Consider the following 138951-nt stretch of genomic DNA (forward strand, 5'->3'; position numbering starts at 1 on the left):
TTCCCAGTCTGGGGAAGAAACTGGGACAATTAACTGGGGCAGAGCTTTCGCCCTTTCCTGCTTCTCTAAACGTGGTGGCTCCCCCACCCCCACCGGCAGGCGGCTAAACAAGGTTCTGCGGTTTAGAAAGATAATTCAGAGAGCAGGTGTGTTTGCAAAGCAACAATGCTGCCATTACTGAGCGTTCGCAGCTTCCTGGGCCCCGCGCTACTCCACCACAGGGATGGTAACCCTGTTGGATAGAAGCTAGAGAAGAAGTCATCCCGCTAGGAAAAGGCGGATCGGGACTAGAACCCAAGACCGTGCTGCTCACCCCGAGGCACAGATTTGAAAGGAACAAAGTGTCCAGATCAGGATGCCCTGCGGCTGGGGGACTAGAACTTACCGAGGACAGGTTGATGGGGGAGGGAAAAGAAAGGGGGGAGCCTCAGGTACTGTGTCCCCTGACCAGGCTTCCAGGACTGCGGGGTGGGGGATGGGGGGTGGGGGGACAGTGACAGCCTCCTGGCCAGTGGCCACCTCTCTGCCACATAAAACCCTCTCTGTGTGCATGGGAGTCCAGACCTCAGAGCGGGCCACACTGAGCTCCGGCTGCGTAGGGGGCAGTTAGAACTTTCTGGAGCACCTCCCCCAGTAGGATGAGCTGAAGACCACCAGGGAGGTGTTAATGAAACCGAGAAGCTGTGAACAGACCCAGGAGTGATTCCAATCTGACACCTCCATCCTAGCCCCCACCAGTAATGAGCTGGGACCTGCCCTTCTCCCCAGAGAGGAGGGTGCGGGGAGAAAAGGAAGCTCTTGGGCATCTTTGTAGCCTCAGAGGCCTCCCTTCTTCCTCATCGTCACCATCACCATCTTACCATCATCATCATTTTCACCACAATGAAAAGCTCCCATTATTAATCACTACTGTGTCCCATGCACTGTGCAAAGTCCACTTCCTAAGTCCAGTAATGAATCATCTCAATGAGCTGTGTGGTAGGTAGCATCCTTGTCTCCATTTTACAGGTGGAGAAACTGAGGCTCCGCTGGGTTAAGTGACTGGCCTGAGGCAGAGCCAATGTTTGGACCCAGGACCGTCTGACTCAGAAATCTGCATTCTTACTGCTTTTGCTACTGCACCTCTGGGCATGGACCCACGAGGTCCTCAGTAGGAAGGTGGGTGGAGTAGAAACGTTCCCCTGTCTAGAAACAGAGGAGTCCAACCCTTGGGACTGGGGGTTGGGGGGACGCCCTGGTGTGGGGAGCTCACACCTCCATGCAGGGAGGCCTGTACGTGTGGACCCGAGCCGGAGCTGGTGTGGTGAAGAAAGGCAGGGAGCCCAACCTGTATCCAGAGATTCCAGAACCAGGGAGAAAGAGGGAAGAGCCGGATCCTAGCCCCACCACTGAGCCTCATACTCTCCCAGCCCGCTCTCTCTGGCTCCTCTTCCCCTTTGTGAGCAATGGGAGTTGGACCAGGGTGCTCCAAGGAGGGACCTCCAGCTCTGCCCACTGCCTGGGGAAGGGGATGGAGAGGGACATAGGCCTAAAGATAGTGTGTGTTTGTGGGGGGGGGGGCTGTTAAGAAGACCCCTGCCTCTGGTCCTGGAGGGAGGGGCTGAGCAGCTCCAAGAGCAGAGGGACTGGAGTCCCATGTTTGTAAACATCATTAATCAGGGATTAGCAGATGGGCATGCTAATTGCACCTGTGGAAGCCAGAGACCTCAAGGTTGATTACATTTACAAACTGTGGGGATCCCTGGCGCCTGGCCCTGCCAGAGTGATGGGGGAAGGTCTCATTTAGGACCTCAGCCTGGGGGAGGGAGCTGGCAATTTAGCCTCCTGCCAAAAAATAAAAATAAAAATAATTCCAGCCCTGCAGGGGGTTGGAGGTACTGGCCACAATTCGGCTCTTCTGGAATACCAACCTTCTGAGCCCCTTCCCCTCTTGGCTGAGGAGCCCCGAAAAAGGAAGATCCTGCCAATGTCATTTTAACTCCCTCCCCTCTCCGACTCCCTCCAGCTGCTCTCAGGGGTAAATCGTGTGTTGCAGCTGGAACAGGCCCTGGACTCTCTGGGGAAACTGAGGCCAGGCTGGTAGCACAGCAGAGCCAGTGCCTTCGGGTGGGGCAAGAACAGCTGCCCCGCTCCTCCAGGACCGGGAGTGTGCGAGCTCCTGGAGTCCGCACCCCAGTGCAATGACGCGGAGAAGTTAAGGGTATGTCCACACTCATGCAACTAGCAAGTCAGAGTTGGAACTCAAAGCAAGCACTACCTAACAGCCAGGGTCACGTTCTTTACCACCCCTGCTCCTCTCTGGCTTCATCCTGACCATGGCCTCCAGGAGATGGGCCCCCAGCAGGCCCCGCTTCATAGCCGGAGCCACAGCCTCCCCGCGGCCTGTGTATCTCCCCAAGCTTGCTCTGTGGCATGCCCCGGAGGCCACCCCAAGGAAATCCCCACCATCCTTGGCCTTGGGGTCTCAGGTGCTTTCTCTCTGCCTTCATGCCTAGTTTACAGAACTACATATCGATGAGTGCTCGGCGGGTAATTCTGGCCTCAATACCCTTTGATTCGAGCGAATCTGCCTTCCCAGAGGCCATCCAGGGTGCTGCCCAGGGAATGAAGCAGTAAGAGTCCCCCTTGCGTGGCAGGTAGCACTGGGAGTGGCCCTCTAGATGGTTCAGACTCCTGGGACCGGAAAGCTGATGAACCCAGCATGCCCAAAGCTGGTTTGATCCAGACACTACACAGGAGTCTGTGGGCAGGAGAGCAGGCTGGGAACCCCGAGGAGCCCTAACCTCACCATCTGGGTTCCAGGCTGGGTTTGGCCATAGAGAGTAGAGCTCGATTCTGTGCTGTTCGTGTACCTGTACCGTGACATCTCCATTCGTTTTCCTTAAACCCAGGAGTCTGGATTCTCCTGAGACTCAGAGCTGAGCAGTGGTGTGTATCTATACCCATATCTCCATCCACGTGTACACATGCTTGCTCGTTTATTCTGAAGACTTGGCTCCTGGGATTGTAAGCCTGGCAAATCCCGGCTCTGCCAGGTGAGTCAGCAAGCTGGGGCCCCGGGAGAGCGAGGATGTTGTTCCCATCCAAAGGCCCACAGTCTCCGGACCAGGAAGAGCCCGTTTCGGTTCCAGAGGGAGTGAAGAATTCTTAGTCAGGGAACAGCCAGCCTTTTTTTTTTTTTTTGGCCCCTGTTCAGGCCTTCTGTTGATTGAATGAGGCCCACCCACACTGGAAAGGGCACTCTGCCTCACTCAGTCTACCAATTTAAAGTTTGTTTATTAGTAATCTGTTTATTTATTAAAAATCTCCACACCCAACGTGAAGCTCCAACTTACAACCCTGAAATCAAGCGTCATGTGTTCTTCTAACTGAGCCAGGCAGGTGCCCTCAACTTCAATGCTCATCTCATCCAAACACACCGTCACAGAAACACTCACGGTAACGTGTGACCGAACTATCTGGGGATCCCATGGTCCAGGCAACTCCACACGTGAACTGAGCGGTTCTATGCACGTCTGTGTTATCAGGTGCTGGTCCTGGGGTGCGCAGAGCTTGGGTGTCTAGAATGCATTTTACTGAAACTTTCATTTCTACAGATCCTGGTTGGGGAGGGGCCAGCGGGAGCAGGCACTGAGGGCACTATCCCCATCCTACAGATGCTAGGAAGTCGTCCAGGCCAGAAACCATGGAACTGGGACTGAACCCAGCACCTCCCTGAGAACCTTAGGGACAGAGGAAAGGTCAACTGGCCCAAACCTTCAGACATGCGTTCAAAAGCACGGGGGCAGAGGATTTAGATGGAGTTTCTTAGACATGAGAAGGCGGTTCGAAGACCAATGATTCTTGACCCCAGCAGCACACTGGTATCAACTGGGGAGCTTGAAGAAACACGGGACTGGTCTCCTTCCCCTGAGATTCTGATCGCATTAGCCTGATGCCTCTGGGCATCTGGAACAGTAAAGGTGCCCCCCCCCCCACCACCGCCACTGCCATGCACACCCTCAAGCCCATCTAAGGTGTAGCCAAGGTTCAGAACCACATCAGGCCTGTGGCCAAGAGTGCAGCAGGGACGGGGGAGGCCATTAACATGCCCAAAGCTGCACTGTGCCAGAAGAAGTCAGAAACTGTGTGGGAGTTGACGCCGGACAGCTCGAGGGGCCCGATGTGGTAGAGAGATCTGAGGAGTTTTACAGAAGGGTTTCTTCCTCTTCCTTGAGACAAAAAATTCTGACTTTAGAGCAATCTTAAGCCCTTTTAATGTCTTTCTAAACTGACATCCCCACCAAAATTCCAAGATAAATTCATTCCACAGAGAAAAGGGAGCTACAATTTACTGAGTATCACTGTGAAGGGGGCGCTGAGCGAGCTCACGTTGCCCTCTCTGTCCTGGCATAACTCGGGAAGGTAGGGTGAACCCCCTTTCTGGACGAGGAGACTGAGGCTCAGGTGGGAAAGGAACTTGCCCAAGGTCACACAGCAATCAGAATTTGAACTTGGGTTGTCGTCCTCCAGATCCAGGCTCCAGAGCGGTGGTTCTCAACTAGGAGCAACTGTGCAACTGTGTCCTCCGTGGGGGCGTGTGGCCATGTCTGCAGACATGTTTGCTTGTCACAACAGGGGGCAGGGCATGCCACCCGCATCCAGTGGGGGAGAAGCCTGAACATCCTACAGTGCACGGGACAAGCCATCACAACGAATGTCAAGACTGCCGAGGTCCAGAAACCCTGTTCCAGTGGTGTTCAACCAGGACTACACAGCAGACGCATTCAGGGCCTTTAACAATTCTGATATCCAGGCTGCCCTCCAACCATTTACATCAGGTTCTCTGGGGGTGGGTCTCCAGCGTCAGTTGTTTCTGAAAGCTTGCCAGATGGTTCCAATGTGCAGCCAAGACTGCTCTAAGCTGCTTGTGCTGGGGGCTTCTGCTCCACTTACGGGACCCTGTGGGAGAAGACCAAACCCGCCTGTATAATTGACAGCGACCCTGTGCTCACTATCTCAGAGGACCAAAGGCCAGTTCTGGGGTTCATCGGTTCCCTTCTCAGAGGTGCACCGATGGGTCACTGGGGAGGGGGTTCTGGAGGGCCAGGGAGGAGAGAGGCGTTTGCTAATCTTTTCCTTGCCTCTCTGGGGGCCATGGCCCAGCTTCTCCCCAGGTAGCCACATAGGCTGCCGCGGAGACTGCGGATCGAAGAGCGAGGCTGCCACCTAGTGGAGGAATAGGACACAGCGGCCCAGGTGATTTTATTTGATCCTCACAAAGACCCCTGGCAAGGCAGGCGCAAAAGGAGGAAGCCCCCACTGGGGCAGGGTTTGAGCCTGGATTTGTACCTGTCTCATCCACAAGAGAAACCCGGGCCTCTCTCTACATTCTCACACTGGTTCAAGAGGAACAGGACACCTGGACTGGCCTGCGCAATTCCCTTCTGATGTCTTGACATCCAGGCAGGGCCCAGGACATCCTGGAGATGAACAAGCCGCCACCTCCAACCACAAGGCCAAAATCAAATCAGGAAACAACCTTCCTCTGGTCTCTTCTGCAGAGCTCCCTGCCCCCCAAGACAGTGGTTAGTAAACAGGGACCTGGGTGCACACTCGGGTAAGAGACTCCAGCACATTTGAGGGTGAGAGTATGTGTGCCCTCAAGCACACACAACTCAGTCCAAGTCAGCTCCCATTCTGCTTCTCTTGTTCTGATCCTGAGGACAGTCCTGGGTGCTGCGCCAGTCCAGGCCCTTCTGATGTGGTGGAGGGTTCTCGGGGGTCTTGGAGAAGGTGCTCTCTCTTCCCTTCCCCAGGGGAACCTTTCCTCTGGCTGCAAATGGAGTGAAGAAGAATTCCTGCACCAACAGACAAAAAGGCCAAGGGGAAGGGAGAGGATGGAGAGAAGGAAGGACCACTGGCTGGCAGTCCCTTGTTTTATCCTCGAAAGGATACACTTCCCCCTCTGGCACAGAAAGTGACTGAGACAGAGAAAGAGAAACTTGTTTAGGGTGAAGGAGCTGCGCGTGGGGGATCAGAGGACAGGAAGCCGGGCCACAGGAGACTCACCTGCAGCCACGGAGACATTCAAGGACTCAAGTCCAGGAGGCAGCTGGCGGCCAGGCAGGATGGTAAGGAGAAGCTGGCAGGAGGCTTGAACTGCCAGGGACAGGCCAGAGCCCTCGTTCCCTGCAGGGCACAAGACAAAGGGTTAAGGAGGCCCCAGCTGGACACACAGGTGCTTGGGACATGCACATCTGAACACGGAAAAGCAGGGCCATCTACCTACCCAGCACTAGGAGAGTAGGCCGGTCCCAGAGGAATTCCAAGCAGCTAGTGATGGGGATATCAGAGGACGGGGAAATCTCAGGCCCTGGGCAGCTCACTGTGCCAGCCACGAGCCAGCCCTGCCGGGATTTGGCCTGACAAAGAAAAAAATCAAGTTCTAGCTCACCAAACTTTCATCAGAGCCCCAGGAGAGGGGCTGGACTTGCCCGTATAGTCACTGATCCCTCAATTCAGTCAATAGTTACTAAGCCCTTAGAATGGACAGGCTCTGTTCTAGGCTCTGGGGACAGGGCAGGGAACGAAACAGGCCAAAATCCCAGCCACCCAGCAGAAAGGTGATTAGGGTGGGCCTCACTGAGGTGACACTGGACAGCAGGGGTGCCTGGGTGGCTCAGTGGGTTAAGTCTCTGCCTTCGGCTCAGGTCATGATCTCAGGGTCCTGGGATCAAGCCCCACATTGGGCTCTCTGCTCAGCGGGGAGCCTGCTTCCACCTCTCTCTCTGCTCTGCCTACCTGTGATCTCTCTGTCAAATAAATAAATAAAATCTTAAAAAAGAAGAAGAAGAAGGAGAAGAAGAGGGAGAATCTAGGCAGAGATGAGTAAATGCAAAGGCTGAGAGGCTGGTGCTTATGAGGAACAGCACACGGCAAGGTGGTGGCCTGCAGGGAGGGAGCAGCTGGGACTGGAGAGGGAAACAAGGGGCACCTAAGGCAGGACCACAAAGGCCACTGGGAGGACTTTAGCTCTTACTCTGGGAGAGCTGTAAAGGCTTTGAAAGGTTTTGAGCAGAGGTAAGATGGTCTAACATGTTCCAACAGACTCACTCTCCCAGCTATGTTGATAGCCAACAGGAGAAGAAGCCTGGTGAGATCGTTTCCACACTAATACAGGCAAGAGAGGCAGGAGTGGGAGCTGAAGCAATGGGGAGGCTTGGTGGGAATACAAAAATAACTTCAAGGTAAAACCAAAAGAATCTGCGGGTAGGTGGGCCATGGGGTGGGAGAGCAGGAAGAAGAATCAAGGCCATCACGGCTCCAGGCCTAAACAAAGGGATGCAGTCGCCCTTGCCTGGTCTGGGCAAGCCTAGAGAAGGAAATGGGGAGTTTGAAATGCCCTCTGTTAACAAAAGCAGCTGTTCAATCTGGGGCTCACGAGTAAGATCCAGGCTAGGATGTACACCTTGGAGGCATCCAAGTATAGGTAGAATTTAAAGCCTTGAGACTGGATGAAACTAAGAAATGAACACATAAGGAAACAGATCCAAGGACTGGGCCTGGAAGCCTTGAGGGGGTTGGCTGGTCAAGGAAGCCGCCAAAGGCAAGGCAAGACTGCCCCCTTGTGTCCAACAAGAGAAGCACAGCTGAAGACCGAAACCTGGACCAGGAGTGGGGTTTCTTAGGTTTACCCCTTCCTGGATATCAAAGTTGTTTCTTATTGTTGTTGTTGGTGGTGGTGGTGGTTTGTTTGGGTTTTTGATTTTTTTTTTTTTGTGGGGGCAGAGGGAGGGGTAAGGCATAGATTAGTCTGTCCTTGTTCAAACAGCCTTTCAAGCTGGGCCCCTACTGCAGGACTCCTGGCCACCAGCTTCCCACAGCTGATCAAAAAAAACCATTTCCTGACAACCTACTGAGAAGGCAGTGAGGCTCTGAGGTACACTAGCCTCAGGGGCAAGAGGTACGCCTGGGGAAGGAGTGAGGTAAAGGGAACGAAGCTAGGAAATCTCTAACTTCAGATTCTGCTCTATTTATGGTTTCGAAAATTCCAGGATCCCTCCCTTCCCAAAGGGATTTGGAAGGACGTAGGGAACGATGCCAACATCCTCCCCTTCCTCCATCAGAGGCTAGATGAGTGCCCTCGGAGAAACTGAGCTTGGCTCATTTCTGTTCTTTTACTCACCGCCCCCCTCCCCGCCATTACCTGTAGAAAACCGGCTAGGTCATCAGTGGAGAACACGTCCATCACCTCCATAGCCCCGGCGCTCGCTTTGCTGACTACTGGAGTGAGCGGGCAGCTGTAAATTTCCCCACGACCCGCTTTAAGCTGGGAAATCTCAACCCCGGTGCCCTGCCCTGCCCTCCCCTGGCCCCCCAAGGGTTAAGGGTGACAATTCTGGCGATGGGGAGGGCTGGCTGAGGAATCAAGGATCAAGGAGCTTAGAAACTCGGCTGCGCCCCAAACTGGGGCACATGGGGAGTAAGGGACGACCGTGCCTGTTTCTCCCGGTGGTGATGACTTTATCCACTCCGAGGAAGTGAGCAGAACGCAGCACGGACCCAAGATTGCGGGGATCCTGGAGCCTCTCGAGGACGAGCCACAGCTGCTGGGGGTCGTCGCCTGGCCTCGCCTCCCCGACCTCCATCCAAGGCCGAGGCTTCAGCGGGCTGACCTCCATGCAGACGCCCTGATGGACCTGGGAGCGGCACACGGCGTCCAGCTTCTGCCGTCTAAGTCGCAGAACTGGGATGTCCCGCGCCTCTGCCACCCGGAGCAGCTCGGCCCGCTCTCCCTGCAACCCGGACCTGCCGGCCTGGAGCAGGAGCCTGGCCACGCGGCGACGGGCGGCCCGCAGGGCCAGGAGACAAGGGGACAGGCCAAACAGAAGTTCCAGTCCCCGCTCAGAGCGCGGAGTCGGCGCCAGGTCATCCAACAGCAGGCGTCTCAGCTCCTCCCCGCCTGGCCGCTCCTCACGCCCCGCCGCTCGGGAGAAATGACGCGCGAGGTGGCGACCCGAGCAACCCCAACTCGAGACCCCGACGGCCCAGAGCAGTGCCATGGCCATTGCCCCTGCAGCGTCATCAGGAGCGCTCACTCCCGCCGGTGCCCGCTCCCGGCTCCCCAGTACGGAGAAGGGGACCAAAGGTCTGGACTCAGTCGAAAAGACTATCCAGAACCAGGGAGCAGAACCACAGCAGGCCCCTCCCCGCCTCCCACGTGGGCTACCGCACTTCCGGGTTCAGGCGGCCCGCCCCCTGCCCGCAGACGCACTGCGCGAGCCTGGCCGCCAGGCCGTGCCCACAGCGCCTCCCACAGGGCTGGATGAGCAGTGGCCCCCTGTAACCGCCGCCCGCTGAGCCACCCTTTCGGTTCCACGCCCTTCCAGGTCCCAAGAGGCCCCTGAGGCTGGAGGGCCACACTCACCGGGGCACCAGCAAAGGCCAGGTGTTCAACGAGGTCACTGGGGGTGACTCCCTCCCAACATCCAGCCCACCGCCCGGGTGCTGGTGATTTTCCTTAGAAACTTCTGCATCCCAGCCTCTCCACTGCTCTGTCAAACCCTCAGCATCCGTCAGCGGGATCCCAGCAGTAGCTTCCTATCCCGTGGTGGCTGATTCTCTAAGTGACAGCTCTGTGCCTGTCCCACGCCTGCTGATAAGCCAACTGATGCCCTTGGCCCACAGCCCACGGGTCACGGGCAGTCTCCTTGCTCGGCACTCAGACCTTGGCTGATCCCGGAGGAGCTTCCATTCCATCCCCGTCTCACCACCGCACTGTGTTTGTTCCATGTGGTTCCCACAACACTGCCTGCTCAGTCAGACTCCCACCCTGGTCTCCACTGTTGTCCCCTTTCCTGGCTGGCAAACTCCTACCCATTTTCAAGACTCAACCCAAACCCACGTCTGCTACCTAAGGTAATCCACATTCCAGGAGTGATGCCCCAAATCCACCCAACTTCCCACTCACCTGGAATAAATTCTGAGGTACAACCGCCCCCGATCACAGACAAGGAGGAAGAACTGAAAGACACTCCAGAAGCCAAGGTAGGTTGTTGCAATTTTTCTTTTTTAATTCTCACAGTGAAATCCACTTGGGAGGCAGGCCCCAGTATTCAGCTGCCACAGTCAGTGTGGAGTGATCACCCCGGTGGGAGCCAAGAAGCCAAGACTGGGCTGGAGAACTGGGATGGGGGACGTGAAGGGGGCGATGGGGGCAGTAGGGCCAGGAGAGGAGAAAGCCTGGAGCTTTGGATAGCCATTCCCATAGAAGGTGAGGGCTTCTGTCTGCCACCTTCCTGCTGAGGGACAGTCCCTTCCCCAGATCAAAAGGAAGAGACGGAAGAGAGCAAACAAAGGCCAAGGAGCCTAAGAAGGGGACCGAGAATGAGTTAACAGGTAAAATAATCAGGGACACCACCTCCTCTCCCCAGCTCACTGTTCATATTTGTGATGGGAACAATTTGATAAGATATAAAAACTTCGAATTTTCTAGGCCCTGGTGGGGTGGGGAGAGGAAACGGAATCCAGGAGTCCAGAAATCAACACCTAAAATCCAGAGGCAGGAACCAAGCTGTGAGGGGCAGGGAGGGAAGGCAGAGCGCCCCCCAGGAAACTAGATCACCTGCTCCGTGGGCCTCATCTGGATGTCTCCAATCTGTTGGAAGGCACAAGGCTTAAGGCAGCTGGGACGTTCTCCCCACCCCCTCAGGCCTCCCTGCTGTCCTCCTCTGAGATGGCTGGGCTCTTCCAGGGTGGAGGCAGTCAAGACCAGACTCACCTGGACGTGTGGAGGGGTGCTAAGGACGTAGAGGACAGCCTCGGCCACATCCTCAGGCTTGAGACACTGGAAAGTACCGGAGCAAAGGGGTGAGGTGAAAGCAGAATGGACCTCCCGCCCCTGACATCCTTTCCAGCATGTTCACCCCCACCCCAGCCCTCTGGGAGGGACGAAAGGCTGGCTAGAAGGGTGTGTTCTGAAGGCCAGGGTTCCCTCTGCCTTTATGGAGGGAGTGAGTGGCTCATCCGTCCCAGACAGAGGGCCCACCTTTATGCGTTCGTAGGTGGCAGCTGCCTTCTCAGGGTCCTTGTCGTGGAGTTTGAAGGCGAACTGTGTCTCCACCACTTCTGGAGAGATGCACTGCACCAACAGAGAGGACCTGCTCAGGGGCCGAGCCAAGCTCCACCTCCATCCAGTCAGAAGCCAGGCCTTGGGAAGGGCAGGATGGAGACAGCCAGGCCCCCTCCTTCCCCATGGTGGCTACCCGATGTCCAGCAGCCACCTTGTCCTCCCCAAGCTGTGATGATCACAGTGACACCTGCCACCCACAGAGCCCATATCAGGTTAAGGGTTTTACGACAGTATCCCTTAAAACTTCATAGCCAGGTAGGGGTCATTGTCTCCATTTTACGAGTGAGAAGGCTGAGGCTTGGAGGGGCTGAGTGAGCCGCCCAGGGTCCTGCGGCCTTCGAGGAGAGAGCTCAGAGTCCGGGTGGCCAGCCATGCTTTCCCACGCCCCTTGCTCTCCTCCCTCAGTCTCCTCCACTGTGCTCCCTTCCGGTCAGCCCCTGCCGCGCTCACAGGCAAGGACTGGGCAGGGTCATGCAAGTGGCAGCACAGCGCTGCGCCCCTCACGGTCCAAGCAGCGCACCAAAACAGCATGCGTGTGGGGTGGGGAGTGCCTGCTCCCACCCTGTCCCCAGCAGGGCTGGGCTGTGCCCTCACCGTGGCTCGGATGTGGGTCTGGGCTTCCCGAAGCTCTTGCCTCAGTCCCTCTGTCAGCGCGGTGACAGCGTACTTGGTAGCACTATAGAAATGGATCACGGAGTGGGGTGACACTTGGTGACCACACATGCTGGGTGGAGGGAGGGAAAGGGAAAGAAGAGAGTGAAGCTGCTGACAGCAACCAAGGCCCCTGCTGCTGCGTCAGGCAGCCCTGCCACTGGGATGCCGCACGGAAGCTGGCCCGGGGCGCCCACTGGAGGCCATCCTGGGGGCCCGCTATGGTAGCTTCTGGGATGCCAGCCGCTCCTGCCAGCCCTGTGCTTCCTGGAAGGCCAGCTAGGGGCCGGCACTCGATATACCCTATTCTGTCCCTTCCCGTAACTGTGCCATTTGGCTATTAACGGGGTATTCAGTCCCTACTTTACCACCAATGAAACTGACACCCAAAGAGGTCAGATGAGCTACAGCAGATCAGCTGGCTCAGTGGCTTAGTGGTGATCTGAGCATTAGCCCTTGGCCACCTGCCTCACCTGTTGATGTTAATGATATGCCCGTCATCCACCTTGCGCTCCTTCATAGACTGGTAGGCCTCCCGGGTGCAGATGCTGAGGCCCAGCACGTTCACCTGCAGGCCGGGGAGGGCAATGGGGCATCTCCAGCTCAGGCCCATCTGAGCAGGTAAAAGAGCCTCAGAGCACCTCCCGCCCAGGGGAGTGGCATTCCAGAACAGTGTCTGGGGCCTATCAGAGACCACCAATGGCTCCAGAGTACCTTGCCTCCCCCTAAAGCCACCAGACCCAGCTGACTGCAGGCAGCTCCTCTCCTGAGGTGACCCTCTCTCCCTCCAGTTTCTGTAAACAGGAATGGAAGCCCCCCAAACCCATGCATGACCCCGGAAACCTCCCTGTCTTGGCTGTCTCCTCTGCAAACAGTAGAATATCTGCCTTAGAGAACCAGCTCTTTTTCCTCCCCAAATGCCCTACTCCTTTCTGGGTCTATGTCCCTGGCCCTGCTCTCTTTAAAAAGCCTACAATCCTTCCTAAGATGGCTGTAAAAATCTCTGTCCTCAGGCACAGACCCTAGCCTCTCCCTGCCCTACCGAGGACCTTCTGCTCCCTTCCGGTCCCTTCCCCTGCGACTCCAGCAAGAGAAGGCCTGACCTTCCTTCCTTTTGCACCTTCCTTTACCCTCTATTTCATCTCGGAACAGACTCGGCACAGAGGTTTTTTAGGGGGTGGGTCCTTGGTCACAGGACTGCAGGGGACCCCCCAAGCACATGGGGGCTTTCTGTCTTCCATGGCTTCTGCCAGAAGTGACCCCAAATCCCTACCCTTCATGAAACAAAGGCCTGAAGCTCCCGCCAAGTGTCCCCTCTCCCGCCATGAGGACAAGCTTTCAGCAGGTCCTCATGTCTCTCCTCCCGAGAAGGAACAAGACCAGCCAAGACAATAGGTAAGTTTCTGTTTATCAGGTGTCTGAGCCGGGCATCGGGACAGATCACTCCCAGCGTGAACCTGCTTCACGAGAGGCTTTCAGCCCTGTTTCTGGGCTTCTGAGTAATGTATGTTTCTGCAGAGAACTCAACCATGAGGACACACAGAGTGGGAGAAACATGTTCCCTGGACCGGGAGTAGTGATTCTCCGAAGTCTGGTGGGGTGTGGGTAGAAATGTCTTGGAAGACAATCCTAACAGGCTTATATAATGTTGAAGCTGAAAGGGTCTTAAGGTTTTGATGTAAGTCTCTCATTTTACAGATGTGGAAGTTGAGGTCCAGGTTTAGAGACCTACTTCCTGCAGGTGAGGACCACAACTCAGATCTCCCAGAAGGCCTCATTTTCACAGCTCATTGTTCCAACTTTCATTGTTCATTTCCAGGCCCACCTTTTAGGTGCTAAACCAATTGTGCGAAAAGATGTGTCCCCATGCACACACTGCTTTCAACTTCTCAGAATACTTTTATACCCTAATATTGCCCCTTAATATTGTCTACAGGTTGAAAAACCCATGTCCTGAAAGTTATGTTTGGTCCATATGAAATTTTAAAACATTTTTAATTCACTCCCAACATGTGCTGGAAGGTTTCATTCACTCAAAAAATATCTATTGAGTATCTACTGAATATCTATTATGGGCTGAGGCTACATAACAGAGAATAAACCAGACAGAAATCCTTGCCCTAGGGCACCTGGGTGGCTCACTCGGTTAGCCATCTGCCTTCAGCTTGGGTCATGATCTTGGGGTCCTGGGGTCGAGCCCCACATTGGGCTCTCTGCTCAGCGGGGAGCCGGCTTCTCCCTCTCCCCCTGTCCTCCCCCCTCTACTCATGCTCTTGCTCGCTCAGTCTCTCTCAAATGAATAAATAAAAAATCTTTATTAAGAAAAAAATCCTCCCCCTTAGGGAGCTGAGGTTTTGGAAAATGGGAGGCGTAGGATGTCCTATAAAAACCCTAGGATCTGCTCCCACCGGCCCCACACCACACTACTGCGGCGATGCTGGACGTCAGCAGCTACCCTTGTACTTGGCCATGTGCTCCCCCATTTACTGCAGACTCCACCTGGCCCACCTCACTCATTTACATATTTACGCAGCCCCAGGGGACACTGGAGTTTGCGGCCCTAGATATTGATGGTATAGGTGTGTTCACCGCAGTTAAGCACGACAGGACTGCAGCTCATGGAGGCCCGAAGCCATACAGTGACAGGCAGGGCCGGGCAAGAACCTCGTCTCCTGTCTTTCGGCTCCTTTGCTTCCTGTAAGACCACGTTCCCAAGCACAGCATGGTACTGACACACGAGGGCATCCAATAAGCAGTTCTCTTCCCTAAGCCTTTCTTCCAGTAGGAGGAAATCAGCCTGGACTTTAAAAACTGCTCCTTTAAGGGGCTCAAAGGGAAAAAGAACAGAAAAGACATGCCACTCCTCCTCTCCCTCTGCCTTTGGTAGGGAAAGAAGCAAGGTGGGGGAGTCAAGGTGCCCCAGGTATGAACCTGAAGCTCCCTCGCACTAGAAACCCGACCCCCCCACCCCCCGCAAGTAGCCCTCTGGTTCACAGAGCCCCGGCTCCCCGCCCTACCCCCAGCCCCTTCCTCCAGGCCTGGAGCTCTTACATTGAACATGTCCTTCCAGCCGCTGGTACTGCCTGAGAGCAGGGTGTCGGGCCGGGCCAAGCCAGCATTGTTGATGCAGATGTCCACACCACTGTGCTGAGAGCGGACAGCCGAGAACATGGAGAGGATGTCCTCCTCGCTGGATAGGTCACATCTGTGGGGGATCAAAGTCCCAGGATAGCCTGCACTCTTACATTCAGCAGCCAGCTCCTATGAAACCCAACAGGGGGCTAACTGCGGTGAGCTGCTCACTCCGACATCTTCCCGCCCAAGACAACCTTCCTCTGCTGTCACCACTCAGACAACTCGATCCTCTGGCAGCCACCTTCCAGCCACACAGACATCGGGACTAATTGTCCTCTTTGGTCAAAGTCCCCCAGAGTGAGGGGCACCCAGGGGAGTTGAGATCGTCAATGGAGCAATCTCCTGATAAACTGAGTCTTCAGTTCGGAGAAGGGGTCCTAGGCACAGTGTGGCCTCTCTTTCTTTTGCCTCTCCTCCAACGGGAACTCCTTCTGTGCTCCTAGGTGAGCCGCACCCCACACCCCACCCCATGCTGCTTCCACCAGTGCCAAGAGTCACTGAGCCGGTTACTGTGGGATTCTTTCCTCTCCATTCCCTCCTCTAGTTGCTCCCAGAAGGCCTAGGTCTGAGCTGTCCCCCTCTGTCCACAGACTGCAGCCTGTTGGCTTTCAAGCTGGGCCCAACTGCCAGTCTCCCCTAGCCCTACCTCTAGGAAAGGCGAGGAAGTTGAGACAGATCTTTTCCTCTGTCCCACATGGTACCATCCTCTACCCTAAAATTTTGGGGGATATGATGAGGCAAGTCAGGTGGCAGGTGACCTTGGGCAGCCCAAGTGTATCAACAGGGACCTCAGCACACGGAGGAGCCCAGAGACAGACCAGAGGAAGCAGAGCCACTAGGAGGTGGCTGTGAGGGATGGGGTCATTCAGAAGCAGGAAGAAACCAAGCTATGTGGCCTTGGAGGCCAGTTTCTGGGTGTCTGAGCCTCGTGAAGGTGACTGTACCTGTGTGGGAGGAAGAGAGTTGGGGGTAGGAGGTGCTGTAGAGGAAGGCCAGCTGGGCCAACTGCCCTGGCCTCGAACCCCTTCCTCCCCAAATCGAGATGGGAATAAAGGGCTGGATCAAGTGACCTAGAGATACTTTTCTGCTTTAACTTTGCTAGAGTTCAAAAGGTATGATCCTCTGGGACTAGAAGGCTCCCTTTCACTTACTCACAGTCACCTCAGGAGACAGGGCTTCTCTCTGTTGGAGGCCAGAACTCAAACTGTTTCAGTATCCATCGATAAAAGCAAACTAAGGAACCCTGGGATTCTCCCTTCCCCTGGCATACAACTTCTCCCTCCCATCTCCAGACTCAAATCCCCACAGGAAAGCCAGATTGGAGGGCCTGGGGACATAGTGCTCCCTGTCACTGCCTTCTGATTGTCCCACCTGCCCTCATTTATCCTCAGAAATGACCTGAAACCATGTCTGTCCCCTCAAAGCACAGGAATGTCTCTCTCATTAAAGGAGTCATCCTGGGGCTGGTGAGCAGCCTGGGGTCCCCTTGGAGATTAGGGACCCCCCCCCTTCCTAGCTAGTTTGGAGTGGGGGAGTAGGGAGAGAAGGCAGCAGTGGCTTTAGAATTAAGGAATCCAGCGGTCTAAGTCCTGGTCTGCTCATCTAGGCTCCAAGGCAGGGGCTGGGCCCTGAGATCCTCATACTAAGAGAAAGGGAGGTGTAGAGTAGGGCAGTGGTATGGCTGGGTGACCTTGGGACTATCTAGGCAGCTAGCTATAAAGTGTACCTTTGGTCAGCAGCAGGGGAGGAGACAGTCCTCCTTCCAGTACACCTTCTCCCTCTGTCCCCACCCAAGGCCTCCTTGCGCAGGGACTCTGAGCAATGGCGAAGGTAGTGCTCACTCCCACACCTTCAGCTAAGCACTGGCTCAAACCCGGAGAGTGAGTCCTGCCAGGAGCAAATCCAAAGATGACCTATGATGGAAATTTCTCATCTTCTTCCTTCCGGTTACAATGTGGCCAACTTGATTTCATTTTTCTCTGAGCTCTTGTTGCTCACATCTTGGGGCTCCCAACCCCAGGTTAAGAGAAAAACCGGCAGTTCCAGTTCCATACTACTTTGTCCCCTCAGGGCTCACATATTCCCTGCCCTATTTCACCTACTCAGTCCCACCTAGGACAGTGAAATTGGAGAAAGGTCTATCTGTAAATATCCCCCTGGGTAAGGGTTAACCCTCAAATTCGGGGGTGAGGAGAGGGCAAATCTCTTCTGAGAAGCTCCATTCCCACCCCAACCCCACCCTCAGTCCTGGGTAAAAAAAAAAAAGCCACTTTGCTCTACTTTGTGGGTCAGGTCTGGGGACTAGAGAAAACAGCCAGTAGCCAATTTAGCCTCTGCGGCCAGAGAGCTTTCTTTCCTTCTCCTTGGCTTCCCCTTTCCTCAGCCTACCGGCGCAGGCAGATAGGGAGAAAGATGCCAGTTATTCAGAGATTTGGTACACTGGAGTAGAGGCTGTCAGGAGTAGGAAGGGGCTCCTTAAAAGACGGGTCTTTCTAAATAAATGGGAAGGGAGAGGCCTGCCCTACTAGGTATCCCTCCCTCCCACTCTGATCCCGTTGCAAATGGCCTTGGGGTGGTGGGCAAGGAAAGACCCCCGCCCAGACCCTACCGCGACGGAAACGACGCCTCCCAGAACGACCCTCTCCACCGTGGGGACTTACCTCGATGTTGCCCACAGTGCGGGCACAGCCCACTACCTTCAGTCCCTGCTGGACCAGAGCCCGGGCCACAGCCGCGCCGATGCCCCCCGAAGCTCCCGTCACCAATGCCAGCCGGTCCCGCCACCGCTCCATGCCAGCCGCAGCGGTGGCCCCAAGCCGTGCGCCCACCTCGCTCCGCGAGCCGGACATTTGGATCGCGGAACGTCCGCCACGGGTCGCAGGGGTTCGGCCGCTCTTCGATCACCGCCGCGGCAGCTACAGCAGCCGATCTACCTCGCTCTGAGCCGCGCCCGAACCCGCCTCCATTCCGCGGGGCCCGGGGCTGGGGCTCCACCCTCCGCTCTCCCGCGACCCGCCACATCCAGCCGGTGATGTCCGCGGCCTGGCCGACCCCGCCCCCAGCCTGGAGTTAAGTGGGAAGCCACGCCTCCCACGGCGCCCGGCCGCGCGGGAAGGTCCTGGGACCTTGAAGTCTTGCTTCCCATAGCGGCAGGGAAACCGAGGTTTTAGCCGAGGCTTGCTCCAGGCCCCAGGCCGCACACTTAAGGTGACTCCAGCGCCCCCGGTGGCTGATGGGAAGGGTTCAGCCCAGAAAAGGATGAGTGTCTACGCTATCACCGCCCAGGTACGTTCAGAGACTCTCAAACCTACCTGATCCCTCGGCGTTACCAGAATGAGAACGCAAAGTTAATAGTGGAAATATTCCCAAGTGCACGTTTACTGGCCTACTGTCTCCAACTGTCCTAGGCGCTCCCACTCCCAGAGATTAAGGCAATAGCTAGTATTTATTGAGCGCTGGGTAATGGGCATTGATAAACACTTTAGATATATTAACAAATATACACAGCAGCCCTATGAGATACTACTTATTAGTTTTCATTTTATAAACGACTATACGAGACAGAAAAGGGTGAAGCATGGACTTTAAACTGTCCAGTCCCAGGCCAGGGAATGCGCTCCTCCTAATCTGCCTTCACTTCATTCTCCCCTTTGTCTCTTCTTGGGCTATTGGTTGTGCTGAGAGGGTGTTCACTTTGCTCTCTAACTACTCAGGATGTTCCATCAAAGCTCTGGAAACTGCCTTCCTTACCTCTGCATTCTTAATATAGCCATCCTTCCAAAGAAAAAAACACCTCTGCCTAAGGAATCCCTCCGCTGCAAGCAATAGTATAAGCAGTAAATGCGGCTGGTTTATTCATTCACCAAGTACTCCTGTGCTTGGCCCAAGGATAAAGATTAAGATAAAATAAAACCGGCCCGGGGCGCCTGGGTGGCTCAGTGGGTTAAGCCTCTGCCTTCAGCTCAGGTCATGATCTAGGGATCCAGTCCCGCATCAGGCTCTCTGCTCAGCAGGAAGCCTGCTTCCCCCTCTCTCTCTGTCTGCCTCTCTGCCTACTTCTGATCCCTCTCTCCCTCTGTCAAATAAATAAATAAAATCTTTAAAAAATAAAAAAATAAATAAAACCAGCCCTTGCTTTTAGGAATCTCAAGAGAAAACTAGACTGCAAAGATGGCGAAGAGAGGTTTGGGCTCGGACCCTGGGGCTGTGGGAGATCCTTAGTCATTTTTTCTGGATTCCCAGATGAAAGTGAACAAGTCAGAGAGTCTCATTTTACTTCTGCCCCACCCCTATACAACACTCAGATTTGAAATGGCAACCAAGGAGGTGTATCAAAGAAATGCCACCATCTATAAAAATTAAATCTAAGTTTCTGCTGTTGCCCATCTGAAATCTGATTAAATGGTAGAGAGCCCATAAAATTCACTCCAACCCCACTGCACAGAGAGGTACTGACTGCCCCACTCTGCCTGCTGCCCACCAAGTATTAACACGCAGACACAAAGCTCTAAGCAATGTGTACTGAACTACTGACTCAACCATTTTTTTTTTAATGGCAGCCAAATGCTAGTCCTGGGGGAATTTCTCTCCTTCAATACACACAGACAGTTTATGGAAGCAGTAAACTGTAAAGCCATAGTGACTTTATTGTTGGAAACCAGATAAGGAGCATGCACTTACACATTGCGATGTGGTTAGCTCTGGGTGCAGCCTTCTAGTCCCAGGTCTACATGCTACAGTAATTCCTTCTCAGGCAACCCTTGGTGGAAATTCTGTCAAGTTCTGTTTCCATTCTTCTAGTTCAATATGAATCTCTGAATTTAAGGTGTTTTATGTTAGGTATGAGGGAATTTTTAATAATAGCAATTAACAATGTCATGAGAAAGATGCTAGCTATAGCCAGTATTTAAAGGTATCACAGCAAATTTATTCTTTCAAAACACAAGACTGAAAACTGCTTTTCTTGGCTGTCAACTCTGGTCAAGGGAAGAATTTTGTCCTCAACAATCTGTATCTCTATCCTCATTAGCACTTCATTTGATATAAACAGTGGCCAAGTACCGAGTTCAAAAGTGGCAAATATTAAAATACTGCCACACATTAAGTAGAAACATGTACACCAATTTTTACTATGCGTATTAATAAATATTCTTTATTTTAAATTTTGCACATTGCGCTTTAACGTTACATCCAAACATTTCGCAAGTGGATGTCTACTTTGTAAAACCATATATTCAGCTCATTGTCATTTCTGTACAGAAGTATAAGTACAACATTACTTTTTGCCACTAAGTTGCTTTAGTAAGTCTCACAGGAAGAGAAACATTTAATGAAGAGAGATGGCTTAAATCATATGGCAGGCCTGCGCAGCCACGCAACTAAAGACACAAGCCTGAAGAAAGAACAAACTAATGAGGTTACCTCCACCGTCTCCCAAAACAAGAAAGAATCACATTGATTTAAGATAAAATTTTGCCATAAGTCACTAAATTAAGAGTTTTTTGAAAGAGAAGGCGCAGTAGTCATCTTGAGTGTTTCATTGAAAGACAGAGCTATTTTATTTATTTAATTTGCTCCAGCCGTTGTCAACCAGCCACTACAAATGGGCCTCTTGTGATCATTTAAGCGGCAGTATTTATTAAATTTCTCCTTCAGATGCTGTCGGTATTGTTCTCTATTGCTGTAGAAAGACTGGTTATTAGCCATAAATGACTGTATTTCATCTTGTGAGATAAAGATTTCCTCATCTGAAGTACATTCAGACTCATCCTGCAAATTAAAGCAGTAGTTAAGATCATGATTTATTTTAGGAATGCCAAAAACTATGCTGATGGAGGACAGCTAAAAATTAAGGCAGTCTAGCCTTTTAATTTCAATTTAGTCACATAAAGTCTTTGATTGGACTGTTTACAGAACAAGCATCATGTCATTCTGTCTTAGAAAGTACTAAGTAAGAATAAAATCCAACTCAACTCAGTTTGAAACTCTGGATCTATAATTTGTCCTAGAAGACCTATGAGCCTGACAGACTACCGACATGTCTTTGCCTTTAAAAATGACTGACTAAGGGCACCTGGGTGGCCCAGTGGGTTAAAGCCTCTGCCTTCGGCTCAGGCCATGATCCCAGGGTCCTGGGATTGAGCCCTGCATTGGGCTCTCTGTTCAGCAGGGAGCATGCTTCCCCCCTCTCTCTGCCTACTTGTGATCTCTGTCAAATAAATAAATAAAATCCTTAAAAAAAAAAAATTACTAACTAGAGATGGTTACAACTAGTTACCAAATTTTAAATAACCAGACTGATCTGGTTTTTAACCATCTGGTTCTACGTTGAAACTTTTATCTCTACAAATTAAGTAAAATATAACCTTTTTAAAACTTATGAAATTTAACCACCATGTAAAAACAAAAAAACTGTTCTACAGGATATGGTACCATTAGGAGCCGAACTACTATACAGAAGATATATCACCCTTCTCTTTTCTTCCCCTGCTCCAAGCTCCACACTATGTACTGGGTTGCTCATAATCAGACATAATTCATCTGAAGTATCAAGATGTGGAGTCTGTATAAAAGATTTTCCAAGTTCAGTTATGCCTTTATCCTATATAAACCGAAAGGAAGTAACCTAGAAGAGTGGGCTCTAGTTCAGATTCTACATATTTTCCTGGTCTGGAAAGCAGTCCATAATAAACTGCCACTCAGAAAGGCAGTTTGCTTACAAATAACCTTCTCCAAGGAGGCAGATTCCTGGACATGATGCTAACTCTATTCCCCTCTCCCAACTATTCTCTCCTATCTTGGAGACAAAAGAGGACAAGAAAATGTGCTCTAGAGCAGTTGCATAACTCATGAGGGGAAGAGCAGAAATGAAGTCACAAAAAAAACCCCCGAAAGACTGCCCTTAATTTCTTAAAAGCTCCCCCACCCAGTCCCAACTTCAAATTCTCAAATATTGTGCCCTCCCCTTTCCTACCCCATGAGCAGTTATTCACAGTTAAAATATCCTTACTTACAAGGAGTTCAACTAAGCTCTTGGCACCTTTTCCGGAATCAGGACCAAATGACGGTTCTGTGGATTCTGCAAACTGTGGTACGTTTTTCCTATGTTCAAACCAAGGCAGTGGCTGCCCACCCTTTTCAGAACTGCAACAGCTTTCAGGATGTGCATCTTTGGTCTTGTCTCGGTGAAACACTGTGTGCACGGTATTTCCTGAGGTCTCTCGATTACCTGGATCTGTAATACAGCTTCCAAGCTTTTGGATCTGGAACCACAGCAAAGGATGTCTCAGGTAAAAAGAGAGGAAATTACAGCAATTACTCTTTAAATAAAGGGGGAAAGGGGCGCCTGAGTGGCTCAGTGGGATAAGCCTCTGCCTTCAGCTCAGGTCATGATCCCAGGGTCCTGGGATCAAGCCCCACATTGGGCTCTCTGCTCAGCAGGGAGCCTGCTTCCCCCTCTCTCTCTCTCTGCCTGCCTCTCTGCCTACTTGTGATCTGTCAAATAAATAAAATCTTAAAAATAAATAAATAAATGAATAAGGGGGGGGGGAAGGTGCATTAACTAATAGTGTATTAACTTTTTAGAAGGAATGGTGAGTAACAGCGGCAGCTGGCATTCAGTAGGCGCTTACTACATACCAGATGCTATACTAACCCATTAATACCATCTATCTCATTTCATCTTCTCAGAACTTAATCTGATAGGGACTAGTCTCTCCTTACAGATGGGACTACTAACATCCAGCAAACTGCTCAAGATTACAGAGCTAACTCATTTAAAAGCATTACAAAAAATGGGGTGTCTGGATGGTTCTTTTGGTTAATTGTCTGCCTTCAGCTCAGGTCTTCGTCCTGGAGGTCTGGGATCAGGCCCCTCATCATGCTCCCTGCTTGGCGGGGAACCTGCTTCTCCCTCTCCCTCTGCCCCTCACTCGTGCTCTTGCTCTCTCTCTCATACATACATACATACATACATACATACATAAAAGTATTATGAAAAGAATGAACTGGATTTATGACTCACATGGATTGCTGGTCAAATGACCACATCAGACACACATGCATACAAAACTCACAAGATGAGCAACTGATGGGAACTGCAATCTTTTTTTTTTTTTTTTTAGTATTTTATTTATTTGACAGAGAGAGATCGCAAGTAGGCAGAACAGCAGACAGAAAGAGGGGGAAGCAGGCTCCCTGCTAAGCAGAGAGCCAGATGTAGGGCTCGATCCCAGGCCCTGAGATCATAACCTGAGCCGGAGGCAAAGGCTTAACCCACTGAGCCACCCAGGCACCCTGGGAATTGCATTCTAAAGGTACTCATTCTCAAATAATAATAAATACTAGCAACTAAGCTGCAGACTTGCCACTCCAAGGAAAATCGATTGATCTCCTCTCAACAGCAAAGGTTTAAGAATTTTAACACTTACATGTTCATCACATTTCAACATCTTGCTTTTCTTTTTCTTTTTTTTATTTTTTCCTTTGGTGTTGTTCTCTTCAGAATTTGCCCAACATTCAACACAACTATCACCATCATCCTCTTTGTCTTCACAGTGATGAACACAAGAGTCATCACCTGCAGAAATCAATAATCTCTTATTCATGTGCTTTAATCAGCCATGTAGTAGAAATAATTGGGAAGCTTCATCTGAACCTACCGTGTTCATCATGATTACAAATGCCTTCAGTGCAGGCAACATCCGAACCCTCCCGAGAACCTGTTTCACTCCCTTCCATGCTAGATGAATATCCACAATCACTACCATTACAGTGTGGTGATAAGCCTGCGAATCAATCAGTTGAGAGTTACAATTAAGATACCAATAAATACATTGCACAAAGAGTGAACCAACTGGAAACTACAGAAAAATTTCAAAATTGATGGCTTACTGAAAACAGAAAGTGAATTAAGTAACAAAAACATGATTAGGGGCTTACAGTTTTTTGTTTTCATCAAAAAATAACTGAGCCAGCCAGGCACTCCAAGAAAAAGGAAATATTAAGTGTCTAAGTTACAGGATCTCTAAAACTTTTTTTTTCTCTAAAACTTCTTATATCTATTTTATTTTTCAAGTTTTGTTTGTTTTTTAAAGTAATCTCTATCCCCAACATAGGGCTTGAACTCATGAGCCCAAGACCAAGAGTTGCATGTTTTACCAACTGAGCCAGCCAGGTGTCCCATTTACATTTGAAAAAGAGAAAAAAGAAAGAAAGAATACTGGGGTGGGGGAAAAACCGGGTGGCTCAGGTGGTTAAGCATCTGCCTTTGGCTCAGGTCATGATCCTGGGGTCCTAGGATTGAGCCCCACATTGTGATCTCTGCTCAGCGGGGAGTCTGTTTCTCCTGTCAAATAAAATCTTAAAAAACAAAAAAACAAAAAGCTGTAGAGGCCCCTGGGTGGCTCAGTTGGTTGAGTGCCTGACTCTTGATCTCAGCTCAGGTCTGGATCTCAGGGTCTTGAGTTCAAGCCCCATGTTGGAGCTCCACGCTGGGCGTGGAATCTATATAAAAAAGAAAAAAGAGGCGTGGTACAGTCAGTTAAGCATCAGACTCTTAGTTTTAGCTCACGACACGATCTCAGAGTTGTGCGATCAAGTCCCACATAAGGCTCCACTCTCGGCACGTAGTCTGCTGGATATTCTCTCTCCTTCCCTCTCTGCCCCACCCACTCGTGCTCTAAAATAAAAAAATAAAAATCTTAAAAAGAAAAAAACAAAACTGTATCTGGTTACCTTTCTTTATTTTAGGGGACCCCAAGAGATTGCCGCTGCTAGGACAGGTACAGGATGTATTTTCATTGGTAACAATGACTTCTACACAACCATTACCATCTTCAGTGCTACCACAGGCTTTGCAGCTGTTTTCTATGAAATCTGTTTCCTTTAAGGATCAATATTAAGAGATAGTAAAAAATATTACCTTCATAATGGATACATTTTAACTTCCTTAACATCAACCAATTAGACAGGAGCTAGGAGGTTAACAATTGAAAAAATTATTCTCATGAAAAAAAATCACTAAACCATTGATCAAGACTATGAAACAACTAAAAGCAAGAGTTAATGGTTTATCAGGAAAGTCTAGGAAAGTAGTTCTCAAAGTGCAGTCTGCTGATTCCCTAGGTCAAAACTATTTTCATCCAAATGTAAGATGTGACTTGCTGTTTTCCACTGTATTGACACACTGATGGCACAAAAGCAATGGTGGGGAAAAGTTGCTGGTACTTAGCACAAATCAAAGCAGTAGCAATCAAAGTGTACTAACGGTTACTATATTCCTTACTTGACAAGCACGCTTAGGAAATCAATAAGTGGATACTCAACAATGTCTTTGATGAAGACATTAAAAATATTTTTATTAAGTATCAATTCATGACTATATACCTTTATAATAGTCTATGTGACAAAGAGGAAGTATGCTTTAATTAAAGCACTCTTGCTGCATACCAAAGTACAATGGTCATCTCAAGGAAGAGCACTTGAGCAACTGTTTGAGTTATAAACTAAACCAGGTGTTTTTTTTTTTTTTATCCTGGAACATCAATTCTGCTTCAAACAATGAGAGACAAACTGTGGTTATTCAGACTTAGACACTTAAAAAGACATTTTCTCAAAAAATCAAGTCAGCCCTTTACCTCGAGGAAAACAATGGACCGTATTTGTGGTCAGTGATTAAAAATTCAAACTTTCAAATCACAATCAAAATTTTGAAAACTTATATAAACAAGCACAATAAGCTTGAAGTGTCCCCCTACTTAAAGACCTTTCTGATGAGATCAGTAGTGGTTTTAACATGATTATGTGATATTATGTAAAGAAATGTAAGTATCTGGCAAGATCTGCATAACTCAGTATATCCGTATCTTTCAAATGACCAATGCATGATGTTACAAAATCATGCATGAGTAAAAGATCTATTCAAAGTGCAAGACTAATAGACTTTAATTTAACTGAGTTATGAAAAGGTCACTGATAGGTGCCAGGTTCCATATCATAACTAATCTTTAAGACACTACCTCTTGTTGAGTTGTAATGCCAAAGAAGAACAGCCACAACTATCTGAAAAAGTTTATATTAAAATATTCCTCCCTTTTCTGAGACCAGACTTTCTTCACATGCTTCAACCAAGCAACATATGGAAACAGACTAAATGCAGAAGCAGATCTGAGAATCCATCTAATTCCTTTTAAACCAAATATTAAAAAGATCTGCAAAAATATAAAATAATGCCACTCTTCTCACTTCTTTTGGGGGAAGTGGGGGTAGGACATTTAAAAAATATATTATTCATGTTAACATAATAGAAGGGCTTATTTTTAAAAATAATTTAAAATTTCTCCATTTTAATTTCTAATACAGTGAATTTTGGTAAGTATAATCCATATAAACAAAAAGCACATTGGGCCCTGTAATTTTCAAGAATTCAAAGGTGTCCTGAGACCAAAAAGAACTGCTCTAGGTCATGCATGGAGTTAATTTCCCCATTTGATCTAACAACACACTAAGATTGGGTAAAAAGATAACTATTGAGTATTATAAAAAGAATACATGACATTAAAAATTTTGGCTTTTACCAATATAGTAGGAAAAAAGCCAATATATAAGTTGCAGCTCATCACATTCTGGAAACGCATGGTAAAAATGCCAAAATCTAGCAAAAAGCAATACTACATAATAATGAGTCAAAATTATGGAATATTACCTTCTCTTGGCTTCCTTCCTTTTCATCTGCTGCTTGTAAGGGAGTAGGAATATCACATACACATTTATTTTTTCGTCTATTCTTCCGTTTTTGGCGTTTCTTTTCTTGCTTGAGTTCTCTTACTCGTTCCTCCTCTGAAAATTCTTCACAAAGTTGTTCTAATCGGCTAATACCCTGTACTTTTTCCACAGTCATCTATTAAAAAACAAAGTTGAGAATAAATATTGGTCAGAACTTCCTTTATTTTCCATGGAATTTCTCATCTGCTAATTCGATTTTTTGAACTCAGGGTTTTAACTCACGACCCTGAGAGAGAAGACCTTAGCTGAAATCAAGTGTCAGACCTTCAACTGACTGAACCACCCAGGTGCCCCTCACTTGCTAATTTTAAATGATACCACACACAGACAGATAATTCATGTTGCAATTTTACAGAGCATCCCCACAAAGAATCTTCAATTTTAATATTTTAAATGATGACATCTTAAAATCCATAGCAAGTGAATATACTATGAATCCCTACAGGAAAGGCAGACTTATACACACTCCTATTCCAAACTGGCAATATTCTAGTTTCAAATTCCAAAATTTTTAACACAGCAGAGTAAATATTCATTTCTTCACACAATGAGAAGACTATTTAACCTGATTAGATGATCTAGTTTCTGAAGTCACAAACATACAGAGAAAAGGAAACAGGAATGTGTTCACCAAGAACCAGTACAAATCTCCTCAGACTCCCCAGAACAATGTTTAAAGCTCATGGATGTGCTTCTGAAAAAAGGGTTTATAGCTTTCATACTATTCTCAAAAGGGATCTGTGACCCAGTTAGGGTTAAGAACATGCCCTAGAATGTAACAAAATGTTCACTAGCCAATATTTTATGTGCTGACAGTGTAGAACCCCCACCCTCAAAAAAAGTTACCAAATCATAAGCTCTAAACCCAATACCAGTAATATAAAGAGGCTACTGGACATCAGCAGGCAAGCTGAGACTCGTTAAAAGTTTCTAATTTTGTTGCTTATTTTGGGGTTGCTTTTAACTTTTCATTAGATATATTTGATAGCAACATCTTGCTAAATTAAATAATCATAAACTTCAGTTTTCTACTCTGAGAAGTCTAAAAACCAAAGCTGGCAGAATAACAGGACTGAAAAACAAAGAAAAATCCACAATCCTCTTCTAAATTCCAATTCCCCTCCCTGAACCCCTCCACATACATGACACTATCACTGGATCACAAGCCTCTGAGGTAAAATGACTGCAGCTTATATTAACATTCAGTCTAATAATGTGACTAAGCAATCTTAGACACTGAAGCAGCCCACTGTTCTTACCTCAAAACTCTTGCGTAAAGCATCAACACCAAGATAGAAAAGCATCTGCCATGTTTGCTCCTCTGCTCGTAGTTTTTGCCAGATTCGATGCAGTCTTTCATAAAGATGAATTCCCAAGCAGGTCAGAACTTCCTCTTGAGCTATATCTATTGTCTTAGCATGCCTTTCTCTTCGCCTGTAAAGGAGAATAAATCATACATAATTCCTAATATCCTTTACTGAAACACTGAGAGACAGATAAACTTCTTCAAGTTCAGGTTTTAAAACACAATTTGCATATGTAATAACAAGCCGGTTATACATTCAAATTCAATATACATATAAACATAGAAGCACACATGTATATAACCAATAAGAAATACACATGCAAGCAGAACTCAGTCCTAATATTGCTAAAAATAAGATAATTCAGGAACTGGCCCTGAAAAGAGATTTTTTTTGCGGCACAGAGAAGTTATATATGTGTCCAGCTCACAGGTAGGCATGACAGCTCCTTTCACCTTCCAATTTTAACAAATGCCTACTTGCTTTGTTTCTTTTTTTTTTGAGGGGGAATGGAGAAATGCCAACGTGATTCAATCATGGACAAAAGCCCTCCAGGCTAGTCTTCAGTAGAAGTGTTCACGGAATTTCAGTTGTAAGTCTTCATGTTCTAAATGGCTAGCAGAAAGTAGGCACTCAAATGAGAGCTGATACACAAAACACAAAGGAAAATGGATTCAATTTATTCTAGGACAACTTTCTCTGATATTATTTTCACGACAAAGCCAGAGATAAAATTTTAGGTTCTTATACAATTCAGTAATAATATACACAGTTCATGAATTACACTCAATAAAGTATTTAACCCCCTGCTGCAAAGACCTTTCTTCCTATGCAAAAATCATCATTATGAACAAAATTTAAACATGGAAATGCATGGATGGAGGGGGTAAATCCCTTCTAATCATTTTCTGATGAAAATGATAATCTATAATAATGAAAGCCCAAAAAAAAAAAAAAAAAAAAAAAAAGCCTATCTACTTCAAGCAACAAGGAGCAGAGGACTGAAATGAACACCACACAACACTTTCTCCCTATTTTTACTCCATCAAATGCATACTTTAAAGAAAGCAGAATCTTCACAGGCACACTTTAATTTATACATATATCATATGTACTGAGGCAAAAGGTGATGGAAATAAACTTTCAGTAATAAAATGAAGCAAAGCGCTAGATAGCCCATTCTAGCAAATTACATACTCATACCCTCCTGCGAACTCTGGCTCGGCACGACCCAAGAGATGTGCAATGAAGTCTGTTTCACAGCAAACGTGTATGTGCCGTTCGTGTGGACAGCACCGCAAGCCTTCATAAAGTGCAGCACAGTAGCCCTTCTCTTTGCTGCAATCAAGTTCACCAATAAGGATGTTGTATGCTCGGAGGACTTTATTTTTGCAATCAGTGCAAAACCTGTTGAAAAGAAAAACTTCAAAATTAAGAACTAGCTGCATAATTATTTCATGAAACACATTAACAGTGTACTAGACAATGACACTCCCCTACCATGTGGAGCATTAAAAAAAAAAAAAATCCTCCAGACACACATTTAAAACATACACATGTAAGAGAAATACAAATTTAGGGATTACAGTATAGCTAGATCTCCATTTGCAAATAAATGATTCTTAAACAAGACAGACACATGAAAACAAGAAGCCACAAACCAGTGACTCAAGAATCCCACTCCTTTCAGCCTCTAAAAACAGTTGTGCTACCTTCATTCAGTAAACCTGAATCCAAATGTTGCTACGACATTTTAATATCTTACTAGTTAAGCATAAAAAAGAGGGTAGGGGCAAGAAAGTGGCACATGTAGTTTTAGTTTACTAGTAATTTCCAAAAGTCAAATTTCTTTTTAAAAAACACGTTTCTCAATACATAATCATAATATTGATAACATATACATAGAAATGTAGTCTAAATTTGTTACAAAAGTGTAGAAGAGAAAAAAAAGAATGTGAACATAGAGGATGATGACATTTTATTTTAGAAACCAAATATTATTCAATCAGAAAAAAAAACAGAACCTTGTTTCTTTAGCTTTACTTTCCTGAAACAAGAAAGAACTTGGTCTGATAAAAAAAGATCATAAAATTAATAACTGCATCTCTGAGAAGATCAGCTGTGGCGGAATGAGGAAATTTCAATCTCTTTATATTCATCTCCCTAGTTGGCCTCTTCTGTTACAATGGCTTCAGCCAATAAGTATACCTCTCACCTCTATAGCTCTTGTTCAAGTCTTCTGCCCTTACCTGAGGGCTAAACCCATACTGTAAAATGGGAGACATCACAGATGTACAATAGGCAACATGTTTTAACTTCCTCTCCAAAACCAAGGGCAACATGAATGTTCCCTTACAAACCTATTAAGAACATCACCATTCATACAGTCACCCAGGAAGAAAACCTCAGTTAACCTCCAACTTCTTCCTAGGTCCTCTTTTAGGGGTGGAGCCAACTGGTATCAAATTTTTCTTACATCTCTTACAGGTCTTCTTTCCAATTACCCCTATCCTGTTTTAAACTGCCTAGACAATTTACCCTGCTCCTGTACACATACCATATAGACAATGGACTACCATGAACATAAGAGATTATGTCCCTACTTCAAGTTTCTTCTGCTTCCTCCCCACCCCTTTCTGCATCCTTTTCCATCTGCCTAAATCATGTCCATCTTTAAAGATGCCTTCTGCAATTCCCATAACTAGAATTCAGCCTTCCTCTGTCTTCCTATATTTGCAATTTACACTTCTTACTTTATTTACCCTTATACGGCCACACATTAGTTGATGCACATATTTGTTTCTTGAAATGAATACATGTTAGAGTCCCTAAGCCCAATTAGTAAACACAAGCAATAATGCTGACAAGTTAAATCACTGATGCACTAATGCTTCAAAAAACACAGAAATATGCAAAAATTAACACAAAATGGACTAAAGACCTAAACAGTAAGACATGAAACTACAAAACTCCTAGAAGAAAACACTGGAAGAAAAATTTCATGCACTGAATAGGTGATGATTTCCTAATCTTCAGGAAAATGTAAATCAAAACCACAGGATACTACTTTATATACATTTAGCATAGCCACTATTAAAAAAAAATAGAAAACAACATGTGCTGGCAAAGATGTAGAGAAACTGGAACCCTTGATACTGGTGTTGCTGAAACTGTAAAATAATGCTGCCAATAATGGCAAAGAGTATGGCATTTCCTAAAAAAATTTAAAAACAGAACTACCGTATGATCCAGCAATTCCATTTTTAAGTATATATCCTAAAGAACTGAAAACAGGATCTCAAAAAGATATCTGCACACTCATGTTCATTGCAGCATTTGTAGAAATAGCTAAGATGTAGGGGCAACAACCAAAATGTCCACTGATAGGCAAATGCGGTACATACATAAATGGACTATTATACAGCTTTAAGAAGAAAATTCTGCATCATATGCTACAGCATGGACTTTATGCTAAGTGAAATAAGCCAATCGCAGAAAGACCAATACTGAATGATTCTATAATAATCAAATTCATAAAAAACAGAAAACAGAATCCTGGTTGCCAGGGCTTGGGAGAAGGGGTTGATGGGGAAATTGTTGTTCAATGGGTATAGTTCCAATCATGTGAAATGAAAAATTCTTGAGATCTACTGTACAACAATGTGCATACAGTTAACAATACTGTAATGTTCACTTAAAAACTGTTTAAGAACTTACTTTTTTTTTTTTTACCACAATAAAAAAAAGTCTTCCCCTTGAGGGGGAGAATAAATACTTGGATGCAGAAATAACAAATTCTTCTGTGTTCTTGAGTTAAAAAGATTAAGTTTACATTTTCAGGTAAATAAATGGTTAGATGTCATAGAGTAGCAATAAAACTTGAAAATATCGTCCTCTTATTTTGCTAACTTTAAATCCTCATAGTAGTTTAATCTTTGTACATAATCTTTAAAATTTGTAATAATCATAAATAACATAAGCATAAGTAAACAGCAATTTAAAAATACTATATATAAGCTATAAGAATGAAAATGATTTTTCCTGTTTTCAAAAGAAAACTTGCACATAAAAGTAAAAAAAATTTTAAGGCAGAGGTTTCAGAGTTTAACACTTTATTTCTAATAATTTACTACCATAATATTTAACTGGCCAGTGTTATAAAATCTTTATTGTAGGGACGCCTGGGTGGCTCAGTTGGTTAAGCGGCTGCCTTCGGCTCAGGTCATGATCCCAGCGTCCTGGGATCAAGTCCCACATCAGGCTCCTTGCTCGGCAGGGAACCTGCTTCTCCCTCTGTCTCTGCCTGCCTCTGTGCCTACTTGTGATCTCTCTCTCTCTGACAAATAAATAAATAAAATCTTTAAAAAAAATTTTTATTGTAAGTAGGCTCCACACCCAGCACCAAGCCCAGCATGGGGCCTGGATTCACACCCCTGAGATAAAGACCTGAGCTGAGATCAAGAGTCAGACACTCAACAGACTGAGCCACCTCAGTTCCCCATCAAATTTTTATTATAAAGTACTCAAAAAAGTCCACTAAATAAAATAGAACTGTCAAAAAGGTACATTATTCAGATACTTTTTAGGATTTTTTTTTTTTTTTTGACAGAGAAAGAGAGCGAGCAAGCGCACAAGTAGGGAGAGCAGAAGGCACAGGGAGAGGAAGAAGCAGACTCCCCACTGAGCAGGGAGCCCAATGTGGGGACTGATTCCAGTACCCTGGGACCATGATCTGAGCCAAAGGCAGACGCTTAACTGACTGAGCCACCCAGGTGCCCCCATTATTAAGACATCAGAAATCATTTTCAACTGATTATACATACCTCAAAAACTCAAACTGGACCTAAAACAAGAACTAGATACACAGGAATAACAAGCATTTGCAAATCTGGCATACAAACATTCACTAATGTGCTTACTATGTGCCAGATATTGGGTTTTTAAAATATTATATATAATACATTCACATTTTATTTATATATTTTTAAAATTATTATTTTTAATTAACATATAACGTATTATTTGTTTTAGGGGTACAGGTCTGTGATTCATCAGTCTTATACAACACCCAGCACTCATCACAACACATACCCTCTCCAGTGTCCAACACCCTGCCACCCCATCCCCCCACCTCCCAGCAACTCTCCGTTTGTTTCCTAAGATTAAGAGTCTCTTGGGGCACCTAGGTGGCTTAATCATTAAGCCTCTGCCTTCGACTCAGGTCATGATCCCGGAGCCCTGGGATGGAGCCCTGCATCGGGCTCCCTGTTCAGCAGGAAGCCTGCTTCTCCCTCTCCCACTGCCCCTGCTTGTGTTCTGTCTCTCCTGGTCTCTCTCTGTCAAATAAATAAATAAAATCTTTAGGGGGAAAAAAAAAAAGAGCCTCTTATGGTTTGTCTCCCTCTCTCGTTTCATCTTGTTTCATTTTTTTCCTTTTATCCCCTATGATCCTCTGACTTGTTTCCTAAATTCCATGTATCAGAGAGATTCTTTTTCTTTCTCTGACTTACTCTGCTTAGCGTAATAATACCCTCTAGTTCCACCCATGTTGTTGCAAATGGCAAGATTTCCATTTTTGATGGCTGCATAATATTCCACTGTGTGTGTGGGGGGGGGGCCGACATCTTCTCCATCCATTGATCTGCTGATGGACATCTAGGTTCTACTGTGGAACCTAGCCAGATGTGGACATCTGGCTATTGTGGAACTCCTGCCATAAACATGGGGTGCAGGTACCCCTTCAGATCACACATCTGTATCTTTGGGATAAGTACCCAGTAGTCAATTGTTGGGTCATACAGTAGCTCTATTTTCAACTTTCTGATGAACTTACATACCGTTTTTCAGAGTGCTGCAGTAGCTTGCATTCCCAGCCACATACTGTTCTAAGTACGCCTGACTGGGTATTATCTATCCCCATGACAAATTTAATCCTACAATTCATCCATACTATCATTATTTTTGTCTTAAGAAAAGAAAGGAAGGCACAGAAATGTTAAGTAACTTGTACCAAGTTATAATTAGTAGAACCCAGATTCAAAGCAATCTTTCTTAATCATACTTCTCCCCACCCTTCAGATAGTTATTAAATAGATTCCACCTTCTCAGAGCCCTAAAATATTGCCACCCCAATAAAGGAAATATCTACAACCATTACAGGGAACTACTAAACATTAGCTCTTATAACTAGTCATTTATCACCCCAAAAAGCTATCTTTTGGATGGATCAATTCATATTGAAAAAGGAAGCAATCTATAATGGACCTACATATTTAAATGTTTTTTGTCTGTATAATCCCTCTCCGACAAAACTGCAAATACTTGACATATTCTCTACTCTCTTGGGTATAGTCAACCAAAAAGGCAAATAAACAAGGAAGTTTGTAACTGAAAAAAGAAAAACACTGAATAAACTTAGTATGCAGATTAAGTCATTAGCTCATTGCCATATAAACATCAATCTTGATAAACCCTAGTTTTTAGTATGTTTTCTAGAAGTATCCCCAAAGTAAGTATGTATTTATGTCCCAGGTCAAAGAACACAAAACCACACACCAAACATGTGATGAATTTACATTAAAAGAGTACAGCTCCCTCCTAGAATACCATCTCTAGGCGGTCCCCTACCAGTTTCCTTTCCTACTGCACTCTCCCTCCCTACAAATTTCTAAATGCTAATGACACTTAGAAAATTCCTATGTAGGGCACCTGGGTGGCTCAGTCATTTAAGCATCTGCTTCAGCTCAGGTCATGATCCCAGAGTCCTGGGATGGAGCTCCACATTGGGCTCCTTGCTCAGCAGAAAGCCTGCTTCTCCCTCTCCCGCTGTCCCTCTCCTCCTTGTGTACTCTCTGTCTCAAAGAAATAAAATGTAGAAGGAAGGAAGGAAGAAGGAAAGAAGGAAAGAAAAGAAAAGAAAAGAGAAAATTCCTTTGTAAAATAGTATTCTAAAAAGAAAAATCTGAAGTTACTTTTTCAGTACATGAACCACACAAATTCCAACTCTATTTTTAGGTCTTGACAAATGATTATAGAAGAAATCATTCAAAATATTACTAAATGAAAGCCACTAATTTAAACTTTAATTTTGAAAATGACATTAAATGCTTCTATCATAAAAACAAGGAATACTAGAGTTTCTAAAGTGATTCAGTACTTTACTCAACTAAGTACAGTTCACTGGCCTGGAACCAACAGGTAAAAATTACAAAAAGAGGAGATGCTGGCTCAATACAAGAAGGCTAACACTGAGAGTCATCCCATAAAGAAATGCTTATCCTAATATTAAGCTCTTCCTAGCACCAGGTATTAATGGGAAGACTGGAGTGCTATTATATGAAGGAGGTAAGAGCTCAATCCAGATAACTGAGAGAGCACTACAGCACCTTCCAACTATATTGCAATGACCTTTAGACTTACCTGTGTTTTCGCAGGTAAGTTTCTAGTGTTTCTAAAAGACAACTAGAGTCGATTAAAACTACTTCATCCCTGCATTCTTGGGACATTAGTTCCCATACGTCCATCCAACAACCTCTGCAGAAAGAAACACATATTAGTGAAAGGAGGACTAGATAAACATTAAAACATTAAAAAAGGCATAGTAAAGGATTGCTTGATTTTACCTGGCTGTTCCCTGGAAAGGTCCATAATGGAAAATGATCCTACACTTGCTGTCCTTCCTGTGGTCTTCACTACTTCTCTTATCTGTACTTAACTTCTCTGAACTGACACTGCTACTGCTCCCTTCACTGTAGTACAGTATAGTACAAAGCTTAGTGACACTCAGATAACCTGAAGGAATAATTTCTATAGTCTAAATTAAAATCATGAACTCTTTAATACATATTAGTATAATAAGTTTACAAATTTGTATATAATTACATATTCATTTTAGCCATATTAAAATACTAAACATATGCTCATACTTTTATATAAAAATTTCTGCTCAACTATTAAGTTTATCTGACACAATTTAACAACATTTATATTTATCAAGGTACCAACTCATTAGATACTAAGCATTTCATAAGCAAATCTACTTGGAATGCTTTAAAGTCAACACAGCTAAAAGAAATTATATTTTCACCTATAAACTTGGTCAGTCTTCCACAAATTGAAAATTTAGTAAGTTTTGTTCTACTTAATGTGATTTTATATCTAACCCATGGCAACAAAACTCAATGTTTTGTACCTTCACATTTATAAGTAGCTGAGGGAAAAAAAATCAGATTAATCTAATTATAGTAAATAAATTTTTACATTAACTACAATAAAATTTTACATTTACTAAAATAAAGACAGCACACTAAGAGGAACATTTTACATTTTACACAGCCTATATCAGTAATAAGTACTATATAAATAATTTTTTTAAAACTTACTAAAACTTCCCGGACTCTCCCTCCCCTACAGGTTTCAGTGTGGCGTTGGTCCTGCATTTTGCTTTATTGGCAGATGTACATTCCAAAAGAAATGTGTGTCTATATTCCATTCAATGACAGTCTTCTTGCTATTTCATGATTCTGAACAACTGACTCCTGCCTGTTCCTCTGCAGGTCTGTCTACAGTCCCAGAAATGTTACCTTGGATGCTTGAGATGGAAAAACCTCTGAATCTTTACTTAACCTTCTCTATATAGCTGAATAGGTACTTCTCAACTCCCTGCCCACCATTTAAGTTCATCCGTACAATTCAGCTCCCTATTCCCTGAAACAAGACCTCAAGCAAGGTTCAGCACCCTAATTTGAAACAAAGACCTCAACAACTGCTATCTTCCATGTTCTATCCTTCAACTCTCTATGCCCGTATTTCCTCTCTTTCTAATTACGCATGAGCGATCCATAACTTCCTAAAACTGATTAACTCTCAAACTCAAGTTCTCATAATTCAGGAAAAGGTTCATGAAATCAGTGTGGGGATGATTATTATATCATCAGAACACAAGAGCATTAATCTAAGAAATACTTCTAAAAAAATGCTACAGTTAAAATTAAGACTTTATCCATAACCTCTCTCGACTTCCTATCACTCCATCCTTTCAAGATCAAGATTTCTGAAAAAGAAGTCTTTCCACTCCTGTACTTTCCACTCACAGCTTAATCCACCATAACCTTAGATTGCAATCACTTTTCTACCTATCCTTATCTGGATTGTTTCCACTCAACCACAGATTTGGTCATCAAGATCACCAATTACCACAGTGTTGCTATATCCAATGGACACTTCTGGGTCCTTGATGATTCAGGAGCATTCAACACAGCTGAACACTCTTTTCCCTTGGCTTCCTTCTACCTCTCTGGCCACTCTTTCTCAAGTTTCTTTACTAGATTCTTTTCTACCAATAAGCTGAATTCCTTAGCATTCTTCTCTCTTACTCTACTCCCTCTCTAGGTAGACTTTATATACTATTCTCTAAGATAATCTTCAGTCTTCAGTTACAGGCCCACAACTGTAGCCTAGACTTTTCTTCTGGATCTCAAACTTATTCCCAAGCAGCCAATAACTTGGGTTTACTTGCATGGATATAAGAATACTCTCAAAAAGAAGGCTGAGCTGGATTGTTGCCATTGATTAGGTTGAAACCTAATCAACTGTTAACACTTCCCTGCAGAGAGCTAAACAGAAAAGGGGGGGGGGATAAACAGTTGAAATGTGTAAAATGGAGAGTCACAGTATCATACAATGGCAGTAGCCATCCAAAATGGAGGAGGGGGGAGTCTTGGCTAAGCACACTGTACTCCCTGGCCTGCTATCCACATGGTGTGTAGAAATACCTGAAGCTCCCTTAGGAGACCGTGCTCAAGATCAACTCATACTGATTTCATAATTCAGCAAACAACCTTCTAAAACATTTGGCTTCCCATGCGGTGGGGCTATTGCTGAAGGGGAATGTGAAGTCTGTGGAGGTTTATTTCTGTTTTTAAACTGAAAGATAGGAAAACAGAGCTGTATGCCAATTTAACACAAGTGGGTAATTGATAAAGCAGTCACTCAGAAATGGAACCTGGAGCAAAGGTAGAAGAACTGCTCTTTGAAGGAAGGTACCAAGGAACAGCTATGTAAGATGTTGAGGTATCTGTTGCTTTTGGTTCCGCAACAAAGAAAATTCATAACAAGAAAATCGGAAGGCAGACTTTTTGTAATAGGTTACTACTCTTGTGGCTTTAGCCAACAGGTCATTCAGGTAAAGATTACTGTCTAATGAGAAAATCAGACTGAATTTTACGTTTGCAAGATAGGAATTCTCTAAAGATATTTGTAAATCAGTTGTGTAAAATAATAATTTTCTTTCGATAACCACTTCGAGTTGTGTGGAGCTTTACTGCAGGTTCAGAGTACTCGCACATTAGATACCATATACTTTGTGGTTCAGTCTGGATCCTGATTCTAACAAATCCATTTTTTAAAAAGGCACTTTTAGAGAAAAATGTGGAAATCTAAATTGGGTATCAGATTATTATAGTTAATTCTTTTAAGTGTTATAATGGCAGTGTCATTATGAAAGAAAATGTCCAAGTATTTAGAGATGGATGTGGAAATATGCAGGAGTAAAAAAATGTGATGCCTGGGACTTGTTTTAAAATACTTCAGCAAAAAAAATAATAATAGTAATTAAAAAAAATAAAGTACTTCAGCAAAGAAAAAGATGGATAAATAAAACAAATGTGACAAATCTTGATAACATTACTGAATCAGGGTGACAATATCTGGTAGGAAGGAAGGTTGCTGAATAGTCTAACTTTCCTATACATTAGGCAGTTCTCATAATAAAATTGTTTTAAGATCTTGTTCCTGAGTATAGGAAAACAAACAAACTTGCTAATAGAGTATCAACATACCACCAATTGGTCATCCAGGTCTTTTATCAGGAAGGAAAAGGTCTATACAACAATGATGTCAGCACTACTCATGAGATATTCAAAAACTAATTTTTTAAAGGCAATCCAGTATTGTTTTATATCATCCCATTCTCCTCAAAACACAGGTTACTTCTTAGAAGCCCCCCTTTCAAATTCAATAGCTTTTCCTTACCACCCCCAACCTAAAGCAATTTTGTAGGGGGCAAATGTAACAATGTGCTGGGAGATGAGGGCAAAAGCAGCCTTGGACATTGTACCACCTAACCAGAACAAAACTGCAAATTAGTTACATAAATACAAATTGCTACAACTAAAACAAGACTTTTTTTTTTAATCCTTGATAAATTATTAGGGAGACCTAAAGATAAGAAAGACAAGAAAAATAATTTATACATTATGACTATTATACAGATCAAAGAATTATTCACTACCTTGAAAAACTCAGTATTGGCTAAATAAATTTTCATAAAGATCTCAACTTCCTTCCTTTGAAACATATTTAATATAAGAAAAAAAAAAAACCCCAAAATAAAAATCAAATCTATACTGAGACCCTAGACAGTCTCAAAGCAAAAAGGCCTTACAGAATTAGGAGACAGATTTATTTTAACCTATGTTACAATGTAACTAATTGATAAAGTAAAACAGTGTTTTTTTTGTTTGTTTCACTAAATACAATCAACATTTATAATCTTAACAATTACTAAGGATCTTGACAGTCAATTCTACTTACCCCAAAGGTTTTGGTTTGTGCGTATCTAAGGAGTGCAACTGACATCTCTTGTTCTTTTTACTTTTTGGAATAGCATCTATCATGTCATTAAGTTTGGACCTAATCAAAAATAAATCATTAAAAGTTTGATTAATATTCATTTTTCTTCAGAATTTTCAAAATCTCTATTTACTGCCTTTTAGTGTAAAAGTGTATTTCAAGTATTACAGACACATCACTTACCTTGAAAATTTCTCATCAATTTCTAACCAAGAAGAATCCGTACACTTGTCTTCTCCCTTCCATTCCTAGTCTGTCAGTATGTTGAAAGAGACCTGTTCTATTCAATGTACTCATTCCCCCAGACTGCATCCGTCTCCTTCATCCCTGTATCTGCGCTGTATCTAGCAGTGTGCTTGACACTCAAATATTTTATGACTGACTGCTACCTCTCAGCGATCTTGCCCTGTTCAAACAATATCTAAATAAACACGATCCTTGATGAGGAACCATCAACAGAAATTTTATGCAAATACAGAAATGCCTACAGCTAACAGCCACACCCTACATCCAACCAATCAGCAAAGCCTATCAACTCTAACTTTTGAATTATCCAGAATTATATCATTTATCACCTCCACCATTACCATCCATGTCCAACTCGCTTCTCTAGCTTAGTCAAGTGCAATAGCTGACCTCCCAAATGGTCTCCTTGCTTCCCATCCTTAGGCTTCACTCAGCAGCTGAAGCGATCTTTTCAAAACAAAAATCACATTATGTTTTCCATTCAAAAACCCTCAAGCCTTTTCTCAGGAGAGAAAAAATTCTAACTCTCTACCACCACCTCTAAACAGAAAAGCCTAGGGCTTTGGTTGTCAGACCCCTTCTCACTTCCTATTTAATATTCAGACTTTGGTGACCATCTCACATCTCAAAGATTTAAATTATGTCCGTGTGTGAGTGTGTGTGTAGTTTATACATAGTTCAAACACTACATATGTGCTGATGACACCAATTTTTATCTCTAGAGCAGACCTCTCTGAACTCCACCTGGATGCCAATTGGTATCTCAAACTTAACAGGTCCAAAAGTGAGCTCTACAAAATTGCTCCTCCCATTCTTATCCACCTCAGTAAATGGAAACCAATGGTCCTGTTCTTTAGATCCCAAATCTGAGAATCATCCCTTGATGTCCTCCTGTATAGCCAATCTATCCAAAAATTCTACTGGCTCATTCCTCAAAATATACCCGGGATCCAACCATTTCTTATTACCTCTGTGACCACCACATTGGTCACCATCTCTTGCATGGATTATTATTATTTTTTTAAAGATTTTTATTTATTCATTTGACAGACAGATCACAAGTAGGCAGAGAGGGAGGAAGAAGCAGGCTCCCTGCTGAGCAGAGAGCCCGATGCGGGGCTCGATCCCAGGACCCTGAGATCATGACCCGAGCCGAAGGCAGAAGCCTCAACCCACTGAGCCACCCAGGCGCCCCTCTTGCATTGATTATTAAATAGCTTTTGTTTCTTCCCCTTCCACCATCCTTCCACTTATTCTCAACACAGAGGTCAAAGTAAGCCAAACTTCAAGTCAGACCATGTCACTCCTCTGCTCAAAACATTCCCAAATCTTCCCATCTTACTCAGAGTAAAAAACAAACAAACAAACAAACAAACAAACAAAAACCCAACAATAACCAAAAACTCAGGATGGCACTACATAAGTAGGCCTTTTATTACTATTCCCTTCAATCACCTGGCTCAAGCCATAATGGCTTCCTTACTGTTCTTCAAACATGTCAGGAAAACTCCAAACTTTGAAACTTTACACTTGCTCCTCCTTCTGTGCCTTCCTGCAGATATGTACGTGGTTTATTTACTCACTTCATTAAAGTCTACACTCAGTGTCATTTTACCATAGAAGCCTTCCCCAACCATCCTCCATATTAATTCACCCAAACATTCTCATCTCTCTTATAACTTACCTGACAAATCACATATTTGCCTACTGCCTGCCTCTCTCCATATGAGAACAATATGTATAGTCACTGGCACACAGAAGATATTCAATAAAATTAATGGTTTTGGGGGCGCCTTGGTAGCTCAGTGGGTTAAAGCCTCTGCCTTCGCTTGGGTCGTGATCGCAAGGTCCTGGAATCAAGCCCCCCACTGGGCTCTCTGCTCAGCGGGGAGCCTGCTTCTACCTCTCTCTGCCTGCTGCTCTGCCTACCTGTGATTTCTCTGTCAAATAAATAAATAAAATCTTAAAAAAAAATTAATGATTTTGGACTCAAGCTTTGCCCCTACCAAATTTAGTAAAAGAGCCACCACTGTCTCAAAGTTTAAAAATTTTTAACAAAGTCATCTAACCCCTATTGATTATACTTACCCATGTACATAAAATAAGGTATAAAGCTTCTTTGCATCAGTCATGCAGCTTCGAGTTACAGATAGGACTCCCTTGGGCCCTACTGTCAGGGGTTCAAGTGCAGGATTTCCAGACTCTACAAGCTGGGAAAAGAGGCGCTCCACACTGCGACGACAACCAACACATGGGACAAGCTGAGAAAGTGCACTCAATACTTCACGTGATGTCACCACCATGGCAATACTTAGATCTTGCTGCTTAAGCATGCTATGTCGCTGAGAAAGAGGAAAAGAAAAATGAAGAACAGTCCTTAAGAAAGACATAAAATTTCTCTTCATTACTACTCTGGTTCCTGTCCTTGTGTAGTGAGTACAGTATGGGCAGGGCTTGCCATTTCTATCTGACACTGAGTCAGAACAACAAGTCGGCCTTGCCCATGCTGTATTGAGTTTGCTCCACAAAGCAAAGCTGTTCTAGCATCTAAGGTCTAAAAAACTGCTGAGGACGTCAGGGCTAAGCAGTTACGTGCCTCAGCATACAAAAAGAAGCCCTGCCTCTGGAAATTCAGTTTGTTCGGAGACTATTAACCTTAGTACACTCACTTGAAATAAAAAAATTTTTAGAGCACCTGGGTGGCTCAGTTAGTTAAGCAATTGCCTTCAGCTCAGGTCATGGTCACAGGGTCCTGGGATTGAGTCCCACAGAGGGCTCCCTGCTTAGCGGGGAGCTTGCTTCTCCCTTTCCTCCCTGCTTGTGCTCTCTCCTGCTATCTCTGTTGCTATCTCTGCTCTCTCTTGCAAACAAATACAATTTTCAAAAAAAATGTTCAAACAAAAAAGATGGAATGCAGCTTTGCCATGTCTTCCTCTCAATTTTTAACAAGAACACTATGTTTAGCTACTAGAATCAAGTTAGGATGGTGCTCATGCAAAGCAGCAATTCTCAACCTGGAGGTATGGACGGGTGTGTTACAGATTAGTGGGAGAGAACAAGGCCTATCATACCTATGTAGAAGCCTGCAGTGAGTAACTAACAGGGTGGTGCATATGAATGTTATCTGTTGGTTATGACAAGGTAGAAAAATGACTGAGAACCTCAGCTGTAGAGAAATGGGCAAAACTCTAGTAAATAACTTCTATCGGATGGAGTTACAGTTATACTACAAATAGTGTTTCTAGCTTTACCAGAAAAGATGGGTAAGATAATCCTAAGAATTTCCTCATATTTACCATTAATCTTTCATTCAAAGTTTTCTCCAAAAGTAGAAATAGAATTTTGAAGTACAGCAACAATTTACCTTCCATTATCTTGATTATATACAGGGTTTTATAAGGTATCATACTGTTTAAAAATTAAATACAAATCATGAAGTTCACAGTACCAGGATTTTTTTTTTTTTTTTAAACTTGAACAAAACAACCACTACAGAAGAAAACCAACAAGTTCTCAATGAAAAGTTGTATACCCTATCTTTCAAAAACAGGGAAAGATGGCTTGGTGAAAGTAAAGCCATAGGGACATGTACAACACAACACCACCAAATTTCTTTCATATAACAAGTACATAAATATAGTAACAAGTACATAAATATGTAGCAATTCTAAAAGAAAGCAATTTCAGTGCAATCTTAAGACCTAGAGAGCCCCAGATAAAATGATATTAATACTTAAAGCTAAAATTTTGAAATGACTCTTCAAAACACACACACACACACACCATTTAAAACATTAATTTTAAAAAATATTACCTGAATAAACTGCTTTAGTTGTGCACCATTATTCTGATGCCCATCGAGATTTAAAACATTGTCAGGGAATTCCATCACCATCTTAATATGCAAAAGAATGAAAATCAATTACTGTATCTTCTTTGAACACGTGCTACAAACTATTTTATACACTCCAAGAACAGAAATAGATCCCTAAAGCAGGATTAGTACATCCCAGTCCTGCCCCCTGTCAAAAGAAGCTAAGACAATCACCACAACCACCACCACCACCCACAAGTTTCTAAAGCCAGGAATGGTATAGTCATTAGAAGCAAGGACACTGAAGTCAGACAAACAAGAGTTCAAATCCCAGCTCCTCCACTTAAAGTATGTCATAAATCTGGTCAAGTTACTTAACCTGTTTGATTTTCAGCTTCCTCATTTGTAAAATGAGATTAAGTAATAATGTTTAATATCTCTCACAAAGTAGACTGTAAAGATTAAATTACATTTAAAAGTGTTTGTTGCAGTGGCCAATAATAATAAGTAAAACAGCCTGATATTTTACATTAAATATACATACTTTGAGTTATTCCTCTTAATTATTATGCAAATGGCCATACACATACAGATCTCACAACATATATGAAATACTCAGAACAATACCTGACATATATTAAATGTTTGCTCTAATTAGGAACAAAAGGATACAGAGATATTTATTCAATTATCAAAATTCCCTACCAGAGGAAGAGGGATATAAAGCTTAAAGATATTTCTGCATATCAGATAATGGAGAATCATTAATTAGCACATGTCACTGATCTGTGACACCACTCATTTTAGAAAGTACCAAAGTCACATACCCCTAGGAAAAAGACTTTGTAACTGTTAGATGTCACCATATAAAAGAAACATCCCAGTTTCAGAGATGGTAAAATGTACAGGCAAAAAAAGTACGCCTTTCAAAACAATGAAATAAAGTAACACATTTATATCTTAACTAAAACATTGTTAAAGGTATTAAACATACTGTACTAGGACAACTTCTATTTCCAAATGACAAGGACCACAAACTCCTACATACCCAAAGAGTGAAGTCATGATAAAGAGATATATTTGAGGCAAAAACAAAACACTAAAAATGCCCCAACCAGTTGAACATGATCTTAAAAAGATTCCTTCTTCAACAACCAGCACCACAAAAATCTGCTTTCTTAATAGACGTGACCATTCTTTTTCTTCCAGATTAGAAATGACAGCCCTAAAACATGCTTGTTCTAACAATACATGAAGGACGGAACAATAAAGTATAAGCAATAGATAGATCTTCTCTTGATCTGATATGGGGGGAATACAGGATATGTGAAGTAGAGACAAAGGGATACCAAGAACTCAACAATCCAGGACACCACTGTATTTCACAGAACCAAAAGCTGCATTACGAAATGATTCAAATGTTTGTATGTGGGTACTTTCTTGCAGAAAAAGAAAATATATGATGTGTTAGATGTGGTCTATCTCTACAGAGTGAAAAGATAAGACTTTTTCCTTCATGTGTTCCTACCTTTCCCAAATTTATTACAATGCACATACATTGTTTATTACCAAGGGGAAAAGTTAGTGTTCCTTGCTTCCAATTCTATGTTCATTATACCAAATTCAGAAACATGCTTCCATCTCAAGAGCTTTTATTGTTCTGGAAGTTTCTTCTTCCACACACATAGAATATTATGTCCAAATCTTATAGGTTCAAGGATCAATTACCAATTTTCAGGTTTACTGACTTCTCTCTAGTCCTCCCTCTTACAGTCTTATTAGTATCTCCAAAGACTGGCAGTAGTAATAATAAAGACATTTAGTGTAACTTCATATATACTAGGTGTTGTTCTAAGCAATTTCGTTATGTTAACCACTAGTACTAAGCAAAATTGGTCACTGGTCTGCTTTAACAAGGTGTTTCTAAATGAACAAGTGAGGATGACAGAAGTGTGCAAAAAAATCTAATGATCCATACTGTCCACTGTACTTAATATTTAACAGAATCTACTCAAATTTTTTAAAAACTTAATAATCCCATTATTAGAAATCCTGGTCCATGAAAACGTATAAAACATAAAAGTAGTTAGCAATACTGTACAGTTAACTCACGTTTTTTGTCAGCACTACATGGTTTAAAATACAAAGAAACTGAACTGTCAAGTCAGAAAAAAGGTATAGGATAAACTTTTAAAGCCATGTAACTCAAGACAACACTGCAGGTCAGTCCAAATCTACCACTTAAGCAACTAACACCTTGATTTGCATTCTCACTTGTTTGATACAAATGTACACCATTTTACTACATATCAATTGGCACCATAAAAAAATTAAGATAATTACCTGTACTATTTTAAGATCAAAGCTACCAATTTAAGGAACATTCAAAGCATGCTTCTTATTTAACCAAATCAAGGTCTCTCCAGTCTGGTTTATAGGTAAAATCTTAAATTCTGACTCTGTATAAATGAAATTTTATTCTTATCAAATATATTTTATTGTTTTAATAATTAAAGCAGAGATCAAAGAACAAAATCTAACATATTGAGATCTAACGGCTGATGTTTAAAAATACAATTTAATGGATAATACCTGCTTTAGGAATCATTTTTTTTTTTAAGATTTTATTTATTTTATTTGACAGATGGAGATCACAAGTAGGCAGAGAGGCAGGCAGAGAGAGAGAGAGAGAGAGGAGGAAGCAGGCTCCCTGCCGAGCAGAGAGCCCAATGCGGGGCTCGATCCCAGGACCCTGGGAAAGGCTTTAACCCACTGAGCTGAAGGCAAAGGCTTTAACCCACTGAGCCACCCAGGGGCCCTAGGAATCATTTCCAAAAGGTACAACAAAGGACAGGGTTAAAAAAATTTTTAAATCCTCATTTCAGGTCATTTGATTTTCCCCTAACCAGCAGAGATAAATGTCAAGATTAAGTCTATTACTGTGTCTTTCCTGGGTTTCACTGGCTTGTATAATACTAAATTTTCTCTTGTACTTACTCTATAGCACCCTGGTTACAAACTCTGCACTCACACTAAATTATTCTGTTCTTGCCTTTCAAACACTGAGGACAATGGCTTTTTACCTTGGTGTTTTCTGGACAGTCACTATACGCTCTTTAACACTGAGAGAGGACAATAAGAAAAAAGGAAAAAGAGGAAAGTAGAACTATTTTTTCCCATTCTTTAAAACCACTTCCTTGACTTAATCTTCAGATTCTAGGTTACCTAAAGGAAGACAGTCATGAAAAGTATTTCAGGTGTGGTTTCACAGAGGAATCATTAGTGTTCTGCTTCATGATGAGGTTGCCTTTCCCTAGCTGGCCAAAAATAGAACCAGTAATTGTCCTGCAATTACTGCTTTATAAAGTTTATTGAATCCATTACCCACTTTCACTCTTAAATATCTGTCCTGGTTTCTCCTGACCACAAATAATCTGTTTTTAGCACATTCTCACAATCTCTAACCAACAATATTAAATTTGTATTTATTAAAAGTCATTGTCACTGTAGCTTTACTTTTTTACTTTATCCTCCCAGCTAATTGTAACATCTATCACCTTTGGTAAAATCAATTAAATATTTAAGAGTTAAAAGAAAACATTAAGTACTAAATTTAAAAATGCTAAACACCTAATCCCCAAGTGAATATGCTACCATTTACTATCTTTTGATGTCTCCATTAAAACCCATTATCAGAGTCTCTAGTCCAGTTAGATCATTTGAATTATCAGGAGAGTAAACTGCTTCCAAGCAATATTATAGCAATGTGACACTATGTATCAAGAACTTTACAAAAGGCTCTTCTCCTTTGATCCAGTAACTGTACTTCCAAAGCCTGAGGAAAAAATTTTTAATGCATAGACTTATGCATTATTTATATTCTTGTAATATTATTCATAGTCAAAAGTAGAATCACCCCTATATCCACAAAGGAATAATGATTAAATTATGGATGTCACACAACAAATTATTACATGGCCAATAAAGCTACTTAAGAATGACAAGAACAAATGTTCTCAGTATTACATTTAGTGAAAAAAAGCCAGATATAAACTGTTACAGTAGACAATACATATCAACTCTGCATCTAAGTGTCTATGAGTAGAATTACAGCAAATGCTGCTATCTCCTTAGGTTTCGCTGGGAAGTAGAAGTAAAGATAATTTTTTTCTTTGTTATACCATTATTTTTCAAGATTATTTTAAAAAGCGTATAAATTTTAACTCAATTTTTAAAAAATACTACTTAAAAATTGCAATTCTCCAAAAATATCTCTAAAATAAAATCCATATTCTGCCTATTTGCTATTTTACAATTCCAGTAACACCAGAAAGCATTTTGGCTACACAGCATACCAGTTTCCTAAATATTCCACCAACTTACTTCTTTGGGATTTTCTCAAATACACCTATACTAGCTGTACTCAAGTATTCAAACCCATTTAATTACCAAATGAGTCTTAAACGTGGATTTAACATACCACATAAAAGAGGAGACTACTTCCTCCCATACAAGCTTCTCAATTTCATTTTACAAATCCAACCTAAAATCACCGGTAGAATTAAGGGTAGAGGGTTCAACTTTCTGTTACTAAAACGATACAACAATTATAATTGAACTGTGAAAGCTGTAACCAGACTTAACAAGAAGGCGCTAACAAGATTTTAAGACTACATGAAATAAAGATCACACGTTTTTTCAACGCATTACCTACCAACCCTAAGAACAAAGACCAGACCAAATGTTAACTTCAGGGATACACTGCCATCAAACCATTAGTGGACCAGTGCAGAGCATAAACTTCTGCTACAGGTATCTTCCCTCCCTCTTCCCCAACAGGTGTTTGCTCTGCATTCTTCTGAGTAGTAATTAATAAAAAGTTCTGAAAGAAAGTTGTTTCCCTAAATATAAGACACTCTTGACAAGAAATTTCACTAAGCATTCAATGACTATGCACAAGTTCCAAGACAAAGCAATAAATAGTCCCATTCATTCCTAGTGATAAAAACCCTTCTGAAGAAAAACTGCACCTTTTCCTAAATAAAATGCTATTTTGAGATATTTAAATTAAATGACCCTAGATTTTACTGGCCTTGGTCACAAGTCTATAAAAAGAAAACTCAACCACCAAGTTCAGTCCAATCCCAATTTTCTGGAGAAATAAGTACAATAATGTATCACAGTGCAAGGTTACATTTTTTTCCATGGAAAATTTTAGAAATCAGTATTGTTGTACATAGAACAGAGTATAAAAACAGCCACTGTTTTAAAGTGCTATATGACAGATGTGTCAATGCTGCACTCACAGGAAAGGTGGTTATGTGACCATAGGAAGTGTCAGAAAGTGTCACTAAGTGTCTTTTAAAATGCTGTAAATATGCAAATTTATTTTGACGTTCCCTATGCTTTGATATTATACACTCATAAGTAATCTTATGTCTAAACCCATTGGTTTTTAAACTTCAAAGGCATTCTGGGACAATAATCAAAGTTGATACCAAATTATGTGCTCTAGAAAAGTGTGTAAGAGGAAGAGAAGAAAGCAACAATGAACTCATATTAGGAGTTTTCAAATGGAGAAATGCATCATTTAATTTGATCAAAGTGCTAGTTTTTCTTTTTAACTTCAAATATAACTCCATTATACTTTTAATGTAAAAAATACACAAATCATAACCAAGGCATACAAACACTTCCTAATGCATCAACACAAATTCTATTTACCTTTATGTCAGGCCAAATAATTTTTACCATGGGGGAAAAAAAATGCACTTTCTTTCCATGAAAAAAAAGATGCTTTCACATAAAAAGTTCTAACAAATTAAGTCACCAAATGGCTCTTCTACTCCTTTTAAAAGTATTGCAGCTCAATCAAGTCTTAATTGAGACTGGCAAACAGAAAGGCATAGAGTGGCAGCTCTACAATGACTTGCATTTTATATAAAATTTGAAAAAACTTCAATAGATATTTGCAAAAAAATATTCAAGAACAAAACAGAACTACCTCTGAAAAGCAATAAGGCAAAGATAATATAATGAAGAGACTGAGTTACACCTATCAAAATAGGCAACGTATAACCCAAAGCTTCAGCATCATCAAAATGCAAATTTCAAGATATTCAGAAAAGGTTCATTTCATTTCTTAAGAAATAGTGGCAAGCAACTGCACTCATTTCCTGTTCAGATTCAATTCAAATTTCTGCCATTTCCTTTCAAAGGAAACAGTACAGCAACACAGGGCAGAGGGTCAGTAATGCTGTACTACCATCAACTCTAAAAAAGAAAACTACCCAGAAGTGGGTTTTGACACTCGAGATGAGCAATCAGCTTTTTATAATGCTCTTCATTCAATAGTTTTGCTTTATTAAAAAAAAGAAGAAGAAAACGTTACCTGCAAACTAAAAAACAACTACTGCCAAGAAAGCCCATTTTGAAGAGTCACGGCCGACCAATACAGTCATTTCAGGGAGTTTTAATGTACTAGGCAATATGACACTATTTACAATGAAACCAAATCATTTTAGTGGAATCTTTACTGTGCGAGAGCATGTCACTCCGCCCTAAGTAATTAAGCTTCTGTAGTGAGCTACAGTATTGAGAGAAAAAATATACAGGTAGCAGTGCAGCTGCGACATTTCCAGATAATTAAGATTCCCCGAGGGTAGGTGGATTCTGTAAAGGATATAGGCCCTAAACGCCCAAGATCCTTCAACCCCACTCCGAGGCGCGTGCTTTGGCAAAAGCAGCGCCTTGCTGAGACACGGGGGAAAGGAAGAGGGTTCAAAAGGGAAGGAAAATCTGGCGAGAGGGGCTCGAAATGCTTACGGAGCGCTGGGCCAGGGGCCCGCAGAGGCTACCGTGCGACACACTGCAAAGGCGAGTTTGTGGGGCCTGCCGGAGAGAAGGCCTCGCCTAGGAGTTGCAACACACTCTTTCTCCAGTGCGCAGCGCTCGGCCTGGGGGAGGGGGAGGAGGGGAAACAGCTGCCAGGGGAGCGGCGAGCCCGGCCCGGCCCGGCCCGCTCACCGTGAGGGTGTCGTCTATGTAGAGGGGAATCTGCCTCCTCTCGAAGGGGAACTCCTCCTCCCCGTCCCTGCACACTGCCACCAGTCGCGCCATCGTCCCCGACGCTGCCGTTGCCACCGTCACCACCTCCTCCCAGCTGCCGCCGCCGCCGCCGCTGCTGCTCCTGCCGCTGCCGCTGCCGCCTCCTCCCAGCTCCTGCCTGCAACAGCCAAACCCCGCGAGCGTAAGCACCCGCCGCCGCGCAGCACATTCGCCACGGGGGGGAGGGAGAGGAGCAGTAGGGCACGGGAGAGCCGGGCTGCGTTTCCCATCACCCGATTCCACACGCGCTCAGCCAATCAGCGCTGAGCAGCGCCGGGACCCGCCCCCTCGCGCCGCTCGCCCTCCCCAGCCCCCACCCCCGCCGGCCTCCAGTCAGGGTCCAAAGGAGAGGCGGAAGGGACCCGCTGGCCCCGGGGCTTCCCCAGCCAGTCACCGGAGTCCCAGCTCCAGGACCCCACCCACGGCCTCAGCTCCACAGCCCACCTCCTGTTTCCCGCCGCCGGGGAGCCCTCAACCCCGAGCTGACCCCTTATTCCCCTTTCTTGGCGCGCCCCGCCCAGTCAGTCCCCTGGGCTGCAGTTGCCCAGCGCGACCCCGCCCCTGGGAGGGGTCGACCCCGCCTCAGCTCTGCGGAGTCTGTGGAGGGAGGCTCAGACCCTTTCCTCACCCTTCTCGGAGGAGGCTCCTCGGTTCTGACCTTCACCGTTTTCGTGGTCGCCTCCCTGACCCCCACCTCTGCTCCCCGTTACCGGCTGACGAGGCCCGCGTCAGGGCCGGTCTGGGCGGGAGCGCGGCTCCGAATGCCGTTTCCTCTCCAGGTTCAGTCGGCCGCTCGCGCCACGGGGAGTGGGGGAGGGAGGGCGGGGGACGTGGGGAGGGTGGGGCAGGGAGAGGCCGAGAACTCCGGGCGGGGCCCCGCCTCCTCTCGCGAGACTGTAGACAGCCGCTCCCTGGTCGCCTCTTTCGAAACCCTGCTGGAGGGGTGGGGGTGTTCCCTTGGGTGTCTCGAACGCGTGATCGACTCCCTGCTCTGAGTCTAGCTATCCAAATAAATCCGAAATAGGGCTACCAGGAGGAGTGAGTAGGCCCGAACCTCGGTCCCTCTGCCGCGCGGGCCTGGGAACCGCTCTCCTGAGGGCGGAAAGGGTGCGGAGCCGAGCTGACTCAGGGCCCACCCGAGGGTCGAGGCCCTGGGAGGACTTCGGTAAGTGGGGAGGAGCTGAGGCGCTTTCCAGGTCAGTGGGAGCGGAAAGCGGGAGTGAGGGAAGGGGAGACGAGCGTCTGGAGGATGAGCGAGAAACTCCAGGGTTGGTTTCCACGAACTTGACGCCGCTTTCCCTGAACACCCTGATTCACCCGGAGCCTGCCGCATCACTGCTTCCTTGCCTGCGATTGCGTCAAGGTCTCGCCGAGGGAAACAACCCGAGTGCGGATGCTTTTGCGTTGTAGTTGCTACACTAGAGGCGGATGGAAGACTGTGTGAAGAGAGGCTAGTCCACGCACTGCCCAGAGAAACTTCTTGGGCCGGGTTAATATTAACTTAGGGACTTGGGACACGGATTTCCCTGGGCAAAGTACTGGGACGGGCCAGAGGCCCTTGTCCCTGACCCTCTCCTGAGCAGCAGAGCCGCTGTAGAGGCAGTTCGTCTGCACTCTGCGTGCCACCGCGTACTCCTTTCCTACCTTGAAGGCTTTGGGAGGCCTGTTGTAAAGCCAAAACTGTTGTTGGGAAGTACTTTGCCTATGAAAGACTTGATGATTTTAGGGATAAATCCATTTCCTGCTCTTACAACTAACTAATCCTGATGACAGATCTGTATATCCTGGTAGAATAGGCTAGAGCGGTGAAACTGATCTGTAAAAAGAGTGTTCGTCATCACCTGAAATCTTAGACTCGCAACAACAAAAAACCCCACAGTGCATCTTTAGCCATGTTGACTTCTGACATTGTGTTGTCACTGTTAGGTTAGGTGACATAATAAACTGGAAGAGCCATTGTTCAGTCCCAAAGGTGTGATTATCCCACAAGTACTTATAATTTGTGTCTTTTGGCCATGTTTGGAGAGCAGAACACGGGATCGTTAGCTTAGATCCAAAAGGCATGTAGGACGAGCATGCCGCATCTGACAGGTTAGACTACATAACCAAACTTTGGGCTTTTGAGAGAATCTTGTGTTTTATGTAAAAATACTCCTGTAAGAAAAAAAGAGTACTGTGGCTTTTAAGACCTAAAGGGCCTTTTAAAAATACTAATGTACCTACTTTATATCTTTTAAACTTCTTTTGGGTTGTGGTTGGTAAAGGACATTGAAAATGACAAGCTCAATATATAGGTGCTAATTTAAATAACTTTGGTTATTGAGTATGCACTGGGTACTAGCAAAGAACAGAGTTTTCTCCCTCGGGGATTTGAATCTTAAGTTAGAAAAGGTATGAAAACCCAGATAAAAAACATAATGGTACCACAGTAGTCTCTTTCCATCTGAGGTTACTTTCCCTGATTTGGATTTGTCTTTTATTAAGTAATCTCTACACCCCACATTAGGGTTCAAACTCACAACTCTGGGATGAAGAGTTGTATGCTCTACCAACTGAGCCTACCAGGCACCCCTGGATTTGTCTTTTTTTTTTTTTTAAAGATTTTATTTATTTATTTGACAGACAGAGATCACAAGCAGGCAGAGAGGCAGGCAGAGAGAGAGAGGAGGAAGCAGGCTCCCTGCTGAGCAGAGAGCCCGATGCGGGGCTCGATCCCAGGACCCTGAGATCATGACCTGAGCCGAAGGCAGTGGCTTAACCCACTGAGCCACCCAGGCGCCCCTGGATTTGTCTTTTAAATTCACTGAGCATGCTGCTTGGTGTCTTTGGACAACACATAGGTACTCAGTGAATACTCACTGTAAGGTTATAAAGGTGGGTAATTTGCTATGTAAGTTCCTAAGGAGGCAAGGTGATAGCCTGGGTGCTCTAAATATGATAAATATTTGAGGAGAAATGCTTAGAAAATTATTTCACTGGGAAACAATTTTTAGAGGTTTTAACTATGTTATCTTAGTTTTCAAGCAGGTACTCATCTTCACTATTGGTCTAGCTTCTACTAAAACCAGGACTGCTGCAGGAATTATTTCATGACTAAGCATCTGCCTTTAGAGAGCTTAACTCTAATCGACAAAATAAGTTATTACTACATAAAAAAAGCCAGCTGTTGCCTGTTTTTAAATTTCGATACAGGCATTGTGAGAGGCAATGTTGAAGGATTTGAAAGGCCAGGAGAACACAATCAACAGCAAAGGATATTTTGCTGGTACCTAGTAACACCTAGAGTGATGGAGAGATAATAAATTGTCAACAAAATACCTTTCTTTTTCTTATTAGATTCCCAGTGTGCGAGAGCCAGCCACAAGACTCAAACATAAAAGAGATAGGACTATTTTCCAAGCAACCTACATTTAAAAGAAATGAGTACCGATTTATGCCTTATGTTACTTCTTGTATTCATAGATTGTACACAAACTCCTAGGGAGCAAAATATGATTTTGTATAATTTATACATCATATTGGACAACAATGCTCAATAAAAATAAAATGTTGTCCTCTTCTAAACCAAGCTATTGATACATATTGGTAGATAGCTCCAGTTTTTGTAAAGTTAAAGTCATGGGAATGAGTCACTTCCTGGAGGTCATGAGTAAGATAAAGTCATAGACCAAATTATATTCTTCCTTCTTTATCCCCTTCCCTTATCTGTCCCCAAAAACTGATAGTTGAGGGGTACCTGGCTGGCTCAGTCAGTGAAGCATGTGACTCTTGATCTCAGGATTGTGAATCCGAGCCCCACTTTGGGTGTAGAGATGGCTTAAAATTTGTTTTAAAAAATTGATAATTGAGGGGCGCCTGGGTGGCTCAGTGGGTTAAGCCGCTGCCTTCGGCTCAGGTCATGATCCCAGGGTCCTGGGATCGAGCCCCGCATCGGGCTCTCCGCTCAGCGGGGAGCCTGCTTCCTCCTCTCTCTCTGCCTGCCTCTCTGCCTGCTTGTGATCTCTGTCTGTCAAATAAATAAATAAAATCTTTAAAAAAAAAAAAAATTGATAATTGAGGGGCGCCTGGGTGGCTCAGTGGGTTAAGCCACTGCCTTCGGCTCGGGTCATGATCCCAGGTCCTGGGTTCGAGCCCCACATCGGGCTTTCTGCTCAGCAGGGAGCCTGCTTCCTCCTCTCTCTCTGCCTGCCTCTCTGCTTACTTGTGATTTCTCTCTGTCAAATAAATAAATAAAATCTTTAAAAAAAAATTGATAATTGAAAAAGAAATTAGCCAATTAGAATACCTTTTGTTGTTTTCACTATGATAACCATGTTGTTTTGTGTGATAGTAAAATCAATAGCAGAATGTTATTTAAATTACCATGGTTGTCCAAATCTAGAATCTGTGAATTTGGATTTCTTTCCCATGAGCTGACAGTGGGAAGTTTTGTTGTGTCTGTTAAAAATACATACATACTTTCCCCACTTAAAATTTTTCAAAGGGAGCACCTGGGTGGCTCAGTCAGTTGGGTGTCTGCCTTCAGCTTGGGTCATGGTCTCAGGTTCCTGGGATCAAGTCCTCTATCAGGCTCCCTGCTCAGTGGGGAGTCTGCTTCTCCCTCTGCCTGCTGTTCTTTCTCTTTGTCAAATAAATAAATAAGATCTTCTAAAAAATTTTTTTCAAAGGGAAAAAAAATTTCTTTTAAGGGAAAATAATGCCTGTAAGTTAAAATGTAAATAAGCCCCTTGAAGGCAGGGACTTTGTCTTATTTTCTGTTGTTTCCCTAGCCCTATACCTGGTACATTGGAGCTCAGTAATCTATGTCGAATGATCTTTTCTGTAAACTAGAACCAAGTCAGAATTTTTAAACTAATTCTTCTGTTTTTATGAATGCTGTTTCATTAGCTTTCTCTTACATGACTTTCATAACTGGAGGTAGAAAAAACAGAGAGTACACTTTGTTCCTTTATGATTCAGTATCCGTAATTGTGAGACATAAACTTGTTGAGAGAGATTTAAGATCTAGAAAAGATGAAGGAGCAGTTACCGAAAAGCAGCAGGCTAGTTAGACAACATATTCATCCAGTCATCAAATAATTTAAATTACTTTTTTTAAATGAGAGAACAGTATGTTTAGTCTCCTCAGCCCTCCTTTGAATGCTTTAAACAGATAGGTTGTGGGGTATTAATCACTCTGACATAGCAAGAGAACCAATCACCTTTCCTAGTCATGCTTAATTGATAGGTTACAATCTTAATGGTTAAATTTCAAAAATCTTTTTAATTGAAAATAGAATCTGATTTTTGTTTTGATAGCTGTATAACTGCTCAACATACTGATTTCTTTAGAGAGAAAATTCCTTTCGATAATAGATTGACTCCAAATATCATTGATTATAGTTGGCAAAAATGCCACATAAATACTAAATTAACCATCATCAATGTAACAAATTGAAGTAAGCTAATTAGTGTCATAACATGACTCTATTTAACAATTTTGAGAATAAAACAAATGTTTAATTTAGAGGAAACTGATTAAAACCACAAATCCAAAACTTAATGTTAGAGGAGGCGCTATCTACACAAGACAAATAATCCAGATTCCTTACCAAGTATAAAATTAACTTGAGCATTCTGATCCTTCACTATTTCTGCAAAGATCAGATTTTTTCTTGAAGATGGAACACAACAGAAAGGCAGATTTTAGGGGTTTTTTGCACACTTTTTAAATTTATTTCTTAAGTAGGCACCGTGCCCAGCATGGAGCCCAACGCCAGCCCAAACTCAAAACCCTGATACCGAGATCTGAGCCGAAATCAAGAGTAGGACCCTTAACCAACTGAGCCACCTCTGCACCCCTCTTTTTTGCCCACTTTAAATAATATACAGGGAACATTATAATTGGAAACTAAGGATTTTGTGGTTTTTAAATCTTAGATTTTGAACAGCTGGTTCAAAGGTCTGCTTAGAACTTTTAAATGACTCAAATTCCCAGTAGGATATTAAATGTTAATATAGCCATCATTGTATTAAAGCAGCCTAGTACTTGACTTTCTCACAGGTTCTCTTTCCCTTTAACATGGTAGATTAAATGAGGTATGTCTGATATGGTCCCTGCCTGCCCTCTAGCTTATTACCCACCCTCTACCTTTTTCTGAGCTCCAGCCTTGAGTACCAAGATGTGCAATTTTCCCTCTCAACTCGGGACCTTGGCTGAAGGATTCATTCTACCTAGAATGTTTACCCCTTCTCTTACCACATTTTAACTCCTTGTCCTATCCATCAGCTCTAGCTAAAAACAAAACAAAACAAAACCAAAAACCATCCATGGGTGTGTGTATCTGGGTGGCTCAGTCGGTTGAGGCTCACTCTTGATCTCGGCTCAAGTTTTGATCTGAAAGTCTGAGTTTGAGCCCCATGTTGCGCTTCCCTCCCGCCGACCTGTGCTGGGTGTGGAGCCTACCTTAAAAGAAAAAAAAATAATCATCATCATCTGAGGGGAAAACTTTGACTCTACTAGATCAGCTCTTGGTTTGACACTCTTGATAACCTGTACTTAATGACAACACAGTTTATAATGGTTGTTCGGTATCTGTTTCCCCACTGGATTACAAGCTCCAAGGTATCAGGAAACCTGCTTATTCGTAGCAGAGTTGGCTTAAAAAATTATTAGTCTCGGGACGCCTGGGTGGCTCAGTTGGTTAAGCAGCTGCCTTCGGCTCAGGTCATGATCCCAGCGTCCTGGGATCGAGTCCCACATCGGGCTCCTTGCTCGTCAGGGAGCCTGCTTCTCCCTCTGCCTCTGCCTGCCATTCTGTCTGCCTGTGCTCGCTCTCTCTCCCTCTCTCTCTCTGACAAATAAATAAATAAAATCTTTAAAAAAAAAATTATTAGTCTCGAAGTAGAACTATTGTCTTATAATTACTAGGCATGTAAACTATATTGTACAATTCAGTCCATTCTTTGGAGCATTTGTTTTCTGACTTTATAGTATGTATTTGATGATATATCAACACCTGCTTTTTTATACTTGGGCTTTTTTAAAAGGTTAAAATTGAGCAGTAAATAAGTGTTGACAGGGGTGTCTGGGTGGCTCAGTTGGTTGAGTGTCCGCCTTTGGTTTGGGTCATTATCCCAGGGTTTGGGATCAAGCCCTGCCTCAGGCTTCCTGCTTAGCAGGAGGCCTGCTTCTCCCTCTCCTTCTGCTTGCTGTTCCCCCTGCTTGTGCTCTAATAAATAAAATATTTTAAAAAATAAAAAATTAAGAAGTTGACAATTTCGTGATCACACTGAGATGTTTTAATGTAAATTTTATTATAGAAGTCATACAATAAAAAAATACAGAATGGTTTGTGATCTAAGATGGAGAGTGAATCTCCTCCTCCCCACCACCCTCTAATCTTTCAGTGTCATGACTACAGTTTCTTTAAAATTATATGGTGTTACGATACACTATAACAGTAAGCATTACTATTATGGAGGATTGAAACTCAATTCTATAATATGTTTAACACTGGGTTGCCAAAAGCCCATTTTCTTCACATTTAATATTCTCCCTCATTAAAGTAATATTTTTGTAACACAGATACTTTGTACCCACATTGGTCACCAAAATTTTATAGTTTTATCTTGCAAGTGTAACACATATATAATTAAACAGTTAGTGAACATATAGAGATTGAGCACAATTAAGGCCCACAAGGTACTGCTGTGTAATGTATCTACTACCAGGTTGATCAAACCAGTAGTTATATTTGACAGCAAGAAAAAAATTAACTGGTTTCTGTTCATAGCTGTGATTAAACAAAGACTGGGTTCCTTTCTTTCAGCTTCAGAGACTAGAGATTCTGAATGTTTTTTATTTGTGGCAGATAACTGGATTGGTTTCCAAGAACATGGTACTATAGCCCCTTTAATTAGAAATTTGGCAAAACTCAAAATTATGTCACACAGTAATAAACTACTAAGAAGTATCAGGCTAGAAGCAATTATCCAAATACAAAAAGCTAAATTGGCCATTCTCCGAGATACTACTTCTACATTTACCTGAACTATGTAAAGAGATATGAAGAGGCTAATAGCTGTCAGCAGAATGTGGTATGTTCCTTTTACCCAGTCTTTGACATGTGATCTTTTTTTAAGCATATATGACCCTGTTTGCACACCAGCCATATGAATTGCCACATACCCCAAGGTAGAGATTATTCCTTCTCGGTTGGCATTTAATAAACCAATCCTCGTGCCATTGCCATCAGTGCCATACAAAATTAACCTTTTCAGTGGGGTAAAGTCAAGGGCTAGCTGGTATAACACAATAATGCTGATGGCCACAATCCAGGATTTATTTAGAGGAAAAATAATTAAAAGCAGTGATGTTAACAGTTTCACAACTATTAAGGTAAAAAAAAAGTTCCAGTGAACTCCATACTCAGTTAAATGTTCCTGATAGCCTATGGATTTTATAATGACTAATCGTCCGATTCCTAGGAAGACTAGTGGCCAAACAGAGTACAATGACTTTGTAAGATAATAAAATCTGGACCCGTCAGTGTATTTTCTCCTAACCTCTGGACAAACCATTGCAGTCCCAAAAATAAAACCTCCTACTCCAAAATCCATTGCTCCTGTCCCATAGAGCTCAGTTTTGGCAAATCTTCTGGGAAAAAGTGGGAAGTCCACAGCCAAAATGGCAATAGCAGTAAATGCACTGTTAATTACACGGAAACAAGAGATGGCTGGAACGTATTCTAATTCTAGACCAATTTTCAAGAATTTTTCAAGTATTTTCTGGACAGGCATTCTGGCACAGCAAGTTCTCCTGCAGTATATTTGATAGAATAGCCCTGCCCCAAGGATAATTACAGCAAGGTGCTCAAGGAGGACAAATGAAGACAAAATGGTCAAAGTGGCCACCAGGGGAACTATTAGGAAAACAAAGTCAGTGAAGAATCTAGTTCTCCAGGTATGTGAAGAACACAAGTGCTGTGAGAGAATGATCAGGAGCCCTCTGCACAGGATACAGAATGCAGGTAAGCATAGGCCCTGGGTGACTTCCAACACGCTGGTTCCATTGTGGTTACTGACAAAAGCTTCCTTCTGCTTTTGAGACATTTTTTCTTCTTCCTGTGAAAATAAGAGCAAAGGGATGCATTGGAAAAACAGTGTTCTTCTGGAATAGGCATATATATGTAGAGGACTTGATTTTACTTTTTTTAAAGATTTATTAGCACGTACGTGTGTGCAGGTAGGAGCAGAGGGAGAGAGAAACTTAAGCACACTCCTCACTAAGCTCAGAGACTGACAGGAGGCTCGACTTTAAGATCCTGAGATCATGACCTGAGCTGAAACCAAGAGTCTGGTGCTTAAACACCTGCCCCACCCAGGGGCCCGATTTTACTTTTATTCCTAGATTTCAGAGCAGAACTTTAGGCCTAATGATTTCAAATCAGGGCAGGAACTAGAATTTGTGATTCCCCTTCTAAGGATTGTGGGAAGAAGCCTAACACCTCAGGATAAGAATGTCAGGGCACCTCGGTGGCACATTCGGTTATGCATCCGACTCTTGGTTTCAATTCATGTCCTGCTGAGATTAAGCCCCACCACTGGCTCTGTGCTCAACCCAGAGTCTGAAATTCTCTCTCCCTCTCCAACTAGTGCTCTCACTCTCTCAAGTAAATAAATACATCTTTAAAAAAAGAAAAAGAAAAAAGGAGGGGCCCCTGGGTAGCTTAGTTGGTTAAGCATCTGCCTGGGGCTCTCTGCTCAGCAGGGAGTCTGCTTCTCCCTCTGTGCTCTCTCAGGTAAATAAATAAAATCTTGGGGCACCTGGGTGGCTCAGTGGGTCAAAGCCTCTGCCTTCGGCTCAGGTCATGATCCCAGGGTCCTGGTCATCGGGCTCTCTGCTCAGCGGGGAGCCTGCTTCCTCCTCTCTCTCTGCCTGCCTCTCTGCCTACTTGCGATCTCTGTCAAATAAAGAAATAAAATCTTCAAAATAAATAAAGAAATACAATCTTTTAAAAAGGCTAGGAATGTCATGCCAATAGTATGAAATTATTGGTTAATGAGCTGTAGCTATTCTCTATATAATGCAGACTCACAAAGAAAGTTACTTTGGGATATAAATCCTGAAAATGGAATCAGAGTCAGAAACGAATTTCTATTACAAACATGTAATATGCTATTAAAATTTTGTAATGCAAACAAAACTAATGACTTCAAGTCAAATCAGAAGAGGACAGGGAGAAAGAAGATACTTAAGTACACGCTGGAGTTGGGAGACCTTGGTTTGTGTGAAAATCCTCTCTGAACCCATTGCCTCCAATACAAAATACTAGACCTCCAGTGACATCCTGAGCCCCGGGCTGCTCCCTACCTCATTCACAGTCATGCTTTCAGGTTAGGGTGGAGATGGGTAGAGTGGATGCTAATCCTCGGAAAGGGGGCGAACGTCTAGGAAAGGCCTGGATGTAGAGCACACGCTAGTATTCGTGGTTTCAAAGAGCTGTAAAACACCTCTCTCATATTTCAAAGTCTTTAAAGGGGCACACAGAAAGAACACGTTTGTTGACTAAACCAGAACCATGTAGAACAAATGGATGCATGCGTGCCTGACGGCCTGAGCCAGCGATAATTTCACAGGGTAACAAACCGATCAGAATCGTCTGGCTTTTAGAAATAAAGGAGTCTTTTTCCTGACGGACACGCGCCACGGCCGCGCCGTCCCTTACACCTCACGTGCCTTCGATGTTCCGGCGCCCCGGTGGCCGGCAGTCTACTTGGGCCGGGCTGCACGACTCCCACCGTAGCCGCAGAGCCATGCCAGAGCAACCCGCTTCCGCCTCCAGAGCCGCGCTTCCGGCCGACGTGGGGCAGCCTGCGCTTCCGGGCCGGCGGATTCTGCGCACGCGCGCACCCCTGCCAGGACCCGATCCCGTTTCCCGAACGCTTAGGCTCTGCATGCCAATTCTTGCCTGTGGTGGGCTTTCCGCGCCCAGGTCCGTCAGAGCAGCCCGGAGCAGGCGTGTCACGCGCTTCACCGCGGCCCCTCGAACCTCACGACGAGTCTCTCAGAGTGGTGGGGTCACGGGACCCGGCTCAGTGTTCGACCACGGCGTCCTCTACCGAAGGACCCCAGGCCCTGTGAGACCCTGGAGGCCCCGCCTCCCGCGCCTCTCCCACGGGAATACGGGAGGCCAGCGTCTCAACCCCATCTTACCCCAGGTTCTCGAAATACTTTGCCCCAGCTGCAGCCCCTAATTCCGACCCGGGCATCCAGAGCGGGCCACGTGCGCCCGGAGCCCAGTGCGCGCCCCACCCCGGGGGAGGAGCCGGCTGGCTCCTGGCCACTGGGCCCGAGCGACGGCCGGCCGGTGCGCTTTGGCTGTCCCGGCTTCCTCTCCTCCCCGGCTCGCTCCCGCCCTCTCTTCTTCCCTCCCCTCCCCGGGCTCTTCCCGCCGTCTCTCGCAGCCTGCCTTTCAAGTCGCGCCTGGCGAGGGCCACGCACTCGGCGGCTCGGGCCGTGGGACTGGTGAGTGTCACCCCCAGCCCAAGTCCGAAGCGCTTCGCGAGCCCGAAAGGGCGAGGAGGCCGGTCTGCCCCCGGAGCGCTGAGGAACGGGGGGCATTTTCCTCTCCTTTTTCCAAAGCGCCTTTGCCTACCCTTTCTCATTTCCTTTTTGACTGTCTAGTATCTCAGCAGGGGGCAGCCCAGCTCTTGGCCCTTGCCTAGAAAAAGAAACTTTCAGGGTCCCCGTTCCACCTCTCCACCTTGGTGGCAGGCGGCGGTTCGGGGTCGGGAAAAGGTTTCAGCTGGGAGGCCGAGTCCCGTCTCCTGCCCTTATTTTCTCACTCCTAGGGACCGGGGAAGGGGCTGCTGGCCCGGATAAGCGTCAGGGCAGCCGCGCCCTTGGCTGGGGTCACATCCACCTTCCTGGGAAGGACACACTCTCCCCGTACCAGGTGCTTCCGGAGCGGCGTCCCAGCGGGCACCTCGTCCAAAGAGGGAGTCCTGGTTCCCGCTGGGAACCCGGGGGCGGGTCCAGCTGGGTTCCCGGGACCCTTACCCAGCTCTTCTCACTCGCCCTCCCACTGTCCTCCAAGCCGAGCACGAACTGGCTGGGGAGGAGGAGGAGGAGCTAGTGATCAGGTTGTCTCTTGCCCTGACTCGGAGTTTCATCTGCATGTTACCATCTCCTTTCTGCCCACAGTGGTCACACCCTTTCCAGAAATTCTTGGTTGGTAACCGCGAAGCTGGGAGAACTGGAGAAAACCGCTCTAATCTGACTTGACTCTGGCTGGGTACGGAGGCTGCATCATCAAAACCAACATTTGCAAAGCGTTCTCTGAGGTACTAGCCCAATTGATCCTTACCTCAGTATTCTGAGGTGTAGGTATTAGTATTCCTTTTTGCAAACGAGTAAACGGAATAAGGCTTAGAGAGCTCTTGTGATCTGTCTTGGAGGAGTTGTGGGCTTTGATTTCTAACTCCACAACCTATTATGCTCCCCCTAATCCTCTCTTTTAAAATGAGCTTCAAGTTGAGGGAGCTTTGTTCTCCTTGACTCTCTGGTTGCCCTCTCCATGGCTGTCCGTTATATGGTCATGTCCCCATATGGTCAATGTCCAAGGTGAATATGCCCAACACATTCCTGATGCTCTTCTCTGCCCTTTTTTCCAGCTTGTATGAAGTCCCTATCCCTGAAGTCTTTCACATGCTAGATATATTCAGAGCCTCAAACAAGTCTCTGCCAGGGTCATTCCATTACAGACACCCCTCATCCTCATCCCTCCTTGCCAGGGAGGTGTAATGCCTGGGAAATTCTAAGTCTTAGGGTCTCTTAACAGATTTTCAGAGATTGGCCTCGGTATAGCCTCACAATACCCCCTTCTCAGATTTTCCTCCTCTGAAATCTTTGCATTTTTAAAGTTGACACTGGACTCTTCTACCTGATTAGTGTCCCCAAATGGATTATCCATCCTCCGTAGTCCTTACTAGTAATAACAATATTCCCCCTCTGACTGAATTTCAGATTTATACTCCATGACATCATTGACCTTCACAACTACTCCTTGTGAGGTCAATTTTACTACCTCCATTTTCAAGATGAAGGATGAAGGTGGGCCAGGAAGGTGATCAGTGGCTTTCCTGTGAATGAGCTATGATTTTGCTCCCACACAACTGCTTTCCTAGAGCATCAAGAATTGACTTCAGCCTCCCTGGTCTATCAATTACTCGCTATACAAAAATAGGATTTTTCTGTTTACTGGAGAGGGTAGGGCATGAGACTTCTCTGTCTCCCAGTGTCTCCATCCTCCACAGCATTGATTCAGAACATATGCAGCCCCACCCCAAACCTCTGTAGTAAAACTGTCCCTGAAGAGCCTGGGGAGCCCCTGGAGGCTCTCATAAAAGTTTCCCCTGTTCCCTAATTGTCAGGGGATAGGACAGACTTTCCCTCTCTGCCCAGGCTCGCCTTGATTCTTGTTTTGATTCCCCTTGCTTGGTGGGAGGAGCATGAGTGAGTCACCCTGAAGAAACCCTCACTCGTGTTTGGCCCTTGTCTTCTCTCTCATGTCATAGGCTCTGAGGTGACTCATCTCAGATTCCTCCAGAACTGAGCCTTTTGCTGGACCTATGTTCCAACCTGTGCCTCCATGACCAGGTGGCTAGCACTCCTCGTGCCTATGACCCAGAACCCTGGCTGACCACACTGAGGCAGGATGCTCCAACAGGTAAAACCTCACCCTTAGGTAACCTAGGCCCTGAAGCATCTAAGGCACTTCCCATCTGTCAGTTAGGTGGCTGAATGACATTTCTACTTACCCTGACCTGGAAGGAAGGGAAAGATCCCTTAAAGGTCTTTCTTCTCGCTCTTGACCTAGTCACTCCAGTGCCTTTCACCTGTCATTGAGAGGCTTTTCCTGATACCTAATTTGAATCTCTCTTATTGTGGTCTTTAGCCCTTTTTTCTGGGATGAGTAAGATGGGACGGGTAAGATGGGATGGGGAGGGGACTCCTTGGAGTACTTTGGTGACTTCACAAGCCTGAACCAAGGAGGGAGTCCTGAGAGATGTCCCTGCCAGCCTGAACTGTTGAGGTACAGTGAAGGCCTGAGGCTTCCAAGAGGAGGTATTCTTTGAAGCTGAACCTTAAAGAATATGTAGGAATTAGCTAGGTGGAGAAGGGAAGTAAGCAGTCCAAGCAGAGGTGTCAGTGCAAAATGTGGGTGAAGATACCTGCATGGAAATACAGGAGTCTGATGAATGGATCATGAAGTGCATGGTGAGGGGTTGCTATTGTGGCCCTTACGCCAGGCCTCTGCCTCTCTAAAAATTCTACTGTGGCCCCAGGCCTTCAGGAGTCCAAATCACCCATCTCCTATCTGTATCATCCTTCTTATGCAGCTCTCGCTCCAAAGAGAATGCCAGTAGATAGATACTTGCTGCATTTTTATTTACAAAATGTGGCCAGGCACTGGGCTGAGGCAGATGTCTAAGGTGATACCTGCTCTCCAGGAGCTCACAGTCTGGTGGAGTCCTAGGCAGGTAAGTGCCTGAGACTTATTAGGATGACCAGGTGGAAAGCTAGCCAGCCTCAAGCCAGCCCTGGTAGACACTACTGCTTGATCATCTTCCAGACTTTTGTCTTATGAAATGAGCTTGAGACTGAGGAGAAGCTGGCAGGACAATTGTCTGCTCTGGGCTTTTTTATGTTTAACTTTTTTTTTTTTTTTTTTTCTTATTAAAAAAGCAGTAATGTTCATCATAACCATACTGGCAGCTGCTCTGTGTTGAGCCCCACCTAAGTAGTAGGTACTAGTCTAAGCATTTTACGTGAATAATTTTGTTTAGTCCTCAGGTAAGTTACAGTGTTACATGTATAGAGCTACTATATCCCCATTTTGGAGATAAAGGTCAGAGAGGTTATGTGACTTATTCAAGGTCACATTCACCATAAGCAATGTGGAAAATATAAGAAACAAGAACATTAAAATTACCTGTAAGAATACTACCCAGAGATAACATTTTAGAAAATATCCTTTTTTCCCCTAAGTATATATTTTTAAAATGTTTGAAGCTATCATACTTTTTTGTAACCTGCTTTATTCCTTTGTAAGGATATACTATAAATTGTCCACCATTAGGACATGTGAGTTGTTTTCAATTTTTTTACCATTATAGATAGCTCAATATATACTGAATATATATTTCAGTGGCCTATGGCCTTTACATAGCATCATTTTCTAAAAGAATTGCGGGCTAAAGAGGTGTGTGCTTTTCAGGCCTTGATATATCATTGCCTAATTAAAGAAGAGCTGTTTTTAAAAGAATAATAATAGCTAACTTTGGGTGCATATACCAGGTACCTTCTCTAAATACTTGATGTGCTTATTAGGGTCTGACGTAGGTGCTATTCAGCATTCCCATTTTATAGATGAGAAAAACTGAAGCACAGAGAGCTTAAGTAATTTATATAACATTATGCAACTAGTAAGTGGTAGAATCAGAATTCAGATCCAGAAAATCTAGCTTTAAGGTCTAGGCTCTTGGCTGTTATACTCAGCTACCTAACTGGTTGGATCAGAGCTGATTTTAAAATATGGCTTGGCTTGTGATTCCCCCCCCCCCCCATCCCCAGAATAGAGTGATTTGCATGGTTCCAGCCATGGTCTAACCTCAGCATTTATCCTGGAGGCCAAGAGCCTGCCTTGTGAATTATGGTGGACCTACATTCAGAGAACAGGCAACATCTTTGGAAAGAAACTTGTTGCTGGGCCTCTCAAATGACACTTCCCACCTTGGGAACTTCGAACTTTTCAGATTCACTAATCTCATTGAAACCTACACAGTCGTATTATGGATTCCCTTCTCCAAAAGCATATTTCATCCGGGTACTACTGTCTTCTACTCCCCACCCCATCTTCATTGCAGTCTCCAGAGAGATAAGAGGAAAAATGAGAAATATGGAAAGAAGAAACATGTGGAAAGTGTTGGCATCAAGGATCGGAAAGGGCGAAAGAGAAACAGCCTTTTCCCCTTGGTGCCTGTTCTTAACCTCATCCAACTTCCAAGTCAGGCTCCCTGTCAGGTGGACCCAGGGCAGAGGAAGCTAACTAAATAGCCAGGCTAAATTTAAGCCCAGAGAGCCAGGTGATGAAGGCATGGGACTACCTCACAGCTGGTTTTTCATCACATGGTAAATGTTCTCTTTCAAAAAACGCCCAAACCATGGTTCTTTCCTGGGGGAGGGGTGGTTTGTGATCCCGTATAGCAGTCCCCACCTTGGTCCTCACCCCTACCAGGCCCAGTAAGGCTGGTGGCCGGCAAGCCTGGAAGCTGGCACTCATTCAGAGGAGAGGGGATAGCATTTTTTCGTTTACTGAGTACACACTGTGCCAGGCACTAAGTGCTTTAGGTGTCTCTTTATCTTTCTGTCCAGTAGCCCTGCAAACTGGTTTTATTTTCCTTTATTTACAAATAAAGAAGCTGTGGCTCAGAGAAGTTAAGTAACTTAACGAGGCTCACAGTCAGTATGTGGCAGAACTGAAATTTTAATCTAACCAGATTATGGTAGTAGAAGCCTGTTCTCTTTCTTCAGACCCTCACCCTTATATTACTGCCAGCTGGTCTCAGTCCCAGCTTTCATGGCCCTCTTCTCATGGCTTCTCAGGTTAATGGTCACAGTTCAGGCTCTGGTGCCCAAGGTGGGGAGTCTCTCAGAGAAGACCTGCAGGAGTTCCTGAGCGGGGAAGCCCCGCTGCACCAGCTAGATGACCTCACCAAGGTGAATCCTGTGACACTGGAGACAGGTATGGGCCTCCCTCTCCTCGACAATGCCGTCTCCAAAGCAGCCCTTGGTGCTTGCCTGGCTCAGTTGGTGGAGCGTGCCGCTCTTGATCTTGGGCCTGTGGGTTTGAGCCTCGTGTTGGGTGTAGAGATTACTTAAAAATAAAATCTTAAAAAAGGTGCCATCTCCAAGAGCGTGGAGATGATGTGGGTAGTCCGCACAGCTTTCCCTGGCCAAACCAAGGCAGGCAGGACCTCGAGCCAGATAGGCTGCTCCAGACCTCTGCCTGGCAGCTGCACACAGACTCCCCAGGGCAGACTTTGCTCCAGATTTGGGGCTCATCTTAATTAGATCTTGTACCTATTCATCAGGGAGCTGCTGGGATCTAAAGGCACTTGGCTAATTGCTAGTAGCACTGTTAGGCCAGTGTTTGTGTGGGCAGTTGTGTCTATATTTGAGCCAGAGTTTGCTAAAGGTGCCTTTGCCTCAGTCTTGAGGTGTTTGCAGGCTCGGTACGCAGCAGACACGTTCTACACCAATGCTGGCTGCACCCTGGTCGCTCTGAACCCCTTCAAGCCTGTCCCTCAGCTCTATTCACCAGCACTGATGAGAGAGTACCACGCTGCTCCTCAGCCCCAGGTAAGACTCAGCCACATCCTGGGCCTCAGGGCTCCGCCATATCCCCTAGGCCTCCTTGCAGCTTCCCCATCATTATCTATCTATTCACCAGCCATGCGGTCATTCAGAGTCTGCTGGTGCCACGGCCCTGCCCACCAAGGGATTGAAGAATTCTGGATACAGGACAGGTGCAAAATGAGATATAAATAAATATTTGTTTAACTGAGTTTGGAACCTAAAATAAAAAGATAGGATAACGGATTTTTTTTTCTTGTTTGTGACGTTATTAATAGGGACAGATTTATGAAGGTATATTTGTGTATTTAATGAACATTTTTGGGGGGGAGAATAAAATTATGTATAATAAGGAGGGCCCTAGAAAATTCAGCACTTGTTCCTCTCCTCCAAGAGGAATGAGAGGAAGAACTTCTGGTGGGGTTGGAGTTGGAGCAGGCAGCAAATAAGCTAGCTGGTGTTTAAGTGCATGATGTCCTCAGAGAGAGGGAAGAGCAAACTTGCTGGCAGGAAGGGTGCTGTCAAGGAGAGAGACAGCAGATGAGATGGGAAGATGAGACAATCCAGGGCTGCTGGGAAGGGTCTGAGGCAGCACAGCAGGTGGAATATATCCACGGTGCTGCTCCCCCAGGGGTGGAGGGACTGACTGGAGCCCGCCATGGGGATAATTACTCTGGAAGCTGGGGGAGTCAAGTTCAGAAAGGTGAAACAAGATATAGGGAGAACAGGGGCGCCTGGGTGGCTCAGTGGGTTAAAGCCTCTGCCTTCGGCTCAGATCATGATCCCAGGGTCCTGGGATCGAGCCCCGCGTCGGGCTCTCTGCTCATCAGAGAGCCTGCTTCCTCCTCTCTCTCTGCCTGCCTCTCTGCCTACTTGTGATCTCTGTCCATCCAATAAATAAGTAAAATCTTCAAAAAGAAAAAAAAAAGATATAGGGAGAACAGTTGGAGGCTTTTAACAGTTCAGGGAAGAGGAGGCTGGGGCAGAGGCAGGTGCAGAGAGGGAAGGCTCTGTCACTATCCACAGCAGTGCCTTCTCTCCAGGAATCTGTGGGTAGATGATGATTGCTGGGTGGGCCATGCTGGGCTGGCTAAGCATTGTGCAGATGGCCTGGCCCCTCAGAAGCTCATGCATGGTTAAGTGTCTAAGTCTTCCCTGAGAGCCCATATCTCACTGAGAGCCTCTTCAAAGGCAAAAGCCATGTCATGGTTTCCTGTTTCCCCAGTGCCCAGTTTAATGCCTAGCATATTGAGGATAATTAGTATTTGTAGATGGAAAGAAGAATAGTGGCCTTGAAATTCAAGTCACATGGTCACAATTACTTGCTGAGTGGCCTTGGGAAGGTTATTTAATACCTCCAAACCTCGGATTTCTCGTCCATAAAATAGGATTAGCTATCCATCTAATGGATAGGTTTCTTAGGCAGTAACTTGTAGGAAAGTTCTTTGCATGCTGCAGAGTACAGTAACATAAAATAATAAGCAGCAGAATAAGACTTAAGGTAAGATAAAATGGGAGGACGAAATGTTAAGGTTATAGACTGGTCAAGGCCAGCGCTGCTTCCATACTAAGAGAAGGTGAGTGGATACAGCCATCGTAGGGGTCTCACAGTTGGGTCTAACACTGTTATATCCAAGAGATTTTTCTAGAGGAAACCTCCTGGCACTGTTGTTGGCAGCCTCCCCTCTCAGCCGTCATTTGATCAACCACTCCTTGGAGACAGGCGTTCCCTTATGTGACCTCTCCCTCCTTGATGTTTTAGAAACTGAAGCCCCACATCTTCACTGTGGGTGAACAGACCTACAGGAATGTCAAGAGCCTGATTGAGCCAGTCAACCAATCTATCATTGTCAGCGGAGAGAGTGGTGCTGGAAAGGTAGGAGGGCCTCTTTCTTACCCTGTCAACTTTTTGACTGGTGGGGTGGGCAGAGAAGAAGGAGGTCATTCCTTGTGGAGTCGTTTGCTGCCTAGTCATTCCCAGATAGGCTGGCTAAAGCAGGGACTCAGCATGCAGCGGTAAGCAAGCACTGGGCAGGAAGTCAAGACACAGCGTTTTAGTCCAGGCTCTTCCATGTAACCCTGGGTGAGATACTTTTTCTCTCAGTCTTCATTTTTCTCCTCAAAGGTCTCAGCTCTGACACCACTGGAAACAAAAGTCAGCTGTTGGGGATTCCAGAATATGGTTAAGAGGTTCTGCAAACCTCAGTTCTTTGATTTGTAACATGACAGGGATAGAACCAACTTGAAAATCATGGGACTCCTACGAGAGTTAAATGGACCAGTGCACATAGGCACTTGGTGGCACACTTGGCACGTGGCAGCACTCTAGAAGTACCTGGGGTTACTGGTGGGAAAAGGTTTAATGGAGTAGTCCACCCATTACATGGGTTGGCCATGATGGCAAGGACAGTGCATTGGGCCAGCTGTGGGGAAGGACAGAATCATTTGATGCAGTCATGTGGCTCCCTGGGTGCCCAAACCACAACAGGTGAGACAGAATGCTACACAGGGCTGGTTCAGGAGTTGCACAGCTGGTCAGAGGAGGCCACCAGGCCAGGCCTCGCCACCTTTTTGCCAAGGCTTACCCAGCCACCCCACCCTTTCCACAACGCTTTTACCATCACAAGGGATTTTTTAGATCATAAACTGCCTCTGCCTATACTTACATGTGAGAGAATTGCTGAGCACTGAGCACCTGCCAGCCTCTAGGCCGTGGGCTAGCCACTAAAGAGTGGCAGAGGAAGGAACAGAGATGAAAAATGCAACATACGGCTTCCAGGGGGCTCTTAGTTCACTGGGAAAGACAAGGAAACAGGTGAAAATAGTAAGCTGCAGGGATAACAGCTTGGACTTGGGTGTGGAGAAGGTCTTCAAGAGCTCTTTCAAAGTGGCCAGTGCAGTGGCTCATACCCAGCTCGTAGAGGAAGCCCATCGTCCTCCAGAATTGCTCTGGGGAGCAGGGGCGGACCTGGCCTAAAACCCATGCCACCGGAGCTCAGTAACTTTATTGACCAGCCGCTATGGTCTTTTGCTGGGTCTGTATTTTTTTTTAAGCTCATTTTTAATAAGTAGTAGCATAATTACATAGTTCAAAAATCAAGCAATACCACAAGGCTTACAAAGAAAAAGAGTAGGGGCACCTGGGTGGCTCAGTGGGTTAAGCCTCTGCCTTCGGCCCAGGTCATGATCTCAGGGTCCTGGGATCGAGGCCCGAATCAGGCTTTCTGCTCAACAGGGAGCCTGCTTTCCCCCTCTCTCTGCCTGTTGCTCTGCCTACTTATGATCTCTCTGTCAAATAAATTAAAAAAAAAAAAAAAAAAAAATAGTAGCCCTACCCATATCTACAAAGACTATCGCTCTCTTCCAGAGGCAACAACTTTCATATCTTCTAGCAGTTTATTTGGGCATTTGCGTCAGTATTTCTTTTTTTTTTTTTTTTAAGATTTTATTTATTTATTTGACACAGAGAGAGATCACAAGTAGGCAGAGAGGCAGTCTGAGAGAGAGGGGGAAGTGGGCTCCCCACTGAGCAGAGAGCCTGATGCGGGGCTCCATCCGAGGACCCTGAGATCATGACCTGAGCCGAAGGCAGAGGCTTAACCCACTGAGCCACCCAGGCACCCCACATCCATATTTCTAAACAACATCCTTTTATTAAGTTTTCAGTTTTTTACCTTATCGTTCATTTTCAGGTATGATGAGGATTTAGCCCTATTTCTCTGCCCCCAGATACATAAATGTCACGATTTCTAGTTAATATGCAGTATTACAGCCATGTATATATTGCTCATAGCAAAGCAGTATAATAAACTATCCTTTCTTATATAATTTTACTTTCCCTCTACTTCATAATTGCCCTGCTTGTTCACTTGTTTAGTTTCTGTATACCTATTATTAAGTTATTACTAAACCTATCACCAAAGCTGCATAACACCTGTCCACTGGCCAGAATATCAGATCCTTTTTTTTTCTTGGTGATGTTCTTCCCAGAGCTCCCAGATCTCTGGCTCCCACCTGGACTGGTGGCTGTCAGTGGGTGTTGCCACACATTTATTACTTGGGAGCTTCTCTGCCTCACTCCGGGATCCCCCAATTGCCCTTTGTCCTATGACAAACCCCCTGCCCCCCAAAAAACTGTTGCTGGAGCCTATGGCTTCAGCTTCTTTTTTTTTTTTTTTTTTAATTTTTTTTTTTTTTTTTTTTTTTTAATTTTTATTTATTTATTTGACAGAGAGAGATCACAAATAGGCAGAGAGGCAGGCAGAGAGAGAGGAAGGGAAGCAGGCTCCATGCTGAGCAGAGAGCCCGATGCGGGACTTGATCCCAGGACCCTGAGATCATGACCTGAGCCGAAAGCAGCAGCTTAACCCACTGAGCCACCCGGGTGCCCTGGCTTCAGCTTCTTAACGGCCTTGTTTTTATGGAGCACGTTCTTTAGTAGCTTCTTGGAAAAGGTACATGTGGGCAGATTTTTGAGTTGTTGCACCTCTGAAAATGTTTATTTTGCCTCAAATTTTATATGTTGGCTGGATTTTATAATTCCAGGTTGGAGACCATTTTCTTTCCAAATTTATAAGGTTTTTTTCCTTCTCTGTTTTTTGAGTGTTGTGATTGAGAGTCCCAATCCATAATGGTGATTTGTGTTTTGTTTTGTTTTGTTTTGTTTTTCAAAAGCTTTTAGAGTCTTAATTATTATTCATAGGTATTAAAACTCACAGTGCTGTGTCTTGGTATGGTTGTTTTGTTTTGTTTCATTTGCTGAGCTGGATATTTTGTGTGGATTTTTTTAACCTGTTCTTTTGTTGGGGGAAATTTTTATTACAGCTAATAATTTAATAATTTCCTCCCTTCTGTTTTCTCTTTTTGGATCTCCTGTTAGAAAGAAGTTTGATTAATTATCTAATATTCTTATTTTTCTCACTTATTCTTCTGTCTCTTAATATTTTTGTTTTACCTTCTGGGAGATATTCTCTACCTTCCAATTTTTTGGATTTTTTTTTTTTTAAGATTTTTTATTTATTTATTTGACAGAGAGAGAGAGATCACAAGGAGGCAGAGAGGCAGGCAGAGAGAGAGAGGAGGAAGCAGGCTCCCCGCCGAGCAGAGATCCCGATGCGGGGCTCGATCCCAGGACCCTGAGATCATGACCCGAGCCGAAGGCAGAGGCCTTAACCCACTGAGCCACCCAGGCGCCCCAGTTTTTTGGATTTTTGTTAAAAAAGGTTAATTCTGAGAGTTCCTCTTGTTCTCTGAATATTATTCCCTACTGCCCCACCATCCTGGTCTTATTTCACAGATCAGTATTTTTTTTTCTTTTAAGATTTTATTTATTTATTTGACAGAGATCACAAGTAGGCAGAGAGGCAGGCAGAGAGAGAAGGGGGAAGCAGCCTCCCTGCTGAGCAGAGAACTGGATGCGGGGCTCGATCCCAGGACCCTGAGACCATGACCCGAGCCGAAGGCAGAGGCTTAACCCACTGAGCCACTCAGGCGCCCCAAGTTTTTTTTTTTTTTTTTTTTTTTTAATTTTTTTTACACAGAGAGAGATCACAGGTAGGCAGAGAGGCAGGCAGAGGGGGGGGGAAACAGGCTCCGTGCTGAGCAGAGAGCCCAATGCAGGGCTCAATCCCAGGACCTGAGCCGAAGGCAGAGGCTTAACCCTCTGAGCCACCCAGGTACCCCTCAGTATCTTATTTTTGAGGATACTTCATGATTTTGTCTTCTGCTCCTTGCATTGACTTTTGTTTTCTTCTAGTTCCTTTTCCTTCATTTGTTGTGATATTTGTCATTTGTATAAAAGAGATTTATCAAATAGTTGATGATCACTAAGTTTCTGTTCATATTTAAGAATAAGGCATTAAATGCTTCATTAAGCAACTGATTAGAATCTTCATGTTTATAGATAGGATTGTCAACCAGGGAGCCTCACTGTAGGTAGCTTTTGAAACCTGTGGGACCCTGAATGTCCACAACTTTTCTCATAAGCTTGTCAGGCTCCAGAAAAGATTCTTTAGCAGAGATATGGAAATTATAAAGAGTTAAATGAAAACGATAAAAAGTAAAAGTATAATGAATAATTGTTTCATGCTTATCTACAGACCAGACTTGCAGATGAACACATCAGTGAATTTGAGAGTAAATCAATAGAAATAATTCAAATTGAGAAACAGAGAGAAGCACATCTGAGAGCTGTGGTACGGTAGCCCATGGTCTACCATAGTTGTTCTTGGTGCACCAGGAGAAAGAGAACATATGGGTCAGAGGTTATACCTTACACAATGAACAAAAGATGACAAGCACAGATCCAAGAAGTTCAAAAAGCAAAAGCAGATGAATACAAAGAAAACAAATTGCTGGAAACCAAACATAAGGAGCAAACTTTTATGGGAACCAGAAAAAAAGAAATATTATGGAAAGAGGAACAAAAATAAGAGTGACAATGGGCATCTTTCAAAAACTGCAAGCCCAGGGATGCCTGGGTGGCACAGTCAGTTGAGCATCTGACTCTTGATTCCAGTACAGGTCATGATGTCAGGGTGGTGGGATCAAGCCCTGCGTCGGGCTCCACACTCAGCACAGAATCTGCTTCAGATTCTCTTTCCTTCCCTCTGCCCATCCTGCTCATGCTCTCTCTCACTCTCTTGCTCAAAAAATAAGTCAGTCAATCTTTTTAAAACAAAAACAAACAAGCAAAAAAACTGCAGGCCCAAAGGTAGTAGCAACATCTTTAAAGTGCGGAAAGAAAAAAGTGCTGAAAGAAAATATCTGTTGGGGCACCTGGCTGGCTCAGTAGAGCATGCAACTCTTGATCTCAGGGTTATGAGTTTGAGCCCCACATTGGGCATATAGAGATTACTTAATAAATAAGAAAGTTGGGGTTGGGGTTTGTTTCGTTTTGTTTTGTTTTGTTTTTAAGAAAAAAATATTTGTCAACCTAGAATTCTGTTACGAGGAAAAATACCAAAATATCTTAAAAAATGTAAAACAAGGGATGCCCGGCTGCTCGTCAGTGGAGCATACAACTCTTGATCTCAGAGTTGTGAGTTCAAGCCCCACGCTGAGCTTTACTTTAAAATGTTTTACTTTAAAATTTTACTTTAAGATTACTTTAAAAAAATTTTTTTAAATTTTTAAAAAATGGAAATGAACTAAAGACGTTCAGACAAAAGTTGAAGGAATTCATTGCCAATAGGCCTATACTACAAGAAACATTAAAGTTCTTTAGGCCAAAGGAATATGAAACCATGTGAATATTTGGATTGATACAAAGGAGTAAAGAGCATTGGGGATGTGATATTTTTTATCTCTAAAAGAAAACTCATTTTGCGGGGGCCTGGGTGGCTCAGTTGGTTAGGCATCTGACTCTCAGTTTCAGCTCAGGTTGTGATCTCAAAGGTTGTGAGATTGAGCCCTGCATCAGGCTCCCTGCTCAGCAGAGCCTGCTTCTCCCTCTCCGGGTCCCCTCTGCTGTGTTCCCTCTCTCGCCGTCTCCTTCTGTGAAGTAAATAAAATCTTTAAAAGGAAAAAAAAAAATGCACAGAAAGCATCCATATTAGCTCAGTGCCTGTCATAGAATGGTCAGTTTTAGCTGTGAGCCCTCAGAGACACTGAGTAGCCTGCCCAGGTCAAGGTCGGTTGTCCCTTCTCCTGGCTTCCTTCATTTCTTAAAGGTGTCCTCTGGAACTAGGAGCAGCAGAAGTGAGCAACCCCCCATTTCACAGATGGGGGAATTGCCTTGCCCAAGGACACAGTTGAATTCAGCATTCCCCCTTTTGGTCAGCACTGTGCCTGATGGAGAAGAGGGCTCTGGTGGGCCCCATATCCTGAGGTACAGTGGGAGGGACGTGGACACGGCTCCCAAGGGGTTGTTTCTGCCACAGACATGGACGTCCCGCTGCCTGATGAAGTTCTACGCTGTGGTGGCTGCCTCACCCACATCCCAGGAGAGCTATAAGATTGCAGAGCGGATTGAACAGCGAATCTTGAACTCCAACCCTGTCATGGAAGCTTTTGGTGAGCTTGGTGTCCTCTGAATAGTACCTTGATTCTATTTCCCCTGGAATTTGCCACCTCCCAAGGAGAGGGGTAGTGCTTTGAGTCCATCTCTGGGAGTTGGAGGATGAGAGTATCACTCACTGCCTTGGACCCGCAACCTCCCAGGTGCCCTTGGGCTCCTTCCATTAGAGTCACCCCCTCCTCTGGGCTAGGCAGATGTAACAGTGTGCCAGAGAGGACCTTGTGGCTCACCTTGTTCAAATCCTGTTCTTACGTATGGTTTCCTGAGGGTTCAGAGAAGGGGACTTGTCTAAGAGTGCTCATCAGTGAGTGTCCATGTTGTGACTTGAGCCTAGGTGCGTCTGGCTGGGCCCACAGCTGTCCCGAGGCAGAGCAGAGATAAGTCTGTTGTACCTAGATGTTGTCTAACTCAGTAGTGACAGCTTGTTGGTTTTGGCCCTTTCCCTTCAAAGAATACAGTCCCTGACCACCTAGGCTTGCTCATTCCAGTTCGTTGCCAAGAAGCTCTAACCCTCCTGAAACACATTTGCTGAAGCCCAAGTGCCCATTCCCTAGTCCTGTCCCCTATGACACGGAAACCCATAAAGGGGCTGTTAGGTGACTTGAGGATAGGGACGTGCCCTCATCCCGGCCCACGAGAACCCGGTCACACCGGGGGAGTGGTATGAACCTAGGTGTGATCTGTAGGGAATGCGTGCACCCTGAGGAATAACAACAGCAGTCGCTTTGGGAAGTTCATCCAGCTCCAGCTAAACAGGTAATGGCTGCTGCCACTCTGGCTGAGGGAAGGACGGGGATGGGGAGTCTGAAAGTGGCTAGGGCAGCTTCCAGCCTGGGCTGCTCCTCTGGGCAGAACCCTGCCCCTCCTGGCATGTAATGTTTATGGAATAAATGAACCTGAGGGTGATCTTTGAACCTGGAGAATTCTAGCTACTCCAGCCTCTAAAAGACACTGAGGCAGTGTGCTTATCATGGCCTATGAGTTCCTCCTGGCTTCTACCCTGGTTCAGGGGCTTCCAGTTAAACCACCACCTCTCTGGATTGCACCCCTGAGCTTGAAGCAGGGGTTTCTTTACCTGCCTTGAGTTGGGACAAAATGGTATATAGAGGCCTTGGCCCTGTCCACCTGAGCTGGTCACCGGGGAATGTTCTAGACGACCCAAGGACCTGCCAGGTGGTCCCTAGTGCTCAAGACCCACTTTGACTAGGTGGAAGAGCTTTGGGGGGAGTGGCTATGTTGCATTCTGGCAGATAGTAAATCCTTAGTAAATGCCTACCTGCTTGTGCCCAGGGCCCAGCAGATGACCGGAGCTGCAGTCCAGACATACCTCCTGGAGAAAACACGAGTGGCCTGTCAGGCGTCTAGTGAGAGGAACTTCCACATCTTCTACCAGGTTTGTGTCCAGCTGGGCCTACAGCTTCCCAGATGTAGGGTAGAGATGGGTCTGAGCTTCCGAGCCCTCTTCTCTGTCCCCCAGGCCCCAGGCCTGACCCACCGCTTTCAGTGATGCCGCCACTTATTCCTGCAGACTTTCTGTGACTCTTTGCCTCACGCTGGACCTTGGCTCCCAGAATGGTTTTGACCTGGAGATGCATTTGCTTTATCAAACCAAAAGGTCCTTGACACTGGGACTGGGTCCCCCTCATCAGACCAAGGACTCTTAGAATGGCACCTTTCTCCAGCAGAGTGAGAGCTTCCCTAGAGCTGTGTCTGATGTGTCTCCCATCAGACTTGGGATACCCCAGAGCCTGGATAGGATGTCTCCTGCTCATATGGACCTGGGGCTCCCCAGATAGGAGTCGTGCTTCCTTCATCAGACCACAGGCCTCCTCAGCAGGCTGTTTTTGCATCGGGTTGGAGACATTCAGAACTGTTGCTGCGACTTTTGTCCCAGGGCCTGTCCTGGGCTCTATGCCTTGGCTCTCTCACCTCTCAGCCTTGTGATATCAAAGCATTTCTCCTCTCATGGCAACCCCAGGCTTATGCAGGCCTGGCTTCCTCACACCCTCACCTCAACCGTCCACCCACCCCTCCCCACAGATCTGTAAAGGAGCCAGCATGGACGAGAGGCTCCAGTGGCACCTCCCCGAGGGAGCAGCCTTCTTTTGGCTGCCCAACCCAGAGAGGACCTTGGAAGGTAGGGGGAGCCTTGTCCAGCACCCTGGACTGGCCCATCAGTACCCACTCACCCTCTGCACAGGGCCTGCCTTCACCCCTCGATGCCCCTGCTGACCTCTGGTCCTGACCCTGGGCTGTGACTTGGATTCCTTTTCAGAGGATTGTTTCGAGGTGACCAGAGAGGCCATGCTTCATTTGGGCATCGACACCCCTGCTCAGAACAACATCTTTCAGGTTAGAAGAAAAGGCACATCTCTTATGTTTGGCAGAGGTGATGGATGGGCAGCCCCTTTCATGGGTCCCTTCTCTGAACTCTGAAGATCTAGGACTTGAAGCCCCACTGTGCAACCTCTAAGAAGTCACTTACCCTCTGTGCTACTGAGCCTAGATGGGGTGTCAGGATGGATAGGGCATAGGGGACAATGATTGAGTGCACAGGTGCAGTGGTTAAAACCTGACACAGTGGTTGGGGGCTCAGCAGGGGGAGGGTGAGGTGCCTAGGTCAGTTACTACTGCAGTGATCAGAATACAGAATAGAGAACTAATGCTATCACAGCTTCGTCTAAAGTATTCAGACCTTAAAATCATGTTCATACCTCTTAGTCCACTTGGTTATTTCAGTAGTCCTACACATATGGAGATTATTCCCATTTTTATGCTTGAAAAGACTAGAGAAGTAAAGTGACCTCCCTAGCCCTAGGTCAGACATCACTGACGGTTTGTATCAGATGTAGATATTCCGACTTCCCACTTTTCCCTCCTCTCAGAGTGTTGACCCAGGTGAGCTGGGCCCACCAGTGGCCTCCCTTCTCACCCTCCCAGAGCACCAGGGGGGATATATAGGGTGGGTTGGCAGCAGCCACAGGGAAGCCTGTGTGGGGAGATGGTGGTGCACTGGGAAATGACCTCTGCCTCTGGATGGGGGCTGCTCAGGCAGGAGGGGGTCGTGGCCTGTATATGCACCGTAGGCCTAGAGTTTGGCCAGAGGGAAAGTGGACAGCAAGTGGACAACAGTTGGGTTCTGGATAACAGTGTTGGCCTTGCAGTATCCTGACCCTCTGCCCACTGGGCATGGTAGTCTTCTCCGAAGGTAGGCTGTGGCCTCAACTCTAGTAGCATGTAGAGACACCCTGCTTGGAACCAGACGGGGATGGTAGGGGAGGTCCTATTCCCCCAATAAGGGTCTGAGAGTTTTCAAGTTGCTGGACTTGAGTCTCTTCTCTGTAGCCCCTGGGGACTCATCCGTGTGGATCAGTGAGTGCACAGTCCGAGTGCACAGTCCGCTGTACAGTGTGGACTAGGACAGAGAGCCCGCTACACAGTCCCAGATTCCACCACAGGCTGAGCTGTCAGAAGCCCCACAGTGCTGAGAAAAGGCCAGAGGGAGCCAGGACCAAACCCCCACTGGCCACACAGCAGTGAGCCTGGCACCCAGGTAACAGTGGTGTTGTCACAGCCTGCCCCTAGAGAAGGGGAGGCACAGGGACAGGCAGTGGATGACTTAGGAGCTCTACTGGCTGCCCTGGGAGGCATCTGAAGTCAGACTGCCTGGGTTCTCATCCTGCTTTCGTCTTTTACTAAGTCTGTGGCCTGTAGGCTTGTGATTTGAAGATTTTATTTTATTTGAAGATTTTATTTTATTTTTTTAAGTAATCTCTACACCCAACGTGGGACTTGAACTCACGATCCCAAGATTGAGAGTCACACACTCCTCTGAGCCAGCCAGGACCCCTGTATGATTGAACTTCTCCCTCTGTCACCTCTGTCATGGGCATCATCACAGCATGTTGCTCACTGGTAGTTGACAGGACTAAACAAGGTGATGCCTGTAACTCTTACAGAATTGTGCCGGCAGGGTTCCTTCTCAGGGGGCATCAGTTAGGAGGTTCTCTTCTTATCCTGGTAATGTTCAGCAGGAGATGGGCCCTTCCCGGGCAAGGCTCCAGCCCCGGAGAAAGAGCTCATGCCGTGTCCTCTCCTGCCCGCTCAGGTCCTGGCCGGACTGCTGCACCTCGGCAACGTCCGCTTTGCCCACTCTGAGGACGAAGCCCAGCCCTGCCACCTGACGGGAGATGCCCAGTGTGAGAACAGGGTGGGGGCCTGGGGCTCAGGCTGCGGTCACAGCGCCTGGGAGCAGGGCCTGCCCTGTCTGGAAACGGGCCAGCGTGGGTGGGACTGGGCGGGAAGGCCTGAGGGGGGAATTTGGAAGGTGATGCTCTTGAAACTGTGGATGTTAGTCCTCGCCCCATCTCTGGGAAGACAGCATCGTCCCTATCTTACAGATGAGAAAAAAGAGGGTTTATAAAGTGATTTGTCCCACATGAGGCAGTGTGGACTGAGACCGAGAATCCTGGGTTCAAGTCATGTCTCTGCCTTAGGCAGGTCCCACTCACCTGAACCTAGGTTTATTCTGTCTGGTTGGGTGGGTCACAGTTCCACTGTGACAACTTCCACGTGGTCTTGTGAGAAGGGCTGTTTGGATGGAGGGTGATGTGTCCCTCTCAGGCTCTCTCAAGACATCAGCCTTGCTGCTGCAGCTTCCAGAAGACCCGCTGCTGGAGACGCTGCGGATCAGAACCATCAGGGCAGGCAGGCAGCAGCAGGTGTTCCAGAAACCCTGCTCCCAAGCCGAATGCGACACCCGCAGAGACTGTGTGGCCAAACTAGTCTATGCACGGTGAGCAATCAGGCCCTGCCCTCATTCCACGTTCTCTGCCTATCTAGAGCTGGACCAGGCACCCTCAGGCAGTATGCCTAGGCCCCTGGTGAAGGCTTCTAGATAAATTAGACACATTCTTCTCCCTGCTTCCCAGACCCTTCCCAGATCCTTGGGACAGCAGGGAGTGGCTCCTGGGTTTTACCTGAGCAAGGCCTTTGACCTTAATTCCAGAGTCCTCTGCCTGGGGAAGTTGCCACAGTCTGGGTGAGATTCAGCTCATTATGAAAGCATAGGAGCCTGCCTTGCCCTTGGCTGTGGGTGAGGAAAGTTTGCCTGACTCTGCTGGCAGAGCCGGCCTGGAGGGCCATCTGGGGCCGTCACAGTTCCAGGCTTAGACTTCTGGGTCAATCGGCTCCTCTGTCTCCATGTGCCCTCGTACTTCATGTCTTTCTGTTACCTGGGGATAATGATAGATGATGGAGGCAGAGTGTGGCCCACTATCTCGCACAGCATAGTGTGCCGCAAGTGCGAGCCCAGAACATGGTGAAGGTGGGGTCCTGGCCTTTCACTGGTTGGTTATTTGGGCATCTCCGCCCTCTGGCCATGTGGTTAAGGTTGATTTCTCACCCTGGCTTCTGAGAACCTTCAGGCTACCAAGTAAAGGTATCAAGGGCCCAGAATCCTCCAAAACTATGGGACCGAGTGCATGCATGTGCTTATGGGAACTCGGGCCCTGGGGAGAGAGGGTCCCCCTGCTTTTGTGAACTTCCCAAGAGGCATTACTGGGGGAATAAGATCCACTGAGATGAAAATGGCCTGCGGCATCTAGGCTCAGGCTGACCCCAGTTCAGCAAGAGACTTCATTCCCACTGCCCCAAAGCTGATTTCAAGCCAAAGACTTTTAAAGCCTTTGTGTCAAGTCACTGCAAAATGAGCAGATAAGATAAATATGACGACCACAGACAGAGTGAGCCTGTGTGAAATAGAACATTTCATACAGGTTTACTGTATCATCAGGTCATTTGTGTCTAGTACCTGAGATGGGTAGTTGAATCCCCTGTGGCAAAAACAGAAACCAGAGCCTGATTGCAGTAAGTTGCAGAGCAGTCACTTTAAGAAAAACTATAAGAAAGAGGCCCCTTAATCGTACCGTACATAGTGCTGAATGTGTCCAGGACAGTGACTGCCTTGTCTTCTTGGGGGTAGGGGGCAATGGTCCAGAGTACAGGATGCCACCTTGGGCCACTGCGGGATCGAGTCGGGGGATGTGGCAGGGTCTCAAGCTCTAGGCACTACAGGTCTAGTTTTGCAGGGGAGTCTAATGAACTTGGTTCTTTGCAAGCCTAATGCAGGCCTGCCCATCAGTTCCTTCCCTTCTAATCAAGACACCAGCTGAGTGTCTAGCCAAGTGACTGATGGGAGATGCACTCCCCATCTAGCCCCAGGGTCTCGTCCTTTGTTCAGCGTGCTGGCAGGACAAGACAGATTTCTGTTTTGTCAAGGGATAGGCACGACTATGTTTGACCCTTTGGCCTGCCAGGTTTGGGATACAGGCCCTTCGGAGCATGGCACCCTGGCTGGAGGAGCAGTGCTGCTGCCCCTCAGGCTCACCTGACCTCTCACCGGAGTCCTCTCTCCCTCCATCCCCATCCCAACAGGCTGTTTGACTGGCTGGTGTCCGTGATCAATAGCAGCATCTGTGCAGACCCTGCCTCCTGGACCACTTTCATAGGTAGCAGGGGCTCACCTTTCCGGGAGCACTCCTTCAAAAAAAGAACCATAGTGTCCACTGTGCAACTCCGGGCAGCTCTGTTCCCTTCTCTGCACCCCCTTATCCTCAACCACCAATGTCTGGGCAAGATGGCTCGTGTTCTCGGTGTCCACATCTGACCCGTCGGTAGCTCTCCAGGCAGACTCGGATGGTGTCTTTGTGAGGGCCCCTCCTCCCCTGAGACCCTGGTCCAGCCTCAGGAAAGCAGTGCGGGGAGAGGCAAGATAGCTAGATTAGAGGGATTTGGGGGACATGCCAGCATGGTTGGAACTGGGGTGGAAAAGTCAGGGAGGGGAGGAAGTCAAGCTCAAAGATGGGAAGTTTGCTCAAGGGACAGTGGCATTTTAGATACCAGCTGGGCTGGTGAGATAAAGGCCCTCCAAATTGGATTGGACACAGAAAATGTTCTCTAGGCCGCCCCTCGATCCTCATTCGGCCTTTCTTCCTGCTCTGAGTTCTGAGGGGCCATGAAGTGGAGATGGGCCCCACCCCAAGGTGGGGTGTCTGCTGTGCCCACTGCCGGGTGTCATGCTCATTCAACTCCATCTCCAGGCTGCCAAGCGTGCGCCTTTGCCCCGGGCTCCCACAGTCCCCCCAGTACTCCTCCTGCCTGGGCAGCAACCCCATGGCTCTCCCCCATCCTCTCAGGCCTGCTGGATGTGTACGGGTTTGAGTCCTTTCCCAACAACAGCCTGGAACAGTTGTGCATCAACTATGCCAACGAGAAGCTGCAGCAGCACTTTGTGGCTCACTACCTGAGGGCCCAACAGGTGAGGGGTGGAGAGCTTCTTCCAGGGGCTTACCCAGAGCCTTTCGTTCCTTCTTTGATGCCATTCTGGAATATGCTCTGGTATGGAGGCCAGCCATGGATGAGCCATCTCGGCCTCAGATCACATTTGCCTTCTCCTGGCATCTTTATTCCCTAGGAGGAATATGCAGTCGAGGGCCTGGAGTGGTCATTTGTCAACTACCAGGACAACCAGACCTGCTTGGATCTCATCGAGGGGAGTCCCATCAGCATCTGTTCCCTCATAAACGAGGTGGGGTCAGCTAGTTTGCTGAGCACCAGAGTGGGGCCTTTCTGGGGCCTTGGAGACTATACTGTGCCCCTGTACCTCTGTCTTCCCATCTGCCAAATGGGTTTGCTAATCCCTATGTTCCTTCCCTCTCAGTGTCACTGTGATGCCTCTGTGACAATTCTGCAGTGGGGAGGGGCCACAGGGCGTGGGGACTGTGAGGGTTGTGGCGAGCCCATCTCGTGTTTGTGGCTGACCGCCCATCCCATCCCATGTAGGAATGCCGCCTGAATCGGCCAAGTAGTGCAGCCCAGCTCCAGACCCGCATCGAGAGTGCACTGGCGGGCAGCCCCCGCCTGGGCCACAACAAGCTCAGCCGGGAGCCCAGCTTCGTCGTGCTGCATTACGCGGGGCCCGTGCAGTACCACACTGCAGGCCTGGTGGAGAAGAACAAGGTGAGGCCAGGCCATGGCTTGGGGAGGCCTGCATGAAATGAGGTGTTGAGTTACTGCTGCACATAGATGGAAGTTTCCGGTCATGCACTCTCTCTCCTGAACATCCTCCCAGAATCCAAAGTCACTTCTTAGGCTTACCTGCCTGAGGCCCCTCAGGCATGAGGGATGAGCTGCCCAGAAATGACTCCTGTCACAGTGGGGCTCCCGTGAAGCCATCTTCTGGGGCCCTGGTGAGCAGGACTGGCGCACCAGATGGGTGCATGCCACCTGCCCTTACCTGCTGCCCTTATCCTTTTCCAATAGGACCCTGTCCCCCCTGAACTGACCAGGCTCCTACAGCAATCCCAGGACCCCCTACTCAAGGTGCTGTTTCCTGCTGACCCCGAAGAAAAGGCCCAGGAGGAGCCCTCTGGCCAGAGCAGAGCCCCTGTGTTGACTGTGGTGTCCAAGTTCAAGGTGGGTCTGGGGGTGCTAATATGTGCCTGGTTCATTCATCAATCTCATATATTTACCAAGCACCTCCCAGGGTTGGTACTGTGTGCTGGGGAGCACTGACGAGTCACAGAAACATGATCCCATCCACATGGAGTTGGTCCCATCCATGGACCCATCATGGGACCCATGATCCCATCCATGGAGTTCCACATGGAAACATGATCCCATCCACATGATCTTCCTCACAGGGAAGATCGAGATGGGAAACTGACAAAGAGACATAAAATTGACATGATTGAAAGCCTAGGATCTTGTGGGTGGCACAATGAGGGCCTCTCACTCGCTGCTGATAGGGTGGTCATGGACAAGCAATAGTTCCTTGAACTTTTGTGCCCCATTCCTTCCCAGTTCTCCAGCATCCTGGTCCAGCTGTCCTTGGCTAGCAGACTGGCCATCTCCTCTAGCACCTTTTGCTTTCTGCCCCCTCTCAGCCCTTGTGCATTCTGCTCCCCCTTCCTGGGATGCCTGTTCCCCTGCCCCTGCCATTGCCCCCAGACTCCCACCCTCCATACCCCTTGCCCTAGTTGATTCCTTCTCCTCCTTCAAACCTCAGCTTGATATCACCTCCTAGAGGAAGCACCTTGTGGAGCCCAGATTTTGTTGGGACTTTCCTGCCTAGCCTCAAACACGCCACTGAGGGGGGCCCACCCCATGTCTCTGTGTCCCGTCAGACTCTGGGTTCTGAGCCCAGACTGACCATGTCATTACCCCAGCACAGGTCCCCTGGCACACAGGATGGGCTTCATGAGAGCAACTGTTGCCTGAATGAGTGGCAGTGGCTTCTGAGATGGTGCTCTTCTAGGAAGATTGCACTGGTGAGGGTGGGGGGAGAGGAGCAGAGACCAGCCAGGTGTAAGATCGTAGGTCAGGAAGATCCCTGGAGGCAGGAGGTGTGGAGCAGTGGGAGGTAAGGCCAGGAGGGTGCTTAGACTCCGTGAGCACCTCCCATAATCGGCCCAGGACCCGGGAGCATCCCCGTCTCCGGGCTGTGAGGACCGCCGGGCGTGTTGGAGGCTGTCACTAACCAGGGCCCAGCTGATGTGCGCCGGCAGCTCCAGTCTGCCTGACCCACAGTCTCCCTCCTGCAGGCCTCCCTGGAACAGCTTCTGCAGGTTCTGCATTGCACGACGCCCCACTACATTCGCTGCATCAAGCCCAACAGCCAGGGCCAGGCGCACAGCTTTCTCCAGGAGGAGGTAATTCACAGAGCTGGAGCTGCTTTGCAGCGAGTTCTATCTGGCCAAGGCTCTGAGGGATTGAAAGGCAGAACTTACCCTCCAGATGGAGTGACCAGAGTGTGTGTCTCAGGCTGAGTCTCACATGAGGGCGTCTTGTGTTCCCTGCTTTGGCAGCACGGTCACAGTATGGTTTCGTGGTCTGTGCATGGCACGGTAAGCTAGCTGAGATGTCCCCCTGCATCTGACGCTCTGTGCGCCGACTGTGCCCTGCTGATACCGAAGCTGCCCTGTGGGACAGGTGACTCTTGTGATTCGCTGAAAGCCTGTGTCGCCTTAGAGTCAGCACAGTGCAGCCATTTCTGTCAAGTTATTGCTGATTTGCACGAATGCAGTCGGCCAGCAGCTGCTCTTTGTTCAGGGTACCGGGCTCTGAGGTGTGGATGAGGTCTGAGTGCTGCACAGTGCTGGAGAGGGTCCCACAGCCAAGTGGTCTAGGGTTGAAGGCCAGGATCTCTCCACTCAGGTCCCGAAGAACCTTTACAGTATGATCTCTCCTCCCTCTCGGCTGTGATTTACTCTGTTGTCCGCAGAATATAAAATAAATAGAAAATAGATTGGGTTGGGCTGCATGGTGAGGTAGAGCCTCTGCGCTGCTTGGAGAGCTGAGACAAAAGCAGGACCAGCACTTGCCTCAGCTGCATCCAAAGCCAGGCATCCGATAAGGGTACCTGCGGCCACCTGGACCCTTTCTAGCAGGGAGATCTTCTTAAGGTCCCAAGGAGTAGACCCCCAGCAGCCACTCCTCTGGACAGCCTGCAGGTTCGTACCGACCAAGGCCAGGGTAAGGCCTCAGAGGGCAGAAGGAGTGGTATTTCTGACCTGCTGGCCCCATGCCACAGGTGTCCATCCTGTCTCCACCCTTGCAGGTCCTGAGCCAGCTGGAGGCCTGTGGCCTCGTGGAGACCATCCACATCAGTGCTGCTGGCTTCCCGATCCGGTGAGCGGGCCGAGCCAGGCACGGGGCAGGGCCAGTGCTGGGGTGGAGCTTGGGACTCGGGCGTGATGAGCTGCCCGGCCCAGAGCAGGAGGTGGAGGTGAAGAGAAAGCAGCAGGGCTGCAGAGGTCAACCTGGAGCTGGAGAGGCTTCGCTTGTTCATTTCGTTTATCCGTTCACTTTCTGTGTACTGTTTTGTAGCAGGCACTGTTGCTAGTGTCCGTGAATAAGGAAGGTGAGCCCTGCCTCTTGGGGCATACGTTCCTATGGGACATACAAGAAGTACAAAGTTAATCAGTGCTAGGAAAGAAACAAAAAAATGCTGCTCAGTAGACTAATGGGAGAAAAGAATCTTTGGGCTGTTGAGGGAGGGGCCCCTCTGAACAGCTCAGGCCTCTGTTAAGGAAAGGTTTGGGGGAGGAAACTGCAAGCACAAAGCTCCCAGTTTAGGAACTAAGATGCTAACGTGACGGGCGCATAGAGACCTGGAGGAGAGCGGCCGCACGGACCCCACAAGGACTTGGCAGTTTGTCCACAGGGCCTGGAAGCTGCTGGATGTTGTGAGAAGAGTGCTGTGCTCACATTGATGCTCTGTGGCTGCTCTGTGTAGGCTGGATGTAGGGGTAGGAGAGAAGGCACATGTCTGAGAAGGCTGTTGCTGGTGTGCAGGCAGGATGGTGACCCAGATGAGGGGGCAGCCATGAAAAATGGAGTGAAATGGGGGAAATTGGAGTATCGTTTCTGATAGAAACGGGATTGTGGGTTGGTTGACCATGGGGTGTGGGCAGGGGAGCAATCAGCTTCCAGGTCACACAGGAAACTTCCAGGCTTCCATCTGAGGCTAATGGATGCATCAGGAGGCAGTTCCCTGAGATAGGATGTCTGGGGAAGGCACAGGCTGGAGGTGGGATGGGAGGAGAGACAGGAATGTGACCTTATCAGGTTTGTAGCGGCTATAAGACAGGCTTGGGGCCCAGAGCTTTGGGAACTAGAGTGCGTGAGCATCTGTCCTCATCGTGAGCAAGGAGGAAGTCATGGTGGGGAGAGAGAAGTGCTCTGAAGCCGTTCCCTGAGGAACATTCACATTTATAGAGAGGGTAGGTGACAAGAAATCAGCAATGGCAACTTGGCAGGAGTTGTGGGTGAAGGAGGAAGCCAGGCTCCCAGGGGTTGCTGGGGCTGAGAGAACTGCATGAAGACGGGGGCCAGCTGGGCACCTCCCAAGGCCAGTCAGAGCGCTGACTGTTAGATTTGGTGGTGTGGTGTTTGGTGATGGCTGCAACAAGAAGCACATGGGAACAGCGCTGGGGACAGAAGCCAGACTCAGGAGGAGGAGGTAGAGACAGATACAAGGTGTCACCAGCAGTTTAAGTGTTGCAGTGGAGGGGAACAAAGAAATCAGGAGGAAGCAAGGGAGGCTATGGGGTCAGAAGCCACAGATGCGGCTGACTGCATACGCGCCAGGAGCCATCCAGCTAGGGAGAAGCCTGCAAGTCCCTTGGGCAGATCACCTTGGCAGGAAAAGCAGACCCAGTTTAAAACGGTCTCCACTGGCTTCCGTGAATGACCACAGTCCTCCCTCCAGAACCACACCGCATCCATTCACCGCGGGCACTCTGAGGGCAGGGCCTCGCTCCACTGTTGAGTAGATTAAATCAAGGAACTCCCGTTGGCCCCAAGCTCTGTGCCAGGCTCACAGATGAAGTCACTTCATTTCTTCTGCCCCCACCTCCCCCTCTGGCTTCCAGGATCCCTCACTGGAACTTCGTGGAACGATATGAAGTACTGAGAAGGATCTGTGCTCGCACATCCTCTGGCCCCCACAGCCCATCTCCTGCTGAAGGGCACTCCGGTGAGTGGGGCCCGTGTGCTAGTCACGTGTTCAACCACAGTTGACCGAGTGCCTGTCCTCAGCCATCTCGGATGGGGCTGGGCATTCAAAGCAGAGGAAAACACAGCCCTGTTCTCATGGTTCTTGGCCCAGTAGGGGAAACAGACTAAAAGAAGACAAACACTGGGGAAAGTGGAAAGGCAGAGCTGAGAACAGAACGCCGTGGGTAGTGCTGGGGAACTGTGAATCAGGGAAAGCTTCCTGGAGGAAGTGGTGTCTGAGGACAGATGGCATTGGCTAGGTGAAGAGCATTCCACATGACAGGTAATTGGATGGAGGTCTGCATGCAGTAGACAACACTGTGTGTGTGAGGAACTCCAAGCCAGAGTTGCTTGTCCATAAGGACAGAGAACAGGTGGAGCGGAGACTGAGGTGATAGGGATGTCACAGAAGCTGAGCTTTATTCTTTGGGTAGATGGAGGCACGTCAGAGGAGGAAGAGAGTGACATCAGCCTCATGCTTTCTGGAGACCACTGTGGGGCCCCTATGGCAGGCCATGGGAGTGAGGCTATTAATACTGGCCGGAGTCAAGCTAGAGGTGTGGGCACAATGGGCAGTGTTGGGAAGAAACTGGTCAGACTGTGCCTGGCCAGTGGGGAAGAGAGGTTTGGGGGAGCTGCTGAGCCCCATAGGGCTGACTTGAGCTCCAGGTCCCTGGAGTCATCCTGTGGAGGCATCTGCAAAGCCCTCAGCAAGCTCTAACGTCAAGGGAAGGTCACATGTGGCCCCAGTTTGGGGGTTGTCAGCATGTAGGGTAAGCCCCCTGCACAGGTGGAGGAAGAAGAGGCCAAGGACAGAGTGGGAGGCTCCTGCCCAGCAGCAGTGGCTCCCACGCACACAGCCCTGCCCTGGAGCCTGGCAGACCTGGACAGTTCTGCTTTCCCTCCTCTCTCGGGCACAGTTTTGTCACTTGCCTTTCACTCTTTTCCCCCACTTCTTTCCTTCCCCGCTCTTCATGATCTGCTCTACTGCTCTGTGTCTCGTGCCCAAAGCCCCCTTCGCCCCTGGTTGATTTTGCGGTTTCTCGTCTGCGGCGTCTTCTTTGGCAGCCTCTGTCTCCAGAGAGGCACTGGGCAGCAAAAGGTGGTCAGAGCCCTCAGGTAAACCTCTATAGGAGCCAGCCCTGCACGCTGCGGGAGGGCAGGCAGGGGCACCTGTTGGGCCTCTCTGGGACCGGGATTTGTTCGCCCTTTTGTCACGTGGCAGGAAGTTGAGGGGTCAGGCAGAGGGAATGGCCCAGCTGCCCTACTCAGCCCTCAGCATGTTTGGGGCCTTGGAACACATGCTGGCAGAGTAGCCTGGGTTTCCAGATTGGGGTCCAGGCACCAAGTGCCCTTTGCCAGCTTGCCCAGGGAACCCGTGGGGATGGAGGCTATGGGCCAGCCCAGGGCCCAGCCACAAGTAGGGAGTTCAGTATGCCTCAGAACACTAGGGTCCTCCCCCCAAAAAGGGTGGAGAAGTGGTTAGAGGCAAGAACAGGAGCAGAGAAGCCTGTGGAGTAGTGAGGAGACCAGAACTGGTTTCTCAAGTCCACAGAAGTGTGTAGATGACCAAGAGCTGATGGGACCTCCATCTCCCATCCCACAGAAAGGTCTCCGTGCACCGAGGCAGCCACTCTGCAAGCTGTCCTCCAGGACATCCTCCACACTCTTCCAGCTCTGACTCAGGCAGCAGCCACACTTGGTGACCCCGCTAAGGCCACACCAGCCCCAGTTCACTGTGGCAGGACCAAGGTGTTCATGACGGACTCCATGGTAAGCTGGTTGATGGTGAGGAGGGGAGTTCTCCGAAGCCAGCCGCTTGCTCTCCTCAGCGCCACGGGGTCTGGAACCACTTCAGGGCAGTGGGAGGAGTGGCTGAGGCCCTCAGTGGATACCCCTTCTCCCAGCTGGAGCTTCTGGAACACAGACGCGCCCAGGTGCTGGAGCAGTGTGCCCGCCGCATCCAGGGCAGCTGGAGGCGACACTGGCATCGCAAGCAGGAGAGGCAGAGGCGGGCGGCCGTGCTCATCCAGGCAGGTAGGAGGCACATGGGCCTGTGTGCAGACCCTGCATGATCGGAGTTTCCTGCAGAACCTTATGCCAAGGCCGTGTCCGAGCCTCAGCACATGGATGGCACGACCCTATGGTGCACTGGGATTCGAATTCCAACACACCTCACCGATTGTCTCCCCAGTCCAGTGAAAACCAGGTCACACCACAAGTAAGGCCACTCTGTAGGCAGCAGAGACTTAAAAAATTGCCTTTATTCCTCTTTCCCAGACCTGGAGGGTGGCTTATGCCACCTTCCTCTGCTTCCACAACAAATCATTATGTGCTGGGTCCAGGGCTTGTAATGAGTTTGAGAAGATTTGATTTATCAAAGGAAGAGACATAGAAAGCATATTCACAGCAGTCTTACCTTAAAAATACTAGAAACCACCCACATAGCTGACCGTAGTAAAGTCATGGTTATGTCATGAACCAAACTTATGATACAGCCAAGAAGTCTTTTTGAAGAGTATTTTAAATTTAATGGAAAACCACTTGCAATGTGATGTTCAAATCAGGATACCAAACTGCATGTCAAGCACGATGCCACCTTCCTCAGGTGTGTTTCTGTATTTACAGGCCTAAAAAAATTGTGTAAGCAAACTGTAGAACTCTGCATTGGTCAGATAACAGGATTTGGATCTGTCTTTAAACTTTTTAGTTTTCTAGAATCCAGACTATTAATAGTGAATGGAATAGCCCCTTTTCTGAATGTAAAAGAACGAGAAAATGCTCAAAGTGCAAGAGAAGGAAATGAAAATTGCGACATGATCAGTTTACCATCGTGGGCGCATGGTGGGGGCTCTGTTTATGAATTCTTAAGGCCAGTAAGCAGCTTGAGCTGAGGATTTCCCCCTTGTTCCCCAGGCACTGTCTCGGGCAGCGCCTGAGGCGGAGGTGAGCTTGGTCCCCGCTGCCCTTCCACACGAGGTCTGTCCCAGCCTGATGTTCCGAGCCTGAAAGCCTTCCAGAGCTTACAGAGGGCCTTTGTTCCCTCCTGTAGGCAGCATCGTGGGCTGGCCGTTCACCAAGGAGGCGCAGGTTCTGGGCAGCTCGGGCGTGGCTGCAGGGCCAGGCTTAGAGTTCTAACGTTTCATTTACTTTCTTGTCTCTGGGCAAACCTGCCAGCCATCCGTTCCTGGTTAGCTCGGAAACACGTGCAGAGGCTACACACAGCCGCCACAGTCATCAAGCGCGCGTGGCGGAAGTGGAGAGTGAGTATAGGACTCCTGCGGGCAGAACGGGTGGTGGCTGGCTGGCACCCAGCGGCCCTGGGCTGGAGCGCTCACCCGGCACTGCTCGGAACACCACTTGTCCTCCAGGGCGCCTGGGGTGCAGAAAGGGCAGCATCAGCAACTCGGCACATACTAAAAACCATGGAATTCTGCACTTTCAAGGGGTGAATTTTACGGTCTCTCAATTAGACCTCAAGGCTGTTACTTTTAAAGTAGCAAATGTAAGGCCTGAGCACAGGTGCCCTGGGCACAAAGATGTTTGACCACAAGGCACCCATCTGTTTGAAGGCATCCAGCTGTTCAACAGCCCTGTGCCCTTCAGATCACCTTGTTGAGCTATCTTATTATAGTTTGGGTTTCCATTAAGAACTAACAGATTGAAAGCTATAAAGTGGCATTCTCCTTTTTTAAGATTGGAATGGCCTTCCTTGCTTCGAAAGAACTGGATGGTGTGGAAGAAAAACACTTTTCTCAAGTTCCCCTTCCCACGGGCTCCTCCCTGCTGCCACAGACACAGACCAGCCTCCTGGCAGCAATAATCCGCCTCTGGCCCCTGGGACTGGTCCTGGCCAACGCAGCTGTGGGGGTCCGCGGCTTTCAGAGGAAGCTGGTGGTCTGGGCCTGCCTCCAGCTCCCTGCGGGGAACCCCAGTAGCTACCCCGTCCAGACAGCACAAGGACAAGCTGGTGTCACATCCATCCGAGCACTGCCTCAGGTAAGCTGTATGATGGGACAGCAATCCTGCCCACAACGGCTCTGGGTCCCTCACACCTCCTTGTAGAAGGCAGGAGCCAAAGCCCGAGCTCACAGCAGGAGCAGGACTGAGGCAAGAGCTGTTCTGACCAGGGAAGCCAGAAGCCTGAGCTTCCCAGCTGGCTACAGGTTTGGGTGGTTTCCATCATTACAACTCAGAATTTTCCAGACTCCTCCCACTTTTTATTTATTTATTTTAAAGATTTTATTTATTTATTTGACAGAGAAATCACAATAGGCAGAGAGAGAGGGAAGCAGGCTCCCTGTTGAACAGAGAGCCCAATGCGGGGCTTGATCCCAGGACCCTGGGATCATGACCTGAGCCGAAGGCAGAGGCTTAACCCACTGAGCCACCCAGGCGCCCCCCCCATTCCCCTTTTATAAACTGCCTCTAAGTGTTCTGGCTTCTCTGAAATCTCCATTTAATCAGTCCCACTTTTTGTGATGACAGTTTATTGTCTCAAATAGCACTGAAGTTAGCATCCTATTTTCCTCAAATTATTACTTCGTTTATCTCCTGCTCCAGCTGTGCAAATGACAGGCAGGTAAGTCAGTGGTCCAAGAGCTCTGTTTTTATAGTACGGGCAGCCAGGGGAAAGACTCAGCCAACACACATAATGGGCTAATGCTCAACCTGCCACATGAGGTCCCAGCAAGGGTTAAGTGACACAAGTCAGAAGGAAGGAAACAGCGAGTTTCCATACCTGAGGAATTACAGTAGGACGGAACCTAGAGATCTCCGTGACAACACATGGGTCAGCCAGATAAACAGCAGTGGGACTGTTTGCCAGTTTTAAGCAGTCTTAGGACTGTGACAGGCAACACTCTTACAGGAGAGAGCTCGCTCATCCATCACACCGAATGGATGTGAAATGTTGTATTTTAATTTGCCACTTGTTTAGAATGAGCAGAAAGCCTGCATTCAATCCTGCTCCTGCTGGGACTCTGCTATCAGTGCTTGTCCACACCTCTGTGTTTCTAGCACTGGCGCTGTGGGGCACCGAGAGGGCTTGCACTCCCGGGATCTGGGGTTCCAGCAGTCTCTCTCTCTCTCCCTAGGGCTCAATCAAGTTCCACTGCAGGAAGTCTCCGCTGCCGTACGCTGACATCTGCCCTGAACCCTCACCCTACAGTGTTAGTGGCTTTAATCAGATTCTGCTGGAAAGACACAGCCTGGGCCACGGGTGAGGTCTTCTTACCTTCTAGCCTCACCTGGCTGGGCAATCCTTTGGTGCCTTTGTGTCTACAAGGCCTTTTTCTGCCAGCTGCGTTGCCAAAGACATTTAATCCACACAAAGCTGCCAAACTACTCCCACAGCAACTCCAAGCACTTGTGACCAAGCAGTGTGTTACAGCCCCTGCACTAGGGGCCTGGGGCTCCCCTCTACATCTCAGGCCCTGACAGGTGTCGGGCTGGTTAGCAAATCAGGGCTAAGAAACCTCAGGGCCACAGAGGATGTCCCCCATTTTACTACCTTCATAGATCCAACGCAGCAGGGCAGTCCATCACTACAGTGGGGCACCCCGATTCCCTGCAAACAGAACAGGTGGGTCAGCTTGAAATTAGCCCCCAAATTTCAACTAGGATATTTGCATTTAGTTCCTTTAAAAGGAACAAAACCTCACTATTTTTAATATGTTGATTTATTTAATGTAATAATGTAACAGAAGGGTGAACAATACAATTTACCACAGAATTACCATATCCTGATTTTATTTAGCAACAGTGAGCAAGTTTTAACTCAAATGGGTATAAAACTTTACCAATCATGTGATGTCTAAACTGTACCAAAATTAAAATATTTAAACACCACCGTCTGAATGTCCAGTTCTCCCTCCATCAAGGGTTTGTCACCTTGAGTATCCTCCTCTTGTCTGAAACCCACACCCACAGTGCCGGAGACAAAGACCTTGTGCAGCCAGCCTGGAAGTCAGCACCGTGGCCGAGGGCCCCACGCTAGCTTTTCTGGGGGTAGCAGGCAGGGCAAGCGCACGCGCACGTGCCAGCAAGCAGCCCGGGAGTCCAGCTCACGAATCCTCCTCCCGGGATGGCTCCACAATCCGTAAACAGCAGTCGGCAAACTCCACGAACAAGGGCTCCTGCATGCAGGCTCGCATGAGCTTCGCCTTGTTGTCGCCCTGATCGAGGCTGACCATCAGCTGTCGAAGGTGCGGGTTGAGCAGCAGGCTTCTCAGTGCTGCAGACTCGCCTGAAGAACGAACGAGAAAGCCGATGTGGGTTCAAGTGGGGACAGATGGAGATGGCTAAAAGCTAACTGCGTCCAGTGTAGTATACGTCAAGGGTGCTGCATACCCTAAACCTTTAAACCCGAGAATGGAACCCATGCTCCACGTTAACAAGGTGAGGTCACCAGAGCAGCTGATCTCCTAAAGGCCATCAGATTCTTGTTCTCAGCATCTCTATAAATAGTTTAACTTTATGCCATTTCAACTAGGAAAAAAATACCAGCACATACACAGAGAACAACATGAATTTGTTGGCACGTTGTTTTTCATGGGCCTGAAGGTTCTCCCGGGTGAGGAGAGTTACACCAAACAGTCTGAGCGCTGTGAAAGCCGGCGCGGGGCCCTCGCACCGCAGCCTTGGTAGCAACGAACAGACACGGACATCTGTCTGCTGCCTCACGGTTTACAAAACGGTCCACGCCTGCCCTCAGCCTCACTGCCGTGGGACTCGGTGCGTGGCAGGGTGGGCCTCAGGCGACGGAAACAAAACCTTCCCCATGCAGGAACCACACTGGCCTGTTCATCACACCCTTCACAGAACCGCCCCCAGGCCTGACCATGTGGGCCTACAAAAACGCCAGGCGTTATGAACACCTGAGTCCCTCTAAAAATTTGTCTGCCGGAGTGACCAGACCACCTACGGAGCACGGGGGAGGTAGGAGTAAATGCAGGCCCTGCTCTACAGACTGGCATGGGAGAAGTTACCATCAGGTATGAGTGGTGGATTTCCAGGCCCCATGGGAAGGTGAAAGTGTTTGCTTCTGAGAAAGACAAAAAGTCAAGGAAAGTTAAGGTGAGGAAGGGTAACCTGAACCAAGCCTTGAGGGAGAACTTTGCCAACCCACAAAAACAGCAGGATTCCAGGCAGGGAGATGTGAAAGCCCCGAGTGTTTATGGAGTCAAGTGACCAGAGGGCTCTGCATACCACACTCTGTTACAGGGACCCCTGAACACCACAGGTTTGAGCTGCACGGGTCCACTCCTATACAGTCTTCCCCCACCAATACAGCAGTGTTGTAAATGTATTTTCCCTTCTTCGTGATTTTCTTAACATTGTCTTTAGCATGTAATACATGTAACATACAGAACATGTGTTAATCGACTTAAGTTATCGGTAAGGTTCCGGTCTACAGTAGGCTATAAGTAGGTAAGTTCTGGAGGCGTCAGAAGTCACAAATTTTCAACTGGAGGGTGGACGAAGGGGAGCCCTACCCCTGTGCAGTCCAAGGGTCACCTGTATTTAGTAACTTAAAAAAAATCAGACTCTATACATTGAATTAAATATATCAGTGGTTGATGAAGAAGCAAGCACACACACTTACCTAAATTCTTTAAATTCTGCAAAGACACTCTGTCCTCTTCCTCATCACTATTGAGAAAGTCAGCTACAGAGTCGTCGTCATCTGAGGAACACAGAGCACAACTAATTATGACTAGAAACAAAGCCTGGACGCCAGACTTGAACAACTCCAACAGATAAAAGTGCACATAGGTGACAGTAGTGAGGGGAAGCAGGTACTGACAAAACAAAAATGACCTTGTCTGGAATTCATGACTTTACCAACATTCCTCTTTTTTGGGAAGGAGGGTGAAGCCAAGAATTGGGGAGTTTAACAAATGCACCCTAGTGTGTTCACATGCTTGTTCTATGTGCTTGTCTGGTCTTTAGGCCAGGAGCCTGATTTTCCAATCCCTATCACCCCAGCTCTCCTCACTATGGCTCCAGCCCTGGCAGGGGCCAAAAAATTCGGTGCTTGGTAAAAACCTGCTGACATGAATACCTTGTGTTTTCAGTACAGTCAAAAATTTCTGACACTGCCTAAACCCGACAAGGAGGTTTCTCAAAGGGCAGAAATAGGATATCCCATGCTGTGAATGTTCAGTACCTCTTTGCGGGCACCAGGAGGGGCTGCCTTCAGAGGCTGGCATGGTGCCTGACACCCAGGAGAGACTGTAGTCTGTAGAGATGGCTGGGATAACTGCGCGCTCCCACAATAAGCTGGGAGGCGCCCCCAACAGCAGGAAGGGGAGCTTGGCCCAAGGGAGCCTCCCACATGAGCCCGGCTCAGGTGAACCGAAGCTCCAGCCAGGCCCAGGGAGGGAAACCTGAAGCCATGACTGGAGAAGGCTCCTGTCATTAGGGTGTCCCCCTCCCCCGAACACCACTGCCAGCTGCCTCTCACACCCTTATTTCTTGTCCTTAACAGTGCCCTCAGGCTGCTCTAGACTACACAACAGGGGCCCCCACTCCTAGTGCTCTGGGCTATGGAAGCTGTTCTTAATGAAGCCATCTTTCCTGACTCCCTGTCCCAACCCACATCTCTTTCCTTTCAGTTATTACCTTGAAACCCTTTCAAGGTTAGTTTTTTTGAAGTCAAGCAACCCACCTTTGTTTTCTGTGGGCTTTACAGTTTTTGCCGTAACAGCGGACCTTATTTTTTTCTCAGCAGGACGAGTTTCAGGGTTGCACTGCTCTGAAAGAGACATAAACAGATGCACATCACCTCCACTTCAGTGACAAGGCCACACTGCCCCACCAAGCCAGCTTCTAGGTGGGAAACATGTATGTGGTTAGGGATGGCGGGGGGAGGGTGGAGATGGATGCAGAGAAAGTGAGGGATCCTCTCAAAGGGCAGCGCTGAGAAAACAAGCAACCCTGGGCCCGGCAGAAGATGGAAGAAGCAGGCCTCACGAACCTGAAAGCTGTCCCCATCCTCCTTTCCCCTGCCTAACCTCACTGGGCTCTCCCTAGGATTAAGTGACACACTGACTTCAATTAGCAAATGATTTTCTCAGCAGTTTCAGGTACCAAATTTGCATGTACCACATGCCGCTGGGATGACAGAGATGAAAGTCATCAGGCCCACCTCAGGGGGGTTAAGCCTTAGGGATGGCAGCTAGAGACCTGGATAAGAGTCTGATCGATGTCACCTGAGAGGACTGGAAGACAAAGGGGAGGTGCTGCCAGGTGGAAAGAGCATTCCTGACAGAGAGGTCTGCAGCTGGACCAGAACCCTGGAAGAACAGGGTCGTGTGCAAGGACAGTGATACGCAACTAGCAGCTGACTGACAGGGCAGGACTGGCAGGTGGCTGGGATGCCAGTGGAGGAAGCAAGAGCAGAAGAGGGTCACACGGGAGGCTGCCCTTTCTTCCCAAGAGCAGGTCTCTCATCAAAGGCACTGTGATGTTCAGAGTGGAAAGGTCTTTAACAGTGTGAGATAGTCTCACACTCCACACGATGTTTATTTGCACCAACACCAATTACCAGAAGTGCCCCCAACCCTCCTCAGCTACTGTCACAACAGAAACATTCTCACAATGTGTCTCCATACGGAGAGCAATACCCAGGCTAAGAACCACCATCTCCCTCTGCTAGAGAGACTGGAGTTTTCAACAAGGGAGTGAATTACTCAGATGTGCATTTTAAGAGAAGCCCTGGCCGCAGCAGGGCCACACAGTGAAGAGCTCCAGATTGCCCCATACTGCCCTCGGGGTTCTTAGAGGGGCCACTCAGGACCGCACTGCCAGAGCAAAGCTTACCAGCCCGGCTCCCCAACCCAATTTTCAGCAAAGCAGTTCTACTTCTTTCTATCTTGAACGGAAAAGTTTCCTCTGAAAATGCTCAAGAAATACTAGGGTGAAAAACAAACAGCAGGGGGAGCGGTACAGCTTGAAACATACCTCTAGGCCAAGGACTGCAAGGGGATCACGCTACAGGCAAAAAACCAATAAGGCACTTCAATAACCAGAGTCAACTCAGCATGAGGTCATGGGAAAGGGTCGCTGAGGACTAAGGGGAGGCTCCAGATTGGAGTTAAAATGTAGACTTAACAACACTAACCTCCCCTTAAGATAAACAGATCTACCTCGTTGTTTCTAGCCAGGCATTTAAAGAAGAAAAAATTGTGTTAACCGCAGCCAGCGCAGCTTTTGAGAATACTAAGAAGAAACTACTAGGGCTGACTTCGGCGGCCAAAACAGTCACCTATTTTTAAGGGGAGGGGGCGGTCTCTAGGAGGAAAGGTATAGCAGGAGTTTCTGACTGGTCCAAGTCCCGGGAAGCATTCACAGGCAGAGATTCCCCCTGGGGCTCCGACAGGATTGGGGGAGGCAAGGCCGGGAGAGACGCGGCGGGACGTGGGGGCTGCCAACGCGAGAAGAGGGGCGGCTCGGGGGCGCGGGGAGACTCCGGGGCCTTACCTTTGTGCTTCCGGAAGCAGGTCACGGAGCAGCTGTAACAACAGAGGCCACGGCCGCGTTAGCCCGGGAAGTCGCGCGGACCCTCCCGGGGTCCCCGCCCGGACCCCGCCGCCCCGCCCGGTCCCCTTCCTGACGATTCCCGCACTCACTAAGGCACACGGCAGGCGGGGCAGCGGTATTTGGGTTTCTCCAAGCAAATCACGCAGACGGCGGCGCTGCAATTGAGCGACGCCATAATCCCTCCACAGCCTCTTTTCCCCGGACGCGCCAGTCTCTGACCGGGAGTCCCCACGTGCACGCCCTTTTTTCCTCGCTTCCTTAACCGGGACCAATCGGCGCGCAGCACTCACCGGCAGTCAAAAGCAATGGACTGATCCTGCTCATTGCTCCAGTCTTGATAAGTAGAAAGTAGATACACTCGATCCTTCGGCTTCCGGGAGTAGGTCTCGCAGTCGTCCCTGGGGGGGTGGCAGGGAGAGGGAGAGAGAGAAGAAGGCTCCCCACTAAGCAAGACGTCCCACGCGGGACTCCATCCCAGGACCAAGGGATCATGACCTGAGCTGAAGGCAGACGTTTAACCCACTGAACAACCCAGGCGCCCCTGACTTAGACTTTCTAATTCTTGCAAGGGCACTGGGTCCTCCCCCTCGACATTCCATTTGCTTATATCTAGCAAATGAGAAATCCAGACCCTGGTCCAGAATGGGTTAGATTGAGTGACACACACATGCTCTTCCCTGCTTAAGCCCTTTTTCTCTCAGGAAAGAAAGCTGAGGCTTGACCGCTGACCAATGTTTATTGAGCTCCAAGCAACAACACTGCACAGCCCAGATGTTGGGCTGGGGGCCCCAAGGCAGTAGCAGGCACAGTCTCTGCCCTCTATGAGCTCAAAGCTTAGAGTGGTGGCAGGAGGGAGAAGAGACCGTCTTAGGGTCCTGCCGGTGCTAGCCTGCACTTGCACGGCCCAGAGAGCGAATGCCTCTTCAAATCTTGCATTCTGGGCTCCTCACTCACTTGGCTTGGTCATGGAACAACAGATGAGTGAGCTCTGGCCCAAAGGAGGGGATTCTGGCCTAATGAGTCCAGATAGATGAACTGCGACGGGCCTTGAGTGGCACCTCAGGCTTTAGGAACAGTCATGTTTCATTAGCACCCTTGCCTCCTTGAAGCCCTTAACACCGCCCAGCCCAACCAGGGCTGCCACCGCACACCTAGGGCCATAAGTCATTCTCACTCCCAAGTCCCTCCTCCCTTGTGTTGAGCCCATTAGCCCTCAGGATTCCACTACTATAAAGGCTCCACATGATTGTCATTGTTTTTGCAGATAACCTGGTAGGACCAAAGCAATTGTTCGAGTCTTGGCTCAATCCCCTCCCTGGCTATGTGACTTCTACAGTCTCTGAGGTCCCTCACCTATTAGTGTGGATGTGCAGGCCTGATGTCCTGAGCTTCCGAGAAGCAGAGAAAAGACCATGTGTAAAAATGTATGTAATCTGAGCAGAGCCAGAGTCTCAATGATTGCAGGCTGGGGCTTGCTGGGTGGCATGAAGGGACCAGATTCCAGATTGGCTCAGATTCCATCCTGGTATCTACCTCCCTCCTTGGAGACACAGCGACCTCCACTGGCCTTGCCCAGCACTTAGCCAGGAAGACCAACAAACAGGTATTTACAACAGCTATAACCTTCAAAACAAAGTAACTCCGAATTACTGGTGGAAAACAGGATCGGGGCTCCTGGGTGGCTCAGTCATTAAGCGTCTTCCTTTAGCTCAGGTCATGATCCCAGGGTCCTGGGATCGAGCCCCACATCAGGCTCCCTGCTCCGCGGGAAGACTGTTCTCCCTCTCCCACTCCCCCTGCTTGTATTCCCTCTCTCGCTGTGTCTCTCTCTGTCAAATAAATAAATAAAATCTCAAAAAAAAAAAAAAAAGAAAGAAAGAAAGAAAGAAAACAGGATCAAGGGAGAAATAGAGTTCTAGCAGCGTGGCAGAAGTGAGGATTTGTAACTTATGTAGAATATATATGTAAATAAATAGATTGAATGTTTTTAAAAGTTTGTAATTTGAAGCACTACAAAGGATTTATTTGATAACCCAGAGTCTGTAACTCCTGGAGCTCAGGTCCCAACCCTATGAGTGCAGGTGTCGCCCCCAAGTCCCTCAAGGCCAGGGTCCCGAAGCTCAGGCCCCTCCAAAGGGGTTCTGCTGTCAGCCTCTATGGGCCACCCTCGGTGGGCCTAGGCCACTATCCATCTCTGCTTTGGATTTGCCCAACCGCCCTGGGGATGCTGTTCAATCCTTTGTGCTGGAATAGCATCGACCCCGACCTGCCCCACAGGCAGCTGCCCCCGGGTAAACCAGGACCTGCCTGAAATCTAAGACATGTCCACACTGACCCAATAATCAGCGGCATCTCCTGTATTCTTCAACACTTGTGACCACCCCAGAACCATCCCAGAAGGTCCACGCTTACCTGGGAAGGCCAGAGAAGGTCAGTGATTTGCCCAGGCCACGGTTGAATCCTGTGCCCTGTCTCACACCTGGTAGAAATCTGCTGACTGTGGACATCACCACCACCCATTCCAGATTTTTCCTGTGAGTTGTGTTTGGAGGCTGAGGCCATGGAGAGTCTCCACAATTTTCAGGGCTCAACCCCACGTCACCCACATCCAAACCACGCTTATTCCTCTACCTTGGGGTCCAGAGATGGTGACTTCAGTGAAAAGAAAGTTTCTGGAATTCCTCCCATGCACATTCCACGCAGTAAAGGCAGCCTTCCCTCTACTCTGGGAGACACTGCAGCATCCCAAAACAGCTGTACCCCTCCTGCTCCAATGTCCAGGAAAGAAGGTGGCTCGGCGATGGTGATGAGGTTGGGGAACATCAAAACGCCAAGCAAGGCCAGTATAGATCTTCTTGGTAGTGGCCAGTTCAGAAAAAAATGACACATAAGACTCCAGGCCCAGCAACGCACGTCCACACTGATGTAGCCACCCTTAGCAGCACCTTGATTCTCCCTGGACAGCCCTCCAAACCCATCCTAGCAGCTAAGGCTGCCTCACACCTCCCAAACCCGACCTGGAGAGGGGTGGGGTAGAATGATTTTCAGAGCTCTGCCACCCCGCAGGCGCTGTCCAGCACATTCCGGGGACCAAAGCCAAAGCTTGGCGTTGCATGTGGAGGTCCAGGCCCGCCGCTCAGCACCGCCAGAGGGCGCTCCAGGTCCAGACTGGCCTGGTGCCGCGGAACTTGAGCTGGATTGGAGTAAACACCCCCTCCCCGTCAGATCCAAGGCTGTCTCGCTGCACAGGGGAGGGTAAATCCAGGCATTGGCCTCTTTGTACCTCGAACATCGCCAAGAGGCAGGAAAAGCGTGGAGGGCGCGGTGCTGAAGCCAGCCACCGGATGGGCAGGAGTGTCTCCTCCACAAAAGCAAGACCCTTATCAGCAGAGGGTTCCAATTGCAACTGGCCTTCCAGCGGCAACTCCCCGATGCTTACCGCCCAACGCTTCCTGGCATTTCCAAGGGTGGAGATCCAGCTGCAAGCTGGCCACCCACATTAACTGATGAAAGTTTAACCGTGCTTTGGGAGCACGGGCTTACTAACCAGGGCCTGAGCCACTTCCCTGCACCTTCCTCAGTGCCATGATGGGGTGCGCTGAGCGATCTAATCACCCAACCTGAGCTGCATGTTCTGGTTATCAGAGGCAGGAAGTGCATAAGGTTGGGCTCTCTGCTGCCTTGCCATATCTCAGCTGCTGCTGCTTCTTTAAGATTTTATTTATTTGACAGAGAGCACAAGCAGGGGGAGCAGAGGAAGAGGGAGAAGCAGGCTCCCTGCTGAGTGAGGAGCTCAATAAAGGATTCAATCCCAGGACCCTGGGATCATGACCCTAGGGGAAGGCAGCTGATTAACCAACTGAGCCACTCAGGCGCCCCTCAAATCTCAGCTTCTTGTTGCAGCCCTAACACCTCTACCCCTCCCCAGGGCATGGGGGACCCAGGGTCAGCACCAGGAGGAGTGTCTGAGATTGGGATATTTGAGGGCCTTCTGCCTCATTCTCATCTACTCCTCCACCGCTGTTTCTCCTCTGGTATCTACGTAGTTCAGACGTTAAAGTGAGTGAGGCTGCTGGTGGGAATCAAATTAAGGAGGCCCGAGGTTCAGGTGGAGTGGAGTGGTCGGTTTCCAACTCTGAGTGTTATCTTACAACAGTGAAGAGATATTCGTTCCCAAATTTTAGACAGTAACAGTCTGACCTACAGTTAGACTTCAAGGAGAACTTCCAGACAGCAAAAGGGATAAAGAATAATTGCACTAGGTAGGCCTGGGTGGCTCAGTCAGTTAAGCCTCTGCCCTTGGCTCAGGTCATGATTCCAGGGTCCTGGGATCGAGTCCTCTATCATGCTCTCTGCTCAGCAGGGAGCATGCTTCTCCCTCTCCCACTCTCCCTTCTTGCGCTCCCACTCTGACAAATAAATTAATTAATTAGATATTTTTTAAAAGGAATAATTGTGTTATTCCCGGTCCCAGAGCTGTTGAGAAGGCACAGACAAAAGAACTCACCATTGTTTCATAAACATATCCTACCACCCAGACCTCACACTTTTCTCACACCCTCTCCCACTTGCAGATCCACACAGATCCCACCTTACACTCCGTAGGACAGAGATCAAAGGAATCAGGACTTCCCAGCCAGATTCTCCAGGAAGCCTCTCGGGGTCCCACGTGGACAGGGAGTGGATCTGGGCTTTGCACCAACCTCATATCCATGTGACAGAGAAGCACAGGAACTCCGCTCAGTAAGGAGCGGAGAAACTGAGACCCCAAACTGCCTTCCCCCTTCTCAAAAATAAAGACCAAATAAAGAGTCCAAACAGAAACCATGAGAATTCTTCACTAGCAGATCTGCACCAGAAAGTTATAAAAGCCAAAGGAAAATAATATCAGATGGAAATGATACCACCACACACCGGGTGGAATGACGAAAATGAAAAAGACGCAATACCCAGTGCTGGCAAGGAAAGAGGCTGCTGGAGTCTGGATTTTTGTGCCCCGCCCCCCAAATTCATACATTGAAATCCTATCCCTCAATGTGATGGCATTGGGAGGTAGGGCTCTGGGAGGTGATAAGGTCATGAGGGTGCAGGCCTCGTGAAGAGGATTGTGCCTTTGTGAAAGAGACCCCAGACAGAGAGCTCTCTTGCCCTCTTCCTACCATGTGAGGACACAGTGGGACGATGGTGGCCCGTGAAACAGGAAGCGGGTTCTACCAGAAACCCAATCTGCATGTGCCTTGATCATGGACTTCCCAGCCTTCTCCAGACCTATGAGAAATAAACATTTGTTGTTTAAGCCACTCAGTCTCTGGTATTTTTGTTATAGCAGCCCAAGTGGACTAAGAATTGGTACTAAGAAGTGGGGTGCTGCCATAAGGAATACCAAAAAATGTGGGAGCAGCTCTGGAACTGCACAACAGGCTGAGGCCAGAGTTCCGAGATGCTCACTAGAAAATGAGATGTCTACATTGCCAAGAATACACCTTAATGGGCAATTCTGGTGAGGGCTCAGAATGAAAAGGAGAGCACTGTAGAGAAAGCCTCCCTCTTCTTACGGAATCCCTAGGTGGTCACAAACAGAACGCTGGTAGAAACATGGGCAACGCAGGCCATTCAGGTGAGGTTGCCCAGAAACGAGGAACATGTTATTGGAAACGGAAGGAAAGGCGATCCCTGCTGTAGAGTGGCAAAGAACTTGGCTGAATTGCGTTTGCAACCCCTATTTTGCGAAAGGTGAATCTTGCAAGGGATGGACCGGGCTGTTTTGCTGAAGAGATTTCTAAACAAAGTGTTGGAGGGATGGCTTGGCTCCTCCTAGCAGCCTAGGGTGAAGGGTGAAAAGAAAGAAATGACTCGGGGCTCTTGGGCAGCACAGTCAGTTAAGTGTCTGAGTGGGGAGCCTGCTTCTCTCTCACTCTGCTGCTCCCCCTGCTTGAGCTCTCCCTCTTTCTCTCTCAAATAAATAAAATAAAATCTTTATAAATAAAAAAGTAAATAGAAAAAGAGAGGGGGGGAAGGAAGGAAGAAATAAATGACTTAAAGGTAGAATTGCCAGGCAGAAAAGAGCTGATCTTAAAGATTCTCAGCTACACATACTGCAAAAAAGGACACACTAGTGGGTTGGCCACATAACCACTGGACCAGGAGGTTAGTGTGGGTCAGTCATCTCAACAGGAGCCAGGCACTCTTCTTCAAAATACAATGGGACAATGGCCCCAAACACGATTCAGAGATCAGCAGACTGTCATGCCCACCACGGGCCCAGAGTACTCGGCCCATAGACAGAACAGTTTCCAAAGGGTAGGACGGCCTCCCTAGTTCACGGGGGCCAGATGCTCCCAGCCAGTGCCTCAGGGTGTCCTCCTACCCCCCACAGAGAGCCTCAGGCAGGGCATCAGCCAAAGGGGATCATTCTTAAGTCTTAAAGTTTAATGTCTGCCTTATTAGATTTTGGACTTTCTTGGGACATGTTACTCCTTTCCTATTTCTCGATTTGGGGATTACATTAGCTCTGCCATCTTTGGCCCCCTCCAGACTCTTTGATTTGTTTTTGTTTTTGTTTTTTTTTTTACTTTTTTTTTAAAATAAAAAAACTTTTTTTAAATTTTTTTTAAATTTTTTTTAAAGATTTTATTTATTTATTTGACAGATTGAGATCACAAGTAGGCGGAGAGGCAGGCAGAGAGAGGGGGGAAAGCAGGCTCCCCACTGAGCAGAGAGCCGGCTGCAGGGCTCGATCCCAGGACCTCGAGATCATGACCTGAGCCCAAAGCAGAGGCTTTAACCCACTGAGTCACCCAGGCACCCCTTGTTTTGTTTTTTAAAAAAGATTTTATTTATTTGTCTGAGAGAGAGAAAGAGAGAGAGAGAGAGAGAGCACAAGCAGGGGAGCAGCCGGCAGAGTGAGAAGCAGGCTCCCAGCTGACCAAGTAGCCCAATGTGGGACTTGATCCCAGGACCCTGGGATCATGACCTGAGCCGAAAGAAGAGGCTTAATAGACTGAGCCACCCAGGTGCCCCTCCTTCAGTCTTTTTGATCTTATGGTTTCTCTTACAGTGGCCCTGATTTTAATCTTTGATATTCTTCCCCATCCATTACCCAACGCACAGGCTTCTCGCCTAGGTGCTGGCATGGTGGAGAAGTGCAGCCTTGTCACTAACATGGAAGCCATATGTGCCTGAGATTTGTATCTCTTTCAGAGCAGTGCAACTCTAAAACTCCATCTCCTGTTGAGCAAAAAGTCAGTTCAGCTGTTACTGCAAAAACTAAGCTAAGGTAGCATCCATATGCAAGGTCCATCTCTTCCTGTTGGGTCTGCAATTGATAGCAAGTGATAGGGCCTGAGAGCCTGCCCTGCCAGCCTCCCCACTCCATTCTTTTTTTTTTTTTAAGATTTTATTTATTTATTAGAGAGAGAGAGAGGGAGTGCACAAGCAGGGAGAAGGTGCCAAGTGAGAGGGAGGAGCAGGCTCCCCGCTGAGCAGGGAGCCTGATGCGGGGCTCGATTCTAGGACCCTGAGATCGTGACCTGAGCTGAAGGCAGACGCTTAACCAACTGAGCCCCCCAGGCACCCCTCCATACTCTATTCTAGACAAGCTTTCCTTTTATCGATTTCCACATTTCTTGCTTTTGATCAAGATCTTTCTTTGAAAGCATCACTGATCAAGAGTAAGGTTCTCCATACTTAGTGGTTTGTCCCGCAGCACCAGGAAGGACCTTTCCTGGTCATCATGTCCTACATCAGAGGGAAAGTGCATAGCAGCTGGAAACCACTTAAGGCCACATTTGAGCAACAGGGAAGATCAGAAGGGAGAACTCTTATGTAGCTTCCATGTAAACTCTGTATCTTCTCAAGGCCGCAACTGTCAGCGAGTGTCAGCGATTGTCCTGAAGCACTGAGCCAGCACCAGCATATTGGGTACATTGTTGTTTTTTACAGTGTGACAGGTAACAAAATACAAAACCTAAAACAATTATACATAATGGAAGAAGTAACATACCAGTTCCAGGGGTGCCTGGGTGGCTCAGGTGGTTAAGCGTCTGCCTTCGGCTCAGGTCATGATCCCAGGGTCCCAGGATCAAGTCCCGCATCGGGTTCCCTGTTCAGCAGGGAGCCTGCTTCTCCCTCTCCCTGCTGCTCCCCCTGCTTGTGCTCTGTGTCAAATGGATGGATGGAATCTTAAAAAGAAGAAGAAGAAGGAGAAAAAGAAGTAGTAGTAGTAACATAACAGTTCCAAATTGTATCATAGTTCCGAACCAAGACTCTAGGTCGGAAAGTAACCCACTGAAATATTCGTTGGCCCTTACAGACCTGTTGTCATAGGTCTGTCCTGTGACAACAGACCTGGCGTCCGTATGTTTCCTGCCGTCTCTGCTTAAGAATGAACCGGGTGCGTTTGGGAAGATTCGGGGCAGGTATAAACATGGAGCAGCAGCTAATGTACTTTTTGCAAAACAGCAAAACTTCAAAGACGTTTTAAAACACTATTGTTGGGGCGCCTGGGTGGCTCAGTGGGTTAAGCCTCTGCCTTCAACTCAGGTCATGATCTCAGAGTCCTGGGATCGAGCCCCACATCAGGCTCTCTGTTCGGCAGGGAGCCTGCTTCCCCCACTCTCTCTCTGCCTGCCTCTCTGCCTACTTGTGGTCTTTCTCTCTCTGTCTCTGTCAAACAAATAAATAAAATCTTAAAAAAAAAAAAAACCACTATTGTTATCTCTGGGGCGCCTGGATAACTCAGTCTTTAAGCATCTGCTTTCCACTCAGGTCATGATTCCAGGATCCTGGGATCGAGCCCCGTGTCAGGCTCCCTCTCTCGCTGTGTCTCTCTGTCAAATAAATAAGTAAAATCTTTAAACAACAACAACAACAATAACACTATGTTATCTCAAAATAACTGTTTAGAACCACATGTGTTTTCAATAATAGTCTGTAAAGATGTAAATTCAGAAAACCATGAATTTGAATAAGAATCCAGAGTCAGATAATAGTTTATTTATTTTTTTAAAAGATTTTATTTATTTATTTATTTGTCAGAGAGAGAGAGAGAGAGAGAGAGAGCGAGCACCAGCGGGAGAACACAAGCAGGCAGAGCTGCAGGCCGAGGCAGAGGCAGAGAGAGAAGCAGGCTCCCCACTGAGCAAGGAACCCGATGCGGGACTCGATCCCAGGACCCTGGGATCATGACCTGAGCTGAAGGCAGCGGCTTAACCAACTGAGCCACCCAGGCGTCCCCAGATAATAGTTTAGATGAAAGAAGACTTTCATGAATTTAGAACCTTCTAACCCTTTAGAAAAATCAAGTGAAAAATTCCTTTGTCACGGGATCATGATGAGATGGTTTCCAAAAGGCCATAGTCACAGAAGAGGTTGCCCGCTTCCTTACGAGTTTGGGAAACATGGACAAGGGCATTTTCTTGCCACAAAAGAGACAGAAGAAGCAACAGTGAGAAAAAGGTACACAGACCTAGTCTGGACATCTTGGCAAAGCCATGTCATCAGCTTCAGCTCTGGAAATCTTTCCTTTCAGGTCATCAGATGGCCAGCAGGGCTCCAGGCCAAGTTTGGTGCTTGCTTTAGGCATGTCACGTGACTCCGTGAGTCTGTTCCCTGGTCTTCGGTGGCACAAGAGTTGGTAAGCAGTTTCTGAAAAGAGCCTTTCCAGAGAGGTGGAAGAGTCTTTCTGGAGGTCTTGTCTTTACTTTTAATTTTTTTAAACAGAAGTTTGTTTTTAAAGTAATTTCTACACCCAGTGTGGGGCTTAAACTCACAGCCCTGAGATCAAGAGTCGCATGCTCTACTGTCTGAGCCAGCCAGGCGCCCCAAAGCATCGTTATTTTTAGTGGAACCTTAATTTGAATCTTGATGGGGCGTGTGCTGCGGGTTCTACCAATATCAGTTGATGTTTTTGCCTGTAAACAGGAAGGTAGCTGACCCAATAGGAATAAACGATCAGGGTCCCCAGACTTGGGTCAGAGATGGAGCAAGTAAGAGATGGCAAAGGGCCATTTAATTCTCCTGGTTTGGCTATTTTGATCACTACCATCAAATTCTAAAATTATTTCCTCCTTTTGGGAGAAATTTTGGTGTGATAATTTTCTAAGAAATATCAGCCCAATAAATGAGTAGGGGTCAGAGGAACTAAGGAGAAAAGGGTGTGTATCTCTCAAAGGGCCTAGAGAAAAGGGAACGTGTTCCAAGGCAAGAACCTGTTGAAGTTTACAGAGACCTGTGCTCCTTGAAATGTTTTAACCATTCAAGCCTTCACCCATCTCCACAGACATATGGGGCTACTCAAGGCGACAAATTCCTTGTGGAAAGAAAACTTGACATGACATTTGCTTACTGCCAAATGGTTGTTTTTAAACATTTGGGTTTTTGGTATAATTAAGGTAAACCACATAAAAGATTTTATCATTTGGAAATGTTTTCTTTATTAAAAACTAAGGTTTGGTTCCCTTTCAAAAGTAACTCTGTGCCAAATCCCTATTTCCTCCCCAGCCAAAATTTTAAGTCACCTTTCATTTTGGCCTCCCCTGAGTGATCGCACTGTTCTCTTCCAAAGAGCTCATAGGGAATCTGTAAAAATACTATCATAAAATGTCATGGAGGAAATTACCCATCAATTAGAAAAACGTCAAAGAGTACCTAAGTAATGGGATGCTAATCCTCTGTACCCAAAATGCCAATTATCCCCTAATTCATCTGAACATTCGAAGAAATTCTAATTAAAATAACCCCATGGAAAGTCTCCGGCTAGAATGGATCTCCATCGAATGGACCTGTGCTTTCCAAGCAGGATTTGATGTGATAAATCCAATCCCACTTTGGGCTTTGAGTTCACTGATGCTCAGTGGACACAGCCTGTAAGGGATGTGGACAGAGGCCAGGAAGATGTGCAGCCTTAGCACAGGTCCTGGGAGCACCGCGGCCTAAGACAACTCCCAGAGGGAAGGTTGCAGGGTGGGTTGGATCCCACGTACAGGAGGAACATGAGGCCCAAGAGGTGCAGTGACTCACCTGAAGTCACCCAGGTTTCCGTGACAGAGCCATCCTTCCACCTCAGGCCTGTATGGGGCCGAGTCTCCTCCCTGCCTCCCCAGGCCCGATAGTCAGATATTCACTGCGCTATGCAGAGTCGGCGAAAGCAGCACTCCAGCTTCCAGATATGTTTCCAGGTCAGCCAGGAACTAGCTGCTAATAATTTCAGCTTCAAACAGAAAAAAGAGAAAAATTTAAATGTCATTAGAGCCGTTAGGTATCTGTCTCTGATCTGAGCCCAGCATTCCAGGAAAGTTTTGAATGTATTTTCCATAAAGGTTATATCCTAAAGTCAGCACCAAAGAACTCAGAAATGACCTTGAGAAATAACCCTCGAACCACCCATAGCTTGAAGAGATGGCTGGCTCTTGCCCCCTCAGCACTGCACAGGCTTCTCCTGTCATTCCTGCCTCTAACCATTTCTGTTCTTCCCTCAGGGCATTTTCTGAGGAGCTCAGGATCTGGCCATTCCGAGGCATCTTGCCATCCCACTTGTGGCTTTACCTGGACTGGCCTGGAGCCCCCGTTGCTGTGGGTTCCCCTGGGCAGGGTGGCAAAGACTGCTTGGTGGCGAGTGGGATGACCTTCCAACCTGGAGTCCCAAGCCTCCTAGTGAATGCTTACGAGGCCAGGTGCACCTGGCTCTCTCACTGCCACTATATAGGAGTAAAAGGTAGATGAGACCTGCCAGCCCTGTGAAGGCCCAGTGGATCCCACTGCCTGCCCTCCTGCGTTCACGGGACCTCCAACTTGGAATTTACCTGAGTGCTCTGACCAGCTGCCCAGTGCCTCTCTGGAGACAGAGGCTGCCCAAGGGGAGACTGCAGATGATAAACAGCAACAAAATCCCTTATAAGCAGGGGTGCCTGGGTGGCTCAGTCAGTTAAACGTCTGCTTTCAGCTCAGGTCATGATCCCGGGGTCCTGGGATCAAGCCCCACGTCAGGCTTCCTGCTCACTTCTCACTCTGCCTCTCCCCCTCATTTTGCTCATTCTCTCTCTCTCAAATAAATAAATTAAATATTTTTTTAAAAATCCATTATAACCAGAAGCCAGAGGCCAGAGACACTGAAGAGGAAGTAAGCCACGGAGAAGAGGGAGGTGGGGGGGGGGGGGTCAAGGTGACAAAACTTTGCCCCAGACTCGAGAAAAACTAAACAGACTGTCTCAATAGGGCCTGTGTGGGTGTCATACTATGTGTAGACAGGACTCACTTCCTACTTCCAAGCCCCATGCCAAGAATCTGGTCCTCCTGAAGAGAGAAAATGCTGAAAATGGTCAGTGGTGGTCAGGAAGTGGCAGCAGGATAATTCAGCCCCCTCCCCAGCTCCAGCCCCTGAATGGGAGCTGTTCACTGATGTAGGGACTAGAGCTGGCTTCCTCCCTGGTTGGGCACCTCCCCTGACAGAGTTGGGGGGCGGGCGGTTACCTGCCTTTTGAGGGATGCAAACAGCCTACTCCATAGGCTCATTGAGGAGATGAAAACCATGAGATCCAGGCTCCCCCAGTGTCCCCAATAAATTGATCACTCTACTTAGATCCCCACCTACCCCATCAGGCTGATTCTGCACTGGGCTGTGGCTCCCAGCGGTGCCCAGTGACCGGACTCTTTCACAGACTACAAGCAGATAAGACCTATACAACTCACTGGCAAGCGGTTCGAAATAACAGTGATAATAACACATATGAGTGTGTGTACTCAAGAGACAGGGAGGGAAGGAGAAAATGAAAGCAGAGAATAGTAGAAACTTGGCAAAACATTAACAAGAGCTGAAGAGGAGCGATGGGTTTACTGAAGTTCTTTGAACCACCTTCTCCAGAAAGTTTCAAAGTATTTAAAACAAGAAGCTTTAAAAATTAGCATAGCGAGCAATCGGAGCTTCCAGATGTGCCCCTCTCCTGGTTTCGTGGAGTTTCCTCACAGCATGGCCCCCAAAGGCCAGTCTTTGCTCCGCCTCAAATGAAGAAAGCGAGACTGCCTCCTGTCCCCAAACCAGGACAGACATCAACATCTCAGCACTTGCGTAAGGGAGAAAAAGAACAGCAAGAAGCAACTGAACATATTGATGAAGTACAAGATGAAACAGACAGACTTAATGAACAAGCCAGTGAGATTTTGAAAGTAGAACAGAAATATAACAAACTCCGCCAACCATTTTTTCAGAAGAGGTCAGAATGGATCGCCAAAATCCCCAATTTTTGGGTAACAACATTTGTCAACCATCCACTAGTGTCAGCACTGCTTGGGGAGGAGGATGAAGAGATGCTGCATTATTTGATAAGAGTTGAAGTGACAGAATTGGAAGATATTAAATCAGGTTACAGAATAGATTTTTATTTATTTTTTTAAAGATTTTATTTATTTATTTGACAGAGAGGAATCACAAGTAGGCAGAGAGGCAGGCAGAGAGAGAGGGGCGAAGCAGGCTCCCTGCTGAGCAGAGAGTCAGATGTGGTGCTCGATCCCAGGACCCTGGGACCATGACCTGAGCTGAAGGCAGAGGCTTTAACCCACTGAGCCACCCAGGCATCCCTAGAGTTTTGTTTTGATGAAAACCCTTACTTTGAAAATAAAGTTCTCTCCAAAGAATTCCATCTGAATGAGAGTGGTGATCCATCTTCAAAGTCCACTGAAATCAAACGGAAATCTGGAAATGATTTGATGAAACGTTCAAGTCAAACACAGAATAAAGCCAGCAGGAAGAGACATCATGACGAACCAGAGAGCTTCTTCACCTGGTTTACTGACCATTCTGATGCAGGCACAGATGAGTTAGGAGAGGTCCTCAAAGATGGTATTTGGCCAAATCCATTAAAGTACTACTTGGCTCCCAATATGGATGACTGAAGAAGGGGAAGGAGAAGAAGAAGAAGAAGAAGATGATGATGATGATGAAGAAGGATCAGAAGATATTGATGAAGAAGGAGATGAGGGGGGCGCCTGGGTGGCTCAGTGGTTTAAAGCCTCTGCCTTCAGCTCGGGTTATGGTCTCAGGGTCCTGGGATCGAGCCCCACATCGGGCTCTCTGCTCAGTGTGGAGCCTGCTTCCTCCTCTCTCCCTCTCTGCCTGCCTCTCTGCCTACTTACAATCTCTGTCAAATAAATAAATAAAATCTTTAAAAAAAAAAAAGAAGGAGATGAGGATGAAGGTGAAGATGAAGATGATGATGAGGGGGAGGAAGGATCGGAGGATGGAGAAGATGACTGATGGAACACTGATGGATTCTAACTTTCCTTTTTAAATTTTCTTCAGTCCCTGGGAGCAAGTTGCTGTCTTTTTTTTTCTTCTTCTTCTTTTTCTTTTCTCCTCTCATGCTTATTCACCCTCATTTTTGAAGTCTCCTTTTTCTCTCCCTTTATACCATGGTTCTCAGCTTATTTGGGGGGGGGGGTACCTTGAGCAGAATTACAGTGGGAAAAGAATCTCTACCCCTTTTTGTTCCAAATTCATTTTTGTCCCTTCCTGTCTCAACAAAAACAAAAACTTTATGGAATCAACACCACCGTGCTCTGTGGGAAAAAAGAAAAAGCTTCTGCTCCCTTAGCTCTGCGGGAAGCCAGAGGGTGCTAGGCCCCTGTGTAGTTGTGCATAGAATTCTAGCTTTTTTCCTCCTTTCTCTGTGTATTGGGCTCAGAGATTACACTGTGTCTCTATGTGAATATGGACAGTTACCATTTACCAACATGTACCTATCTACTTTCTCTTGTTTGAAAAAAACTTTAAAAAATTGGGTTATAGAAGGTCAGCAAAGGGTGGGTTTGAGACGTTTGGGTGGGTTAAGTGGGCATTTTGACAACATGGCTTCTCCTCTGGCATGTTTAATTGTGATGTTTAAAGGACATCCTTGCAGTTTAAGATGACACTTTTAAAATAAAACTCTCTCCCTAACGATACTTGAGCCCTGCTATTTGATAGGAGAATCAGCAGAACCTGTAGGATCTCATTTGGAATTGACATTCTCTATTGTAATTTTGTTCCTATTTATTTTTAAATTTTCTTTTTGTTTCACTGGAAAGGAAAGAGGATGCTCAGTTTTAAACGTTAAAATTGTACAAGTTGCTTTGTTACAATAAAACTAAATGTGAAAAAAAAAAAAAGAAACTAGCATAGCTTTTAAAGAATGCCCCCTCCTGCAATGGGGTCTCACCTGGACCTTTCTGATCCTATGAACAGGCTAAAGCGGTACTGCCTACAGGTCTCATCTGATTTCCACAGTACCACCCGCCTCTACCGGATCCCTCCGCTACTCGGAGAAGGAACAGCGCATATCTGCACTGCTTCCTCCCAGTCACATCCAAATAGTTCTGGTTCTGCTGGTAGCTGAGAAATGACCGCTCTCTCAAGTCACATTCTCCTCTTATGTCACTTGAGAACCTGTCTTGCTGCCTCAAGGCTGGCTTTCTGGGAACAGCCACCCCTAGGACAGTGTCCAAAAAGGTACCCAAGGCTGCCAGGACCTTGAGAGCATGTTTGGACGTCGTGGCTCGGCAGCATAATGCTATGATAAAGGCAATTAGTGGAGAGGTGACACAGACTGAGGGCCCACAGGCCCATAGCAGGTAAATTTAGGGCTGCTTGTTTGCTGGTTTTTCCTCACAGGTTTGAGCTGAAATGAGGTTTTCCCGATGTTTCAGGTCCTACCTAGTGCTGGCCCTCCCCTGCCTTGCTGTGTGGGTTGGGGCGATTCTCAGGCCCTCCCTGGGCCCATAGCTGGTCGTAGCGTTTGCTAGATAGGTTGGCTTCCTAGGCAGGGATCCAGCATTCCCGGGAAGCCGCTTCTCCTCGCGTTTGCATAATGCCATAAGTCCAGGCACTGGCTAATGCGGATTGGTGGCGCTGGGTCACGTGACACCTGCCTCGCTGCGCTGGGACAAGGACACCCTGCCCCTTACCCCAACCCCAGCTCTGGGCCCACCCTGGAAACTCCGTCCTGTTCCTGTCCTGTTCCTTCCGCGCGAAAGGTCTGCTTAAGAGAGGACAGCCGTCCCTGCTGCGCGCCACCAGCAAGCCCTGAAAGGCGCTGTCCAGCCCGCGGTGCTGAAGTGTGCTCGGCCCTGCCGCCGGAAAACAGAGAATAATCAATCCATCCCTGCCTACAGCCACCGTTCCCAACCCAGCGGACTCCAGGCCTTGTTCACACGGGCCTAATAATCCACAAGGATGCTTGTTCGCCTCAGCGGGCTTAAAGAGAATCGACTTGGAGGTCCGAACTTCCCAGAGCGGGCCCAGGGAGGGCCAATGTTTTCAGGGGCTACTCAGCATAGGAAAGTGGACTGTACTCAATTCCCATGCTCCATTCCGGAGTAAGTAGGCATTCACACATTAGGGGCATCTCCACTGCACTCTCCCCGCTTGTCCTATGAGCTGTGCGGGGAGACTGGGCCCAGGGAAGGGTCCCCTTACGTTCCAGGAACTCTATTCTTCCCACCTGCATCCAAACCCGGTAGGCCTGCTACCTGAAGACGATGAGGTGAGACAATCCCTGGAATTCCTCCTGTATACATTCCCTGCAGTAAAGATGCTTCTCCCTCCATTCTGGATGACCCCCAACTTTTATGGATGCCCACAACCCCTCCCCCCACCACCCAATGCCCAGGCAGGCGGGAGAGACCAGATGTTCCCGGTGAAGGGCTCTGCAACTTAGAGTCTAGAATCTTGTCCCCAGAGGAGTAAATGGCACAGCATAATGACAATGGCAGTAATGTTGGGTAGCATAAAGAAGCTGCATATATATAGCTCCTGGGCAGAAATTAGTCCAGAAAAGAGGGCCAATAGAACTCCAGAAAGAGCAGCCAGAAGACTGCACTAGTGTTCATAACCAAACCCACACATGCCCTGGCTTGCCCCGGGATCCCATGGGTGACCCTCATGGCAGTCCAGGGCCCAGTCATGCTTCCTTAGCATCAGCTGGTCTCAGTTCTGGCTGGAAGAGAGATGAGGTACTAGTTGAGGCAAAAGGGTTTTGAGAGAGCGCTCCAGAGTTGCTGAGCATACGGTCAGCACCTAGCAAATATTCTCTTCATAGATTCACGAAAGGACCCAGGTCCGGTGCCTACAAACACCAGCAACTCCAGTTTGAGGATCTCAAGGGTATTGAGAGCATTCTGGCTGGACATAACTTGTAGGGCCCCAGGGGACTGTGTACTAGTGGAAGGATGAATTCACACCAGGAGGAAGGGCAGGCAGTGGCCTCAGGACTGTTGAACCATTCAAGAATGAAGATTCTTAAAATTGATTATTGCACTGCAGAGTGAATCATGTTGCTTGACTCATGAAACCTACCCCTCTCCTTATCCAGGGTGCTTGCTAGTACACCCTGGGTGAGTGTCTAAGATGGGCAGTGCTGCTCAGCACACACCTGCATGGGAGGGAGTAGACACTCAACCAGGAGATAAGAAGGTCTAATCCCACCACCCACCAACACATGGGCTCCGCAGATTGGCCTCCATGGCAACGCATAACAACTAATGTCACCATGGGCATCATAATGACCCCAAGAGGCAAACTGGATATTAGCAAATCAATTTTAGGCAGATGGGAAGACAGAGGGGCAAGAGAAGGCATGGGACAGTCACCAATGCCCCTGAGAAAGCCTAAAGACCAACTTCTGGTGTTCATCTCACCATGACACTCTCCTTCCCATCCTGCTCTCCACTTTATCCATCAAGGAGTTGATGCTAATAGAGGTCCCCTCAGTTGGATCCAAACAGCTCTGGTTACCATGGTAGTTAAAAAACCACCACTCTAGGCTCTCAACAACATAATCCTAGGGGACAGGAGGAGGCCCATGTGGCCTGAGGGCCAATGTGCCACCCCTTGGCTGGCCCCACAGCCAAGGCAAGGACTCAAACAGCGTCCAAAGAAGAAAGGATGCTGCTGGGAAGGCCATAGGGAAGGGTGAGGGCCTGGAGGAAGTGCAAATGTCTTCCAGATTTGATTGCCTCCCACACATGCTAGGCCCTCAGGCCTAGTGAACCACAGCTGGAATTTGAAACTCCTAGTGCTCCTTCTATGCCATCCCCCTGCCTTCTTCTCACTGGGACCCCCAACCTCTACTGGGCCCTCTCCTCTGCATCCTCTGATAGGCGGTGATACCAGGAAGGGTCTGCAGGGACTCTGGGTACCCCAGGTGTCTGTGGAGATTAAACCCAACACAAAATAAGGCTTAATCAACAGCAATGGAGAGCAAAAACAGGAAAAGTTCTCTTCTTGCTAGGCCTGAAAAAGCTGTTGCTCCCCTCCCTTCCCCTTCACTCCAACCCTACAAGTCCTCCATGGGCTACTGAGGGAATTCTAGAAGAGTAAACAAAGCAGGGAGAAGGCTAGAGGTAGTCACAGGAGTATGACGGGGCCTCCTCAGCAGAGTGAGTGAAAGAACATTTTGCCTTTAAGTACTTTGAAATAGCAGCAGACACAGGAAGTACAAACAGTCCCAACAACACAGATGACATATGTTCTCCTCCAGCCTAGGGGCCCCACCTCCCAAAGCCCCACACACATGAGCCCAAGCTCACACCAGCAGGAGGCTGGGACCAGAGCTTCTGTGGCCTTCCCAAGTGTGCTAACTTGCATTCCTGTGGGCCCCTGAGGCTCCCACTGAGGTTCTCAGTGTCTACTGAGGAAGAAAAAACACAGCCCCTGACATTCACAATTGATCTGACATTCATGGTTAGACCTCAGCTTTGCTAGGAACTGGTCAAACAGAGCCAAGTATTTTCTTCTCCTGTTGGACATAAGCAATCAACAATACCAACCTCAGATAAGGTTACTCTGAGACCATGATAAAATGAGACAAAATAAGGCCACTTCATAATTTTTAAGCACAGACAAAAATAAGATCACCGAGCTGACATCCAGCAAATATCAAACATACCACTCTATTGGCTACAATGAGTGACTGGTATATTTTTTAGCAACTCTATTTCTTTTTAAAGATTTTTTTTTAAGATTTTATTTATTTATTTGTCAGAAAGAGAGAGAGAGAGAGAGAGCACAAGCAGGGGAAGCAGCAGGCAGAGGCGGAGGGAGAAGCAGGCTTCCCACGCGAGCAGGAAGCCTGAAGCAGGGCTCAATCCCAGGACCTTGGGATCATGACCTGAGCTGAAGGCAGACGCTTAACTGACTGAGGCACCCAGGCATCCCTTTTAAAAGCAGCTATATTGACATATAACTCAGATACTGTATAATTCATCCACTTAAAGTGTACAATTCAGGGCACCTGGCTGGCTCAGTTGGTAAAGTACGCAACTCTTGATCTCGGGGTTGTGAGTTTAAGCCCCATGCTGGGCATAAAGCTTACATTGAAAATTTAAAAAATAAATAAATAAAGCTTACGTTGAAAATTTTTTAAAAAGCGTACAATTCAGTGGCTTTAATCATCTTCACAGAGTTGTGCAACCACCACTGTGGCAAATTTAGAACATTTCCATTACCCCAAAAAGAAACCAAAAAGGAACCCTGCACCCCTTAGTCATCACCTCCAAATCCTCTCATCCCCTAGGCAACCACTAATCTTTGTCTCATAGATTTGCCTGATCTGGACATCTCATATAAATGGAATCACACAATATGTGGCCCTTTGTGACTAGCTCTTTCACTTAGCACCATGTTTTCAAGTTTAATGCACACTGTAGCAATGTATCAGTAATTCACTTCCACAGTTTCATATGTCCATTTGACCAGGACACACACACACGTGTGTGTATGTGTAAATGTGCATATAGACCTTACTGGTTCTGCGACAGTGTGCACCAAGAAGCTTAACCTTAACCTTCATGCCTTTGCCCCCAATAATTCTACTTCTACGAATGAACTAATTCCACTCCTAATGAAATAACCAAATCGAAAGACTTTATTTAGCATTATGCTCATAGCAATATTATTTAAAAAACTAAAAAAATCAGAAACGATCCAAGTATCTGATAGCAGAGGAATGACTCAGTGATGGTACACCCTTCATTCCGTTTATGAGTGTTCAGAAAAAATCCTGCAGGAAAATACAGCAAAAGCATGGGGGGGTGAGGTTATAGGTGATTTTTAGTTTCATCTACAAATGTCAGCATACTGAGTCTTATGTCATACCAACAGCATTTCTCATTTTGATACAAAAGTACCAGGTATACCTCCTCACACAAGGAGATGGAACCCTCATACGCTGTTGGTGGGAATGTAAAATGGTACAAACACTCTGGAAGAGAGTCCCACGGTTTCTTAAATTGTGAAACATACACCCACCAGATGAGCCAGCCACTGAAGTAATATTCTTTTCTATGAAGGTTGTGTTATGTTTCTTCATAAAGGTCATATTCTATTTTTTTTTTATAAGTAGGCTTTGCACCCAGATTGGAGCCCTACGTGGGGCTTGAACTCATGACCCTGAGATCAAGACTTGAGCTGAGATCAAGTCGAATGCCTAACCAAATTAATCACCCAGGTGCCCCTCAAAAGGTATTTTAAAAACAAATGAACACCTCCAACTGCCCTTAAGCCTGGAGAAATAAATACCTGCACTTTAAGAGGTGTAAGGAGCTGGGACCGGCTGGGGCCCTGGCCCTCTGCCCCAATCTCAGGCTGAATTCTGGAATGGAAGAGAATGAACTGCCTGCACTTTTGAAATTCCTCCTCTCTTTTATTTTTTGCTTGCCAATCCTCCATTGAATTTGTCCATGATATGACTACCACAGGAGAGAATGCCCCACCAGAGCTCCTGGCCCCACTCAGCCCCTGCAGAGGCTAGGCAGGCAGCCCGCACCCCCCAACTCTGGCAGAAACCTGCACTTCCGGAGCTTTAGCTTTGGATTATTTGTACCCATACAGCGAGGAATTTTCCAAAGTCCCATTACTTCTTAAAACCTCCCAGCGAAGTGTTCTGGCATCTCCTGTGAATTTTTAATTAATTTCGCTTCCAGAGAATTAACTAGTCCTATTTTTGTTGACAACTTGTTCTGTAAAATGGCACTGCATTACGTAACATGGCTTTTTTGGTGTTGCAATTTGTTTTTCAAATCTTATTACTCTAATTTATCTCCCTCCCCAGCTGAAGAAATGGTGACGCGGCGGTGGGGGTAGGGGTTGGTAGTGAATGTTGCAAGGCCGCCATGCTACTTATATTATGGGCAACCAAGGAAGAACGGGAATATGCTTGGAGGCAAACCCCCAGAGTTCTGGAGTGTAGACAGGCGTTCAGGAACCTAGACGCCCCCCCCCAACCCTGCTTTGGGCACAGAGGGCTGCTTGCTGTGATCTCTTCTGAAAAACAGGGCTTCTCAACAGGGGGGCTACAAGAGCAGGTAAGACTAATGAGACTGAGCAGGAGACCACAGGGCCTCTGAGCACGGCCAGGGGGCGACGTAAAGGGCGGGCTTGACCAGACTTAGAACCAACTGCACTGGGGAGTCAGGGGACCCCTGCCCCCGTGACAGGACCCCGCACTCGGGCTTCAAGTACCTCCTGCAGGGGCTGCTGACGCGGCACGACGCCCCACATTCTGGGCACCCGCCTCCACCTGCTCTCCGCTCGCACCGTCTTTTCTGGGTTTCCAAACCAAAGCCAATGCACACTCCTCAAGGCCTGGAGGGGAAAACCAATCGATTGTCCTGCTTGGTCTTCGAGACCCAGAAGCCAAGCGTCATGCACTCGATGCGTGAGAGGTCCTGGACCCGAAGGAGGGACGCCTGCCGAGTTGGAGGACCTTGCTCTGTGGTTGCCTCCTGGGTGGTTGGGAGATCGAGATTCCTAGGCATGTTAGGAAGTTGTTCTGGAACAGTTCAGGTCCTAGAAGAACACCATCCCTGGTCCTCCCCTCCACCACCCCCAACCTCCCTGTGTGGCTTGGGGCAAGTCATCTCTTCTGTCTGGGTCCTTTGCTCCACCTGTACAACATGAATAGGACAGAACAGTATGGTCCCTCATTCATGCAAACCCAAGATCAGAGCAGGTATCTCTTGGCCAATGTCAGTGGTCTCACCTTGGCCATGACCTTCTGAAGCTCTTGGAGCAGTAACACACGCAGCCAGGTTTCCCCCAGTTCTGGTGAAACTGAGGCTGAGGGGGAAAAAATGGGGGGCTTGTTCATGGGCAAATATTTTGCTCCTGCTACATTTCTGGCCCTGGATTGCTGCTGGGTGCCCTGGGAGAAACCAGGGTGGTCCTTGCACCACCAGTGAAGGGCCATACTTCCCCCATCAGACAGTGAGCTCCCCAGGGTGGGAGTTGTCCTCTTAATCCAGGTTGCTGTCACCAGGAAAGAGGTTGGAAACCCCAAAGGTCTATATGCTTCTCTGCAGTGTCCACACTGACTGCCCCACAGATACTTCCAGAACTCTTCCCACACATTAGCTACACAATTTTACGCCTTCATGGGCCTGGGCTCCCCTCGGTCTGCCACTGGCTCTCTCTCACCCACAGATCTACAAGGAACCAGTGCCAACCGGAGGCTCCCGTGGCACTTCCCCACAGGAACTACCTTCCCCTGGCTGCCTAACCCTGAGAGGGAAGTTTTGGGGGGAGCCCCACGCAGCCCGAGTCGCCAGAATGCACCCAGCCGGCCTGCCCGGGCTCACCCCTCTGCTGGGATTCTTTTGCGGAAGTTTGGCTTGAGCTGACCAGGCAGGCCATGCTTTCCTGAGCACCAAAGCCCCACCAAGAAGAACACCTGGAAGGCCAGGAGAGCGTCCCAGAGGCAGCTGAAGTCAGGCTGCCCTAAGTTCATGCCCTCCTTCCATGACTGCGTGGTCTGTGCTGGTGACTTAACTATTTCCGGCCCCATTGGTATGGTGGGCGCTGTCACAGCGCCTTCTAGTCAGTGATGGATACAAGCTGCTTGCATTGTGCTGGCGGGGTCCCTTGTCAGGGGGTGTCAGTTAGGAGGGTCTCCTCTTATCCTGTTACTGGGACTCTGTTCAGCAGGAGATGGGCCCTTCCCGGGCGAGGCTCCAGCCCCGGAGAAAGAGCTCACGCCGTGTCCTCTCCTGCCCGCTCAGGCCCTGGCCGGACTGCTGCACCTCGGCAACGTCCGCTTTGCCCACTCTGAGGACGAAGCCCAGCCCTGCCACCTGACGGGCGATGCCGAGTGTGAGGACAGGGCGGAGGCCTGGGGCTCAGGCTGCGGTCACAGCGCCCGGGAGCAGGGCCTGCCCTGCCTGGAAACGGGCCAGCGTGGGTGGGACTGGGCGGGGAGGCCTGAAGGTAGAATATGGAAGTCGATGCCCTTGATGAAACCATGAATGTTAGTCCTCGCCCCATCTCTGGGGAGACAGACAGCATCGTCTGTGTCCTACAGATAAGAAAAAAGAGGGTTTATAAAGTGATTTGTCCCACATGGGGCAGTGTGGACTGGGAAGGAGAATCCTGGGTTCAAGTCCTACCTCTGACATTTACAAGGGCCTTTTGTAAGTCTCCTTGCCTACCAGGACCTGAGTTTCCTCAGTCTGTCTGGCACAGCACAAGGGGACAAGTGTCCCACTGGATGACATAGTGACTCCAAGAGGCCCATTCTAGGCAGACGGGAAGACAGAGGAGCAAGAGAGGGCGTAGGACAGTCACTGAAGCCCCAGAGAAAGCCCAAGGACCCACCTATGGTGTTCAGCTACCTGTGACACCCTCCTCCCTGTAGCTTGCTCTCCATCTCCTTCCTTCATCAAGGAACAGATTTTGTCCCCTCTGTCAAATCCAAACACCTCTGCTCATCATGGTAAGTAACACCCACTCCAGGTAGTCAATAACAGAGTCCTCCTGGGGAGGACAAGAGAGAGTTCCCTGAGAACCAACATGCACCCCCTTTGGCCAGCCTGCCAGGCACCCAAGCACACACACGACACTCCATGAGGAAGGAAACTGCCAGCCAGCCCCCGAGGCTGTGGGGGAGGATGGCTGGAGGAGGTGCAGGTGCAGGTGCATCCCACACCTGCTGGGCCCTCAGGCGGTGAGCCGGGAGCGTGGCTTCAGCTTCTCATTGCAGGAGCTGAACCACAGCTGTGCCAAGCCCTTGTTGGGACGAATGTGGATCCAAACACCTCCAGCAGGCCTGGCAGAATGAGGGAAACTGAGGCACCACCAGAGAGGGTTTCCCCAAAGGCCAAGGTAGGAGCTCTCCCACCAAATTGAATGATTTGCAGCCTAAACATCTACACTTGACCAACATGAACCAGAAGAAACCCACTACCAGGGTGCCTGAGGACGAGGTTAGGGAATGCGATGCTGGGCGGTGAACAGAGCAGTAAACTCTTCCCCATACATACCCAAGGTGGTCCATGCCCTCCTCTGCCCCCTCTGTGAGCCCATAGCAGGAAGAAAGTCCCAATGATGAGGGAGAGGGGCAGCTCAGGGCATCAAGGCTCATGCAAAGACAACACAAGGAATACGTGAATAGATCATTAGGTGTAAGTGATCTCGGGGACCATGGGTGACACACGGTGAGGGGCCCCTGCCCACTGCTGGTGGCATGGTCATCGGGATGTCCTAATCACAAGCACTTCTGTGATCTGGCCCGTTCCTACCTGCCAGGTACATCCCCAATCTCTGCCTTGAGCCAGAACCAGTTTGTGGCTTCCTCCAATATCCCACACTCTGTCCTTTTCCCTGAGCCTTTCCAGGCACATACTGTTCACCTTCTGGAATGCCTTTCTTTTTCATTTTTTTTAATGCTTTTCAACCACTGCCCCCTCAACTCTATCCTCGGTCCCATCCTCCACATCAGTTTCTTAGTTAATTTGTTCTCCTTATAACCCCAGCTTTATCATCAGCTGCCACAGAAGGACCTCTCGAGACACCGAGGTTTAGTTAGTGCCCTGTGCCTGCCCTGACATCAGTCCCAGGCATAGCCACTGTGACACATTAGACTCTGAGCTTTAAGAGAGCAGAGATGGCTCAGTCATAGCGCCGACATGGCTGCTGGCACACAGGAAGTGTGGTCATCAAATGGGGCAACCCAGAACACACGAGGAACCTAGCCTGGGGATCCCGATCACAGGGCTGGGAGGGTCTATCTAAGTGTCTGATCCAGTCAACAAGCTCCTGGTTTGTCCTCAGCTGTTTCTGGGGTGCTTTCTCTACCTTCTGAAGGCTTTCTTGGCCCATGCCCTGCAGGGCCTACACAGCACCACACTCCCTACATCCTCTGCACCAAACCCAACAGCTAGACAGGCACAGACCATATACCAGGAAGAGGGAATTCACATAGGACCTCACCTCTGCACAGAGACTAGCTTGGCCGTGGCCCTGGGGTGATAAGGAGCACGACCATGGACATGGTGTAGTCTGTGCACTGCACAAGGGCTTAGCCAGTAAAAAATATGGGCTTCCACCCAACCTCCCCCAGAAAGAGCCAGCTTTTCCAAGTAATAGGAAGGCCCTCTCTCTTAAACCACTCATAGGCTCTGTGTCCAACTGGGGTGGGTGAGCCCTCCCACATAGACCATGCCCCAAAAAACCCCCAAAACAAAGAAAAAACCACTTACCCATTAGCAGTCACTTCTACTTCCCCCCAACACTGCCTGCCACATGCAGTCACGGATCCACTTTCTGTCTCTCTGGATCTGCCAGTTCTGGACATTTCTTTTTTTTTTTTTAAGATTTTATTTATTTGTCAGAAAGAGAGAGAGAGTGAGCACAGGCAGACAGAATGGCAGGCAGAGGCAGAGGGAGAAGCAGGCTCCCTGCCAAGCAAGGAGCCCAATGTGGGACTCGATTCCAGGATGCCGGGATCATAACCCAAGCCGAAGGCAGCCTCTCAACCAACTGAACCACCCAGGCATCCCTGGACATTTCTTATAAATGGAAGTATGCAATATGTGATCTTTGGTGACCTCTCTTTAGCTCAAGATTTTCAAGTTTTCTCCATGTTGTAGCATATGTTAGAATTATCTTTTTATGACTGAATCAGAGTCCACTAAATGGACATACCATGTTTTACTTATCCATTCGTCAGTTGGTAGACATTGGATTATTTCCACTTTGTGGCTACTGTGAATAATTCTGTTATGAACAGTCATGTAGAAGTTTTCGCCTGAACATGTGTTTTACTCCTCTTGGGTAAAGACTTAGGAGTGGAATTGCCAGGTCACATGGTAACTCCATGAGTAACCCTTTGAGGACCTTCCAGCCGTGTTCGTGTTTCCCCACAGCTCATGCTGACCTTGTGCTACCCATGCTTGGTCCTCTCCAGCTCCCTTTCTGCCAGTGTAAGCCTTTGACACATGGGGTGGGGGGCGCAGAACCAGTCTGCACTCAGCAGCCCCCATCTCGTGGCCAGCATCACCAGTAGAGCAGCCCTGCTGTTTCTCAAGTCTTTGGGAGTAAAGCATGGTTGCACTTGACCAACACCAGAACCAGGAGACTAGAGCCAAGTTTGAGAATTTGTGTTTTCTGGCTGTGATCTGGGCAGCGAAAGGATCAAATTTTCTGTGGTCGTGGTGGTGGTGGGCAGGGGGTGGAAAGTGATCTCCCCGATCCATTGATGTCTTAGAAAAACTCTGACACTGTTTAAAAATAGAAAAGAGAGCAAAGAGAGAAAAGGAAAAAAGGAGAGAAGAGAAGAGAAAAGAAAAAAGGAAAGGAAAGGAGAAGAAAAAAGAAATGAAAAGCAAAGCAAAGCAAAAAACTCTGACGCTGTTAATTTGAAACTTCCGGAGCTTCCCCGGTGTAATCTGAAATAAGCCCCTCTATGCAGAGGGCAGGGAGAGAGGTTGAAAGAGGCAAACCTTTCTGGTCTGATAAGCAAGGGAACTTCCATATGAGGCTTGTCTTGGCTGGCTGCATGGTCAGTTTACCTCCGCACCCACTGACAGAATCATAAGAGTTTACAGAAAGGCCTTCACTGGGTTCAGTCACATGCACAATCGAGATGGTCTCATCAACACCTTACTCTCTCAAGGCTGTGTCTTTGGGCAGCTTCTCTGTGGGAAAGGCAAGGAGCTGTGTGCACATTCCAAGGACAAGGGAGGAGGTGAGGAGCCTCCCTCTGATTGTCTGGGTCTACCTACCTCGCTGGGTGACTTGGGACAAATGACCGCCCCCTCTCTGGGCCTGGAGCCCTAGTAAAATGAATTCAGAATGTCCTGAGATCCACCATGTTATTTTCGTAACATTGCCAATACATCTTGCAGCTGGATGAGCCTAGGTTCGTCCCAGCAGTCGGGTCCTGACAGGCAGTGCACAGAAATCCTCCTGGGGCGACCCTGAGCCACTGGCCTATAGGGACCCACCTTTCTTCAGTGAGACACCCACAGTGAGTAAAGCAAGACAAGGCTGGTTCACGGACTCGTATTTGCCAAGCTCCGGCTGCATAGCTCAGCTGTGGAAGAAGCCAACCTGGTTGGTTCCTGACCTGACAGAGCTCAGGGCCTCAGGGTTGGGAAAGACTGATCTGGGAAGAGACAAGAAGACCACACCCAGGGACATCTGCCTGGGGAGTAGGGAGCTGGGGCCAAGGGCTCCAAGCTAGGGAGACTAGGGAGACCCCACCCAGCTGGAGGTGTTGGGACACTGGCCTGAAGGGATGTACAAGCTTGATCGGGAAGGGTGTTGTGAGTAGATGGAATCAGGAATTCCAGGAGACTGAAACAGCCAGGAGGGGGCCCCCAGATGGGCGCTGGCGGACTGCCTAGAGCGTGGTTGTGGGCCGAGATGAGAGGGACAGATTGGGTGTATGGCAGTAAGGAGCGGAGGCCTTGTGTTGTAGATGGGGTCGTGTTTAATGGAAGTCCAAGGCCTCATCTTGGTCCTGGGGTGCAGATGGGTGTGCCTGCCCTCCCATGACCATAATCTGCTGCCCTCAAGTGTCTCCCCTCTGCCTCTGTCCACTCATTTCCCCCTTCTGACAGGGGTGCCCCACGATGAGCCATGGAGGCTCTGGGGACAGGGTGGCTGCCAAGAGGAGGCCCAGGCTGCGACGCTGCTCTGCTCCCCTCCCATGAGACATGGAATCTGAACCCTGTCATTTGCATGTTTCCTAGAAACAATCCACAGCATCCCCCTGTCACCAAGTCAGCACAGCTGGACCTCTCTGCCTCCCTCCCCTAGAACAGCCCGTCTGCACCTCCGTTTCTCCTCAGAGGTGCCCTTATCTTTCCTTTCTACTTGAGGTGTGAGGTGGAGGCCACACACCTGGGCCTGCGGGGACAGGAGGGTTTGTCACAACAAGCACTGCAACCAGAGTCTGGAAGAGCCGCCAGGGGTGGGACCACGTCTCTGCCTCCAGCTCCTGGCTCCACGGTCCCAGAACACCAGCCTCCCTCCTCAGGCTAGCTCCGTTCAGGCTCCCTTCCTCCCTTGTACCCCCCATCCCTGACCTCAAACTCTGGCTAATCCCCTGAGCACAGGCTCCGAGCCCCATCCACCCTCTGGGGCTTGTGGCCCTGGCCCAGGGGCTTGGCGCTACTGGGCCCACTCCTCTGCCTTGCTTCCCAGGGTAACCAGAGAGGGTGTGGGGCTGTCACCAACCCTACAAGGCTTCAGCCTCCGCCTCAAGGGTGCTGTCCATTTCGCAGTGCTGAAGCTCCTGACCGCTCCCATCTCTACCAGGAGCCGCTTCCCCTACTGTAGCCTCCACTCACAGTCTGACCCGAACTCTAGGACATGTTCACACTGTCCAATAACCTGCATGATTTGAACTGGAAGCGTGTGGAGTCCAGAAGAATGTGACCCAGCTGAGGGCTGGAGAAGGGGCTACTGGTCCATGGGTTCTCTCAGGCACCACTGCCTGCTTCCCGACAAGCCCTAGGAGGGTGGAGGTCCAGCCATTGCACCCCACCCCACCCCCACCCTGATATCTGCTACAAAGTGGAAACACAGAGCACCCCATTCAAAAATTGTCAAGAATGTCTAGAGCGGAGACGCCTGGGTGGCTCAGTTGGTTAAGCATCTGCCTTTGGCTCAGGTCATGATCCCAGGGTCCTGGGATCGAGCCTGCTTCTCCCTCTCCCTCTGCCTGCTCTCCCTGCTTGTGCTCTCTCACTCTCTGTCAAATAAATAAATAAAATCTTTTAAAAAAAAATGTCAAGAGGGCCACAGCGGACTATTCAAACAAGTGCAGCTGCCCTGTGTCTACACAAGTCCCACACTCATGAAGCCAGCCTTGCCCATTCCCATCCCACAGAGGGCTCATTGAACTTGAACTACATTTCAGAGTTAACTTTGAGATTACTTACTACGGCAGCCACTCGCCCCCCACCTCCCTTGGCTGCCAGAGTGAGGGAGGAGGCGGGCAGATTATTCTTACCTTCCCGCATGTGCCTACACGTATCTCCTACCACAGGCAGGAGGTGAGCAATTTACAGCCTTGTTAAATCCCAGCTTCCATCTGAGGCTTGCACACCTTCCTCCTGTCCCCGGGGCACAGCGGAGCCGGGGCCACACCCGAAGGAAAGAGCTAGGGCGGGGTTCTTGCTGACACATGCTCACGGCCCTGTCTCAGTTTCCCTTCTGATATCTGAGAGTAGTTCAGGTGTGAAATGAGGTTGCTCCAGGGGGTCGTGGTGGGAAGTCCCTTGAAGGGGGCTAACGTTCTGGGAATCGGGTACAGGGTGGCTCTAAAGAGATGTTTTTCCAACTCTCTGCATGCTACCTCACAGTCATTAAATGATGCCCCCTGCCCAAATGAAAAGGAAACACCAGGGCAGGGCCGACGGATCTAGTTAGTGGCCAGGAAGAACTTGTAACTGTAAAAGGCCCTGATGGGTTGGAAGCACACGCACAGCAGAGGGCGCCGTTGCTGTGCAAACACACCCCAGGGCAGAGGCACCCAGGGGCACACTCTTCCTCACTGCCTCTCTTCCCCCCAGATCTACGCAGAACATCCCCCCATCTCCCCACCCCCCTTGCACATGTTCCCTATCTTACAGGCACACCGGAGGTCAAAGAGTTAGACTCCAGGCTCAGATTCTCCGGCTGGCCTCTGAGGGTCCCTTGGCTGGGGTCCCTCACCAATCTTTTGCTTTATCCCTTATCCCACCTCTACATTGCTCTCCCAAACTGACGGTGGTTCTGTTTAGTGAGGAGCTGGGGAAGGCACCAGGATGCCTGGTTTGCTTCCCCAGTCTATGGCTCTACCTGTCCGGTGGAAAGATGTCCCTGCAAAATGGCAATTCAGCCGAGGACAGCCTGGGTACATTCTGGAACCACAAAATGACAGTTGGAAGGGCTACGAGGTAAAGTGGACTCGTGTTTGCACTGAAATGTGAAGGTTGAGAAGCATGACACTGAGCTGTTTGTTCGGTCAACAGTGTTTTGCATATAGATAAAGACTGAAAGAGAAGACACAAAAATTAAACAGATTAAGGTGGGGAGATAATTATTTTGTTAAAAAAATTTTTTTTTCTTAAAAATATGTCAAATTGGGGCACTTGGGTGGCTCAGTCGTTAAGCGTCTGCCTTCAGCTTGGGCCGTGATCCCAGGGTCCTGGGATGGAGTCCCACATCGGGCTCCCTGCTCAGCAGGAGGCCTGCTTCTCCCTCTCCCACTCTCCCTGCTTGTGTTCCCTCTCTCACCGCGTCTCTCTATGTCAAATAAATAAATAAAATCATTTCTTAAAAGATTTTTTCGTAAATGTCAAATTGAGGGGCGCCTGGGTGCTCAGTCAGTTAAGCATCTGTGTTTGGCTCAGGTCATGATCCCAGGGTCCCACATCAGGCTCCCTGCTTAGCCAGGACCTGCCTCTCCCTCTGCCTGCCACTCACCCTGCTTGTGGTCTCCCTCTCTCCCTCTCTGACAAATAAATAAATAAAATCTTTTTAAAAAATAATAATATGTCAAATTATAAAATAGTTGCCTCTGAGAGAGAGGTTTTTGGTGATTTACACACACACACACACACACACACACACACACACACACCCGCCTGCTTCTTTCCAAATAGTCTACAAAGGTAAGAATTATCTGGATAATCAGAGACAAAGAAGCTCACACACACACACACACACACACACACACACACACACACACCTGAAAGAGCCTATTCTCCGGTGGCTGCATTCTGAATCAAGGAGGGAATGTTCCCCTTTCCCCCAAGGCTGCCTTTTCCTCCCCACCTGGTTCCGCCCTCATCATCCTCTCTGGAGTTCTTCTGCCACAAAACCAGAATGTAAGTGAGTACACTTGGAAAATCCAAAGCAGCTCTGATCCCAGCCTCCTGCTGGTGTGAGCCTGGATTCCTGTGGTTGAGACACGGAGAGGAGAGGGGACAGCTCTGGGGGAGTTTTCCTGAACTCTCTGCAGGGCAGGAGCAGAACAGACGTCATCCCCTCTGCTGGACCATGCCCCCATGCGTCTTCCTGCTCTTACTATTTCAGAATGTTCAGCGGAAGAAGTTTCCACCAACCCATCCACGAAGGAGGTTCCTACCCTGCCCCCATGAGAGCCTCCAGCTCTCTCTGCCCCCTCCCTCTTCTCCCCCTGGATTCTCCCCATAGACCAGAGAAACAGGGTAGGCGTGAAGACAAGGGAAGAGGAACAGCAGCTTTCGCAGATGCGGGCAGGAAGGCTCTCTTGTCTCTGCTAGAATATGGCAGAGATCCAAGGTGGGGAGTGGTGGAGAGGAGAATATTGATTAAGCCTTCTGCATGTGGGTTTCATCTTAACGTCCAGGGACACAAACCTGGACTTGAATTATCTGCTAATCTGAGGAGGCCCTGAGGGTGCAGAAAACAATGGGAGATGGAGACTGGGGGTCCCAATGGATGGGAGGTGTGGGTGTTTGTGGGGAGGGAGGGTGAGATGGCAAGGAAAGAGTATGGGGAGAGGAGCAGGAGACCAGAGGTCAAATCTCGGCTCTGCTGTATTTGCTGGGTACCTTGGGTGAATGAATCACTGCTCTCTCCGAGCTTCAGCTTCCTCTTCTGTAACTCGAGTAATTAAGGATCCCTGTCCTTTTCTAGGGCCGTGTGATCCTCTCTGAAGAGGTTTCCTGACCTAGAAAATCAGGCTCTTAAGATCTACCTCCTCATCAAAGGAAATACCCGTCCAAACTTCCAACCCCGACAAACAGGTGCTATCCATCTGAAGGCAAATACCTCCCCGATCCTATCTCTCTGCACACTTAACCTCCTCCTTGGGAGTCTATCCACGGTGCTCTATGCCTCTTCTCATTCTGTTCCCTCTGGCTGGATTTCCCTTCCCTTTTTGGGCTCTGTCTTCTCGTCTTCTAATACTCAGCTTGGATCTCATCTCCCCCAGGAAGCCTTCTCTGATTCCCCACTCACTGGCTGGGTTAGGCGCCACTCCTCTGGGCTCCTATAAAATCAAGGGCATTTGCTTAATGGCTAGTAATTACAGCTGAGGTTTATTGCGCACTTACTGAGTGCCTAGACCTCTACAAGGCTCTTTCCTCAGCATCACAGAGGTGGAGCCTAACACACCATGCGAGGGAGGTGTGATCTGTATCCCGTTTTCCAAGACACTGGAGCCTGATGGAGGTAAAGGGTGAGTGGTGGGGCTGGGATGCGAATGGAGGGCAGTGTTGCTCCAAAGCTGGTTCTACACTTCTGCCTTATACTCTATCTGCCCACTTTGCCAACTGAACATGGATGCGATGGTTTCCTGTTTAGGGATACGTGCTCGTCCCTCCTCTGACCTATGAAACCCGGGAACCACCTCACACTAATCAGAGTCCCAGCAAGGGCTGAATTCGAATCTCATGTTCTTGTGTCCACGCAGTTGGGACCCAGCCTCCCTCCGCAGCCTTCTTTACCCACTTCCTGGGTCTTGGGAGTCCAGGAAGAGCCTTTCCGGGGTCTAGCTCAGTGTCCCCTCCCACCTGAGGCCACATCCACACCTGTCCAGGGTCAGATTTAATCCAGGTAAAGGGACCTCTGTTTAGAGGTCATGGTCACATGTGCTCCTGTATCAGCCTGGGCCAGCCCACCTCAGGCGCAGGTCACAGAATTCTCACAACAACCCAGGGGGAAGATAGGGGTATAATTTTCATTTTGCAGATGAGGGAAACCAAGTCTCAGCTGTACTCACAGAACACATGGGTGGCCCCAGAGGGAGCCCAGGGTGGTGTGTCCTCAGAGCCCTTCAGCTTGGCCACTGCCTCCATCCCTCTCCGGACCAGGCTGTGTGGGTGCACATCCCCAGAGAATGACAACTGTGATTCATCTCGGAGGCTGCCAAGGGGCAGTGGCTGCACCCGGGAACCGTGAGGCACGTTGTGAAAGTCTGGGCTGGGCAGGGGATGGCTCACAGCTGGTTGCCAGTAACTATTTATTGGCACAGGGACAGGTGATGATCCCCACTTTATAGATGAGGAAGTTGCAATCAGAGGGGAGTTGGAAAGCTGCCCAAGGCCATGCCTGAGTTAGAGGGAAAGCAGAGACTCGAATGCAGGACACGTGGGGGAGCCTGGGCAGAGTAAGAGGAAGGAGGCTGCGCCGGGGCTGGGGTCAGTGGGCCTGGGCTGACGGCTTTATGGGTCCTGTAAGTCACTGAGATGCGACAGGACCCATCCCTGCTCTAATGATCCCTGCTTGAATGAGGGCTTTGTCGCCTCCAGGGGAGCGGGGCCCTGGGCCTGGACAGGGACAGGTGACTAGTTAATGGCAAGCCAGGACAGCAGGGCTAGACTGGGAGATAAGGCTGGGAATGTTACAGCTAAAAGTAGAGAGCCTCTTGCCCCGTGTAACCTTGTGGAGATGATAAGGCTGCGCCCTGACCTCGCACATTGCCCACGTACAGCCTCTGGGGTGGCTCTGAAGGCACATTCGTGAAGACTTGCCCATCCTTAAGCTCCTCCCACATGAGCCCATGCCTCAGAGGGGACACCACACCAGAGCCTGGCTTGCCCCATCTCCCCCGCCCCCACATAGTAGCGGGCACACTCACAGGGTGGGGCACACTCACAGGCATAGAGCCTGATTACCTAGGGGACAGTTCCTCCTACCCTTTCTTCTCCCTGGGAGGCCCCAAGGGGATGGACTTTGAGGTGGGTCCAAAGGTCACTGATCAGTAGCCCCTTAACCCCACCAAAGGTTTTCAATCTCTCCTGCCAGTCAGTGGCCTGGCCTGGGGTCACGCAGACCCCATGAAGTGCATTTCATTCCCAGGAATAGGGTTCCTCCCCACTCCATTCCTCAGTCCTGAATAGCCCTGTGGACATAAATCCACTCCCCAGAAAAGTCTGTAGGGTGTGGAATCCCTCCCCTGACTGCCTGGTCTCAGCTGCTGATTAAATTTAAAAGCAGTGGAGACAATAGAGCCCTAAACCTGAGGAGGTGGGCGCCCCCTCCCCTCTCTGTAGGATCAAAGCTGTTCCTTGAGGCTGTGATCCTGGGCCAGGATGGAGGGGGGTGCAGGCGGTGGTAGTTATAGCCAGGACTCTCACCAAAGAGGAAGGCCCTTTGCCTGGAGAGTTCTAGGGGAGGCAATCCCTCTTCAGAGGTCCTAGCCTAGGTTCAAAGGCTGGTGGGAGCAGAGAGGTTGGCAGCGGATGGGGAAGCGACTAGACCAGAAAACAGGGGCTTCCTGTTGATGAAGGGGGCCCAGGCCCACTGCCTGGTTCCCTGTCCCTCTTCCCTACCCGAGTCTAAGCTTTCCAAACCCCTACGGAAGCCCCCACCCAATGTGGGACGCACAGTACCTAGAGCCATCGTGGAAGAGTCTAGAGGCTCTGCAGCAGGGGGGGTGGCAGCCAGGAGACTGAGTACCCCTCCTGAGACCAGAGGCAGCTTCCTCTCTGACTCCCCTCAGCCCTGTCCTCCCAAATGCTAGGGCTTCCTTCAAGGAAACTTTCCTTTCCCTGGATCCCTCTGAAGATCCTGGCAGATGAGAGAACTAGGGGTCCACTCAGACCCCTATCTCTTCTCTTCCCATCTCATCTCAGGGGTCTGGGCGCCTCAACAGGAGCCAGTCCGGTCCCTCTGACCCCACAAGCTTCTCTTCTCTCCCTGAGCCCCTTGGGATCTATTTCTCAGTCCGGCCCCTCGCCATTCCCCCTCCCTCCTCTGGCCTTCGCAGAAATGCTCACACCGCGGTTTAGGGGCGTCTTCACTCCGTGTTGGAAGAAGAGTCTTTGGTCTGCTTAGCAATTAAGTTTGGAACAGCCTGAGAGGAAACAGAAAAGAGACCCAGAGAATCAGCGACCACGGCCTGAGGGAGAAAAGCCAGCCCTCTCTTTGGGGACACCGGATTCAAGAAACACCAGCACACCTCCCTAATTTGCACCATCCTCGGGAGGCTGTCTCCACCCGTCCACCTCCAGCCCAAGGTCCTGGCGGACGGCTACTCAGGCGAGAGGGCTGCGCTGGGAGTCCAGGCCAAACCGATCAAAGGCAGGAATCCGGGCACCCCTCCTTGTATGGATCAAGTACCTCGCGAGGTCACCACCCCATTCTCAAACAGGAGACCAGGTGTGATGGGAGCGGGCGGCTCTCGGAGGCAGGAGCGAGAGGAGCGGCGCTGGCGGCGGGGGCGGGGTAGTGGCGGTGGTGCGGGCACGAGGCACAAGGTGGCCCGGCAGGGGGTGGAAGCGGAGGATTTCGGCGCAGGGACAGGACGCGGGGAGGGGAGGCTCCGCCAGGAGGCGGAGCCGCTACCCGCGTCCCGCTGTCGGGGCTCTTTCCCGTCGCAGCTCCGCTATAAAACCCGGGACCGGCATGATCGCTGCACCCCCGGAGGCCTCCTCGGCACGCGACCCCCGGCTCGGCGGCGTCTTGGCTCCTGTGCGGGATGCGGCTGCTGCCTGCGCTCCTGGCCCTCGCCGCCGCCCGGCCCTCGGCCAGCGCAGGTGACCGCGCGGGCTCCCGTCTGGTCCCCCGGCGGGCGGCCCCTCGGCGTCGCCAGCCGCAGTGCGCGCGGGGCGCGGGGCGCGCGGCGCGCGCCGGGCTCGGACTCTGTGGGCACCGCTGCGGCGACGGGGCTGGAGGGGCGGACGGGGCGGACGGGGCGGACCCGGCGGACGCGGGGCCCCGCGGCGCTCGGCCCGGAGAGCGTTCGAGTCAGTGATGTGGATGCTTCCCCGACCCGCCTCGACGCACGCCGCCGTTCTCGCCCTTTCTGGCACTGCACGCGCCTTTGGTCCTCAGCCTGTCCCTGCGTCGCTGTCTGTCCCGCCGGGGCTCAGTGCTGAGGGGCTGCCCCCCTGCCCAGAGCACGGGAGGCCCTGGCTTTTCCGCTTCGCACCCTGGGTTCCTGGTCGTTCCCTTTCCCCTCCCCAGGGACACATTGGGAGCTTGTGGCCAGGGGGGACACTAGGAGACCTGAGACCCTGGCCGAGCCGGTCTTTCCGGGCAGTGTGATTTTCGTTTAAAGATTAATGATGTGGCCGAGCTCTTAATTATTCGCCTAGGTGGGAGGTGGCAGGAGTTGTGTGTTAATATTTGATAAGGAGCTGAAAGAGCCTCCAGTCCCAGGGCTGGGCACAGGGATCAGGGGAGGAATCTTTTCTGCGACCCCACAGGGGACCATCTCCTCTGCAGGAAGCCCCCCCCCATCTGCCAGTCCCCAGCTCAGCTACCCCTCCGATGGTCCCCTATTGGGGTCCAGCTGGCCAAATATCCTCTCCAAAGCTAGATGCTCCCTTCTGGGAGTCGTGGAGTAAGGGGTGAGGGTGCCCTCCCTCTGCAACAGAGAAGGAGAGAGTATGTGCCTTTTGCAGGAAAGATTTAGCTGGTGTGTGTGTGTGTGTGTGTGTGTGTGTGTGTGTGTGTTTTGGAGGGGATGAGGGGAACCTGCAGAAATTACTGGCTTCTTCCCAGGAGAGGAATAAAGAGGAGAGATGGGATGTGACAAAATTCATATGTAAAGTCGGAATTTGGAAACTTACCAAAGCGGCTGGACTCAGAAAAAGAGAAACACTTTACAATTAATTCTGTTGCTTTGTAGCTGTGTGGCCCTGGGTAAGTCACTTCATTTCAGTTTTCTCACAATATAGAGATAGTAATTCTGACTTAAGGGGTTTTAAGGGCTCAGGTAGCTAGTGGGTGTAAGTGCTTGGTGTGGTACTTGAGTGGCGCATGGCAGACACCCCATGCCTGATGGCTGCCTGGGGCCAACCAGCCAGGAATCTATCTCAGCTGCCCCCTCCTACAACCTGTGCTCACCTTAAGTGCTGGGGCTTTCAGACTGGAAACTGTCTCGGGACTGGTCTCCCTTCACCCATTTCATCCTCTGGAACACTTGAGGCTGGAGAGGGACCAGGATACACATGAGACAACCCAGAACATCTGCTGTCATGGAGGGAGGAGGAGAGGAGTCATAGGACTCTTTGAGGCCCCAGAACCCTGGCCAGGAGTTGCTGAGACTTTGCCAGGACATACTTGGGTTTTGCTGAGCTGGTTTCCAGGATTCCTCCTTCCCCACAGAGTGGGAATGTAGAGTGGGCAAGGTCCATCAGAGAGAACTTCTTGGATCACCAAGAAAGGTCCAGGGGGGCAAGTGGAGGGTGAGGGACAGTGGCTGGGTAATTGGTGATAGTTGTGAGGTTTGCAACTGCATTCCTGGTTCACCTAGGCGGGTCACTTAGGTAGAACCTGGAGTTTGGAGCCAAGATCTGTCTGTGGGGAGCCCCTCTCCTTCCCAGGCCCCCTGAGACAGCAGGCTTGTCATTATTTGAAGGGCAGCCCTCTCATGAATACAGGAGCCTGAGCTGGTTTGTGACCCTGCCACCTCAGCCCAGGGACATAGACCTGACCTCTGGTCTCATCAACGTTGTTTTCCTAGTTCTTGCCTCCCGAAGAGGGTAGTTACAAGAGCATTCAGCCACACAGGTCAAAAGTCTCCACAATTAAGACAGTGAACCAGAGGTCATCATTACAAAACCAGGAGCTGTAGCCAGAGTCAGGGAAGAGCACATTCCTGAGAATGGCTCAGCCTGAACCAGATGGGCCCTGGGGAGGCTGAGAGGAGGGTCTGCCCTTCAGGACTCTGACTTAAGCAAGGCTTCCCCTGGAATAGCTTCCTTTGGGGCCTCCGGTCAACCTTGGAGGCCCTGTCTGCCTTCAGGTCCTTTGAGAGGGGAAGACATGGGTGAATTCTGACAAGGAGGCTTTCACGGTTGCAAATGGGCTCCACCCAACCATCCTCTCCTCAGACACTGAGCAAAGTCCTGGCGGGCCCAGTGGCAGTTCGCTCTGCCTGAGGTAGAACGGAGGGCTGGGGAAAGTTGAACTCTCCTTCGGAGATGAAGCAAGAGCCAGAGCCAGGACTGAATCAGGTGAGCGGGCTCCAACTTCCGAGCTCTGGCCACCTGCAGAGGGGAGCCCAGGAGGTGGGGAAGTGCCCGCAGCCCCTTGCAGAGTTGACCCACCTGGGGGTTCCTTGGAGGCAGAAATTACCCCCATGGGGGGCGGGCGGCAAAGCCCTGTCCAGGGCAGGGAGTGGACCATGATGGGGAAGACACTGCAGGATCTGGCAGACTCTGAAAGAGGCCAGAGCAGCAGAGCAGGCAGCGGGTGAAGCCTTTGACCCAGAGCCTGGGAATGCAAAGCCCTCGCTGACTCCAAGGGACCTGGAGCGAAAAGGTGCCCCGTTTTCTGGGGATGCTCACTCTCCTGGCCTGGAACCCCTTGTCCCCTCCCCTCCCAAGAACTTGATTGTCCCCTCCCGAGAACCTGACCACCTCCTGGCTCCTGCCCCACCCTGGCCTCATTCCAGAAACCCCAGAGGAGGTGGACGGAGGCAGCCCCGAGAGGAGGGGGCAGATGTGCTCAGAGGCCTCAGCTCAGGCTGAGTGGGAAGCTGTGCTTTTCTTAGGAATTTTCTCATCCCTGAGTTCTTTCCAGCTCACTTCATTTCTCTCCTCTTGGCCCAGCCTGAGCTTTGGCCATCTGCACACTGATCTGAGGCCAGGGGGAGGGAGGCCAGGAAAAGGAAGGACTCACTGGGGACTTAACTGTGCTGCAGGCTGCCTAGACTACTCTACTGTCTCTCATTAACTCCCACAGTCCAAAGAGGCGGATGCTATTAGCTCCATTTGACCGATGAGAAAACTGAGGCTCAGGGAGATTAAGGTGACTTGCCCCTAAGTGGCCCAGCAAGAATTTCAGCTCTGGATCAAATGTTTTGTCCACCCTACTGCCGCAGCCTCCCCCCGCCCCCCCCCCCTGCTTAATTGATAGACTATAATGGTAGAGCAGATTTAGATTTACAGAAAAACTGAACAGAAAGCACAGAAGGTTCCAAGGCACACCGCCTTGGCAGGCCCCCATGGTAGGTAAATCTTGCACTTAGTGTAGTGTTTGCCGTGCAACCTCTTCTCAGAGGTGCTGGTTCTCCAGCCCTGAACCACAGCTGAGATTAGAACCTGAATCTGACCCCACGTACCAGTATTGCAGGGTGGTGGGACAGGGTTTGAAAGGGCCCGACTACTGTCCCTGGTGGGCTGTGAGAGTTTAATCCAGAACGGGTCTTAATCACACGAGAGCATGTGTTCCAGGGAAGGGCTCGTCGAATCTCTTCCATCATCCCGGATCAAGTCTGGGAAGGCAGCCAAGCTGAACTCGGCTCTGTTGTCCCAGGAGGGGAGACTAGGACTAATCCTCCTCCTGTCCTCTTGCCAGAACCTCCCTTCCAGGTTTGGGGTGGGAGATACAAGGAAGGAGGAGGAGGAGGAGGCCGACAGCCCCTGGAGGAGAGTGTCAAGGCCAGGCCCTGGGGTAGAGGTGAGGGCCTTAGA

At 48.1% G+C, this 138951-nt stretch overlaps 8 protein-coding genes across 22 annotated transcripts in view; 3 read left to right on the plus strand and 5 right to left on the minus strand.

Moving 5' to 3' along the window:
* Window positions 1-4239: 4239 nt before the first annotated feature.
* On the minus strand, window positions 4240-9163 carry LOC111151811 (mitochondrial rRNA methyltransferase 1). Of its 2 annotated transcripts, none has more exons than XM_022510027.1 (5): window positions 8482-9163; window positions 8189-8282; window positions 6272-6404; window positions 6052-6171; window positions 4240-5815 (listed from the first exon to the last, which is right to left on the minus strand). In XM_022510027.1, exons 1-5 carry the CDS (start codon window positions 9048-9050, stop codon window positions 5658-5660), a joined length of 1074 nt encoding a protein of 357 aa, XP_022365735.1. In that variant the 5' UTR covers window positions 9051-9163; the 3' UTR covers window positions 4240-5657. The 2 variants fall into 2 exon arrangements, with proteins under 2 accessions (XP_022365735.1, XP_022365734.1); XM_022510026.1 differs by having other exon boundaries at window positions 4240-5840.
* A 1283-nt stretch (window positions 9164-10446) lies between these two features.
* LOC111151673 (dehydrogenase/reductase 11) lies at window positions 10447-17873 on the minus strand. Of its 2 annotated transcripts, XM_022509807.1 has the most exons (7): window positions 17560-17873; window positions 14816-15025; window positions 12238-12332; window positions 11708-11837; window positions 11030-11122; window positions 10763-10828; window positions 10447-10639 (listed from the first exon to the last, which is right to left on the minus strand). In XM_022509807.1, exons 1-7 carry the CDS (start codon window positions 17746-17748, stop codon window positions 10598-10600), a joined length of 825 nt encoding a protein of 274 aa, XP_022365515.1. In that variant the 5' UTR covers window positions 17749-17873; the 3' UTR covers window positions 10447-10597. The 2 variants fall into 2 exon arrangements, with proteins under 2 accessions (XP_022365515.1, XP_022365514.1); XM_022509806.1 differs by lacking the exons at window positions 10447-10639; window positions 10763-10828; window positions 11030-11122 and having other exon boundaries at window positions 11390-11837.
* A 2158-nt stretch (window positions 17874-20031) lies between these two features.
* On the minus strand, window positions 20032-50949 carry LOC111151368 (gametogenetin binding protein 2). 4 transcript variants are annotated; one of them, XM_022509341.1, is made up of 14 exons: window positions 50705-50949; window positions 43679-43759; window positions 41953-42206; window positions 39580-39678; window positions 35610-35735; window positions 35407-35520; window positions 29185-29394; window positions 27943-28117; window positions 26604-26798; window positions 24635-24782; window positions 23560-23685; window positions 23329-23477; window positions 21913-22161; window positions 20032-20668 (listed from the first exon to the last, which is right to left on the minus strand). In XM_022509341.1, the coding sequence occupies exons 1-14, from the start codon at window positions 50795-50797 to the stop codon at window positions 20465-20467; spliced, it is 2223 nt and encodes a 740-aa protein (XP_022365049.1). In that variant the 5' UTR covers window positions 50798-50949; the 3' UTR covers window positions 20032-20464. The 4 variants fall into 4 exon arrangements, with proteins under 4 accessions (XP_022365049.1, XP_022365050.1, XP_022365051.1 ...); XM_022509342.1 differs by having other exon boundaries at window positions 29191-29394; window positions 50705-50948; XM_022509343.1 differs by lacking the exon at window positions 35610-35735 and having other exon boundaries at window positions 50705-50947.
* Window positions 50950-58069: 7120 nt separating this feature from the next.
* LOC111151767 (phosphatidylinositol glycan anchor biosynthesis class W) lies at window positions 58070-61789 on the minus strand. Of its 4 annotated transcripts, none has more exons than XM_022509957.1 (2): window positions 61738-61789; window positions 58070-59890 (listed from the first exon to the last, which is right to left on the minus strand). In XM_022509957.1, the coding sequence occupies exon 2, from the start codon at window positions 59876-59878 to the stop codon at window positions 58373-58375; it is 1506 nt and encodes a 501-aa protein (XP_022365665.1). In that variant the 5' UTR covers window positions 59879-59890; window positions 61738-61789; the 3' UTR covers window positions 58070-58372. The 4 variants fall into 4 exon arrangements, with proteins under 4 accessions (XP_022365665.1, XP_022365667.1, XP_022365664.1 ...); XM_022509959.1 differs by having other exon boundaries at window positions 61506-61768; XM_022509956.1 differs by lacking the exon at window positions 61738-61789 and adding an exon at window positions 61140-61154.
* An 870-nt stretch (window positions 61790-62659) lies between these two features.
* LOC111151766 (myosin XIX) lies at window positions 62660-93994 on the plus strand. Of its 5 annotated transcripts, none has more exons than XM_022509952.1 (27): window positions 62660-62724; window positions 62973-63112; window positions 64346-64497; window positions 67437-67575; window positions 68044-68192; window positions 69949-70062; window positions 76067-76199; window positions 76890-76959; window positions 77494-77596; window positions 78244-78340; window positions 78479-78555; window positions 80312-80413; window positions 80859-80998; window positions 82639-82712; window positions 83400-83521; window positions 83678-83791; window positions 84046-84222; window positions 84526-84678; window positions 85806-85913; window positions 86649-86714; window positions 86822-86892; window positions 88638-88741; window positions 90368-90534; window positions 90669-90798; window positions 91939-92024; window positions 92458-92760; window positions 93858-93994. In XM_022509952.1, the coding sequence occupies exons 3-27, from the start codon at window positions 64486-64488 to the stop codon at window positions 93984-93986; spliced, it is 2940 nt and encodes a 979-aa protein (XP_022365660.1). In that variant the 5' UTR covers window positions 62660-62724; window positions 62973-63112; window positions 64346-64485; the 3' UTR covers window positions 93987-93994. The 5 variants fall into 5 exon arrangements, with proteins under 5 accessions (XP_022365660.1, XP_022365659.1, XP_022365661.1 ...); XM_022509951.1 differs by having other exon boundaries at window positions 80312-80402; window positions 80827-80998; XM_022509953.1 differs by lacking the exons at window positions 62660-62724; window positions 62973-63112; window positions 64346-64497; window positions 86649-86714 and having other exon boundaries at window positions 67425-67575; window positions 80312-80402; window positions 80827-80998.
* Window positions 93995-94806: 812 nt separating this feature from the next.
* LOC111151768 (zinc finger HIT-type containing 3) lies at window positions 94807-99548 on the minus strand. Of its 3 annotated transcripts, XM_022509960.1 has the most exons (5): window positions 99396-99548; window positions 99247-99278; window positions 97433-97519; window positions 96368-96448; window positions 94807-95008 (listed from the first exon to the last, which is right to left on the minus strand). In XM_022509960.1, the coding sequence occupies exons 1-5, from the start codon at window positions 99479-99481 to the stop codon at window positions 94827-94829; spliced, it is 468 nt and encodes a 155-aa protein (XP_022365668.1). In that variant the 5' UTR covers window positions 99482-99548; the 3' UTR covers window positions 94807-94826. The 3 variants fall into 3 exon arrangements, with proteins under 3 accessions (XP_022365668.1, XP_022365669.1, XP_022365670.1); XM_022509962.1 differs by lacking the exon at window positions 94807-95008 and having other exon boundaries at window positions 96377-96414; window positions 99396-99523; XM_022509961.1 differs by lacking the exons at window positions 96368-96448; window positions 97433-97519 and having other exon boundaries at window positions 99396-99523.
* Window positions 99549-112305: 12757 nt separating this feature from the next.
* Window positions 112306-113193, plus strand: LOC111151704 (protein SET-like). The gene is made up of 2 exons (XM_022509856.1): window positions 112306-112682; window positions 112890-113193. Exons 1-2 carry the CDS (start codon window positions 112306-112308, stop codon window positions 113191-113193), a joined length of 681 nt encoding a protein of 226 aa, XP_022365564.1.
* Window positions 113194-134791: 21598 nt separating this feature from the next.
* LOC111151729 (carbonic anhydrase 4) overlaps window positions 134792-138951 on the plus strand; it is an 8493-nt gene continuing 4333 nt past the window's right edge. The window contains exon 1 of the mRNA XM_022509896.1: window positions 134792-135063. Coding sequence (XP_022365604.1) covers window positions 135006-135063 — 58 coding nt within the window. The 5' untranslated portion in view covers window positions 134792-135005. The remainder of the gene's footprint in view (window positions 135064-138951) is intronic.

This window comes from Enhydra lutris, unplaced genomic scaffold (genome assembly GCF_002288905.1).
Source record: "Enhydra lutris kenyoni isolate GAN:26980312 unplaced genomic scaffold, ASM228890v2 scaffoldscaffold26, whole genome shotgun sequence".
NCBI lineage: Eukaryota > Metazoa > Chordata > Mammalia > Carnivora > Mustelidae > Enhydra > Enhydra lutris.

Bases quoted from the DNA above. Each gene is read 5' to 3' on its own strand.
- LOC111151811 (XM_022510026.1), bottom strand. From the start codon at position 9,050: ATGGCCATGGCACTGCTCTGGGCCGTCGGGGTCTCGAGTTGGGGTTGC. The intron at 6,405-8,188 runs GTAATGGCGGGG...TTTCTTTGTCAG, and splicing joins ACCTAGCCGGTTTTCTACAG to GCCAAATCCCGGCAGGGCTG. The intron at 5,841-6,051 runs GTGAGTCTCCTG...CTGTTGGTGCAG, and splicing joins GAATGTCTCCGTGGCTGCAG to GAATTCTTCTTCACTCCATT.
- LOC111151673 (XM_022509806.1), bottom strand. From the start codon at position 17,748: ATGTCCGGCTCGCGGAGCGAGGTGGGCGCACGGCTTGGGGCCACCGCT. The intron at 15,026-17,559 runs GTAAGTCCCCAC...TGGGTTTCATAG, and splicing joins GCACTGTGGGCAACATCGAG to GAGCTGGCTGCTGAATGTAA. The intron at 11,838-12,237 runs GTGAGGCAGGTG...CCCTCCACCCAG, and splicing joins CATATCATTAACATCAACAG to CATGTGTGGTCACCAAGTGT.
- LOC111151368 (XM_022509341.1), bottom strand. From the start codon at position 50,797: ATGGCGCGACTGGTGGCAGTGTGCAGGGACGGGGAGGAGGAGTTCCCC. The intron at 43,760-50,704 runs GTGAGCGGGCCG...TTGCATATTAAG, and splicing joins ACATAGACGACACCCTCACG to ATGGTGATGGAATTCCCTGA. The intron at 22,162-23,328 runs GTAAGTGTTAAA...CTGTGGTTCCAG, and splicing joins TGTTGAAATGTGATGAACAT to ATCCAAAAGCTTGGAAGCTG.
- LOC111151768 (XM_022509960.1), bottom strand. From the start codon at position 99,481: ATGGCGTCGCTCAATTGCAGCGCCGCCGTCTGCGTGATTTGCTTGGAG. The intron at 99,279-99,395 runs GTGAGTGCGGGA...CTGTTGTTACAG, and splicing joins CCCGCCTGCCGTGTGCCTTA to CTGCTCCGTGACCTGCTTCC. The intron at 96,449-97,432 runs GTGGGTTGCTTG...TGTGTTCCTCAG, and splicing joins AAAGCCCACAGAAAACAAAG to ATGACGACGACTCTGTAGCT.
- LOC111151766 (XM_022509951.1), top strand. The intron at 86,715-86,821 runs GTTCGTACCGAC...CCACCCTTGCAG, and splicing joins CTCCTCTGGACAGCCTGCAG to GTCCTGAGCCAGCTGGAGGC. The intron at 90,799-91,938 runs GTAGGAGGCACA...CAAACCTGCCAG, and splicing joins GGCCGTGCTCATCCAGGCAG to CCATCCGTTCCTGGTTAGCT.
- LOC111151704 (XM_022509856.1), top strand. From the start codon at position 112,306: ATGAAGAAAGCGAGACTGCCTCCTGTCCCCAAACCAGGACAGACATCA. The intron at 112,683-112,889 runs TTTATTTTTTTA...CCTAGAGTTTTG, and splicing joins GGTTACAGAATAGATTTTTA to TTTTGATGAAAACCCTTACT.